Source organism: Ovis aries, chromosome 26 (genome assembly GCF_016772045.2).
Source record: "Ovis aries strain OAR_USU_Benz2616 breed Rambouillet chromosome 26, ARS-UI_Ramb_v3.0, whole genome shotgun sequence".
In the NCBI taxonomy this organism is placed as follows: Eukaryota; Metazoa; Chordata; class Mammalia; order Artiodactyla; family Bovidae; genus Ovis; species Ovis aries.
The window spans coordinates 18,413,666-18,518,781 of NC_056079.1; the positions used below are offsets into that span (position 1 = coordinate 18,413,666).

Below are 105,116 nucleotides of genomic sequence, written 5' to 3' on the forward strand. Positions count from 1 at the left end.
GTATGGACCTAATAGAAGCAAAAGATATTAAGAAGAGGTGGCAAGAATACACAGAACTGTACAAAAAAGAGCTTCACGACCCAGATAATCACAATGGTGTGATCACTCACCTAGAGCCAGACATCCTGGAATGTGAAGTCAAGTGGGCCTTAGAAAGCATCACTACGAACAAAGCTAGAGGAGGTGATGGAATTCCAGTTGAGCTGTTTCAAATCCTGTAAGATGATATTGTGAAAGTGCTGCACTCAATATGCCTGCAACTTTGGAAAACTCAGCAGTGGCCACAGGACTGGAAAAGGTCAGTTTTCATTCCAATCCCACAGAAAGGCAATGCCAAAGAATGCTCAAACTACCGCAGAGTTGCACTCATCTCGCACGCTAGCAAAGTAATGCTCAAAATTCTCCAAGCCAGGCTTCAGCAATACGTGAACCGTGAACTTCCAGATGTTCAAGCTGGTTTTAGAAAAGGCAGAGGAACCAGAGATCAAATTGCTAACATCTGCTGGATCCTCGAAAAAGCAAGAAGAGTTCCAGAAAAACATCTATTTCTGTTTTATTGACTATGCCAAAGCCTTTGACTGTGTGGATCACAGTAAACTGTGGAAGATTCTGAACGAGATGGGAATACCAGACCACCTGACCTGCCTCTTGAGAAATCTGTATGCAGGTCAGGAAGCAACAGTTAGAACTGGACATGGAACAACAGACTGGTTCCAAATAGGAAGAGGAGTACGTCAAGGCTGTATATTGTCACCCTGGTTATTTAACTTATATGCAGAGTACATCATGAGAAACACTGGGCTGGATGAAGCACAAGCTGGAATCAAGATTGCTGGGAGAAATATCAATAACTTCAGATATGCAGATGACACCACCCTTAGGGCAGAAAGTGAAGAGGAGCTAAAAAGCCTCTTGATGAAAGTGAAAGAGGAGAGTGAAAAAGTTGGCTTAAATCTTAACATTCAGAAAACGAAGATCATAGCATCTGGTCCCATCACTTCATGGCAAACAGATGGGCAAACAGTGGAAACAAGTGTCAGACTTTATTTTGGGGGGCTCCAAAATCACTGCAGATGGTAACTGCAGCCATGAAATTAAAAGACACTTACTCTTTGGAAGGAAAGTTATGACCAACCTAGACAGCATATTAAAAAGCAGAGACGTTACTTTGCCAACAAAGGTCCGTCTAGTCAAGGCTATGGTTTTTCCTGTGGTCATGTATGGATGTGAGAGTTGGACTGTGAAGAAAGCTGAACGCCGAAGAATTGATGCTTCTGAACTGAGGTGTTGGAGAAGACTCTTGAGAGTCCCCTGGACTGCAAGGAGATCCAACCAGTCCATTCTAAAGATCAGTCCCGGGTGTTCATTGGAAGGAACGATGCTAAAGCTGAAACTCCAATACTTTGGCCACCTCATGTGAAGAGTTGACTCATTGGAAAAGACCCTGATGCTGGGAGGGATTCGGGGCAGGAGGAGAAGGGGACGACAGAGGATGAGATGGCTGGATGGCATCACCGACTCGATGGACGTGAATTTGAGTGAACTCTGGTAGTTGGTGATGGCCAGGGAGGCCTGGCGTGCTGTGATTCATGGGGTCACAAAGAGTCACATACGACTGAGCGACTGAACTGAACTGAAAACCCAGATGTAGTAAAATAAAAAGTTTTCTGTGTGCAGATACTACATTAAGTTTCTGTCAGACCTACTTTTTTCAGTTACACCGCTGAACTACTTGATGGCTTCTATACAAGAAGCCATTGGGTTACGTATCTTACTATTTTTCTAAATATACAAACAATATAGTAATTTATTCCTTTTGGTAAAAACGTTTCTTCAGTGAAACAAAAAAACCAAAAATCTCTTTATTTCACTCTTTCCAATTCTGCTTCTCTCCCAGGAGGTAACCCCTCACACAAACTGCTATGTCTATGTCCTATGCTCATTTTTGTTGTTCCTTTAGCAGCATGAATTTCTTTCCGTGTCTGTAATCATCATATTTTAAAATTCTTTGTAGGATTCTAAAATACAATCTGTGGACATTTAGTTCATTTTCATGGCTTTGCAATTATAAGTAATGCTATAGTGAACATACTTGGAATGAAAGCCTATAAAGCAGGTAACAGATAAAGATGTGTTTAGGTGCACACTTATTTTGTATGACACTATTGAAGTCCCTTCCAGAATGTCTGAATCTTTATGCATTTCCACCAGCAGTGGGGAGAATGGCTCTTCCTGAGACATGCAAACAGTAATTGTAGTTAAATGACATCTGTGAACATATTTGTAAGGGTGAGACTACAGTTCCTCTATTTCTATTACCAGATTCATTTTCAGAGAATCCCTAGCACATCCTGCAAAGATATCCCTCGGGAGATGGGGTTAGGTGGCCTACAACTCCCCAACTTGGCGAGGGTCCACTATGAGTACTGATAACAGGTGCTGTGTTGGAGCAACTGAAAAAGGGAGAAGGAAGACCAACAGAAGACCTCTAAACCTAAAACATCTGAAAGGGTGGGAAGAAATCAAGAATTAGGACTCCTGGCTGATGTGCCAAAACAGTATTTTCCACCTACACAGAATAAACAGCTTGTGACCAACTCACTTCATATTGTAAGACAACAAATTCAACATTTAGTGATGTATTCAAGGTGCTATAATTATCGTTTCGTAAATTAAGTCATTTTGGAAACACCAACTACCTAATTCAATCCTTTTGGCTATTGAGTCATTGAATTCCAGATCACTCAAGAAAGCCTGTTTGCTCAGCAACAAAACCATGCAACAGAAGCAGAGGACATGCCCCCAAACCAACAATCGTGGCATAAGACCCACGTCCCTGCCCAGTGAGCTGAGTAGGTGCTTAGGATAACTCCTCTGTGCACACTAAAAACTATAAGGAAAAGGCTATATTATACTAGAACCTGATATGATTTACCATTTTTAGCACGTTACTGCCTTTTTGTGCATTTCCACTGCACCATGACAGTCGCAGCTTGACCGGGCACAGACAAGAAAACTCCACTGGAGAACCAGAGCTCCTCGAAGCACCCCTAAACACCACCTAGTGGTTTCAGTTTGTCCATACGATGTATTATTCAGCAGTTCAAAGGTATGAACTATTGATACATGCTACACGAATCTCAGTATCAATAACCTAGATATGCATGCAGATGGCACCACTTTAATGGCAGAAAGTAAAGAGGAACTAAAGAGCCTTCTGATGAAGGTGAAAGAGGAGAGTGAAAAGGGTAGCTTAAAATTCAACATTCAAAAAACTTACAGATTATGGCATCTAGTCCCATCACTTCATGGGCAAATAGATGGCGAAAAAAATCAAACAGTGACAAACTATATTTTCTTGGGCTCCAAAATCACTGCAGATGGTGACTGCAGCCATGAAATTAAAAGACATTTACTCCTTGGAAGAAAAGCTGTGTCAAACCTAGACAGTGTATTGAAAAACAGACATCACTTTGCTGACAAAGGTCCGTATAATCAAAGCTATCGTTTTTCCAGTAGTCACGTGCAGACATCAAACCTGTCAATTCTAAAGGAAATCAGTCCTGAATATTCACTGGAAGGACTGATGCTGAAGCTGAAGCTCCGATACTTTGGCCACCTGATGCACAGAGCCAACTCTTTGGAAAACACCCTGATGCTGGGAAAGATTGAGGGCAGGAGGAGAAGGGGCCAACAAAAGATGAGATAGTTGGATGGCATCACCAACTCAATGGACAGGAGTTTGAGCAAGCTGCAGATTAGTAAAGGACAGGGAAGCCTGGTGTGCTGCAGTCCATGGGGTTGCAAAGAGTTGGACACAACTGAGCAACTGAACAACAACATGAATCTCTAATACCCTGAGTGAAGAAAGCCAGACAAACTTAGATACAGTATAGTTGTATTTATATAAGTTTCTAGAAAATGCAAGCTAATCAATAATGTCAGCAAATCAGTGGTTGCCTGGAGGCGAGGTGAAGTGGGGCAGAGGCTAGACGGAAGGATTCCCAAGAGGCCTCAAGAAACTTTGATGGACAACAGATATGTTTATCATCTTGATTGTGCTAAAAACTTGGAAAGTTGCACAGAGTTCACAATAATCCCTCAAATAAGGTTGTTAAATATACTTGGGAGCACATCCAACAACATGGGTGGTCTGCTAAGTATTATGGATACCATGTTGAGCTAAAAAGAAAAGGCAAAGTCTTTGCAGATCTTAAGACACTGAAGAATCCTCTGTCCCATTTTCTTGCTCAGCTCCTGCTCCCTGTTACACACACACACTTCCTCTCAGTGACTACAGTGTCATAGGAGGAAGTTGTTAACATCAAAGAGGATTCACTGGATCACTGCTTCAGGCAAGGGCTGCTAGAATTAGTCATCCTAGAGCCTGAAGCTAGACTTGGCGGCCATTTGGAACTGCATAGAATTCTCTGGCCTCTGTTTGTAGAGACAGTGACATCTATTTTTGTACTGTTAGGAAAGCTGTCTAGCTGTCCTCAGAAAAGCCAGCACTGGGTTAAAATCGTGGGCTCAGAAATAAACCCACACCCGTATAATTAATTAACTTTCCTCAAAGGAGGCAAGAATATACAATGGAGAAAAGACAGTCTCTTCAGCAAGCAGTGCTGGAAAAGTGGGACAGCTTCATGTGTATGAATGAAATTAGAATACTCCCTCACATGATATCTAAAAATAACTCAAAATGATTTAAAGACCTAAATGTAAAACGTAACACCATAAAACTCTTAGCAGAGAACGTAGGCAAAACATTCCCTGATGTAGATAGTAGTAGTATTTTCTTAGATCAGTCTCCCAAGCTAAAAAACTAAATCACAAAATAAACAAATGGGACCTAGTCAAACATAGAAGTTTTTTACATAGCAAAGGAAACCATACACAAAATGAAAAGATATGGACTGGGAGAAAATATTTGCAAATGATGTGACCAACAAGGGCTTAATTTCCAAAATATACAACAATCCATACAACTCAGTATAAAAAAAAAACAAAATTTAAAAAATGACTAGAAAACCCTAAAAAGACATTTCTCCAAAGACGACATACAGATGGGCAATAGGCACATGAAAAGATGCTCCACACTGCTAATTATTAGAAATTCAAGTCAAAACTCCAATGAGGTACCATCTCACATTGATCAGAATGACCATTATCAAAAAGCCCACAAATAATAAACGCTGAAGAGGATGTGGAAAAAAAGGAACCCTCCTGACTGTCTATGGTTATGCAACTCAGCACAACCACTACAGAAAACAGTATGCAGTTTCCTTGAAAAACAATAGAGCCACCATATGATCCAGCAATGCCACTCTTAGGCACACATCCAGGAAAAAGGAAAACTAGTCAGCAAGCTACATGCACCCAATGTTCACTGCAGCACACTTTATAACAGCCCATCAACAGATGGCTGGTTTAACATGTATGCAAACACACACACACGGAGTACTGGCTGTAAGAAAAGAAATACTGCCATCTGCGGCAACATGGAGGGACCTAGAGAATGCCACAGTAAGTGAATAAGTCAGACAAAGACAAATAGTGTATCACTTACATGTAGAACCCAAAAGTACAAATGCATCTATGTATAAAACAGCCTCAGACAGAAAACAATTTATGGTCACCAAAAAGGAAAACAGCGGGAGGGATAAATTAGGAGCATGGGATTAACAAACTACTATATATAAAAACAAATGAGTAACAAACATTTACTGTATAGCACAGGGAACCATAATACCTTGTAACAACTAGGGAAAATAATCTAAAATATATATGAAAGTGAAAGTTGCTCCGTCGTGTCCGACTCTTTGTGACCCCATAGACTGAGGTGCATGGAATTCTCCAGGCCAGAATATGGAGTGGGTAGCCTTTCCCTTCTCTCAACCCAGGGATTAAACCCAGGTCTCCTGCATTGCAGGCAGATTCTTTACCAGCTGAGCCACAAGGGAAGCCACAAAGGAATATATAATATATATTATATATAATAGTAAATATATAATAATATAATACATATAAATATATATATACAAATAAAAAAGTCACTTTGCTGTACACCTGAAACTAACACAATATTGTAAATGAATATTTCGATTAAAAAAGTTTTTGTAACAGTGAAGTATACACGTTGTTTTGAACAGTATACACACATATGCTTTCTCCATCCTTTGAACTGTAGTTAAAGTGTGAGGAAAGGGTAATGATAAGGGCAGGGAAATAAACTTGACATAACATTTTGCAGTGACAAATGTGGATTTTAAAACATATCAGTGAAAAACAACTAGTCAGATGTGCTGGCATCCACTGTAATACTAAACACCATCAGTAATTGTATACAAGAACAAAAAGACTTCAAATTAATCTCCTCTACCCAAACTTATCTATATAATTTTCCTTGATGGATCTGATGCTTTGCTGAATTCGTGGTGTTTTTCTTATAAAAAAATCCTTACTCAGCAGAAATGGCCTTCAGAGGGCCTGACCAATCACTGACGTCTCATTTAAACCTTGCTGTCAACATACACAATGTCACAAGAGAGGTGGTGCAAAATAAATATATATAACTATACTCCCCACGGTACTCCATCCCACCCCCCAAAAAAAACAAACATGAAGAAATGAACTCTGCAAAATACCAAGTAGGAAATGGCCTTGTTTTTGCTGAGAAACTGTACAAGATGTTTGTGGTTTAGTAGTGTGATTGCATTGTCCTGTTCTCTGACCTCCTATATGACCAGCATATTACTAGAGACGGGAGACACACTACCACTCCTCCTCTGCCTACTTGGCCACTCTCGGCAATAACAGAAGATGACAAGGCAAGCAAGGTTCCGTTTGCCTTTAAGGTTAGAAACTATTGATAAGGTTGGCCCTGTCCTTTTTTCTTCCCACATCTTGGATCCGCAGTAACAGTCTTTCTTGGGATGTTTGGCCTTCTATTTATAGAGAGGTAGACAGAATGGAATTCATTTGCTTTGAAGAAGAGTTAACATTAAGTTGTTCTTGTTTCCTACAATTTAGCCACCAATCAGTAAACTGTCATGGTAATGAAACAATTACCTCTGTTCTTCAAAAAGTTTCTTTCAAAAGTCTACCTAACCACTTCCCTTTTCACAAACTGGTGACCCTGAAATCAGCAATGCCAGAATTCTGAGTAGCCAAAGTCCAGCAAATAATAGGTCAGCTGAGTTATTACGTAAGTAGTGCATGTTATCGAAGTTGACAAATACAATCAAACTAAATTTCTGTATGGAGCCAAAAGACAACCCAAACGACTGGAAAGCTAGTGTTCATGGACTGGAAAATAGTATCATTTACATTCTTACTTTCTCAAATTGATTTATTTATTCAGTGCAATTCCAATTAAAATCCTGGCATGTTTTTAATGAAAACTAAGACAGTTCCACAATTGGAAATGCAAGATTACAGACACAGAATAGCCAGAAGTTCTTGAGGAAAAAAGAGGACTTAGAAGACTTACGTTGCCTACTTTTAAAACTTTCTAAAAAACTACAATAGTGACATGGATATGTCTAGTAAGACTAGATATATGAGTGGGACAGAGATTCCACACACAGACCACACATGGCCAACTGATTTCCATAAAGGTGACAAGATAGTTTATAATAGAGAGGGACAGTCTTGTCAACAAATGGTGTTTGCTCCCATTTATCTTTATATGGGAGAAAAATAAATCTGATCCTTACCTCACATAATATAAAAAATTACTCAAAATGGATAATACACCTACATATAAAAGCTAAAACTATAAAACCTTTAGAAGTAGGAAAAAAATCTCAATGACTTTGGCACAGGCAAACAAATATTCCTTAGGATACAAAGTACCAAACATTTAAAAAGAAAAAAATCGTAATTACAAGCCACCGACTCGGAGGAAATAATTTAAATACATAAGACAAAGGACTAGCTATTATCTAGAATTTTTCCTTGGAAAGAAAGTTATGACCAACCTAGGTAGCATATTAAAAAGCAGAGACATTACTTTGCCAACAAAGGTCCATCCTAAATTAGTCAAGGCTTTGGTTTTTCCAGTGGTCATGGATAGATGTGAGAGTTGGACTGTGAAGAAAGCTAAGCGCCAAAGAATTGATGCTTTTGAACTGTGGTGTTGGAGTAGACTCTTGAGAGTCTCTTGGACTGCAAGGAGATCCAACCAGTCCATTCTAAAGGAGATCAGCCCTGGGATTTCTTTGGAAGGAATGATGCTAAAGCTGAAACTCCAGTACTTTGGCCACCTCATGTAAAGAGTTGACTCATTGGAAAAGACTCTGATGCTGGGAGGGATTGGGGGCAGGAGGAGAAGGGGACGACCGAGGATGAGATGGCTGGATGGCATCACGGACTCGATGGACATGAGTTTGGGTAAACTCTGGGAGTTGGTGATGGACAGGGAAGCCTGGTGTGCTGTGGTTCGTGGGGTCGCAAAGAGTCGGACACAACCAAGTGACTGAACAGAACTGAGAATATAAAAAGAATTCTTACAACTTATCTTTAGGATACACTTTTACAAACTGAATTGCTCTGTCAAAGGATATAAATAAATATGAAAAAACCTTGGTGCATATTGCCAAACTTACAGGTGGTACCAAATGGGTCATTTAGTAGGAAAACCGATTTGGGGTGGGGGGACGACTGTGTCTCTCAGTCCCTTCCCAGAAACCCTTAGTAGATATTCTTAAATCTGAATAAAAACCTGGTTTTTTGAATGGCTTTCCAATGACTGGTTTAAAATCTACTGTCCTATCACTGAATTCATTTCATTTTAAATAATTCTATATTCATTTTAATCGTATCAATCAAGGCATATGACTTACCTATTAGCAAATTTGAAAAATAATAGCTAGGAATATATTTGTATTTTCCTCAGCTGGAACTTTTCTGTCTGAAAGACACTATTATAGGACTATTATACTGTTCTTTTCAAAACTGTTGAAGTAGAAAAGAATCTGTCGTAATTAAATGAGATAGCCAATCCTACTTAGTAAAATGTAACAAGTTGAACCTCTCTTTGAAACACTAACAGAATTTAATCATTTATTCATAGGCAGTAAACACTTTCTATAAGCCAAGATCTGCTCTAAAATTCAGTTATTCTGCAATAGACGAAGCAGAGAAAAATTCCTGCCCTTTCCCCTTAATTACAGGGTAAAAAGGAAACAGAAAATAAATAAGTAAAAAAGTGTTAGTTGCTAAATAATAGACCAAAAAAAAAAAAAAAAAGTGGCAAGGGAATGAGAGTCATCTGTTTAAGTTGGATACACACAGATCTCACTAAATGTGTGTCATTAAAATTGCTGAGAAAAGCATTCTAGGTTGAGAGAACAGCAGATGCAAAGGGCCAGGAGTGGAACGGGCCCTGGAGCACATGTTTGAGAAACTGCAAAAAGTCTGTGGCTCAAGTTGAGTGAATAATGGGGAAACTGCGAAGTCAGGTAGAGGTTGAGAACTCATCCTGTAGGGCCTCGGAAAGACTGTTTTGCGCTTATTTGAAATGAAATAGAAAAACCACTCTTGCTACTGTAATGAGACTAGGTTACAGAAAGCCAAGGAAGGGGTAGGGCCCACTGAGAAACAACCATAATAATCCAGTCAAGAGAGTCCAGAAATAAACCCACACACTTACGGCCAATTAATCTATGACAAAGGAGACAAGAATACATAATGGGGAAAGGGCAGTCTCTTCAATAACTGGTGCTGGGAAAACCGGAAAGCTACACATAAAAGAATGAAATTAGAACATTTTCTTACACAATATACAAAAATAAACTCAAAATGGACCTAAATGTAAGACCACAAACCATAAAACTCATAGAAAGCAGGTAGTATACTCTTTGACATCAGTCCCCTCAAAATTTTTTTTAGATATGTCTCCTCAAGCAAGGGAAACAAAAGCAGAAATAAACAAATGGAACCACATCAAACTAAAAAGTTTTTGCACAGCAAAGGAAACTATAGACAAAGGGAAAAGGCCGCCTGCTGAATGGGAGATGATACTTGCAAAAGATTTATCTGATAAAGGGTTAGTATCCAAAACATACAATGAACTCATACAACTCAACACAGAACAACAAACAACCCAATTAAAAAATAGGCAGATAATCTGAATAAACATTTTTCCAAAGACATACAGATGGCCAGGAGGCACATGAAAAGATGCTCAACATCATTAACCATCAGGGAAATGCAAACCTAAACCACAACGAGGTGTTACCTCACACCTGTCAGAATGTCTAGTATCAAAAAGAACAACAAATAAGTGGTGTTGGTGATGTGGAGAAAACATTGTGTACACCGTTGGTGGGAATGCACATTTGCAGCCACTATGGAAAATGGTATGGAAATTTTTCAAAAACCTAAAAACAGAACTGCCATATGAACCAACAATTTCATTTTTGGGTACATACCCAAAGAAAACAAAAACACTAATTTGAAAAGACACACGCACATCAGTGTTCACTGCAGCATTATTTACAATTGCCAAGATACAGAAGCAACCCAAATGCTCATCAATAGATGAATGGGTAAAGAAAATGCAGTACACACATGCCCACATACACACGATGGAGTATTACACACAGCCATGAAAAAGAATGAAATTTTGCCATTTGCAACAACACAGATGAACCTAGAGTATATTATGCCTAGTAAATAAGTCAGAGAAAGACAAATACTGTATCTTACCAGTTATATGTAAAATCTAAAATATACAAGAAATGAGTATAACAAAATAGAAACAGACTCATAGAGAATAAACCAGTGGTTACCAGGAGGAGAAGGAAAGGGAGAGCTGCAAGCCAAGAGTAGGGAATAAAGAGGCACAAACTACTATGTATAAAATAAATAAGCTGCAAGAACATATTGCACAGCACAGGGCAGAGATCCAGTATTTTATAAAAATATTAAATGGAGTATGATCTATAAAAACAATGAATCACCATGTTGCACACTTGAAGCTAATACTGTAAATTCACTACACTTGAGTAAAGAACAAACACAAAAACCAAAAAGCTATCTGAAATACTAATTTTGTAGTACAAACTCCATTAGTCTTCCTGTGTCTTAAACATTGTGGGTGATTTGGGGATGGTAAGAGTGAGGGAATAAAAGAAGAGTAAATAAAATGAAGTAGCAAAAGGAAGATAACTTGGTGAAAGTGACACTGTGGGAAAACTCCACATCTAAAATCCATTATAAGGAAGGCTCTTTAGACTTTGCCTCTTTACCAAAAGAGGGAAAATTACTTGAGTATATAACCAGAACATGTCAGAAAAGGTTCTGGTAAGTAGTTTTAAAAACTCTGTTTTGGAAATAGATTTTAAATAATGTCTGTTAGCACACCGAAAAGGAAGCAAAAACCTCACTATTGAGCTGTATAAGCTTGAGGAGAATCTTACCCTTTTTTTTGGGGGGGGATCTTTCTTTTCTCCAACATGAATATGTACATGATACCTGTCATTTATATGGCACTTGTCATCAAAGCATTTCCACAAGCACTACTTCATCTGTCAGAGTAAGCTGTGGCTACACGTATACTCTTCTAGGAAGATAAACTGAATATCAACTGTGAGACAACAGGTGAAAGGGCAATGAAAATGGAAAAACACCTGAAATGTATATATATGGACACAGCCTAACAAAGAGTGAGGTTTAATGCCAATGCTGAATGCTACCACTGTGGGCTGGTATAGCACTTTATAATTTTCAGTCTTCTCATGATATCATTTGATTAACAAAATGGCCTTAAACATGCAACTATACTCTGGGATATTCAGCTCATTAAAGGTGAAGATTTCTAATTAATATTCTTAATACTTATAACTATACTATTTATAGTAAGTTAATTACATGTGATTTGCCAGACATGTATACTGGGGATAACTACACATAGCAAAGGTCATAATGCAAGAAATAATAATACTAAGTATGCAAGAGAACAGAACTCTGTTATACTGAAACATGCTGTGATTAGTTTTCAAAATAAATCAATAGCTTTCTATAAACTGCTGGCCTGAAGGATATTCTGTTGTGGATATGAGTCTGGGCAGATGAAATGAACTCATAAGATAATTAAAACTCTGTTCATATGTGAATCAGTCATTTATAGGCATAGAATTTTCCTGTGTTCCTTTTTCCTTTAATGGAAAGTGGGTCAGCCAGAGAGACTAGTTAATATGAGGAAAAAACTAGACATGTAAAGACAGTGAACATTAAAAAGTGAGTTGTGCAGAAAGAACAAGAAATGCTGGTTCCTCCAGGCAAGGCAACTGGGCAACCGTATTTGTACAGTGAAACAAGTGAAACTCAGAGCCAATTATTTCTTTGACAGCTTTTTAAAAATGAGTTTTCTATATTAAAGAAAGTTGAACAAGAAATATACCAATCTAATTTTGAGTAAACATGAGAATTTTCTGTACACAGTATATAAGACAGATCTAACTAAAAAATAAAGGAGCACAGATGCACTGTAAGAAAATGTTTCTACTTTAATAAATCTCTCTGGCTGGTTGATATGTCATTATCTTTCATTTCTTTTTTTTTTCTTTTAATTGAAGCATAGTTGATTTACAATGTAGTGTTAGTGTGTGGTATACATACACCAAAGTGATTCAGTTATATGTATATACACATATTCTTTTTCACATTCTTTCCCGTTATAGTTTATTAGGGGATACTGAATAGTTTCTTGTGCTATACAGTAGGACCCTATTGTTTTCTATTTTATATATAATAGTTTGTATTGAGTTTTTTTTATTTTTTAACACACTTAAAATCATCAAATAAGCCAAAATTCTGGAATAAATTCTAAAGCATAAATGAGTATGTTAATTTAAATGAAAATGCAATTCAGGGTTGTATGCAGGATACACATTTATTAACAGTGAAAAAAGCATTTACCCAAAGTGAATGTTAAAAATACAAAGAGTACCTGCTGCACAGTCTGGTGAGCTCAATCTTGTAGGCATTATTTTAACCTGCCTAGGTTTCTCTCTCACTTATTTTGACCTTTTCTTCCTCTTTTACCTCTAACCAAATTTTTAACTTAAAAATTAAGACAAACTACATATTGAATGCCTAACCCTTTAGCAACAGTTACCAGGGAAAAACATATTAAGCAAGTTATCTGCTCTCAAGCACTTAAAACTAAATTATCTACTATAATAGAAAACAAAAGACCAGATTACAACAGCTGTAAGTCAAATAAGCAAATTTGATAAGGTTCACAGATACTACAGTAACTTAAGATGTAAGTACAATGATTCCACTGTATCCATCTTTAATTTGCATGCAGAGAGAGAGAGACAGTCTTAATATTTAATGTGTAAGGCTTGGCTTGAGTGTATCAAAATGAAGTTTCTGTATAGAGTCTAGAAAACAAATATAGAACTTAAGTATACATATAATATATATGTATGCCTACTATGCTTCAATTTCCCTGAAGTCAAGCCAATTGAATAATTCCTGCTTCTGGAATGACAGTGTTCCGAGTAAGTTTAATAAAGTTGGAGATATATGTTTCACATAATTTAAATTACAGAACAATATAGTCAATGTCCTCAGAGGGAAATCCTCACTTAATATTCCCTGACTGGACATTATAGTTTTACACTGAGGTATCAGGCAAGAATTTCGAAGGAATACCAATCAAATTCTTTTTTCATGGGGTATTTCAGTAAACTGTTGACAAATTTAAAAGACTAATTTGGAATAATGCTTCGTATTTTATTCAAGGAACAATCTGTAAAGTTGACTTGTTAACTGGCTTCATGAAGCCTTTAACTCAGTATACGGCAAGATGGGATCTAAAAGTACACCTCCTTTGAAAAGCTGATTTGCTTAGTGATAAAGAGGTCACGTAAATTCCCATTACTCCATACAGTACTTCATCTGCAAACCTGCTTCTCTCTCACTACACACAGAGACAACTGCTACGTTTTGGCCTAAATTATCGTCTCAGAAAGCAAGGTTGTCCAAAAGCAAATGAACCTTAGTGCTCTGGTTCATAAATTTAGTTCTATTAATCCCTACTTTTAAGAGCTTGGTTTTCCTTTTAAAAGTAATCACAATATTACTTTCCTTGTTTAAGCGGAAATATTCTCTAGTTATAGAAAATGTTCTCTCTTTTAACATTTAAACTGAGGCAACACAGATATGAATAGAAATCCTAGAAAATATTTATCTAATAGATAATTATGTAAATTCTAGGTACTAAGGACAAGTATTCTAAACTTATTATCCAATTTGAATAGAATATTTATATTCTATAATAACTTCTCAGAAATCCTGGATACCTTTATAACCTGCCCTATTCTTGCAAAGGAATAAGACTTGCAGGTATCTAAAAGAATATTAGACTCAATAGCAGCAACACTGGCATTATTTGGAAGCCTGGCCTGAAGGCCGGGCTTTATAATAAATAGTATATTTCTCTAACTCTTGACGGTTGCTCTTCTCTGAACAGCCTAATTATATAGAACAATGACTTGCTGTAGAGAATTCAACATAATTTTCAAAAAAGATAAGTTTACAGATAAGTCCAAACTTTATTTAAAACTACATTTTAAATTCTACGTTACTAAACATCACAATGGGGAAAAAAATCAGGACCAAAAAAAAAGAAAGAAAGAATAAGAAAAAACCCCACAGTGTATCAAGGCTTGAATCTGTCCAGAATTCAGTTTTTGATGTTTTAAACTGCCATGGGCAGAAATTAGCACACCTACCAAAAATGCAGTGTCAAACTGATTTACATTTTATACAGATTAAAACAGATGTTTATTTAGTGCCATTATCATATACGTATTAATTATGTCAAGAAAGAGTTAGATGAGCCTCTGGAGACATCTCATGTACTTTGGGCTCCCACTGTTTCTGAAAAACAGAATCATGGTTAATGCCTTATAAATTACTTACAGAGTTAATATGACCTTATAGAATTTAGTTTAATATTGCTCTCTTCCATTTAAAACTTTCAATTTTAATATAAAGTTATTAGAAAAGAAACTTACTTTGCTACAATAATTCCCTGATGTCACCACCAACAGTTTAAAAGGCATAGGTAAGGGTTTCCATCTTAAGATGGCAGACTGAGCATATACTTGCTCTCAAAAAAGAACAAAACAAAAAATCCATTAGGGAAAAAAAAAGTATAAAAATGAATAAATCCAGACCAACAAAAAAAGGGTGGCTGTGAGAGAACCAGAGGACAGGAGATAAAAACAAATTTCCAGAACACTGAGAACAGACGGAGGCGCAGGGTGGAATGGAGGAAGCTACAGCCCAGACACGCAGACAGGCAGCGGGGGAGAGGGTACCAGCTGCAGCCTAACAGGCAGGAATGGGCTGAAAACTGGGAGATTAACTGAAGGTTTGATATATGGTTTCTCTTCTAGTCACCCTATTTATTAAAAAAACAAAAAATCTTGAGTTTAATCTATGGATGAACAAACAGAAAATCCTTGACCTTAATGCAAGAAATGTTCTCCTCTGAGTGGCCCTTGGGTTGTGCTACTAGACCCAAAAAGAAGGAAATCTCCCCAGACTTCCTGGGACTATCACTTGGCTCTGCAATCAATCAAAAATCATCTTCAGGAAAGTATAAAAGATTTCATTCTTATATTTACAAAAACAGAATATAAGTGTGTTTAATAAGGTATGAAATGAGTAAATCAAACAGAGAAGGAAAAGAGGAGGAGCAAGCAGTTGGGTAATGACCCAAACTGACAGAACTAGAAAATGCGTACATTTATAAGAACAAAGGCAACAGAAAAACCAAAAATAACATAAACACTGAAAGAAGAGGTAGGTTTAAATAACTTTTCATTTGGGAGAGAAGAAACATTTTCTAATTTTTAAAATTCAGGAAAATTATAAGAATAGTATATAGAGATATAAAGGGCCTCTTCCAAAAGAACTGAAAACCAATGATTAAAAGCAATGGGCTCTTGCCAATCATCACTAACTCCGCTGTACCTTTCTTTCTTAAGCCATGTGCATCTATTACACTTTAAAACTAAAAATAGAAAAAATTATCTGATAGTACTATTTTATAAATTGGGCAGTAGAACTAAAATTTTTATAGAATTATGCTTCTAATGTTTGGCTTCTATCTTCCAGGTACTAGTAGCACATTTTAAAAACTAAAACAAAATGACGGGTATCAAGATTCAGTAATTTTTCAGTGTGATATGATTAAAACTAAAACTGCTAACTCTCACCAGGTTCTTTTAGTGTCTGAGAATTCCCAGCTAATTCTTCAGTCTGCATTGCACATATTTCACCAGATAAGTGGTTTTTCTGTTCTTCTTCTGCCATTTTCTTCCTTAGATCTGCCTGTAGAATGAAAATGAAAAATACAAAATCATTTTTCATCTTAACAATATCTGCTAGATAACAACAACTGTAATTAAAAAGAGCGAAATACCTCTGAATATATTGTCAGTTTAAGTGGTAAATCTTCAACTTTCACAAAGTCTTCTTCATCAGATTTTTGACTTATGTTACCAGACTCTGCTTCCTGTAAGATTAACAAATTATATTTAATGAAGGCAATCCACTCTATCTCTGGATCTAAACCAAAGTCATCCATGCCAAGAGATAAAGTGGATTCTCACATGTGTATAGATGTCAGTAATTCTGTCGTATTTGCTTTTCTTCTATATTTAGCTCAATGAGTAGAACAGAAATCTAGAGTTCAACATGAAGGGTTGCCCACTTGTAACTGTGGGCACACAGTGAAGCTTCTGGGCACCCATTTTACAAAGAGCCCATTCATACAGGTTAAAGGAAGAAACAGTAGTAGTTACATTGAGGGCTAAAATAATTACAACAACCCTCATCTCTTGATATGTTAACAGAATGCATTGGAGCCGTACTCAGAAGAATATAAGGAAACCTAGACTTTCGATATCAACTCTGGAAGCTCAAATAGAAAGATGAGGTATGAATTTAGTAATTCACAAAAGTTATTAAAAATCACCTCACACTGTTTTTCTGAAACCTGTAGCGTTTTCTCCCAGTTCTTTGATTTTTAATAGTATCATCATTCTACCAATTACCCAAGTGGAAACCTTAAGTTCTTTTTCCTGAAACATTTCTCACCCATTCCTCTCTCATTCAGCTCAATTTGTATTTATATGATAATGGAGACTCTCAACTCTGATTCCTCAACAACACTTCTTATACAGTCATCGGATTCATCTTCAAAATCCGTGACTCTGACCATTTCACTTTCTTACACAACCCTGCCTAAAATCCAAAATCCAAAATCCTTCAGGACCTTCTATAATCTAACTTCAAGTAAATTTTGAGCAAATGCCTTCTGTAGCAATTCTATGCACTCATCAAATAATAACAATAAGAAACCTAATAAGTGACTTTTACAGTTTTCAATGGAAAATTTTACTGTTAGTGAAACAAATAAAACAATTAAGATAGTTACTCTTTCTACTATTTCTGAAATATAAGCCTCCTTTTGCTGAGAAGCTTTGAAATTATATTATAAACATATCTTTTGGAAGAAAACTGATGTTGATTAAAAAATATGTGAAACATGCTCTTTAGACTTAAAGGTACATTATTACAAATCCCTTTATTTTTACCTACAAGAGAAAGTATATAAAACATACACAACCCAAGGACCCAACAAACAACCTGCTGCTGCTGCTGCTGCTAAGTCGTGTCCGACTCTGTGCGACCCCATAGACGGCAGCCCATTAGGCTCCCCTGTCCCTAGGATTCTCCAGGCAAGAACACTGGAGTGGGTTGCCATTTCCTTCTCTAATGCATGAAAGTGAAAAGTGAAAGTGAAGTCACTCAGTCGTGTCCGACTCTGTGCGACCCCATGGACTGCAGCCTACCAGGCTCCTCCGTCCATGGGATTTTCCAGGCAAGAGTACTGGCTATAAAATTAAATTGAAACAAACATCCAGAGAAAAACTAAACTAACTTACTTACATTATAAATGCAAATGTGCTAGCTTACTTTTTTGTCATTCACTATAAATAGACAGGGACTCTACTGCTGTCAAATGAACTCTCAAGGTTACCACATACAATTTATCTCTTTGGTTCTCAAAACTATGAAAAGTAGAATTATAAGTTTTGAAATGGTCATACTGGTTCACTATCACTCTTCTGTTTGAGTTTAAAATAAGTCTGAATGAGAAATAAGAATGCTCCAACAGTTTCTAAACCCAAACACAAAGTGGAGTTGTGTTTACATACTAGAAATGTTAACCTGCAAATGAATAAAGGGGCAGAGAAATGAAATGCACACGATACCTACATAGTCATTCACTAACACTGGAGATTCAGTATCAGGACTTCCAGCCAAAGAACTTTCAGGAGTCTCCTGAGCAGATTTCACTTCTTTGACTCTAGGCACCAAGGTTTCAATTTCAGTTAAAGGTAAAGGCAAAGGGTTAGGCTGACTGGACGAGTCGATGGTAGTAAGAGTATCCTTCTGGACAGTGCTATTTAAAGGTTGCTCATTTTCAACGATATTGAGGAAACAGGGCTTCACAGGAGTGCTATCCTGGTCACCTGTCATCAAAAGAAAGTCTTAACATTAGTGTTATGCAACCATCATTAAGTTTTACTAATGTGCCAAATAAAGACTAAAATGTATAAATGTATAATCAGACTACTTTCCTTACAAAATTTGTGTTTAAATATTTGTCAACTTTTCTTTAACAGCTGTTTGCAGAAACAAAGCCCTAGCATTTTTTACAAACGATTTAGGGAGAGAAAAAAGACATGTATCAGGTCCAAAATACCTTCGAATTTCCATTAGCTAAGAATTTAGATTTCTTTGTTTTTAAGCACATAAAGGACACTGCAGATAATTTTAACATGGAAATTTTAAACTTTTCTTACCTTTACTAGTAGTGGGTTCTTGTTCTGATGGGACATTTTTGCTTTCTGATGATTTTTCAAAATCATGCTGTGGAACCTAGAAGGAAAAAATAACGTCTTAATAGTGGGATCTAAATATATAGTCACTATACAGGAGATGGATGGTATTTCCAACCTGAGACCTTCATACAAGGAAACTTAAAAATAATCTTCTAGAATTGTTTCAAGAAGGCTGTGGTTGCAAGTTCAAGATGGCTAGGTTTAAAAAGTTTACTATTCTTAACTTCAGAACAACACGAAGAACTGGAGTATTACAGATTTTACTATTTTTTTTTCAGACCTGACTCTATATTAAATGAAACTAAAAGATACTTGCTTATATGTAGATGTTAACTGAAGGGAAGGAGAGAAGGATGAACAAGCTAACTGCTTTCTGTAGGAGGAGAAAAAACTGAAGATTCACCTCATAATTGGATGCCCCAGACTCTAGGAAGGAAGGGACATAGTGGTGGGGAGAGAGTCGGTGACAAGCAGGAGGTGCTGACGGCTGTTTGAAGCGTAAGAAAAATGTGGACATTAAGATTCCCTCCCCAGGCTCAACAGAACATGGCAAATTATATTTTGGAGGAAATGAGCTAGTGAGTCTCAGACCAGGGGGCCACCATGGAAGGGGCAGGCTGTGGAAAGCATGAATGACAGGATAAAGTGTCAAAATGATCTAGTGCAAGGCTGCATAATGGTGGGACTCAGCCCTAACCCTACATCCAAGTTCAGAACACCAATAGCCAAGGAAAGGGACCTCCTACCAGGCAGGAGATGGGCAGACCCTCCCTACTTTGGAGAGATTTAACTATTCCAATAGGAATTGACATTTAGGATTTTCTATCCGTTATCTACTTGCTGGCCCACAGTAAAGCCCAAAAGAATTCCAACTGGCTTTTTGGTGTATTATTCTTTAATGTAAGCACCAAAGGTAGAGTGGATATTTGGAGAAAGCCTCTATGTGTGGGTATGAGAAAATACTGCTCCCATGAAGAGGGTACTAAAAAGAAGTAACAATCAGAAAAAAGTACTTAGAAATTAAAATTATGACAGTTGAACTGAAAATAATATCATATAGTTAAGGTCAAATAAATCTCCCAGCAAGTAATAAAACAGATCAACGGGTCAATAAAATGAAAAGGAGAAAACAGGGCTAATTAACATCTGATAACATTTATTTCAGAAGAAAAGAAGAGAAAATGGTAAGGAAGAAATTGAAGAAAATTTACCAAACCTGAAAAACATGCTATAGATTAACTGAGTAAACCTAGAGTAGTGAATAAAAAAGACCTGCAACAGTGTATATTATCACTGTAAAATTTCAGAACTCCAGGTGAAAAAAACACCTAGAGTTACAAAGAAAAAAGGACACATATGAAAAATCAGAACTAAGAAAGGCCTTCAAAGACCTGAACGGAAATGATTTTCAACACAGAAATACTGAGTTTTCTTAGACAATATAAAATGGCAACTAGAGAAGGGCATGGCTACCCACTCTAGTATTCCTGCCTGGAGAATTCCATGGACAAAGGAGGCTGGTGGGCTATAGTCCATGGGGTCTCAAAGAGTCAGACATTGAGCAGGGGGAAAAAAAAAGTCAAGATATGTTTTGCACTCTTTCTTAGAGAGTGACTGGAAGATGTGTTCCACTAAAATTAGGTAATAAACCAAGGAAGAGAAAGGCAAGATTTGATTCCAGAAACTGAGACCTAAAAGTACGAAAGAGGGGATTCCCTAGCTGGTAGCTATCCATAGGTCTAAACAAGAGCCAAACCCAGAATGGAGCAGGAAGGAAGAAAGCTCTGGAAAGGACAAAACTGACTGACTGGTTCATGAAGAAAATTCTGAGAGATTTATTAAGCTACTGGTGGGCAGAGCAAGCACTTGAGTATGTGATTAAAGAAAATTAAAAAAAAGTTAAGACAATTATTAAATTCAGGTGAAAAAAACGTACAAGACTAAGCAATAAACACTATTCGCTTAGCTCAACAGCCAGTAATATCTGCATGGTTCATTTAAATCTAAATATTTGATTAAATACAGATTTAATCAAAGACATGCTTAAATGAGGAACCATACGTGACCTGAGAGTCTTCACCTGCTATAACAGAATTCAAAAGGTAATATCTAACACATACATGAATAAATAAATACACACACATATTATTCAGATAGAGGGTAAACAGCAGAAGAAATCATACCAAGTTCTGCCTCTGGGGCAGGATGAGGTGAGGATAGGAAGGGGAATGATTTTATTTTGTTACATACTACTTCCATGCATAACTAGAAAAAACATAAGTTAAAAATAAAAATCTAAAGTCATCACATAGTTTTCAGGACTTGTTATTAAAATATTTTAAGTGCTTTAAATGTAAAAACATTGCTGAATAAAAAAAAATAATAACTGTTTTAGATTTCAATAAGGATATTAAAGAAGTCTGTATTCATGAAAATGAGAATGGGGAAGCTGTTGACTTTAACATGTTTAAAAAGAACGTGCTTTGACGTGTCACAGGGAGACTGGTGAAGAGAGTGCGAGTCTGCACTGGAATACCTGACCATCGTGTTCATTTTCTTCTGCAGCTTCAGTGTTAGCCTGAAGTGACGTCTGCACATCTACAGGTCCCTCCTCAAATTCTTCTATTTCTTCATCTTCATTCTCATCTTCTCCACTTCCATAGTTAGTCAAAGCCTGAGTTTCAGCTTTGGACAAATCTAAGTCGATTAACACACAATTTTTAGTAAAAATTTCAGCACTTACTTAGTAACAGCTACCATTTATTGCATGCCTACATTATATAAGTGCTTCACATACAGTATCTGAAGTCTTCAAAACCGTAAGTACTAGGAAACGTGTTGAAAGGACAGGTAATTTAGACAGGGTCACACTGAAATTCAGAGCTGTGTGATACCTAATTCTATATTCATTCCATTCCAACAAACTGTTTCAGTTAAGTGATCTGTAAAGAACTAATGTGTGAGCCTTCAGACTTACTAATAGACACTGGACATTCTTCACTTTCTTCATCTTCCTCTTGATCAGAAACATCAGATCTCACATTTTTGGGGCCGTCACCATCATAAACCTCAGACGTTTGAGTCTGCTTAACTGTTTCCGTCTCATCCTTGTCCTAGCCACAAATAAATTTGAGTAATTAATTCCTTAAAGTACATTTTTTAAAGGTATATAGTAAGTCTATCATAAAAATTAGTAAGTCATTATCTAATTAAAAATATAAAGAATGATTTTAAATTTAGTTGTTTTTAAAAGAAAATAAAACTCTGTGAGAAGAAAGGATATTTTATGATCTACTTTGCTCTCTACCATTAAGGTAAAAGCTACTAAAATTATTTAATCTTTTGTTTCAAAAGCCACTAAATTAGCACATACTTTGTCTTCATCATCAATTTCTCCAGCAGGTGAACTGTGATCTCCTTCAAGAATCCTTTTGGCCTATAAGTAAATCGGTTAGGCAGAATTCAGGGGTAATCATTCATTATCACACTTAAGTACTCAGTAAACTTTAACAAATCCTGCATTCTTAAACCATCATCCAAAGATATTACTGTTTTTCTTAGAAATATAAATTCAACTCTTATTAAATAAATCTTTTAAATGAAGAAAAACAAAAAGCAACACGGTCTACCTGACATCTCCTTGTATATCTAAGAGACATCACAAACTTACTAAATCCAAAACAAAAATCTTGATTCCTTTCCTTCTAAAACCCCATCTTCCTTCAGTCTTCCTAATCTCAGTAAATGGCCCTTCATCCACCGAAATGCACAAGTCAGAATCAGCCTGTACTATATGTTTATTACCCACATCTGAACTACTACACTGCATTTGACTCAATCATCCTAATGTATCTGCTGTTACACACTCAGAGCTGAGACACTTCTTACTCACCAGAGCTGAGACATTTCTTACGTGGACAACTGCAACAACCTTCCAAGCAGTCTCTCTGCTTCTCTCTATTCACCTACAATTCCTACTCAATAACGAAGCCTGACAAATCTTAAACTGAGATTATGACACTCCTCTCTCTCAAACTTTCCTTATGAGTTTCCATCATGCTTAGAATAAAATAAAAGATAAGGTTTCTAAGATTTCACAAACTTGTCCTATATACCTCTGTGACTTCATCTCCTACAGGCTCACCTCATTTAAAGTGTTCCTGCCTCCCTGGTTTCTCTCTCTTCCCCAAAACACTCAATCCTGCTTTAAAGTCTTTACACTTAATGGTTCTCTCTGCCTGAACTGTTACACTTAACAGTTCTCTCATCTTCATTATAAACTCTTGTCTTTCCATACCTTAGCTCACATTTCATCCCCTGAAGAAGCTTCTTGATTCTGCCATCTAAAGCAGTCCTCTCTATCACTTTTATCATATCATCCTGTTCTATTTTCTTCAAGCTCTAAGTAATGGCTGAAAGTATCTGAAACTTATTTCTAGAAGAAAAACATGAAAGGCTTGAAAAAGATGGACTGATTTTATCTACTTTAGATTTCTGCAAGAAGGGTAATCTCTTTGTTTTGGGTCTTGACTTGTTTTTCCTCTTATGATTAGAGAGTCAAGAAAAGGGTGCTGGTGTCTAGGGGAAAAGCCTCCTGGTAGGCCTCAATCTCAAAAACGATAGAATGATCTCTATTCGTTTCCAACGCAAACCATTCAATATCATGGTAAACCATGTCTATGCTCCAACCAGTAACACTGAAGAAGCTGAAGTTGAACAGTTCAATGAAGACCTACAAGACCTTGTAGAACTAACACCCAAAAAAGATGTCCTTTTCATTATAGGGGACTGGAATGCACAAGTAGGAAGTCAAGAAACACCTGGAGTAACAGGCAAATTTGGCCTTGGAGTACGGAATGAAGCAGGGCAAAGGCTAATAGAGTTTTGCCAAGAGAAAGCATTGGTCACAGAAATCACTCTCTTCCAACAACACAAGAGAAGACTCTACACATGGACATCACCAGATGGTCAAAACCAAAATCAGATTGATTATATTCTTTGCAGCCAAAGATGGAGAAGCTCTATACAGCCAGCAAAAACAAGACCAGGAGCTGACTGTGGCTCAGATCATGAACTCCTTATTGCCAAATTCAGACTGAAACTGAAAACAGTAGGGAAGACCACTAGACCATTCAGGTATGACCTAAATCAAACCCCTTATGATTATACAGTGGCAGTGAGAAATAGATTTAAGGGACTAGATCTGATAGACAGAGTGCCTGATGAACTATGGGCGGAGGTTTGTGACACTACAGGAGACGGGTCAAGACCATCCCCATGGAAAAGAAATGCAAAAAAGCAAAATGGCTGTCTGGGGAGGCCTTACAAATAGCTGTGAAAAGAAGAGAGGCGAAAAGCAAAGGAGAAAAGGAAAGATATAAGCATCTGAATGCAGAGTTTCAAAGAATAGCAAGGAGAGATAAGAAAGCCTTCCTCAGCGATCAATGCAAAGAAATAGAGGAAAACAACAGACTAGGAAAGACTAGAGATCTCTTCAAGAAAACTAGAGATACCAAGGGAACATTTCATGCAAAGATGGGCTCGATCAAGGACAGAAATGGTATGGACCTAACAGAAGCAGAAGATATTAAGAAGAGGTGGCAAGAATACACAGAACTGTACAAAAAAGAGCTTCACGACCCAGATAATCACAATGGTGTGATCACTCACCTAGAGCCAGACATCCTGGAATGTGAAGTCAAGTGGGCCTTAGAAAGCATCACTACGAACAAAGCTAGTGGAGGTGATGGAATTCCAGTTGAGCTGTTTCAAATCCTGAAAGATGATACTGTGAAAGTGCTGCACTCAATATGCCAGCAACTTTGGAAAACTCAGCAGTGGCCACAGGACTGGAAAAGGTCAGTTTTCATTCCAATCCCACAGAAAGGCAATGCCAAAGAATGCTCAAACTACCACACAATTGCACTCATCTCACACGCTAGCAAAGTAATGCTCAAAATTCTCCAAGCCAGGCTTCAGCAATATGTGAACTGTGAACTTCCAGATGTTCAAGCTGGTTTTAGAAAAGGCAGAGGAACCAGAGATCAAATTGCCAACATCCGCTGGAACATGGAAAAAGCAAGAGAGTTCCAGAAAAAACATCTACTTCTGCTTTATTGACTATGCTAAAGCCTTTGACTGTGTAGATCACAATAAACTGTGGAAGATTCTGAAAGAGATGGGCATACCAGACCACCTGACCTTGAGGTCTCTTGAGAAACCTATATGCAGGTCAGGAAGCCACAGTTAGAACTGGACATGGAACAACAGACTGGTTCCAAATAGGAAAAGGAGTATGTCAAGGCTGTATATTGTCACCCTGCTTATTTAGCTTATATGCAGAGTACATCATGAGAAACGCTGGGCTGGAAGAAGGTCAAGCTGGAATCAAGATTGCCGGGAAAAATATCAATAACCTCAGATATGCAGATGACACCACCCTTATGGCAGAAAGTGGAGAGGAACTAAAAAGCCTCTTGATGAAAGTGAAAGAGGAGAGTGAAAAAGTTGGCTTAAAGCTCAACATTCAGAAAACGAAGATCATGGTACCTGGTCCCATCACTTCATGGGAAATAGATGGGGAAACAGTGGAAACAATGGCAGACTTTATTTTTGGGGCTCCAAGATCACTGCAGATGGTGACTGCTGCCATGAAATTAAAAGACACTTACTCCTTGGAAGGAAAGTTATGACCAACCTACATAGCATATTCAAAAGCAGAGACATTACTTCACCAACCAAGGTCCGTCTAGTCAGGGCTATGGTTTTCCAGTGGTCATGGATAGATATGAGAGTTGGACTGTGAAGAAAGCTGAACGCTGAAGAATTGATGCTTTTGAATTGTGGTGTTGGAGAAGACTCTTGAGCGTCCCTTGGACTGCAAGGAGATCCAACCAGTCCATCCTAAAGGAGATCAGTCCTGATGCTAAAGCTGAAACTTCAATACTTTGGCCACCTCATGTAAAGAGTTGACTCATTGGAAAAGACTCTGATGCTGGGAGGGATTGGGGGCAGGAGGAGAAGGGGATGACAGAGGATGAGATGGCTGGATGGCATCACCGACTCAATGGACGTGAGTTTGAGTGAACTCCGGGAGTTGGTGATGGACAGGGAGGCCTGGCATGCAGTGATTCATGGGACTGCAAAGAGTCGGACATGGCTGAGTGACTGAACTGAGGCCTCAGCTGAGGGGAAAAAACATCCAATTTCATATGTGATCAAGACTAATTCAACACGGCATAAGAGCTACAGGGATGTGCAACCAAGGTCCTAACAAGCATGTGTGTTGGCTGGGGTGCTAATACTCCTGGGGCATCTACTGTGATTGACAACAGCCACGGCAGGCAGCTGGCCAACGGCCATATCCCAGTCCTCTCTTTTCTGGATAAGCAGCCATAACATGAAGTAGATACTTGACAATCCCCTGCCACCTGTTCCTGTCTTGAGCATCCTTGATCTTGAGCCACTGCTATTATTGAGATTCAGTAAGTGGCTGTTCTAGGTACTGACTTATAATCTGATTAACTCAATTTACAAAAAAATAAAACCAAAAAACCTGCTTTGGTGACGTCAAGTATTATTTTATTTACTCATAAAGATCAAGGACATTTATACACTAATTACAACTATTTCTATATCAAAATGAATGTCATTTACCTCTTTTGCATAAGACTGTATCACTCCAGCAGCTTCTATTTTCCTTTTGCATCTCTGTTTAACAGTCACACTATTATTATCCAAATCTTGCATGAGCTTAAAGAAAGCCAATTCATTAAATAACACTTCAGATATCTCTACAAGAAGATCTTCTCCACAATCCTTCAGTTTTCTGCCAGCAAATTTTGCCAGTGAATCCTATTCAAAGATAAACCAAATCACTTTAAGATTATAGCAAACTTTACCTGTGGGCAGAGAAATACAGATTAACAAATTTGAATTATAATACTCATGAAGGGAAAAACAATTTTAGAACTTTTTAGTACTGAAAAACTTAAAACTAATGTCTAAGATAGGCTAAAAAACGATAGGTTAATATTACTAAGAATATTACTAAGCAGGACTCTTGCTAGTCCTGCCCGCAGTTACGATCCACTACTATTACATAATTTAGTTACTGTTACAGCCCAGGAAGTCTCTACTATCAATAGTTTCCAGCTTCTACAATTTCCCAGATTGGTAAAAAGAAAGAAAGAAAAATTATTTTAGAGAATACCAAGGAATACTTTCTACACATTTCAAACTTGAAATGTTGTTCTTAGGTAGAGGAAAAATCAAAACAAAATTTTATTAGATTTGGGAAAAGCCTTAGAGATGGTAAAGTTGAACGAAGACACAGGGCCTAATACAGTATTTTTTAATTAAGTAAGGAATAACCTAAAAAGTATTACAGCATCATCCTAAATGGATGCCAGAATGAACATCTACTTGAATAAATTGTGTAATGCCAGAAAATGGAGAGAAAAAAGTCCTAACCACATGGTACATACTGGTAAGTCATACAAGTACAAACTCTTACCTGTAGTATACTTCCAAGTTGCTTATGAAAGAACTTTACAAACTCTTTGCTCTCATTGTTTTGCTGAGTAAGGACCAAAACCATGCGTCTTACTGAGGTTAGAAGTTGAGAAGAACATACTTCATCCATGTGCTCCTGAGAAAAATTCTAGTTGGTTAAGATATAACTTACCTATTGTATAAAAAGTGTTAATCCACATGATATATGAAATTGTATTGTTCTTGCATAAGCTCCTCAACTTTTAGAAGCACATTTAGAGACTTTGTTCACAAGAACAGCCAACTCCCCACTACATACATTAAAAGGTTTGCAAATTTTGATTCACCGAAGCAGATAATAGCCAAAAAGAAACTGGCTGATTCAACATTTTCTACTACTTCCTTTCTGTACTTTAAGGAACTATTCCTGCCATAGTGTCCATATCGCCTGTATGCCTGTTTGCAGTTCAGTTCAACTACTCGCACAATTGTACTTCACCTTCCACCAAATTTCCTGTGTTATCTGCTAACTTTCCTTAGCCTTGGCACTGCTGACATCCTGTGGGTTAGAAGATGTCGAGCAGCCCTCTGAAGTCTACCCCCCAAAAATCAAGATTTGAAGTGAAATGAGACATAATAAAATAGTTGAAATCAGATCGTTAGTTCTGCTAATTTTGTTGGCCTCAGAAATTTTCTGAAGTGATAAATTTAGCAAGGGAATCCTCATGAAAGAATAGAATCAGACACAAAATTGCCAACGCAACAAAATTTTCTGAGATGGTTTCATTCCCTACACATGAAGGTAAGTTATTTATATTTTTTAACATATAGAAAATAATTATACATATCAAATAAATATCACTACCAATATACTTAATTTAACAAAAAAGACACGTTTAAAAGTATTTATTGCATTACATGAACATAAAAACGTAAAATAAAAAAGGCAATACTGTGTTTATGGCTAAGATGGAAGTAAGCAATAACCTAAATAGAATAAAACAGTATATATTCTTATAATTCTTATAATTAAATATTTTAGGCGGTGAAAATATATTTTAATAAAGGCACAAAAATAATTGGTGAAATTGATGTACTTGTTTAATCTCCTCAAATTCCTTTTATCTAGTCTCTGAGGTCCTTCTTGAGGGTAAGAACTAAGAAATTGGGAAAGATCTTGTTCTACTGGCCGGGTACAGAGCAGAAAATTGCAACACTTTGTCATAAGTGCTCTAATAAAGACAGGTACCAAGTTACCCAAGAGCAAGGGGAAGAAGGAGAAATTCTGCCAGGAAATATATACAAAAGTATTTCAGCTGAATCCTGAAGGAAGACCAACAGAGGAAGGATAAAGGCCATTCTGGGCAAAGGAAGTTAACACGGGCAATGTGCCTTTTTGAACACTGTCAAGCAGGATACAAGGCATGTGGAAGGAATAGTTAAGAGGCTGGGATCAGGCTGCAGAAGTTTTATGAGCAATGCTGAATCTGATCTGGATCCTGTAGGCCAACAGTTTTCAACCTATATACTTGACTAGTTTAAAAACCACAGTCAAGATTTGGTAGATCAATTCACTTACTAACATTCAGTAAGTATTTACTGAGTACTACTACGTGCATGTATTATTCCTGGCACTGGTAAGACAGTGACCAAAACAGATTAACATCTCTGATCTAACTCTTCATGACTTCATGGAGTTTACATGTAACAAGGGAAACAGACAAAATCAATGAGCAAATATTAAATAGGTTATAAGGTGACAAGCACTATGAAGATAAAGAAAAGCAGGTAAGGAAAGGGGAGATCTGTTCACCAAAAAAAATAACATTTGACTAAAGCCTTCAGGGTTCAAAGGAAAAAGCCATGCAGGCATGTGAAGAAACAGCATTCTAGACAGAAGTATCAGCAAGTGTCAAAGCCTTCGAAGCACCAGTAATGCTAGCAGGAGAGTTGAATGATTAGAAGAGGAAGCAGAGACAGAACCATCTGGTGCTGCTGCGGGTACTCAGGAAGAGGCTAAGGTTTTTCGTTTCTATATGCAATAATTTGGGCGTAGACAGATGGATCCTCTTTCCTCTCTTGGCTATCAAGCCTCTTCGGAGAAAAGAGCTCCTAGAACTGTTCTTCTCTCTTCTCTCAAAATACTCCAAAGAAAGCAATTACTTCCACCAAGGGAAGAAATGTAAGTGTACGGAAACAAAAATTTTTGCTGTCAGCGTCTAACACATTGGCAAGTACAAGCAGGTTGTAAGAAATGAACCTAATGACAACATATTTGTCATTGAACCTAATGACAACAACTCTGAATAAAAAGATTGTCTTTTCATCTCTATTTTTTTAAATTTCCATTAAATGAGAATGTGAGAGTCCCATCTCAGAAAATAGTCCTGTCTTTGCATGCTTGCTTCTCTCTCCTCTTCCTTGTTATTAAACACAAAATGGTACTGCTTGTCTCATAGTTTCACTGTTGCTAGGAATATAAATTTGTTAACCTTTCTGAAGGATAATGTAGCATAATGTCTCAAAAGCCTTAAAAATATTCATACCCTTAAAGCTACAAATTCTATGTCTAAGAATTATATCAAAGGAAATAAAAAATGGGATGCATATTTAAATGGAGGTAAATAATTTAAGCATTTTTCATGATAGTGAAAAATAAACCAGAAGAGAATAAACACAAACATTTAACAACAGGAACTAATAAAATAATTAACAGGAAATTCCGTTCTATGAATACTCAACCCTCACAGTAGCAATCATGTAACTTACTACTGGCAGTTCTACTTAGTCAACTCTGGCTCTTCTGCTTTCGCACAACCTCTATGTTTGATCACCTGATCCTGGGCCCTACTTCTAGGCTCCCTTCTCTTATCTAGTGCTGTGCTTTAGGTGACCCCATCTACTATTAGTAGGATCGGCTGAATATATTCCATTTGTCTACTGTGCCCCATCTTTAGTACCACACCCTTATCTAAGTCATGATCATTTCTCGCCTCCTCACTGTTGTTCTGACCCCTATACTCAATTCTCCAGAAACACCAGATTTTGTTTCTCTTACTTAAAATCTCCTAGAAGTTCCCTTCGAACTTCCAACAAAATCCAAGCTTTGACCTATGCCTATGACAGTCTGCATAATTGGCCCTTCCTCCTATTCCAACATCACCTCACACAAATTTCCTATAGCCATACACCTGTTACTCCAGTTTCTTCAACATGCCAAGCAAGCTTCTACTTCAAGGCCTTTCTCCATCTGGAATGATCTTAAGCTAGAGCTTAAGCTAGCTCAATTTTATTCACACCTCTGCATAAATGTTCCCGCTTCAAGAAGACTTACCTGACCATCCAGTCAAAAACAAACCATCATATCACCATATTTTAATTCTCTGTATGGACTACCTGACATACATCCACTTATATGTTCTACATTTACTTATTTTTTTAAATCCATATTCTCATCCTAGCATGTAAACTTCATGAGAGCAAAGGCCTTGACTTGTTCATTATTATGTCCCAACACCTGGCATAAAGTAGGTATTCCACAAAAATTTCTGAATGAATAATGAATCAATGTGTATATGTATAACCATTAAAAAATATGCAATAGAAAAACACAGTGATCTAGAAAGATGTTTATGGTATCATTAATATTTGAAAAAAGTGGAATGCACATGTATGTGGGCAAAATATTATAGAAAGGTTGACAAAATATTTACAGGCGCTATCTCTGGATAACATAATTATGAGTGATTTTAGTTTTTTTCTTTTATCTATTTATCTACTTACTACGATGGAGTCTTTGGCATGAATTTTAAAATATACAACAGAACACTTACTTATTTTTAAAAATTATTACTTACCTTCAAAAAAGGAATGACTTCTTTCATAATTGCTTTAATTTGCCGGTCCAGTTGCTGAGTATCAATTCTAGGACACGGGACAGTAGAAACTTCACTCACAGGTTGCTGTGAACTATGATTTTCAATAACAGGAGTTTCTATTTTAAAAGAGAAAATGCTACATTAGCAAATAAAGTCTATGATGTGAAATGTATACACTTATGTAAAATTCTAAAGAACATTGAATTGATGATTTTATGCTAAAATAACACAAAGGAACATCCATGTAGTTCTAGTACCACTGATAATTAAAAGAAAAGTGGTCCAAAAATTTCCATTATACATCAGGTGGGGTTCATAGTTCTTTATATACGGATTTTTAGTCAATTCAAGAACACACCTTCCAAATTATTACTAATCGTGGTTGTGTCAGCAGCACCATCATCATCCTCAATGATCCTGCAGGTACACCTGACGTCTGTACTGCTTTCAGCCTCCATCTTCATATGCGTATAGTCTCTCATCCTGGCTAATGCCTGATCTAAGTGAATCACAGTGTCACCTGTGTACAGAACAGAAATATTTCTAGAAGATATAAAAGCAAACTTTTTTCATGTATCCTATAAAATTTACTGATAAAAACATAATGTCTGAATATAAGGAAGAAAAACTAACTTAACAAGTTTCAGATACTGTACTATTTGGGTACTTGAGATGTATTACCACATGTACTGTACTATTTGGGTACTTGGCATGTATTATCACATGTACTTAATCCTTAAAATAACCCTATACAGTAGATGATAGTACCCTCATTTTCACAGAGCTTAAGCAACTGCCCAAGGTTTCACAGCCAGTTAAATATAGAATCAAGAATTGGAACCCAGGTCTCTCAGACTCTCAAGTCCATATGTTATTTCACATAAACAGTACAACTAAAAATAATTTCAAAATATGCAAATTCTGATGTAAATAATACAACCTAAGAAAAGCAATTAAGGTAAAGACAAGACCTAAGAATGAGATTTCCAAATTCTCTTTTGCTCACTTCAGACAAAGCTAATGTTGAAGAACTGTATAGCTATTGAAACTAAACAGGGTACAATTCAAAATCGCTTGAGAACTCAGAAAGTAGGTAAAATTGGAGGAGAAGGCTGGCTATAGAGTGCTTTTTCTCTATAATGACATGAGCTCAGTATAGACTTGATAGGTATTAATATTTAATAGATGGGAGCTCCTAGAGAGAGCTAGGGTTTAGAGTCCTCGTATTAATACTTAGTAAGGCAAAAGAAAAACTTACTGCTTACTGAAAGATAGGTACCTAACAATACAGCAAGGCTTGACCCTTTTCTTTTGTCATGGAAAAGACTTTTAAAATCATCTAAATCTTGTTTTCATCATATAAACAAAAACTAGAGTTACAGGACATTATTTTAACAACTAAGTGTCCTGGAAGTCTAAATGAGTGAATACTTGGGGACATTTTGATATGCTATAGCCTGGAAAATGAATCAGGTACTTAGACATCTTTCTTTTCTCTAATTTTCTTTCCAAATTTAGGACTTGAAGCTTTTTTCTCTCTGATCTGAGACCCTCTAAGTTTTTGTTTTACTACTGATGGAAAAAATATGTTGGAAAAAATACAATATGTCATGCCTTAAAGTTGCCTGGGTTTCCAATGATAGATTATATATGCTAAGAAATTTCAGTTCTTACTATAAATTACAAAGTTCACATTTTTATTGAAGATGTGACTGGATGAGGCAATGCTACCTCTAAATTCTTCTTACTGATTAACTAGAAGATCTTAGAGGATGACCTTTTCTTTTTTTTGAATTAGATGATTTTTATTTTGAAATCCAACATTTAGTAAAAAATGATTTCATTCATTTATTAAACATTAATTGCCTAATATACATCGTATGTCATTGTTCTGGCAACTAAGCATTCAGAGTCTCTTCTCACAGAACTGACAAGGGATGACTTTCCTCTGAACTTCTATTATGCATGCTAGAAAACCGCTTATTTTCCACAAGAACACAGCATAGTAAATAAGACCCCAATTCCTAAGTATATACAGCAAGTCAGAAAGGTGAGATGACTGGCCCAAAGTCAAAGAGTTAACAGTCAAGAGATGGCTGAATTTAGACTGATGGATGGGTAGTGTTTTAAGTTCACATTCTTTCTACCAACCTTCCCTTTCTAAACTTTTCTTTCCTTATCAATACAATTCAAAGACTTTATTAAAATCATGTCCTAAGATTACAAAAAAATCTGCTTACCCAGAACATCTGTTGCAAAAGGCTCACAAGTTGAAGATACACTAGCATTATCAGCATCATTTTGCTCACTTATTTTATGTGTTTCTCTCTCAAAGTTCTTCTCAAAAGTTTCCTAAGTTGTAGTTTAAAAAAACAAATAAAAGTTACTAGTATTGCTTTTAAAATTTTATGGATTAATATTAAAAATTTAACATAGAAACTATTTGCATAAAACACTTAAAACTGATATAATGAAAGTTATAAATGGTTGAATACAGATTCACAGAGAATATCAAAATATTAAGTAACGTTGCAGAACACTTTGTCATTATGGAGGTGAAAATACATAGTGCTAGCTACTAATTACATTCTAACTTGGAAAAGGTAACATTACTTCTACACCCTTGGGGAAATTCTATCTTCAAACTCTTAACAATATCTAATACTTTACTATGATATCTGGCTGTCTCATATCAGAAGAAAAACACTGATGGCACCATTTACATTTTTTAAAATTTTTATTGAGATATAATTTACATACAACAATGCACCCATTAAGTGTACAGTTTGATGAGTTTTGAAAAATATATGCAGTGAGGCAACCATCTTTCCTAAAGATAAGACCATTTCCATCAGCCCAGAGAGTTCCTTTGTATCCTCTACTTCCCACTCACATAATTTCTATCACCAGAGATTAGTTTTGCTGTTAACAGAACCTTATATAAATGGAACCACTCAGTATATACTCTTCAGTGTCTTGCTTCTTTCACTCAGTATGTTTCTGAAATTAATCCACGTCGTTGTGTTTCAGAAGTTCATTATTTTTTTAATGGCTGAAATAGTATTCCATTATATGGATATACCACTGTTTGTTTATCCATTTATCTGTTGATGTTTCCCGTTTGAGGCTATCATGACTAAAGATGCTATTAACATTAGTGTACAAGTATTTGTGGACACGTTTTCATTTCTCTAGGATGAATACCTAGAAGAGAAATTGCTGGGTCACATGCCAAGTTTATGTTTAACTTTACAAGAACTGCCCAACTGCCTTCCAAAGTGGTTGTTACAATTTTTACAATCCTACAAGCCGTATGAAAGTTCCAACCATTTCAAGTTCACACCAATACTTCTTACTGTCCATCTTTTAGATGTCAGCTTTTCTAGCAGGTGAGAGGTAGAATCTCATGTGGTTTTAACTTGAACACTGGCCATTTATATATCTTCTTTTGTGAAGCACACATTCAAATCTCTTGCCCATTTTTATGAGCTGATTTTTTTTTTCTGGATGCACCCCATGGCATATGGAATCCTTGTTCCCCAACTGGGGATTGAACCCAGGCCTCTGGAAGCACAAAGTCATAACCACTGGACTGCCAGGGATTCCCTAGAGTTGATTTCTTACAATTAAGTTGTAGAAGTCCTGTCTATAGTTAGGTTTTTTATACAGTCATTTGCCAGATATATGTACTAAGGCTCCTAATGGTATCTTTTGAAAAGCAGAAGGATTTTATTTTGATGAAGTCCAATTTATTTTTTTCCTTTCATATTTAGTGCTGTGTCCCACAAAATCTCTCTCATGTCAAAATCATAGTTTTTTTTTTTCTTTTATAAGTTTTATAGTTTTAACTTTTCCAGTACTCTTCTTGTTTAGTGACTAAGTTGTGTCTGAGTCTTTTGAGACCCCATGGACTGTAGCCTGCCAGGTTCCTCTGTCCATGGAATTTCCCAGGCAAGAATACTGGAGTGGGTTGCCATTTCCTCCTCCAGGGCATCTTCCTCACCCAGCAATCGAACCCGTGTCTCCTGCATCAGAAGGTAGGTGATTCTTTACCACTGAGCCACCAGAGAAGTTCCTTCTAGTACTATAAAGTAGTTTCAAATTTATTTTTGTGTACAGTATGAGTAGGAGGGAGTCTCAATTATATTTTGACTGCAACTATTTCACAACTATCTTCTTTCCAAGTTATTGATCTTTTAAAGTTACTCTTAAATTATGAAAGGTCTGTCCCTGATTAAAGGAAATTCTGGCATAAGGGAACATGGTTTAAGAAATGGAAACATTTTGTTACACCTTCAAGCAAGACCCAAAGGTCGATGTACCTTTGCCATTTTACAGCACCTGGAGTCGATGATGGAAACTGTTTCTTCCTCTTCCTAAACCTCAATTCCTCATCCTCCTTAATTTATAATCTCCAGATAACCACTTCAGTTCTCTCTTTCATGGCATGGGAATGTTTATATGCCATAAAAGATATTTGAAAACCTCCATAAATGGAACTCCAAGGATCCTGGCTTAGTAACATGGAGAATGAGACTCTATATCCACCCAATATGGTAACCACTAGCCACGCAGCTAGTTAAACAACACTTAAAATTTAGTTCCTCAATCCTATTAGCCACATTAGTGCTCGAAAGCCATGTGTGCTAATAGATACTGTACTAGGCAATGCAGACTGTAAGACATTTCATCACTGGAGAACATTCTAGTGGCTAGCACTGCCCTGGATCTGTGGCTATGAACACTGGACGCTGTGCTAGCGCTGCTGCCAACTAAATGACATTAATAAAGGGAAGATGATGACAGATATGAAGAATTTAAGTTTTAGATGAAAAATTAAGGAACTGATTTATTTATTTAAAAGTAATTCTAAGTATAGTTATTTGTGCCAAGTTCCTATGGTAATGGAATGAATTTTTGTGTCCCCCACAAAATTTATATATTGAAGTTTAACTCCGAATGTGGAGATATTAGGAGGTAGGGCGGCTGAGAGGTAAACAGGTTTAGATGAAGTCACCAGGGTAGAATCCCCTTGATGACCCTTTTAAGACAAGGAAGAGACATCAGAGCTTTCTCTCCCTGCACAAGGATACAGGGAGAAGGTGGCCATCTGCAAGCCAGGAAGAGGGACCTCACCAAGACCCAAGTCTGCTGGTCCAACAGTCTCAGGACTTCCTAGCCTTCAGAATCATGAGAAATAAATCTCTGTCGTTTAAGCCATCCAGTCTCCAGTATTTTACTGAACCAGCCTAAGCTAAGACACCTACTTACAAAGTATTACTGCATCTTTAAATCTTATTTAACTTTAAAACCTTGTCAGGTTAATTATATAATAAGTTGTAGCTCAATTTTCCAAATTTATTGTTGATGGTGCAAAAAAATGGGCTCAAATCCTTTAAAATAATTGGAAGTAATGCTGCCTATATGAAATTTGGATAAAAAGAAAGGCACTAGAGTTAAGGATATAAAATTACTAAAAAAGATTTTTCAAAAAAGACATTCTTCATGCTCTCTCAGTCATTTCAAGGCTAATAAATTTAATATAAGCTGCTGCTGCTGCTGCTAAGTCGCTTCAGTCGTGTCTGACTCTGTGCGACCCCATAGATGGCAGCCCACCAGGCTCCCCCATCCCTGGGATTCTCTAGACAAGAATACTGGAGTGAGTTGCCATTTCCTTTTCCAATGCATGAAAGTGAAAAGTCAAAGTGAAGTCATTCAGTCGTGTCCAACTCTTCGCGACCCCATGGACTGCAGCCTACCAGGTTCCTCTGTCCATGGGATTTTCCAGGCAAGAGTACTGGAGTGGGTGCCATTGCCTTCTCCATAATATAAGCTAGTACCTCCTATGTTTTACGTATACAGCTGGAACACTTCATTTCCCACCAAAAAAGAGAACACAATTTTCAACTGGTTACAGTAACAATTAATTCCAAGTACCAATCTGTTACATTAACTTATTTGATAATAAAGTCAATCAAAACCATGTACTTTTCGTACACAGGTTTATGTAGTAGTTTAAGGGCTGGAGCCTGGTGAAGAAAAATTTTAAGCAGAAAAGATGACTTGGGAAAGTATCATTTTAAACACAAGAGCAAAAATAGAGCAAAAATTTAGAAGTCCTCAATCCTTGTAAGGAAATTACTATACATGAAGAAAAGAAGATGATCTCTGGAGAAAACACTATCTTTTCAGGAAAAAAGCTTATGTTATCATATTAACCATGGGAAGAAACACAATAATATGCTTCCAACTCCATAATCATAGCAGACATTTGCTAATCAATTATGGTACTCTGATCCGTGAATGTCCAGGTGCTGAAGGTGGTATAAGAAAGAACATAGCTGCTATCCCAGGACCACATACATACAATCTTTTAAAATAGAATCAGGGTCTGAACCTTTAAACAGGTGATTTCCAAATACTGAGCTCATTACCTCCTCTCTTAGCAGTTGGCATACATTCAATCCACTATGTGCAAAGTAGGTGCTATTTGGAGAATATAGTTTATTGAAAATATATACTTCCCTCATCACTCTTCCATTTCCAGGCCCTTTTTACTTTACTTAAAATTTTCTTCAACAGTTTTAATACATTAAATTACATTTTCTTCTAGGCTTTTTTTGTCTAGCTTCTCTTTTAACCCCAAAACACAATTTATCTTGTATTTACTCAAGGATTCTGTGCTCTAATTGCTGTATGATTTACTCAAACGTCTTGAATGAACAAAGAAATTTTTACTAAATGTGTGAGTGAGTGAGTGAAAGTTGCTTAGTCGTGTCTGACTCTTTTACGACCCCATGGACTATATAGTGCATGAAATTTTCTAGGCCAGAATACTGGAGTGGGTAGCCTTTCCTTCTCCAGGGGATCTTCCCAATCCAGGGACTGAACCCAGGTCTCCCGCATTTCAGGTGGATTCTTTACCAGCTGAGCCACAAGGGAAGCCCAAAAATACTGGAGTGGGTAGCCTGTCCCTTCTCCAGTGGATCTTTCCGACCCAGGAATCGAACCAGGGTCTCCTACATTGCAGGCAGATTCTTTAGTAACTATTCTGACTCAATTCCTATGTTGGACAAAGAAGATATAAATACAGTTATTTTAGACCTTATAAGCTATCATTTCTATATAACTTTCGGTGTTTGACTGCTGTCATATCTTGAATGAATTTTATACCTCACCTCAAAATTAAGCAATACATTACACTTAGCTTTTGAAAAAGCTAAAAACTAAATACATAGGGTATAATCACAATTTATTAACAAACTACTTAACTTTTGTTCGCTGCATATTGAAATTATGTCTACATTTCATTAATCATTATCAGCTTACATCATCAGTAGTAGCAAGGCTTTCACTGGGAGTAAGTTCTGAGTTGGATGCTATCCAAGTACCAGAATTCACTGACTTTATATTTTCTCCTTCCTTTTCATGGTTCTCAGAAATATGCCTGGATACTATGTCCTAAAATAAGGAGAGAAGATAGCTATTTATGAAAAACATTTTGTTTAATCACAAAATTAGAAGTAGAAGCAGACAGCAGAACAAAGGCAATCCTCCCAACCTCAAAGATTAACTATGAGGAAGATATAACAGGACAATACAATGAAAAACTGTCAGAGAAAGACTTTTATCTAAAGCCACTTAAGCTATAAAAGAAGATTATTAAAATGGCATGGAAATACATAAAGAAACAGACTGAAATACTTATGGAACAAGGACATACTTCAATCTAAGAAAGTAAACAGGTAGAACTGGGAAATTTGGCAGTACCAGAAAGCAGAGGAAAGAGAATGTTAGGTACAAGATACCTGCAATGCATATAAAGCCCTCTGTCTCAAATAGTCTGTATTAAGTAGCTGAAGCTCATGGAAGAGTTCAATAAGAAAATGTGGACGAGACTCATTTTGAGAAATCAACGTAGCTACTTCAGAATAAATGGTATCCCGCAAAGCTTCGAACATGGAAAAATCACTCCCAGTTTCTGGAAGATATTAAAGATCAGAAAGTTAATACTGGTGAAATATATTCCTGACTATTTCTATTAACTTGCCTCATTACTCTCAACGTTAAATTACTTAAAAATCAGAACACAATTCTATCGCAGAGGTTTTAAAGTAAAAAAGAATCTTAATAATTACCAGGATAAAGATAATTCTAAAAATCTCAAGATACATACTACTTACTAGAGAAATAACATTATCTAGCATTACTTAGACCAAAGTTATTTCTCAATGAAAAATATCTGGAAAATTTTACATGTTTCATAGGAATAATCAGTGGAAATCTTTCAGCACTTGAATAAAGTAAGTGAATTGCAAATCATTTTCTTTTTTTGCTAGTATGAACTTTTTTACAGAAAAGGAAATTTATTTTGTTAATGTTGAGAACAAACTAAATGTTGCCAAGGAGACCTACTACTTTAAGGTTTATCTAGTTAGATCTACTGATTCTCAAATCTCTACTCTCCTGCTGTACTGATGAAAAACTGAATTTGTAACTGTAACAAAATAGGTACAATTTTACTGCAGTGTCTTACTGACACACTCAGTATAAGCTGAAGCAAGCAGTGACCCAAATGAACTTTTCAGTTACCCAGAATCTAGGTATCACTCTATTATTTAGCAACATTTCTGCTGCATGTATTTACTTATAAACAAAGAGTTATCACACTTAAAGGTATATAATCATACCTTTACTTTTAAAAACATAAATTAGGAACTGTTCCCATTTTGAGTTCTCTACGAAAAAAAAAATCTCCAAGTGTTCTTCTAGCTATCAAACTCTATAAACTTTCTAGAGTAATAGTAGAATCACAAATAGATAAATACTTAAGTTTAAGTTCATTTTAGTTCACAAAAAGTAGTGCTAAAATTTCACAACAGGGAATCTGAAATGTTAAGTGTTTTAATACATTGTGCTTTCAAATAAATATTGCAAGATCATTAAGATTTAATTTACTTTTTCCAAGAAAGAAATTTTTAAAATGCAAAGCAAATGTGGTTTAATGAAAAAACTTTCCATTAACTTGCTAAGCAAATTAACATCCTCAGGCCTCAATTTCTACAAGTATAAAATAATAAGGATAATAAATATACAATGTCCCTACCGTGCCTCAGACATTTATGAGTATAAAATTAAATGATATACTATGATGCAGTTACTATAAAAATATTTATTATGAGCAGGAACTGGAACTATCTCTATAGGAAATTTCTATTTATAGGAAAAATCCAGATAAGATGTGACAGCATACAAACTTTCCCAATTCATACACTATATTGTAGTTTGATCAGTTGTTTTAAAAAATGGTTTTTAAATGGTTTCTTATATCTTAAAGACATAAGAACAAAGCATATTTAATGATATCTTTCATACCTTCGTATGTGATAAAATGATCACTCTAAATTATATATCAGTAAAGATTAAATTATTTCCAAATAATGAATTATAGCAGACATATACTTCATCCCTACAATAGAGAAGTGGAAAGTTTTTACCATCCTCTTTCTGGACTGAGGTGCACTAGTTTAAGCTAGAAAAATCTCTGACTTCAGCCAGATTTCTATGACTCCATCTTGTTTTTATCCTACTTTCTTCAGAGTTCTTTTCTTTAGGAAGTGCCACTGATATATTTAACTTCATCTATGATAGATCCTTGTTTTGTTTTGTGTTTTTTCTTTCTTTAAATTCCCCTAAAGGTTCATAACAGGCTTTTCTTTTTCACTCATGTGTACAGAGGAGGCATTAAAGAATATTTACAATTCTAAATCATACATGTCTAATAAATATTCATAGTTTAAAGACAAAAATAGCATTCTGCAATTTTTCCATGACCTTTATTAATCATGGTATTTACATGTCATAGTTGTTTTGTTCAATGGTTTATTTTTTTACACGTGGACTGGTAAGAAAAAAATAAGAACTAAAACAGAAGTCATACACAATACTGTAAATCAGAGCTAAGAATAAAAACAACTGTATTTTTGTTTCCAAAAATATTAAATCTCATAAGCATTTAAAGAATACAAAATAAATAAGTTCAAATAAAACACTAAATTAGAAAAAAAGCTTTCTATTACCTACATGAATGTGTTGGTTATGTTACATACACTAACAGAAAATGGAAGTAAGAGAAAAGCAGGCAATTTTACCAATTAAGAATTATAAATGAAAAGCTTCAGAATTCAATGGGTATGAATTCTCTTCCACTTTTACCAGCCAAATAACATATACACACTAAACTAAATCTAAAAATAATTAGAACAATAAAACTAAGGATTTTTAGGACCAATGGTAAAAATTAACAAAAAGCGGACACCAGAACTAAGCAGATTGTTACCTGGCGCTTCATTGCATGCATTTCTGTTAGACTGCTGTAGTATTCTCCTAGCATGTGCTGTAGGAAAGGGCAGACATAAGGATGAACATAAAATGTGTATGAATAGTAAAGACAGGGTCTATAATATGAATAAATGAATGAAAAAAAAAAGAAATAAGCAAATTTCTTTAAAATCGTTTGCCTGAACTGAAATGTTATCACAAAGGTATGGTTTATGCTCTATTTAAAAATAATCTCTTCGGGGAAAATATCAAATGATCTGCTATAAGCTTGCGTTGATATGACTGATATGACTCTCATATAGTAAACTTTCATCATTCACTCTTAGAAGCATACACATCAAGGGAACTTCCCACAATCCTCGAGGGACAAGAGGACTGTACTGAACTGTATACAGTTCAATACTAGCAGCCTTAGATGTTACAATCAAATGATCATGTAACAAAAACTACTATTACACGCTACAAAGAACTTTAGGGTAATGGTTAAACCTAAAATTAAGTCTTCTAAAAAAAAGGAATATTTATATTATTCAAACTTTTTTTAGTTCATCAAAATTTGATGGTTTCTAAGTGACAGTAATAAGATCTGAAGTACTATGACCAACTATCAACTATTTAGGTAATGATAACTAATTTATTAAGCCTATCAATTTAGTGCCCTTCCCCAACCTTCACCTAACTGTCTACTGTCTGACAACATCACTCTTTTATAAAGATAGAGAAAGGAGATGAAAACTACAAAATTTCAATAAAATGCTGGAGTCAGAACAACAGAATTGATATATCTGACAAAAGGATCCTGGACTTAAGAGGAGACTAGGATTGAAACTTCAGCTCTACCATTTGCTAGCAATATGGCCTTGAAGAAGTCATTTCAAAATATGAAAAATAAATACTCATTATAAGTTTTAGAAAATATAGAGGAGTTTAAAGATAATAAAACCATTATTAATACTTTGATGTTCTTACACTTTTTTTTCATCCAGATTTTTGTTTAAAATAGTTGGAATCACAATGTTTAGTCAACACCTAAATCCCAATTTCTTCTTTCACTTTTGTTTCCTTTAGGATGCATGCCTACAAGTACAATTACCGAGTTAAAGGCATGACTTTTTTCCCAAGAACCAGTTAAACCAGACTAATTTATATTACTGGTCCCTTATGAGGACTGAGAAAAAATAGGTACCCCCTGAGATAATGTTTCCTCAACTACAAAATGAAAATAAATTCATAGGATTATGAAGTTCAAATGACATGAGTAATTTAATTTGTAAACAGTAAAGCATAGTATAAATGGTAGCTGGTATTATCATTTTCACGGAAGATCTTACGGACAACTGAAAATTTAAGAGTCAATATTTGCTGACTCTTTCTCCACATTTCTTTGAGATGTACTTATTCTTTATAAATCAGGAAAGTACTAGTATGTATTTAAACTAAAATGGTGGCAAATACATGACTCCATCCATTCAATAAACACTCACTGAGTGCCTACCATGTGTCAGGTTAGCGTCAGGTACCACGCTAACATTTAAGATACAAATATGAAAATATTATCTATTGCCAAGGGACTCAAAAAAGCAATACAGACACTAAACAGGTGAATACTGTATAATGTAATACAGGCAACAGAAGAGGTTTACACAGGCTTTGACAGAAAAACAAAAAGGAAAGGGAACCTATCCTTGCTTGGACATGGATATACAGAATTAAGATTTTATTTAAGAGCCAGCAGAGAAAAGGGCTTACAAAGAAAAGGACTTGAGGCAAAAAAGGCAACTGTCAAGGTGAAACAACTCTTGCGGTGGCTATGAAAAAATGTCAGTTCAGTGCCACTGAGAGAGTCAAGTTCAAGGCAGAAGGTATGAGAAAGGAATCTGGAGAGGCAGGCAGGAAGGAATCAAATCTCTGCTGGCCAGATATGTTGCATTAAGACAACAGGACATTCTTCTATAGGCATGGTTGAAGACCAAAGATCTTAGGCAGGGGAATATAAGATTTTATATGGAATTCTTATTCAGATAATATTATCAGAATTTCAAATTAGGAGAACCAAATTAATGTCAACTAATTTGTTTATTCAGAGTTTTATCAAAATGCATCAAAGACAGTATCACGGTAACAATAAAATATATTAATATTTCCAGTTTACATTTTTGGTATCAAGAATTGTGTACTTAAACTCTACTATAACAACTTATACATGATAGGAACGTGCAATAGATCAATTTTCAGCTAGTTTTAATACAGCTTTTCAAATCTAGGATGAATAAGTCCTTAAATTAAAACCAAAACAGAACATACCTGAAGACATTTCTGTAGACCTATTACATCTTATTACTTTTTCCAGCTGCTCATGATTCTTGCTGCTGAGAACTTTTGCTTGAACAGGCTCTTCAGTCTGGGCTGAATGTCTGTTTCTACTTTTGCAAGGTTCACATGTGCTAGACATACTGGCACTTTCATACCCTTGAGTAAAAAAATTGACAACTGTTATCAGTTGCAACTAACTCAACCTGAAAGGGAAATTGATTTCCATAGTGAAATAGTACGAGTAACTCAATTTATAATGTTGTGAGGGCTTTGTTTAAGAAGAAATCAAAACAGTAAAGAAAATGTCTTGGAAATACCTTTGTAACAATCTTTGGAGGCATGGGGTAACAGCAATAAATTCTAACACTTCACTGTCCTTTGATATTCACCTCAGTGAATATATCCCCAACTCAAACTTCATGGTAGACCTCACATAACCCAAATTCTCTACTAGACTCCAACTTAACAATTTTTCATATTAGTAAATGTAAGAATCATATCTAGTCTATATATGTCCATAATAGACAGAAGAATAAAGGGCATTAAACAATCAAACATCTGCTTTTATATACCTTTTATAAATAATAAGACTTGGTCTAAAAATTCTTTCCCGACCATGGTGGTGGTTTAGTCGCTAAGTCGTGTCCAACTCTTGTGATCCCATGGACTGCAGCCTGCCAGGCTTCTCTGTCCATGGGATTCTCCAGGCAAGAGTATTGGAATAGGTTGCCATTTCCTTCTCCAGAGGATGTTCCCAATCCAGGAATTAAACCCGGGTCTCTTTCATTGCAGGCAGATTCTTTACCGACTGAGCTATAAGGGAAGTGCTACCCCAACCATAGGTTATACATATATTCTATTAAGTTTTCCAAGCTTCGTTGTTAATCTTTTTTACATTTGCTTTTTGGTATCTAGCACAAGGTAGAAATTCAACTTGATTTTGTTCCACATGAATAGCTGATTGATTATACCTATACTTTTCCCACTGAATTAAAATGCAAGCTTGGTCGATACATTAAATCTTATTTGTTGGGTTTTATTTCTGGACATTCCATCTGTTTTATTTATTCCAGTGCCACAGAAGTTTCACAGTATGTTTAAACATCTGGTAAGGCAAGTCCTATCTAACTTCTTTTCTTAGCTAATTTTGGACATCTGTCCTTCCACATAAGCTTTAAAATCTTTTGCCCCCGGTTTAAAACACAATCCATGGAGACTCAAAATGGAATCTCACTTGAAGTATCTGTTAATTTGCAGAGAACTGACATTAAATAATTTTACACATTCTAACTTAAGAATACAAGTATGTTTTATATTTGCTCAATCTTATTTCATGTTCTTCAAAGTTTTTCTATAGATCTAGTACATTTCTTGCTAAATTTATTCCTTATGATTTTTTGTCCCAGTAGCTCTGGATACTACTATGAAGAAAATACTCTCCACCACTTCCATTTCTACTGGGTATTATTAATACTATGATAAAGAAAAATATTGATATACTTACTTTATAACCTTATTTCACAATTACTTAAGTTAACTTAGGTAGCTATTTTCCAGTGTCTCTTGGGCTAGCTTAGAAAAAAATTAAAAATCTGTTTCCCTCCTTTTCAAACATTATTCCAATCATTTAATCTAGTCAAGATAATTTACAAAAAATGCTTAATAATGATGGTGGCAGAGAGGGAATCCCAGTTAATTTCTATCTCTGGAGTATTTTCATTACAATAGTGCTTGTAACTGGCATCAGCTAACAGCTTTTATTGTATTTAAATAACTGCCTTCCTTTTTAGGTGCATTTTCATTAGGAATGATGTAAAATTTTATCTAATCTACTGCTATGACTACATGATTTGTCCTGTAATGTATTTGATACAATAAACTATGCTGACAGATTTCCTGATAATAAATCATGATTACATTTTGACATTCTAATATTCTTTTGAGAGACTGGCAAATCTGCTAATATTGTACTTCTGAATTTATATTAACAACTGAGATTAAACTACTGCTTTCTTTACTGAGCTGTTACCTCTCCTTTTCACAGGTCCCTATCTCATTCTACGTTGTTTCTATAAAGATAGGATATGCCAACATTTTCATCTTAACAGGTGAAGATGAGCTCTTTGTCAGAGAAGAGGGCTTTTTGAGGGTATGTACATTCTCTCTGTCTCCTGGCTAGACAATGGTCAACTATTTTGATCTGCAATCTTAAGTCTTCCTTCATTAAAGATAATAATTGCCTTCCCATCTATTTTTTTCCTTCTTTAGAACTCCTTGTGTTATCAGCTCCCCAGATTTGTCTTTATACCTCTAGTCATTTCCCTCTTTCTTTTATTTCTTAGTACTTTCTGGCTTCCTTGGTGGCCCCAATGGTAAAGAATCCACCTGCAATGCAGGAGATGTGGGTTCGATTCCTGGGTTGGGAAGATTCCCTGGAGGAAGTCATGCAACCCACTCTAGTATTCCTGCCTGGAGAAATCCCATGGACGGAGAGAGGAGCCTGACAGGTACAGTCCATGGTGTCGCAAAGAGTCAGACACGACTGAGCAACTAAACATGGCCGTGGCACTTTCTGCTCTGTGCAATGACACAGTTCTTCCCTTTAATTTTCTAGGCCAGTAATTTGGAACTTAACAGCATTCATCCTCTTTTCCAAATAATCTAGACATTAAATGTAAAATCACTTTTTCTAGTTCTAAAGAATTTACAATTCAACCTGCTTTTTAAAAATAATTCTATCTGCGTAAGTATTCTGACTTCACTCAAGTGAGTATTTCCTGCAACAGTTCTGTTTTTACTAGACTTTGCCTGCTCCAGCGGTCAGCTTCTGTGTCTTCTCTCTGACTGCTGCTCCCTTCTATGTACACTGTTATAGTCACTAGGTTAGTCATGACTCTCATCTACCCTTAGGGCTGGACCCAACTGCTGGGGAGCTTTATTGGCAGCACACTGATAAGTGCCTAGAAGTCTCATGACTACACTGAAGCAATGCTCTGGCGAGTAAGTTGTCAGCCGCACATCAAGACAATAAAAGGAAGTCTCTCGATTCCTCAGTCTCATCTGCTGCAAAGGTATATGCTCTACCATGTTCAGGGTAGGCAGGATGTCACCTCCTTTTCCAATGACACCCTTTCCCATTAGTACCTTGAGGTGGCAAAAGACTGCCACTCTTGGAAGGGAACGAGGTGCCCTTCTCACAGAAGGGGTTGCATGGATTTCCTCCAATCAAGTTTCATCCAAGAACCACAGATCTCTGACTTTTGCTCCAGACATTCTCTGCAAGAGCCAGCAGATCCTAAAGCCTTGCTGCTTCTACCTCCAGATCACAATAGCTGCTGTTAGTAACAAATAAGTTCCCAAGATACTGTCAGTTTATTTTTTGTGGTATCCTATCTGGATTCAACTTCCCTTTCTTTCTCTGAAACCATCTTTCAAGTTAGGACTTTATCATCTCATACATAGGTTCCTGATTTCTTTGTTGGTCTCCCAGATTCCCAAGCCACCCTAATTCATTTTGCATGAAGCTTATTAGGAAAAGAGCTCTCTTGGTTACCATGGACTATTACACAAAACAGCAATAAATGGTATGTTTGCCAAAAGTAACAGGTAAAATGATATGAATGGTAGTACTATTGCTCATTTAATAGCAGACATAGATCAAAGAAAATGTAGTATGTTATTCTAGTAAGAAAAGCTTCCCCAGCAGCACAGTGGTAAAGAATCCACCTACCAATGCAGGAGACATGGGTTTGATCCCTGGGTCAGGAACATCATCTGGAGGAGGGCATGGCAACCCACGTCAGTATTCTTGTCTAGAGAATCCCATAGACAAGAGGAGCCTCGTGGGCTATGGTCCATAGGGTCACAAAGAGTCAGACATGACTGACTAAGCACACATTCTTTTTTTTTTTTTTTTTTATGTTAAGATCCTCAAGTGGTCATTTTATTAAACAAATACAAATTTGAAGTGTTTATGATAAAATATATCAATATTCGATAAAAATGTGTATAAACAGCACTTCTACAACTGAGAAGACATCTCAGTTTTATTAATTTTGGTGACATCTTCCCAACCATGTCTAATCTTCAGTATCTTCTTCCTCAAGCACGGCAGGAGTAATATGACTTTGCATATCAGGACAACAATTGGAAGGAAAACGGCTATCATGAAAGTTGGAGGTGTATGCCATACAAATTGTTTTATATCTACCCATTTATTCCAGGCAAAAATCAATGCATGTATTGTACCCAGCAGAAGCGAAACAATTCCTAGCTTGCTCTGAATATAGTGAAATTCTCTCCACGTCAGAGAATCACTCACAGATGGAATAGATGTCACAGCCAACAGAGCTAGTATTGCAAGTGCCACGATTCCCAGTGACACATAAATTTCCATTCTCCAAACATCATGTTCAATCCAGGCATCTTCGTTATTTTGCTGGACCTGTTGATATGCCCAGTTCAGCAACTTATATCTGTAGGATCGCCTCATCGGATAGGATAAACTGTAAATTGCATGTAGTACAGCAAAAAAGAAACTGAGAAGACCAAACTGCTTTCTTGTTACCATCCATCTATCCAACCAGTGTGGGAATTTCTTATACTTGGTTCCATTATGAAGCTGCACAACTGCTGCTATCACACCTGGCAAATAAACCAGTGCCAAGAGGGTGATGGAAACCATTGGCAAGACTTTGTTGATGACCAGGATTGGAATTTTATAAAAATACTGTTGATGGGAAGTCACAAAAGGGTGAATTATTTCCCTCAGAAGAGTGTAGAGAAAAGTCAGAGATGATACAATAGCGGCGATTTTAATTGGCAAGCGCCACTTTGGAAAGAGTTTCTGTTTTTGCTGAAGCTCTGGGGGGCAATCAAATTCATCAAAACGGGTTGTTTGGTGCAAGTGCAAAAGCACAGGTCTTTTCAGCATGCTGATCTCTTCTGAGTCTTTATTCAAATAATCATCTTCTTCTAGATTTCTCCTAGGCTTCATTTTCCAAAGTTCTTCTTGGTTTGTGATATCTTGTCTGCTCTCCATTAATTCTATAAAATAGAATGGCTTCAGCCACCCGCTTCTCGGCGTGACCTGACGGTAAGTTACAGCAGCAGAGCCAGCCCGGAGGTGCCAGTCAGCCCCACGCGGCGCCCGTGCCTCCAGAGAGCTTGCCTATCTAAGCACACATTCTAACAAGAATATTTATATAAATGAAATTAAGTTTCTGACTGCTATTATTGAATCATGTGAAAAGTGCTGAATGAATTCTAATCAAAATTAAAATATATATTATGTAGCATACACAAAATTCTCTTTAGGAAGCAGTTAATTCCCTAACAGTTAAAAAAAAAATTCAGTCATCCTCCAAAAGAGTTGAAATTGTTGAGAGAAACATGCTATAATTTTTAAGATGCTACCAAAATGGGGGGTGGGGGTGGGGGAGAACCATGGTTTTACATGAGTCTCAGATTTAAAATGTCAAGGGCTAGATTTCCAAAATTAGGGTACTACTGTTGATTAGTTTCTCTTTGGAGCACTTTAATAGTAATTCTCCAGGAAAGCAGGAGATTTAATTAAAGTTAGTAATACTTCAGAGTGACACTTGCCAGGCCAGCTGATATAACAGCAGCAATAACAACTATAATGTTCCTTACTCATATAAGGGGGTCATTTCTTGTCTTACTTCATTATTCCTTCCCTTACCTGATGTCGGGAGCCAGCGTGAGGAATCCCGCCCGTGGCAAAGATCATGAGGAAGGAAGCCCGACAAAACGGAAAGGCATGATCTGGCTTCAGGGGTTCCCCCTGGGTTTTCCTGAACATCTACCCCCAAAAAACCAGAGTCTGCCTGCCTTATTGTACTGTGCTTTCCACTCTTCTGACATTACCACCTTTTCTCTGGAAAGAGTTAATTCAGAGCTCCAGTTAACAGTCTCCTGCATATAAAAAGAATGTCTCTGGCTTAAAACCCCTTTGATGGCTTTCTAACTTATCTGACCGGTCTTTACAACTTGTGGATTGTTTACAGCCCCCAACCACGAGAGGCACAAAGCTTAAAGCATCTTAAAGATACAGAGCCTTTTCTAAAGAGCTAAAAATTATACTGGTGACAGGTTTCACTGTTGAGTCAATGACCGCTGCCAGGCCTCCATATTATCTTTTAGGCAGGTTTTAGGCACCTGAAGGATATTAATGAATGTAACTGGGATATAGAAAAAGGAATATAGTAGTTTTGATATTAGCAACACTAGACTTTTGAGTTACTTTTCTCTTTGTTATAAATCACTGTACTTCTTTCATTGTTATAAATTGTTGTGTCTTTGCTATGTAAGAATGTAACTTTATTTAGTGCTTTCTGAGAGTGGCACCAGACTTTGGGAAGAAAAACACTATTAGGGCACATAAGTCTTCTGGCTGACAAACCCTTATCAGAAAAGGGCCGTAAAATGTTAACTGGCCTTCTGGCCAGAAGATGATGTAAATCACCTAAAACTTGTGTATACAACTAAGTATGTAGAGAGAAAGCCTGGTCTCGATAAGAGTCAGGGCTGCTGACGCTGCATAATTTTATATTATCCATTGATCTCTATGTACAAAATAAGGTATAAAAAGCCTTTACAACAATAGAGGATGGGCCAGTCACTGGAAAGACTGGTTTCCCCCAGGTCTTCTTTTCTTACTCTATTTTCAGGCTGAATTCCCATCTGGGGCGTGGAGGCTCACCATGTCTACTTACTTGCCCCGGCTTCTAAGATCCACACGAGAGGGAGCCCAAGACCGGGCACCCCCGCTATTCAAGAGGACTCCGGTGGCCTAACATAGATGGTGCAAATTCCTTGTCTTGGAACTTTACTGGTTTTCCACGTAAACCAAGTTATTCAGCCTCTTTTCTCCACTAAATTTTCCTACTACACTATTCTTTACTAATCTCTCTTTTATACTTCTAAATAAGTTTTCCTCGCCTATGCCGCCTCCCCTTCAAATTACCCTGGACCCACCGGGGCAGGACCCCAGCAACCTCCTTTTTGTTTTCCTCAGCACAAGTGGCTGACACAGCCAGCTGAGTCGCCATTATAGGGAAACAGCCTGGCCATGGCCTAGACCTTCCATGTACCCACACAGAGAAGGACTGACTTGTCAATGAATCTAAGTCTTGGGAGAAGGCCTTATCGTCCCCCTGTAACATGGAACACAGGAACCTCCCTCTCTCTCTCCCCTGAAAGATTTCATGAAAGGATTTCTCACCTCCTCCTGGGCTCTGATAAAATATAAGACCAAGTTTGGCTCACACCACTGAGGGCACACCTCCATTCTGTACTGCAGCTTAGCCACAGCACAGCACTGGCTCTGAAGTTTCAGGGTGTCCCATGCATGATGCAACCGCCGTCTTGGTGTCACCTTTGTGGTGGGATAAGGGACACAGGGAGTGGGCACTTTTGGCCTTTCTCTGACTTTGTGAGTTATAAACTCTCTGGATCTAAAGAGGGCCACATCTGTCGGGACTTGTCTTGCCTGATGCTGGACATTTATTTAACCTCAGTCTTCATCAGTGAGCACAAAGAGTGGGGGAAGAAATGGAAAGATTCAGGGCTGGGTAGAACCCCAAAGTCATTACACAAACAGTCCCAACCAATTTCCCAAAAGAACAAGGACCATCTCAACTATGTGCTTCTACTTCTCTAATAACATCAAAAGAGGAAACAGGCCTGGTAGATGGAGCCAAATTATGGGTCTGATAACCAAGTTATAACTCAAGTACCCATCCAGCAATGCCAAGAAATCATGCTAAACTCATAAAATCTGAATTTGAACTGAAGTTTGAAAAATGATTAGCACATAATTAGTAAAATCTTACTTTGCATGCAATAATATATATCTTCATAAAGACCTTCTAAAGATTATTGTCATTGGTATACTACCATCATGGGAAACAAAGTTAAATTAAGATTTAGCATACTAACTCTGAAAGACTGTCAACATGTGCAAAAAACCAGATTAACAGTTCATACGGGTCAGTATATATGTCTATCCTTTATCTCGCAAGATAGCAACTTAACTCCCACTGTGCTGGTCTATTTGCCACATCCTATTTCTTTCCGCAGTTCTCTCAAACTCCCTTCTTGCTTCATCCTGACTCTATACTACTTTTCTTATTGTTACTACAATTTGGAATGCTTTCCAATCTTCCCTCTATCGACCTCCATACCTAAATCCTTTAAGACAAAGCAAACATTCTTTTTGCTAAGAAGTCATGGCTATTCCTATCCCATAAAGAGAACAAAAGCAGCATAAGTTAGTGGTCTGGCTCAGCACTTCTCAGTCTTTAATGTGCATATACTCATATTAAAACACCTGGAATCTTGCTAACATGTGTAATGAAAAGCAATGTTAGTGTAACATGGGGCCCAAGAGTCTCCAATTCTAATAAGCTCCCAGATGATACAAATGCTGCCTGTCCATGGTTCACATTCTAAACAGCAAGGATTTAGGTCATTTGATTTTGCTACATATTATTTTGACTCTGTATATATTAATTTGGTTCTCCTCAGTTCAGTTCAGTTCAGTCGCTCAGTCGTGTCCGATTCTTTGTGACCCCATGAATCACAGCACGCCAGGCCTCCCTGTCCATCACCAACTCCCGGAGTTTACTCAGACTCATGTCCATTGAGTCAGTGATGCCATCCAGCCATCTCATCTTCTGTCGTCCCCTTCTCCTCCTGCTCCCAATCCCTCTCAGCATCAGAGTCTTTTCCAATGAGTCAACTCTTCACATGAGGTGGCCAAAGTACTGGAGTTTCAGCTTCAGCATCATTCCCTCCAAAGAAATCCCAGGGCTGATCTCCTTCAGAATGGACTGACTGGATCTTCTTGCAGTCCAAGGGACTCTCAAGAGTCTTCTCCATCACCACAGTTCAAAAGCAGCAATTCTTTGGCACTAACCTTTCTTCACAGACCAACTCTCATATCCACACATGACCACTGGAAAAACCATAGCCTTGACTAGATGGACCTTTGCTGGCAAAGTAATGTCTCTGCTTTTGAATATCCTATCTAGGTTGGTCATAACTTTTCTTCCAAGGTGTAAGCGTCTTTTAATTTCATGGCTGCAGTCACCATCTGCAGTGATTTTGGAGCCCCCAAAAATTAAGTCTGACACTGTTTCCCCATCTATTTGCCATGAAGTGATGGGACCGGATGCCATGATCTTCGTTTTCTGAATGTTGAGCTTTAAGTCAACTTTTTCACTCTCCTCTTTCACTTTCATCAAGAGGCTTTTTAGTTCGTCTTCACTTTCTGCCATAAGGGTGGTATCATCTGCATATCTGAGGTTACTAATGTCTCCCGGCAATCTTGATTCCAGCTTATTAGGTCTTTTATCTTTGTGTGCGAGCCTTAAAGGGGAACTCTCACTGACAGATGGTCTTAAATGCCTCTTTGACAAATGTGTGTGTTCTGGGCAAGTATTTTGATACTTAAATGTGAGAGCAAATAGATTAGAATGTCCATCTTTGCCTTAAGGTAGAAAAAAAGCTGACTTGTATATCGGGAACCATAATTCTTCAGAGAAGGCAATGGCACCCCACTCCAGTACTCTTGCCTGGAAAATCCCATGGACGGAGGAGCCTGGTAGGCTGCAGTCCATGGGGTCACGAAGAGTCGGACACGACTGGAGCGACTTAGCAGTAGCAGCAAACAAATTTCAAAAATACAAATTCACCAGGATTTCTAGGTTAAGGTAGCCATGGCCAAATGTTGGTTCAGAGTCTCTAAGACCCTGATACTCAAACTGTAGTCCACAGACTACAATGTCAATACTGGTCAACAATCCTGGGGAGCTTGTTAGAAATGAAGACTATCAGGTCCCTTCTGGGACTGACTGAATCAAACTCTTGACACTAAACAAGATTCCCAAGGAGATCTGTATGAAATGTTAACATTTAAGAAGCACTGACCTAGTACACACAAATTAATTAGCTGCAAGAGAGAATGCTGGGATAACAAATGTTAGTTTCTTTCCTTTTATTCATAAGACAAAAAACTATTTTGCTGGGGCAGGTATTATACTTCAATATGATGTTCAGAGTTACCCAGACAGTCTCTCTCTAAGTGATCACTATCTACTCAAACATTATCTAGTGGCATCAAGAGTGACCATGGAGAAGGCACAAATGTATTTTCATTCATTTGGATGGTTTCAGATCACTAACTAATCTGCTAAGTAACCAGCTCCTCCCAAACCTACACAACTGAAAAATCACTTCAAGAATGATAATGCATATGCTGAGAAAAATTCTGCCCCTGTTCAAATCCACTTTTTTAACCATCAAATCATATTCTCTACATGGGAGTAGAGTGAGTCCAGAACTTTAGGATACATGAAGTATTGAAATGGAAAAAAAAAAAAATGTACATGTATTCTTTTTCATGTTCATAGTTTTCATCAGATTTTTCAAGGGTTTCATTATCCAAAAATGCTTGAGATAAATGCTGCCAAAGTTCACAAGTGGATTTTTAACTGCAAAGTGCCCTAGGTCCCTTCAGTTCAGTTCAGTTGCTCAGTTGTGTCCGACTCTTTGCGACCCCATGAACTGCAGCATGCCAGGCCTCCCTGTCCATCACTAACTCCCAGAGTCCACCCAAACCCATGTCCATTGAGTCGGTGATGCCATCCAACCATCTGATCCTCTGTCGTCCCCTTCTCCTCCTGCCCTCAATCTTTCCCAGCATTGGGGTCTTTTCAAATGAGTCAGCTCTTTGCATCAGGTAGCCAAAGTATTGGAGTTTCAGCTTCAGCATCAGTCCTTCCAATGAATATTCAGGACTGATTTCCTTTAGGACGGATTGGTTGGATCTCCTACTACACTTATATGTATTGTAGCTTCCAAGAGAGGGAGGCAGTGGGTGCAGTAAGTTTTCAAACTTTTCTGATTATAAACCTAGAATATTTTGTTCTCAAGCACCAGATACTATATCCTTGAACACAGAACAACCTTTCAAGGCCACAGTCAAAAAGTGTCCCTTGCAAATTGGAAGGAGCATTGTTTAGCTACAATGTTCCAGATTTTAGCTAATAAATGTATTTTTAATCTAGCAGTAGACTTCAGTAAATCCTTCAAAAATCATAGCATGCAGTGAACACTATAAAGAGAACTTTAATGTGATACTCAATGACAAGCTTCAATAAAATATGGGTTAATGCTTTATCATACTAGCTAAGGTTCAATTCCTGAAGGATTAAGAGCAAACTTCTTTCAAAAGTGATTTCATCTACATGATATTCAAAGACTGCAATGTAGTTACAGGGCCACATTTCTTTACATGAATCCATCACAGATCTAGCCAGAAATCATGTATAAAGTGTTACGTGTAATATTAAACTATAGAACAGTAAAAACTTCCAAGCTCACAGGAACCACCATACATAGGAAACATAAGAAGTTTTAAGAAGGCACTAAAAAGAATATATGTCATGTTTTAAAATATCTACAACATTAAATCCTACTTGACACATTTTATTTAAAATGTTCTTAAAGGTAACTAAAAAATGACTTTGTTCAAGTGGGTCTAAACAGCACCTACCCATCTAGCCATATTGCAATTATTTACAACAGTGAGAGTAAGGTTACCAATAGTTACGCTTATCAACAGTCAACAAATTTCAGTACTTACCAATATTTTTCACTCTGCTTTTCAGTTGAGTAGAATGCCTCTTCTTACTCTTTGATTTGGGAGTTTTATCTTTAGATGCCAAGCTGGCCTGTGCAGATGCTTTCCTTGACTTGAATGTTTTAGTTACTGTTGTTGGATCTACTGGGTCAAGCATACTGTTAAAGCTTTCTAAGGACACTTCATCAAACTGGCGTCTTCTCCTACTGGTATCTAGTTGATTTTTGCGATTACTATTTGTTGTTTTCTCTACAGACACTGCAAATCCAGTCTTGAGAAATGGCTTTTCTACTTCACCTTCTTGGTCATAAAACCATGGTGTCCTACTGTTCTCCACTTCCTCTTCAGGCTGTTTTTGATTCCTTACCAATGAAAATAAGTTTTTATATATTACAATGGTACATTTCTATGTCTGTGGAAAACTCCAGATATACTTAATTTGTAGTGTACTAGTAGAGTCAGAGAAATAAAAATTAACAGGCTATAAAAATATTCACACCAAATACACATTAAATATGAAAACATTACACAGACTAATTTACTGAATTACTTTAAAATTTAATTTTGGACCTTTCTCACTAAACCATTTTCACTAGTAAAAGTTCCAAAGATCCAACATTCAAGATGGAAAAGAGTGGGAAAGAAAAATCAAGGGAGGATGGGACATAAAAGGAAAAAACAAAACACAGAAGCAACTGAAAAAGAACCATAGCTAGAAACATGCATGGGTCTGTGTCACCTACAGAAGTCCAAATATAAGCAGAATTTGGTGAAGACAACTGGCCACATGACTAGTAATTTTTTTCTCTGCACATTAAACCTTGTTTAGCTCTATTAGTCTAGTGTCACTTTCCAAATTTTATCTACTAAACATCCTTTAATATGTTAACAGGAATTCAATGGTTACCTAAGTCTGGGGGAAAAAATGGGCAAAACAAAGTTAAACAGGCACTTCTCAGAACTTTTAATATGCCAAGGACCTTTAATAAATGTCTTAGAAGGGAACACAGTGAACAGCATGGACAAAACTGATATTACAGAACCTGACATGGGCAACAGTGTTCTAAGAATATAATTTGGGAGACACTGATCTACAGGGAGTAACTCAAGATAAAGACTAGCAGACCTACAGTTTACATGCCAAATTCAACTTGCTGCTTGTTTTTGTATGGCCTGAGAGCTATGAATGAGCTTTATATTCTTAAAAGGTTAGGGGAAAAAAAGAGAAAAATAGCTTGTGACACATGAAAATCATATAAAATTCAAATTTCACTGATCATAGATCAAATGTTATTGGAACACAGCAATTCATATGTTTACATAACTGTTTATGAATGCTTCTATACAAAAATGGCATAGACAAATGGTTATCTCTATCTCTAGCAATATTTACTAGCTAGGCCTTTATAGGAACAATTTTCTAATCCCAGCTCAAGACTACAATGTTTCATTTGACCTCTTTGTTATCTCCAGCCATTTAATTCAGAGAACCTGTAACAACTGAAATTTTATCAAGAGATGAGGTCTAATTAGAAGTAGTCAAATATTTAAAACAGTAACATCCCGACCCATCCTTTACTTTTTAACTACCAATTACATATAAAATATAGTTAATACTGAAGCAGGGACCTTTCAACAGGAAGGCTAAAGCTTTGAATAAATGTCCATTGCTTGAATCATTTTTGAATGGCAACTGAGCACTAAACACAGTCTCAGGCTCTGACAATAGGATACTTTCACAGAATAAAATGAGACTTAACAGGAAAAAGTGGTTAGTACAGCTAAGAAAAGGCATCAACAAGTTCAGGGCAGTCTATCCCAGGATTCCTCAAGACAAACATGAAGTCGAATTCTAAGAATTTGTTATTAAGTAAAAAAAAAAAAAAAGTTCATGATCTAAAACTATCAAAACGCTAACAGCTTGAGACATGCCCCAACACATGACTGAAAGGAAGGTAGTGTAACATACACTTATAAAGGAACAGGAAAGACAAAATCATACAGACAGTTCTGACAGAACAAGTATTTGGCTCAACGAATCTCTAATTTTTCATCCTTTTAAAGTTTTTCTGAAGGAAATAACAATAAAAAAGTTATAATATTTTTACCAGCTGGCTATCACAATCATTTTCTGGATTAAAACAATCATAAAAAACTTATTTACCGAGCCATAAAAATGCTTAGAGAATGATTAACCTGGGCCAATAAGTCTTTCACACTGTTTGAGTCAAAATTATAACTGGGAAGAATATCACATTGAAAAATAGTAAATGTGTGAGAAACAAAGAAAACCTTGCCTATGACTAATAACATGTATCACTAAAATTTTCTTGGCAAAACTTGTTTTTACAATCTAATAGTACTCGACATTACATTTGGATGTGCCCTGGGCATATACTCTAATCAGGGGCTACGAATCAAACAAGTCATCACTTTATAAAAACCATCCTCCAGTATTAATGTTAGTTTCCAGTTCTAAACCAATGAACAGTGAACTGTTTATAATCTTAAAGAAAGATACGAAATCAAGGCCAAAGACACTCTATAGGTTAGGTCTTATCCTTTCAAACTGAATCTCACAGGACACTGATCAAAACTCTGCACTGTTCTTAAAGCAGCGTTAGCAGCAGATGCCCGAGAGACCTCTGGTAAGAAGTCAAAGCTTCATTCTCAACACTCTCAAGCCAAACAATCACAAACATCCTCCCTAATTACATTTTCAAATGACATATAATACATATAATCACCAAGTGATGCTTAAGCAAATAATGGATTATGGTTACAATAAAGTACCTTTGTTTTTCTGCTCCAATAGAAGAACTACTTTCAAAAGGTTTTGGAAAAGCCATGTATTCTGTTTTCCCCGAAGGATTCTGGGCTAACGGTTGCTGCTGTTCAGTGGGTGTAGAAATATTTTGAGAAAAATCTCCAAAATTAGAAGGAAATAAAGGGCTGAAATTCATACCTAGTAAATAAAAACAATGGGTAAGATACAGAAGCACCTTTAACCTTAAAACAAAATTGAAAGATAGTTTTAATTAAATGTACCATTCCAATCCACCAAAACAAAAAACTAATTAAAATAAACTAACAGAGTGGTTCAGTGGTAAAGAATCCACCTGCTAATGCAAGAGATGAAGGTTTGATCCCTGGGTCAGGAAGATCCCCTACAGAAGGAAATGGCAGCCCACTTCAGTATTCTTGCTGGGGAAATCCCATGGACAGAGGAGCCTGATGGGCTACAATCCACGGGGTTGCAAATGAGTTGGACACGATTTAGCAACTAAACGTAACTCATTTATTTAATCACTGTTTTACAGCTCAGTCCTACTATGTTTTCAGCATTGGTGATTCAAAGATAAATATCGATCCCGACCTCCTCAAGAGTTAAAAGTTAGAAAAAATAATACATGATATTTATTAAAGTAAGCAAGACTCTACTGCAGGTGCATTAGACTCTGCTGTAGGCACGTTACGTGTGACTTCTTTCAATGCTCAAAACAATGCTGTGAAATAGGTACTCTATTTACTTTACTAGTGAGAAAATAGGCTTAGAGATCAAATGCCTAGTAAATGAAAGAGAAAGTTAGATCTCAGGTCTGCATGACTTCAAAGCTCAGGTTTTTTCCACTCTAACTGGGAAGTAAAATATAATCACATACTTTAACATACAGTGCTGCATCAGAGGTATTTGCAAAAGGGCCACTAACAACTTGGGGTAGAAGGGGAACAAGGTTTCAAGAAACTGAACTAGATGATGAAGAATGAAGAGTGTCTGAACAGAGCTGCCATGGGTAAAAGGCGTATTATATCAAAAAGGAACAGTATGTGTAATTGCCTACAATATTTGTTAAACAGCCTAGTCAAAAAACTTTTACTGCCAGTATTAACCCACACTCAAGAACTAAAAAACCTGTTCAACTGTTTAACACCATTACTTTTGCAATTCCATTAAGAAAATACACTGTGATATATGAATATTTATATTTACAAAACCCTCCCAATCTTTTTTCTCTTCATATATTCTCTGGCAAACACCTTCAACTCCTCTCTCTTCATGACCCATCTAACTGATCATTCTATCTCCAGAACATCTTTAAAATTACTCCTTAAAAAAAAAAAATAAATAAATAAAATTACTCCTTAAAAAAAATAAATAAATAAAAATAAAAAAATAAAATAAAATTACTCCTTTTTCTTACCACTACTGCCAATGCCTTAGGTCAAACCATCGTCCCCTTCCTGCTATTACAATAGCCTTTTGTTCACCATCTATACTCTCAGCTCTGTCCCTCCAATCTCAATCAACACCATGACTAGTGTCACCATTCTAAAATATAAATTTCATGCCATTCCTCTGCCCAAAGTCTGCCAGTGGCCCCTCTAGAAAGCAATGGAAAGTCCAAGCTTCTTTGCCCAGCACAAGGGCCTCTGCTGTGTTCCAGCACATGAACTACTCTGCTCCTGCCATGGCCCAAAACACCAGCCACACTTTATGACCTCTAAATTCTCTACATGATACACCTGTTCCCCTGCTTTGCCACTCTAAGTGGTTCCATTGATCAGAAAGTCCTTTCCCTTCTAATCTCCCTGGAAAAAAGTTCCATCAGTTCTTTAGCTTTACTATCCCTTTCTAGATTTGCCGACAATCCTGTCCCAGCAAAAAGCAGGCTATTCAACCCCACCTGCACCAAGCTGACAGCACCCATGACAAAGCACCAAGCACTTAGTGACACTTTTAGCTTCTCCACTAGACCCTTAAATCCCTTAAAGCATCAGCTTTACTCATCTTTGAATCCCAGCCACTTATATACTGTATGGCACAAGACAGGTGGAGAAAGTCTGAATAAAAGTCTGAACTAAAGAAAAGTAAATATGAGCCTGATCCAGTCACCCTTAGTCTAGAGGTATATCTCCCTACAAAGACATAAAACTCCTCTAGAAGGGTGCTGTCTTATGCACCTCTCCTCTCCTAATATCTTACATAGTACCTGATGTATAGCAGTCAGTAAACAGGTTCATTTCTTTCTCCTTGATAAACAGTTGTGGAATAATTCAAAGGTGTAAGACTAAGCAAACATTTCATAACTTATTTTATTTCATTAGCAACCATACTCAGTTTAAACATTCACTATAAAGAATTAAAGTAGAAAAGAATTTATATTTTTCTTTGCAAACATTTCCTACCATTCCAAAAGTGACTGATAAAAATCCATGTATTAGACAAATGTTATTCTCAAGGACTCTGCATTTACTTACTTTCATTTAAGTTTCTGGCCACTTACTTGGTGCAAATGATGAAAAATTAGTAAACCCCGGTAGGTTAAACAGATTTACAGGCTGAGTTGGAAAGTTGAAAGGACAAAATAAACTGGGAGAAGGAGGGTGTGACGCACCACTGCCTCCTTCCTTGCTTGCAGGTTTTTCTGGATGCTGATTTTGTTGGCGCATGAGTTCACTGAGCATTTGTTTCAACCTATAAAAGTTGAAGGAGTCAGTAGTTTAAAGGTTAGTTATATTACCATCTATGTCAAGTACATCCAGAAAGTGTGTGTGTATATATATAAAATGATTCAACAGTATGTGGAACACAGGGTTCTCTGGTGGCTCAGTGGTAAAGAATTCGCCTACCAATGCAGGAGACATGAGTTCGATCCCTAGTCTGCAAAGATGCCACATGCCACAACTACTGAGCCTGTGCTCGAGAGCCTGAGAACTGCAACTACTGAAGCCTGGGTGCCCTAGAGCCCATGCTCCACAACAGGAGAAGCCACTGTAATAAGAAGCCTGTGCCAACCACAGAGTAGCCCATGTTCACTGCAACTACAGAAAAAACCCACACAGCAATGAAGATCCAACCCAGCCATAATTATATTTATTATATTTATAATATTTATATTTATAATAAAAAATATAACATAATGTTAAATAACAGTTAATTAAAAACAAAACAAAAAACAGTATGTGGAACAAGCTGGCTGCTCCAATGTTTACTAGAACAAATATTTGCTTGTGCTGCACACTTAATAACTTAGCCCTTGGAACAAGAACTACACTTAGCACTTCTATCAGAGATAGGCATAATGACAACAGTTTCACCTAAGGTAAGTGTAAAGTTGAAAACCATAGTTATTTTAAGTCTGGTCCACAGAATTAAAAGGAAACATTAGGCAAAATCACTGCTTATAAAACTCTCAGGAATCAGAGAAGATTCAAAAATGCAATTTGGTTCAGCCCTTCTCTCCCAGAAGGTAACTGTAAAACCCTTGCTTTTACACTGCAAACCAATGCTAAAACTGAGTTTTAGCATTGAGTATACATTCTCACTACTTCTAAGGAGCAAATTACCTCTGTACATTATTCTGTTGCCACGTTAGCTGGGTATAGCACTGGTTCAACTGGTGCATTATAAGGTGCACTTGAGGGGATGCAACACTGCTGGGCATAACACTATAAGGACTCGTGAGAAGAGTTTGTAGCAGACAAGATAGAGTCTGTGGAGAGAAAAAACTTTCCGTAACAGTTACCGATGACTTGAAAAAAATGTGTACTGCTTCAAACACAAGATTAAAAAAATTTACTTGCAGAGTAAACTTTACCTGCTGGTCTTGCATTAAAGTCTGACAAATATTGACACTGAAATCAAGTTGTTTCTTTAGCTGATTAATTTGTTCTTGCCATTGTTCTTTCTCTTCTACGTAAGAGAGTTCGGACACCCAGCGAAGGTTTTCCTGACGCTGCATGCTGATATTCTGTTGTCTTGTCTTGGCTAAAGGACGATAATTTCCATCTGCTGAAAAAGGGCGATTGTTCTTCCACCTAACACAAGATTTAAAACATTGTCATTTTATGTAATTATGTATATTTTAAATCTGGCAAAAAACCTTGATACTCTGCTTGGTCCATATGCCTGTATTCCATTTTTAAGTTCACTGGACTTAAAATGTATATAAAATAGAGTGAGAAAAATTCTGGATTTCTAGTCTTGTACAGTATCACTTTGCATTCCTTTTCAGTCTTTTTTCACTTATGTTTTACAGAGAAGAGTCCATATAATTCTGTGTTCTTCAAAATGAAAAGTTATTATGGATACTTTATCACAAGCATTTTTCCACTCTTCAAGCCTTTAAGCTTAGCCACATAACACCCCATCAAGTGCAACTACTTAAATCATCTTTTTATACATGAAATGTGTTTTGGTTATAAATAACAATGCAGTAGACATCTTTGTTGACACATCTTTTTTACTATTTATGATTTTTATTTTTGCTTAATTCCCCCAAACAAGAGTGAAGATCAAAGATAATCAACCTTCCTCCTATCAAGCTGGAATCTATCTTGACAACAGTACTCTTATGATAGAGTAAACACCCTACGTGGTGAAGTAAACACCCTATGTGGTCTTTGTCCCAGGTTCTCAGCACACAGCTCCTAACTCCTGACTATCTCCTGAGTGACGACTGCCTTCTGTTATTCATTATGCACTCCTTTTGGCAAACCCTAGTTAGCCTCATGATGAAGACTGGTCACCAGAAAAACCAACCAGATGTTGGGTTTGAACTTTCAGCATTCCCCAAACTTCCAGGGAGGCAGACTGAGCTTAATCGCCAATGACTTAATCAGTTCTGCCTGGGTAAAGAATCACCATAAAAACTCCTAAACAACGTGGTGAGGACAGCTTCTGGGTTGAACACACTGAAGTACTAGGCAGCTGATGTGCCCAGAGAGGGCATAAAAGCTCTTTGCTCCTTCCCAACCCACCCATGCTTTACACATCTCTTTCTCTGAGTAATATCTTTCATAAGTCAGTAAATTTAAGTATTTTCCAGAGCTCTATGAGCTGTTTTAGCAAATTATGGAACATGAAAGAAGGTGTTGCTATTGTTCAGCTGCTAAGTCACGTCCTAACTGCACACACCAGGCTTCTCTGTCCATCACTATCTCCCTGAGTTTGCTCAAACTCATGTCCATCGAGTCAGTGATGCCATCCAACCATCTCATCCTCTGTCACCCCCTTCTCCTCCCACCTTCAATCTTTCCCAGCATCAGTCTTTTCCAAGGAGTCAGGTCCTAGCATCAGATGGCCAAAGTATTGGAGCTTCAGCATCAGTCCTTCCAATGAATATTCAGGACTGATTTCCTTTAGAATTGACTGGTTCGATCTCCTTCCTGTGCAAGGGACTCGCAAGAGTCTTCCCAGCACTACAGTTCAAAAGCGTTAATTCTTTGGCACTCAGCCTTCTTTATGGTCCAACTCTCACATCCATACATGACTAATGGAAAAACCATAGCTTTGACTATACAGACCTTTGTCAGCAAAGCAAAGCTATGGAAACCCCAAAATCTGTAGCCAAGTCGGACAGAAGTGCGGGTGCTCTGAAGACTCGAGACTTTAAAGTGGCATCTGAAGTGAGGGCACTCTTCTTGGGACTGAGTCTCCTAACCTGTGGAATCTGGCCAACTCCAGGTAGTTAGTATTGGAATTATATAGTGGAACATGCACTTGGTTCAGATAACTGAAGAACTGCTTGGTGTCAGAAAGATGGGAAACTCTTTAAAATCAAGCAAAAAATTAAAATATTGAAACTAACCTATTTTTAGTTTCCTTTACATTGTAAGAATTACGATTTGCACTGTTTGGAGGATACATATGAAAGTTATCACTGGAACTGGCATCTTGCTCCTCCTCTTCCTCCTCTTCGTCTGTCCGAACAATTCCTTCAGAAAGATAACCATCTTCATCTCCTTCTTCATCTAGGGCACACTGGGTAGAACCTCCCCAAGTTGCCATTGTTCTGGAGATTAAGAGACAAAATACAGATCATTCTGGAGATGAGCTACTTCACCTCCTACTATGAAACAAACTCTGTACCCCTCGCTAAAAAAAATTATATATATTTATACATATATATATATATACACACACACACACACGTATATAAAACTTCATTTAGGCATAATTAACTATGAGATGGCTATTACTCTCCAACTGCTATAATATAAAATGTTTACTCTGCCTTCCACAAAACAATTCTTCAAATAAATTAAACTAGTAATCATATCCCCTGGGACTCATTCCTAAAGTAAACCTCCCTCAACTTTTAACTTTTCCTTGAGTGACAGTTTTCTAGATCAAAATCCCCAAGAAAATCTCTATCAGTTTGGTCAAGTGTCTTAGTAATTTTTTAAAAAAATTTTAAGAGAGAAAGGTGATGCTATGAGAAGTTACAACAGAAAGTAGCTGGATTGAGTCACAAAGGTGATGCTTAACACCCAAGCCTCACTGTAATAGCAGACTTGTGCTGTTAAATAGGTGGCATTTTTTAAACTGATTCAAACACCTCTCTTACTTTTCTGTTCTGCTTTGCTGAGGTGTACACAGGTTCTCAGATCCATCACTTCTCAATGAAACAGCCACTGGAGATGCAGTTTCAGCCAGACCTTGCCTCCTCTGATGTTCAGCCATCAGAGCTTCCAGCTGCTTTCTTCTCTGTCGTAGCTCCTCCCTTAACATTTCATGTCTTCGCATATCTGACCATACCTGTTATTTCAAAAGTTACAGTCAAGTTACTGTAAATACTGGATTTGTTTCAGCCTTAAAGAAAAACAGGTTAATACTATTGCTAATACCAACAAAAATTTCTATCCTCACTCTATCCTTTTTACACTGAGACACCCATGAAGGTTAAAATGCTATTTTAGTAATAAATTAGAAAAAATTAGGCAACCATTAATTCTTAATGAATACAGTCAGGAGACACGAAAGACACGGGTTCCATCTCTGGGTCAGTAAGATCCCCTGGGGGAGGAAATGGCAACCCATTCCATTCATGTCTGGGAAATCCCATGGACAGAGGAGCCTGGGCCGCAGTCCATGTGGCTGCAAAAGAGTCAGACATGACTAAGCAACTGAACACAGACATAGTAACTTCATCAACTGAGAGAAAGTTGCTATGTTTTCCATAAATCACAGATAAATAAAATGCCAAAAGACAAGTTTTTCTAACTGAAGTGAATACTCCTTACTGTAACTATTCCTTACATACAAGTCTGCCAAATATTTGTTAATAAAGGGCAAGACTTAAGATACTAAGAAGTACCTCAACTTAATTACTTTTTGGAAAAAATTATTTCTTCCCACAACTTAAAGGCACATAATAAGCTACATTTAAAAACATGTTCCATGGATATTCAGTTTTCTTCCTTAAGACATGACTTAAGACCCAGGAACAAGGTGCAATATACAATACCTCATTATCTACCACTGAAGAATCATGAGGCTCAAAACCAGATTTGCTTGTACTGGCTTCATTTTCATTAACGGTTGGGGACGAAGTAACAGCTGGCATATGTGTTTTTGTGGGACAATTACCCACACTAGCAGCTGACAGCTAAAAAAGAATTAATAAAAACTACTATAAAGAATTGAAGTAATTATGTTAATTTCTCATAAAAGCAATTATTTTATTTCTCTAGGGTTTGGTACCATATTTAGTTTGTTATTGCCACACCTCAATTGCCATCATTATTCATAGAAAACCCAACATAAGAAAAAAAGATGAAAATGCAGGCTATAGATGATCAGTATTATTAACCCTCCAGAACAACAGGACATGAGGGATAAAACATTACTGTGGAAAATGTCATATACTCAACCCAACTCTAGCATATATTCCTCTGGTATTTAGATTGGGAACAAGAAAAAAGACTTAGACAAAGAATAAAAGATAAATATCTAGAAAACAAAGTAATATTAGAAATATCACTTGATACATTTCCTTTTCTTTGAAAACAAAACCTGACTCATAAATAAAGCTATTCCTAACAATAAAGTGTAGGAAAAACCTCAAAAAGAATGGATCATTCCCTCCCATATTAACCCTACTCCTGATTATGTGACATGGACAAAGATTGTACATTCTCTGCTCAATCTCAAACACCCATGCGTGGGGTACTATTTAATAAGCATATATACATGTAATATTCAAACTACAAATAAAGTATTTTAATTTCCCAAAAAACTCACGGTAGCTTAACAGCTTTACCATGTAATTTTAGACCAGTAAGAAATGGAAATGCTTCTCCCTTAACTGCAAAGTTCAACCCAAAATATCTCAATATAATAAACAGTTATGAATACACATGTTCTGAATCACTAGCCAGGCAGCCCAACAAGTGAAAGAATGTAAATAATCAGAGTTAATGCCTACGTGCTATCTTTCACAGTATAAAGGTACATCCCTAACCCATTTCATTTGTCCCTCCATTTCTTTAATCATAAAAGATTTACAAATCTATTGTATTAGTACTAGAAAAGACAAGGAGTACTTTCAATTGACATTAAGGCTTTAAACATGTTTCTTCAGACAAACAAAGAAATTTCCTAATTACCTGTAGGTTAGGACATGCCTTTTGCAATTCTTGAATTTTCTCTTGAATCTCAATCAGTTTCTTTCTTTCTTCCTGCAATTGTTTGAGTTCTCTCTGTTGCTGCTGTAGTTTAGCCTCATAAAATTTCTCTCTATAATTAAATTGACATTATATTTGTGGACTCCAGTAAATCTGATAACAGCATTAAACACGATGCAGTCGAGTGCCTATGGAGACTTTCTAACAAGCACTCAATTTCTATGACATGAAAGTCAGAAGCTTAACATACCTTGCCTTTTCATTTACTCCAGCATCTTTCTGTGTTTTATTGGCATTTCCTCTAGTGTTATTTGCATTTTGTTTGGTGTCTTCTGCTGGGAAGAAATCCTCCACAGAAGTAACTCCTTGATTGGCTGCATCATCATCCTAAAATAGCATCATTATATTAAAATCACCTTGATATGTAAAAACATTATCCAAGTCATACCTTAGTAAATATGACTCAGTTGTAAAATTCACATAAAACTGAAAGCAGTAGGGAAAGCATATGATTTTTAGAGAATAATGAAGTTCATCTTCTACCAATGACAGGAAATAAAGTACTAAAACTAAAATAGTACATTAATAATTTGAGCTGCCAACTACCCAGTAATGGCAAACACTAGTTTGTCTTTTCCTTCCTTGACCAGACTGTGAACTATCAAAAACCAGCTTATATGAAAAAGATAAAAACTGCATCACTGAAGCTGGGAACTCTTGATATGAGATCATTTTTCTTCAGATATATAACTTTTATATCAACAGTTTAATAATTTATGTCTAGTATCATTTGCTCAGTTCGTTTTCCATTTCCTCACTTTGGTATTTAGTTTGTGAAACAAGTACCAATGGCTCCCAACAGAAAAGCTAATGAGAATGTACCGTCTCAAATGCGTCACTGGAAAAACAACAAAAAATTACTTATCTTCCTAACAGTAGGTCCGTATCTGCTGTCAAAATCAATGTACTTATTAAACTGTTAAGACTGGAGGTCATCTGTCACATTTTCTTAAAAATATTTAATACTGTACACTTTATACATGCTTTTTCTGCAGGTATCAACTGAAACTTAAACTGCTGGATATAGAATTCTAGTAAAATCTTAAAGAGTTAAAGCTGACTAGATTGCAAACCTATCTAATCCATTTTAAGCTTCTAGATATGGTGTTACTCTGGTCTTCTCATAGATCTAAAAGCTAAGCTAATATATTACTAAAATGGTAAGCTTAAAAAGAACTGAGTTGCAACCCAAGGATACCAAAGATGGATCATGAGGCATTTTCACACAATAAGAAGCGGAAAAACCAAAGTATGAGGAAAAAAACACCCTTAAGTTTCAGACTGTTATGTGAGGGTGTCTGAACACTTAATATAAACTCCAACACTAAAAGTAACTGACTACAGAATTACTGATGTAAGGCATGTTGTATCACAAGAGATTGGTTCAAGATGGCAGAGCAGAAGGACGAGCGCTCATCTTCTGAGAGAGCACCAAAATCGCTACTAGCTGTTGAACCACCATCAACAGGTGGACACTGGAACCCACCAAAAAAAGATACTCCACATACAAGGACAAAGGAGGAGCCGCAATGAGATAGTAGGAGGGCTGCATTCATAATAAAATCAAATCCTATACCCAGCAGGTAGGCAACCCACAAATTGCATAACAATACTACCAAAGAAGTTCTTGCAGTATTGTCAAGGTTCCAAGCCACCCACCAGTCTCCCCAGCCTGGGGATCCGGCAAAGGGACTGGAAATCCCCAGGGAATCTGACTTTGAAGGCCAGGGGGGTTTGATTACAGAACTTCCACAGGACAGGAAACAGAGACTCTACTCTTGGAGGGCACTAACACATTGTTTCACAAACTAAAATACATCAGATGGATGTGTGGAGACTTAAAAGACATCATAAGGTTTTACAGAACATATAAGCTGTCTCACTTAATCTAATCAGGAATAACGATAGTTTTATACAATCATGGTAACTGTATAACTGTTTCGAACTTCTCCTGAGTCCCTTGGGAAAAAAGGATATAAGTAAAGGCACAAGCAAAAGAAAACTACCCATAATAAATAAATAAAACTTATCAATCTTAAACATACAAAAATTTGGGGAGTTTTGGATCATTTTTTAAAAAGTTCTCAGGACAAGGGCCCTTAATCCTTTGGGGTTGCTGTTTCTTTTTTTTTCATACATGTCATTTCCCTAAAACAAAAGAGCTCCAATCAACATAAACCTGAAGTTAAGCTGACTCATCTATAAGCCGCCAAATTATTCACCATTTCTGATCTATTATTCCCAAGCTGGAATCAGGATTGCTGGGAGAAATAACAACAAGGTCAGATATGCAGATGATACCACTCTAATGGCAGAAAGTGAAGAGACACTGAAGAGCCTCTTGATGAGAATGAAACAGGAGAGTGAAAAACCAGGCTTGAAACTCAACATTAAAAAAACTAAGATCATGGCACCTGGTCCCATCACTTCATGGCAAACAGAAAGGAAAAAAGTAGAAACAGTGACAGACTTTGTCTTCTTGGGCTCCAAAATCACCACAGATGGTGACTGCAGCCACAAAATGAAAAGATGCTTGCTCCTTGGAAGGAAGACATGACAAACTTAGCATATTAAAAAGCAGAGACATCATTTTGCCAACAAAGATCCATACAGTCAAAGCTATTGTTTTTCCATTAGTCATGTACACATGTGAGAGTTGGACCATAAAGAAGGCTGAGCACTGAAGAACTGATGACTTCAAATTGTGGTGCTAGAGAAGACTCTTGACAATCCTTTGGCCTGCAAGAAGATCCAATCAGTCAATCCTAAAGGAAATCAACCTTGAATATTTACTGGAAGGACTGATGCTGAAGCTGAAACTCCAGTACTTTGGTCATCTAATACAAAGACCTGGCTCACTGGAAATGATCCTTATGTTGGGAAAGACTGAAGATTAAAAAAGAAGGCAGCTGCAGAGGATGAGGTGGTTAGACAGAATCACCAACTCAACAGACAGGAATTTGAACAAACTTCAGGAGATAATAAAGGATAGGGTAGTCTGGTGCATTGTAGTCCATGGGACTGCAAAGTCAGACACCATTTAGCAACAGAACAACAACGTATATGTATAAATAAACATATAGGGTATTATTTATATTTCATAATTATATATCTATGTAATTACATAGACAGGTTTATATACACTGATATGAAGTTGGAGAAACCTGGCATGCTACAGTTGTGGGGTCACAAAGATCCGGACATGACTTAGTGACTGAAAAACAACATACTGATATGAAGAAATCTCTGACATGTGTAGTAGGAAAAAAAGCAAGTTGTAAAATAATACAATCTATATAAACACAAAGAAGTAAAAAACAAAACTTTTATGTAATTTTTGTTTACAACTGCAAACTGACTTAAATGCACAGCAATCTCTGTGAAGGAGAATGGGATTATGAAGGTTCAGAAGGAGTTTACAAGTAATGTTTCCTTTATTTTAAAATAAAGTACACAGTCATCTTTCACTTGAGTAATTAAAAATAAGCATTTCAAAAGAGGTTGTAAATAATACTTAAAATTTTTTATTTGCCAAAAAAAATTTTTATATACCTTTATTAGTGTGGTTATATATACTTCACTTTTTCGACATAACATAAGCTAAGCAAACCTAAATGAAAACAAATCACTAATTTTACCAGAAGATTTCTGGATTTCAAAAATCATATAAATTTGAATACTTTAGAAACACTCTTAAGGATACTTCTATACAGTGATTATGTTGCTGAGAAAACAACAGAAATATATATGTAACAGATGAAAAGGACTGATTTTAAAAAGTTTAGTCATTTTTAAAAAGGTTTAGAGCTAGTCATAACTTTGGACCACAACAGTCCATAAATACACTGTCTAGAAGTGTATTAATAATTATGTAATTTTATGTTCACATATACAAATGGCTTTTTTAAAATTTACAGCTAATAGGTCCAACTTTACTTCTTTGGCCTTACTGAATAAAATTCAGACAACATATGGTTTTTCTACATCAAGTGAGTTAAGATCTCAGCCAGAAGTCTCAACTCTGGCTCTGACAATAGTACAACTGTGGTTAATTAACATTTCTAATCTGTATGTATATCCACCTAATTGAGATGCTACTGAGTTCTACATGATACACAATTAGAATCTCTGGCAGGAAGACAAACTTGTTTTTGTAATAAAGTTATACTGGTACACAGCTATGCTCATTTGTTTACTGTCTATTGCTGCTTTTGTGCTGGACAGAAACTGTATGGCCCACAATGCCTAAAATATTTACTAATTCACCCTTAGGAAAAGTTTGCTGATCTGTGGTAATACGGCATGCAAAGTGCTAAGCACATAAACCACTATGCAGTTAGAATTCAATAAACATATACTAGTATACTTATACCCACATAATTATCAAACATATACACACATTTTACCTTATAAGACTATACATTTTTTGATAGATTAAAAAAAAAAAAAGGCAGAATTTACCTGCACCATGGCAACAAGGTTCTGTAAGTGTCTAAGTTTCAGTTTTGCAGCCATAAGCTTCTGGATCTTATGTTCAAATTCAGCATCTTCAGGGGTCTCAATGATCAGGCTGCTGCTGTGACTAGACACTGAAGCTCCGCTGAGGGCCTCATCTTCTGCTTCCTCCTCCTCCTCCTCCTCCTCCTCGTGACCTTGTGCAACAGGCATCTCCTGTTCTCCTTCTCTATTGTATCGACAATCTGCTGAAAATATGTATCACTGAAATGCAGTAACTTAATGAACTTAATTAAGAGCTCTAAAGAAAGAAAATCCACTTCCCAAGAATATGGTACAAGTATCTTTGAATAGAGCCAATCATACCTGAAGAAGGAGGCACGTTTAGAGGCCTTATGTTGGCAGCAGACCTGTTGTTAATTTCACAGTTAGAATTAACTGCTCGCCCATCTCTATTGTTAGAAACACACTGTGCATTAGAATTACTATTGACTTCGTTCCAGGTGGCAGCTACTTGTGGATTTCTGAAAGGAAGGAAAACAGCCTCAAGTTACTTAAAGTAAAAAGACATATGTAATATTAAAAAATCAAAGTTTTAGAACTACTAATAAAAATAATTCCAAACTATGAACATCATTGGCTATTTCCCCATTTAATTTCATCTTTTAAATAAATGGCTCCTGCATTTCACTGGCTTCAGCTATTCAAAAATTTAAGAAGAAAAATATCTAAAAAAAATCAAAATTACAACAAAGAAAATTAAAATTACACCAAAAAATAAAGACACAGGAAAATGAGAAGTTATATACTTCTTATAATTCACTTACATTTGATGTAACAAACAGCAAATTTACTAAACTTCTGTACTCAATACATCCCTACTTGCTTTTCTTTACAGGACAAGTTAAGATTACACTGACCAAACAACAGACTTACAGGAGAAAAGCTTAAGTAAAATGCAAACAGTAAGCACCCTACTGAGGGTTTTCTGTTCCATATTAAAAGTACTATTAGAATGAGTATGTTGGAAAAACAAACTTGCAAAAAGTTCTCACCGAATGTTAGTAACAGGTTCAGAGTTTTCGTGCTCGGAATCATATTCTGACTCTTCAGTTTCTTCTTCTTTTGTGTTTTCATTCACAGCATCTGTCATCATATCTGATGTTTGCTCATAATAATGAACTAATTCTCTTAGTTCATTCAACCTCTTTCGAACTTCATTTAACTTCCTGATAAACAACAAATATATACAAATTAACACCCATTTTAGTAAAATAAAGCATACACTATTTCCATACAGTAGCAGCCAGCACATACAAATGTTAAACTCAGTCAAACACCCAGGGTATGAGACTGCAATGAATTTAATTTCAAGTACAGGTTATTCAAAATCTCATCACCTTATATCTGAACGTTACAGACAAAAGTACAAGAAATTCTCCTTAAAGTGCTCACTTTAAACAGGTACAAATGTTAACAGCTTAAACCTTAATATCAAAGATATTCCTAGGTTTCTTAATAAGTATCAAGAATGTGAAGTACTAACTATTTCATTTAAATAGCACCTCTCAGGCAAATCCGACATATAGGGATTACTGAGCATTTACCAAATTCTCAATTTGTCTACAATATATAGAGCTCTATAAAGTATGTCACATTTTAACAAAAATAATTAGGTTGTTGAGTTTTTACTGAATTCCAGGAATAATGCCAATAATTTTTAATACTTAAAACACTTTTATCATCAAATATATTATGCCAGACGAAGAAAGAGGCTTAGTGAGAGTGCTATTGGTCCATAGTCACACAGCCTTGTGAAATACAACTTCAAGGCTCTCTGACTCTACAGTCTGGGCTAAAATACATAGATCTTTTAACTGCAGTTCCTTTACTTGTAAAATAGGAATATATTATGTACTGCCGTGCTCATTCAGTCTTATCTGACTCTTAGTGACACTATGGACTATAGCCCACCAGGCTCCTCTGTCCATGGAATTTTCCAGGCAAGAATACTGGAGCAGGTTGCCATGCCCTCTTTCAGGAGATTTTCCCAACCCAGGGATCAAACCGGCATCTCTTGCATGTCCTGCACTGGCAGGTAGATTCTCTACCACTGTGCCACCGGGGAAGACCCCAGGAATACATTAGCTCACAGAAATTACATTTCTCTAGGATAACTCAAAAACGCATGTATAATACACACACACTTACTTTTCCACTACATCACTTAAGGATGTTTATCATATTAAATTCAGTTTTTCCAGAATTTTCAACAAACCCCCCCCCCAAATTTGACCCTATGATTCAATTATAATCTATGTAAACAATGTGTGTATAAATGATTTACTGGAGTTTTTCAGTTGGATTTAGGTGGCCTTCACTTTCATTCTGATTCTGAGAAACTAGAGAAGCAGCAGGATAAGGAACAGATGGCGTGAGGTTATTGGATTCTCCATTGACCACTGGTGTTAAGACTACAGGAGCAGAGGGAGCTGTGGTTGTGCTTCTCTGATCCACACTCCTTTGTGGAGAGGCTGAAGAAGGCACAACTATCAAAAAAAAAAAAAAAAAAAAGCCAGGTAACATACATAAATATAGCATCAAACAACACATTCACAGTTTGCTTGGATAGAGAAAAATGAAAACTAAAAGTCATTAACATCTTAAATTCTGCAGCTTTAAAATGTGAAACTTAAGCATATAACATCCAGGCTACTTGTTTATTAACAAGTCCCTCAACCAACCAGAGTTAAAACAGAAAGGAAAGAAGAGCAGGAAGACAAGATGGAAATCACCAAGAACTATGATATTCTACCTTGAAAAAGTAACGAGAGTGCTTCTCTGATCAATTTGGTTCTGGGTTAAGTTAAACACAGCCACTGTGTATGATGTACAGCCTACGAGCTACAAATTTATGGGGCAGCCCTAGCTGATCAGGTCCCTGAGAATGTTCCACTCCAGAGGGATTCTATCTGGTCTCCAAGATGGAACTCTTCTTGTTCCAAAAGATAAAGCAAAATTGTTAAAGTGACTGCAGTACATTACACCATGAAATGCAATAAAATTTTCTAATTGGTTGATGGCTAATCCTCTGCAGTTCTTGAACTACATTTTAATTACTCTTCTGTCCACACAGATCAGACAAAGATATCTTATGCTTTCAAGCACAATGAATGAAGACTAAGAACCTTCGTGCTTCTCTCCTACCACTCTAAGTTATAATCATTTATCTTTCTCACAATGACAACCATCATTTGTTGCTCACATTACCACCTACTACAGCTGGTTTCCAATAGTCTTTTCTTTCTATTCCTTGACTGTTCTACCTTTTGCTGCTGCTTTCACGCTTTTTCCCAGAGAAAAATATGATTTTTTAGTCTCAGTAGACAGAGTGCTCTTTTCTTTGTATGTGTAAAACTGACCACAAGGGTCTGAGTACAACTTCCGAAAAACTTAAAAGACGTTTTTCTTGGTTATGATCATCAGTTCAGGAAGAATAAGCACTGGGATTAGATTATACTCTGGAGGAGGGGGAGGAGTAGCTGAAGTCGGGGGAAAGAAAGGAGTATGTTTCAGGGCAGAAATAGTACACTTCTTCGAGGGTGGCAGAGATTAAGTTGGAGAACAAGGAACAGGGATCCAGAGATGTTTTCTATCCCTCGTCTTTCCTTTAATAAGACAGCAGCTGAAATGTTAGAGAATAATGACCAGTGGGGTTGATCCTGCCAATTCCAATTTCCAACGCTATAGCTCCTACTTATCAACTGTTTGAGGAAGAGGCAGCGACCAGATTTGGAGGATGAGGTTAAATGAGGACAAGTAACTAGATCTCAATTAGACAAAGGCAAGTAAAACATGAGGTCGGAAAAGACAGTTTCTATAGTATAACTGAGATGACCATTGGTTTCTTATATAACTAACTAGTCGTAAATCAATATAAATAACTAGTACAATCAGCCCTCCATATCCAAGAGATCTGCAGATTTAACAAAAAGCAGACAGAAAATATTCAGGAAAAAAAAAAAAAAACATGGATCTGCAGCATGCTAGTTAACTGCTTACACAGCATTGACATTGTATTATGTGTTTTAAGTAACCCAGAGATGATTTCAAATGGACTGGAAGAGGTGCTTAGATTATATGTAAATTCTATGCCATTTTAGATAAAGGACTTAAGCACCCTCACATTTTGTTATCTGTAGAGGGTATGCGTGGGAGTACTGGTACCAATCCCCATGGATACTAACAAATGGTTGTATAATTATTTAACTAGTATAACTAGGCTAACTGTATGCCTTTTCTACTCCTGCCTGAGATGACTATTGCTATATTTCAAAAAATGAGGTGTTTGGAACTTTCTGCACTAAGTTATTTTTTCATATCTTGTTTTTTTCATATAAATACTTCCTAGATCTGTTTTATAATTTTAAAATAAATGTACTAATCTGGTTCAGTTTTTAAGGAAAAATTTTGGATATGCTAAAAAGTGCAGCATTACTGTGTCCAAGTATCTAAGTGCTTTGATCCTTTTCCCTTTCTAAAATGCTACCAATTTTTAAGCCCAAATTCATCTCTTTTTTCTGAATTTTAGAGAACATATCTACCATCTATTTGGCTCTACATTACATTACTTTACTACTCAAAAATGTTTCACATGCAAGTGCTATTTCACCACAAAAATCTTAATTTTCTTGAGTAACTATGCATTCATTCATTCAGAAAATATTTACAAAGTAATTACTACACGTTGACATATATACTTATGTATCCTATACTTCAGACTGCTGAGCCAGATTTACTTACATGATGAATTGTTCAAATGCTGATCTCGAAGTGTATGAAGTTCTCCAAGAAGTTTGTCCATTTTTTGTTTCTTTTCTTGTAACACTCTCATCTTGCTAAAAAGTTGGACTTTCTCATCAGGTAAATGCTCTGAAACTGATGGATTTCTGCTCTGAGAAATCTCCCTAGTTAATGAAAGACTTTCTGCTTGTCTTCTGTTGTCTGGAACAGCTGGAGGCTTAATAAAAAAAAAAAAAAAAAAGAAAAGAAAGGCAATTCAAGGTTGCATTTTCATTTTAAAGATTCTTCATAAAAAGAGATAAACATCTGTAGGTTGTACTGCTGGGTAAGCATATGTCTTTCCTTTTCCTCAATTACATACAGTTTTCTGATGCGCCACTATATATACCGTTATATATACTGTTTTATAGACACATATAACTACACAGTGGGGATTTATTGGATGTTATTACCTGGATCTAAATTAAGTGCTAGAAATGCCACATTTTATACAGAATAAACCTTCAAATATCTCATCCTCTCTCTTGCCATCTTTTTAGAATCACCATCATAAACTTCTTAACCTATCAGTTTTTCCTAACACTTCTTTCCTATTAAAAAAAATTAATGAAACATTTATGAAACATAAATCCACAAAGGATTAGGGAATCATATATGAATAACCACCACTGACTTTAGTCCAATTTCAAAATTTAATATTAAGACGTTATGGGAAAAACCCCAACAAACTTTTTGGCTAACTCAATATTTTGCCACATTCGCATCAATTCTTTTAGAGAAATATTATGGATATAATATTAAAGCTAAAGCTTTATATGTATAAAACCTCAACCAATTACTCTCTCAAGAGATAACCACAATCTGGAATTTGACATCTACCATTCTCATACATGTTTTTATTTTGCAATACCTATGTATGTATCCATAAAAAATATACACTCATTACACATTTTAAGAGATAAGCTACATGGTATCCTTCTTAAACTTTCATTTTCATTCATTAGCTTTGGTTCGTTTACTATAACTGGCTATGGGATTTTGCTCTGTGTATATATCTGAATTTATTAACCCATTTTCCTGTTCATGGACATTTAGATTGTTTCTGCTTTGCTATTAATACAATGCTGCCATGAACATTCTTGTACGTATCTCCTTTTGAATATCTGAGTTTTTCCACGGTGGGCCACTGCAGGGTCACTAAAGAAAATGTACTGCTGCTGCTGCTGCTAAGTCGCTTCAGTTGTGTCCAACTCTGTGTGACCCCACAGACAGCAGCCCACCAGGCTCCCCCGGTCCCTAGGATTCTCTAGGCAAGAACACTGGAATGGGTTGCCATGTCCTTCTCCAATGCATGAAAGTGAAAAGTGAAAGTGAAGTCGCTCAGTCGTGTCCGACTCTTAGCGACCCCATGGACTGCAGCCTACCAGGCTCCTCCATCCATGGGATTTTCCAGGCAAGAGTACTAGAGTGGGTTGCCATTGCCTTCTCTGAAAGAAAATGTACTAGATACTGCTAAATAACTCTCCAAAGTAGTTGAAACTCTCCAAAGTAGTTGGGTCATTTTAACTCGGTCAGCAGACAGGAGATAATGCATTGTCAACCATACTCATTTCCAGTGGAGAGAGATTAATTCACCCTTTATTATTCGAAGTCCACAGATTGAAGTTTTTCATTTATATCATTATTTACAAAGGTCATCAAACTTATTAACTCTGAAATTAAACTTTAGGACTTTCTTGTTAGTAAAACACTGCAAAAACACAGACTCACAATAACCTAACAGTTGTGACTATACAATCTTTAAGGTGAAATAAAAATGTGTCATCTAGAAGCATACGAAGGGGAAGTTTTACTCATCACTACGTTTAAAGGAGGTATTTCCTCTAATTTAGTGTTTCCCAAAGTATAGTCCCAAGATGTCCAGCAGTGGAACTGCATGGCAGGATGCCCATCTCAAATGTGCGAATCAAAACAATTTTGGAAGTGGAGGTTCCCACTGATAAGAAATCTACAATTTCTAACAATCATGCTGTGTGACATCATTATGCTTGGTTAAAGTCTAAGAAGCACTGCTTTCATTAATGATTTTAAATCCAGTACACCAAAATAATGAAGCGCTGCCATAAGAATCACGGCATACAGAATCACAGATACCTGAGAATCACGAAGCTGATTATGAAAATGCTGAATTAGATCATTCAATTCTTCATTTAGTTCAGAGGTGATACTGACTCCAGATAGGCTACCTGTAGTTTCTGTTACAATTAGAAAGAAAGTTAACAACCATTCATTAAAGCAAATAAATAAAAACAACACTTTTACTTCTGAGAAGCTAAAAATAAATTGGAAGGGGCATGCTCAGTCACTCAGTCATGTCTGACTCTTTGTGACTCCATGGACTGTACCATGCCAGGCTCCTCTGTTCATGGGATTTCTCAAGCAAGAATACTAGAGTGGGCTGACACTTCCTTCTCCAACGGCTTCCTGACCCAGGGATCAAATCCACGTCTCCTGCATTGCAGGTAGATTCCTCACCATCTAAGCAACCAGGGAAGCCTAAATTGAAGGGTAGGGGTGGGGATTTAAAAAAGTCACTTAATGTAAGTTGAAACTAGTTAACTCTAAGATTTATCTGAAAACCAATCATTTTATGTTTCCATCTAAACTAAAATAAAGGAAAACTCATAAAACTCTAGTATTGTGGTTCAACTTCTTCTGTCCCAACACTCAAGAGGGAAACTGCTACATCTCAATTAAGCAAAGGACTCAACACAGTTCCAATGAGGTGGATGAACCTAGAGCCTATTATACGGAATGAAGTAAGTCAGAAAGAGAAAAACAAATATCATATATTAACACATATACATGGAATCTAGAAAGATGGTACTGATGAACCTATTTGCAGGGCAACAGTGGAGATGCAGACACAGAGAACAGACCTATGCACAAGGGCGGGAGGGGAGGGGAAGGAAGGAGCGGGTGAGATGAACGCAGCAAGTACCATGGAAGCGCATACACCACCATATGTCAGCCAGCCGGCCAACGGAAATGTGTCGTCTGGCTCGGGAACTCCAGCTGGGGCTCTGTAACAAGCTAGAGGGGTAGGAAAAGGTGGGAGGTGGGAGGGAGGTTCTCAAAGCAGGGGACATACGTACACCTAAAGCTAATTCATGTTGATGTATGGCAGAAATCAAACCAATGCTGTAAAGCATTTATCCTTGAATTAAAAACAAATTTTTTTTAAAAGGGGAAAAATAATAGGGACTCAACATAGTCGAGGTGGAAGCAGATCTACCAAATTGGGCTGGAAAAGTGGCAGGGAAAGTGGTGAGTGTGAAAAAGCCCAGCTGATTCTCACCAGCCTCAATCCCCACCTCACCCAACAAAATCAACGCTCTATACAGGGGTCAGCAAACTTTTCTTAAAGATTCAGATAGTAAATATGTTAGGCTTTGTGGAAATACATTACTTGTCTCAACTACCCAATTCTGCCTTTGCAGGGCAAAAGCAACTATATATAATACATAAACAGATGATCATGGCTATGTTCCATGAAACTTTATTTCAGGCCAGTTCCACAACAGAACAGGTAACTTACTGAAGCACTTGCTTGTGATACAAGCTATACTAAAAGACCACAGTTTTATCTTCATCAGGCTGTATTCCCAAGGCAGTATTCTGATGACAATTTTGATAACAGTTACTGCTCTACTACTCACTCAACCATGCTTATCTTTCCAGCTCTAAGAGACACTATAAACTATTTCTGTTTTGAAAGAAAATATTAGCTTTTTCAATGAGAAATCAGAATTTCAGGGCAGGATAATATCCCACATATCTAGTCCAAACTATTTGAAAAAAATAAATTAAACTCTAGGATAACACACAAGCTACTTAACTGATGAAAGGGAAACTCCTTCCCATGAAAATCATGTTGCCTCTCTTACAGACCAGAAGATTAAATACTCTAAGTTTGTTTTTTCATCAGTATTCTCCTACAAAATCTCGGAAGTGCAAGAGGAAAATTGTCTTCAATCATTAACCTAAAATTCTTTTTGAACTAAAATAAATTCAAATTTAAATTCCTCTCCATTCTCCTCTTGGTCCCAGATTCATAACAGCACAATAAAAAAAAGAACTACCTGCTTACTACAAGGGAAAAGTAGGGATGAAGATTTGCATAATTATAATTATATACTATACCATATATATACACAACTATATATATACGGTATATGCTATATGTAATTACTACAAAAAAGTAAGTTAACTTACAAGTCATAAAAATTTCCTATGAAAATGGAAAATTAAATTACAAATAACAGTGATCAGAAGGTTGAGCCAATGGGCTCAGTGTAAACAGTATGATAAACTGAACAACAGGGTAACCACAGTAAGAACCTAAAATGGAGAGCCTACAGGAGATAAATTATTATTAGATTGGGATGACACACTACTACAAATTAGACCCTAGTTTTACTGAGTTCTCAAAGGTAACAATTTGTTTTGGACTTACTGAGAAATTAAACACTTAGGTTTGAAGGTAATGAGAAGAATTGTAAGGTTAGATTCAATACCAAAGAACTCAATACTATTTCCATCTAAGTGATACACAGCTCTGAGGGAAGAAAGAAATGAAAGAACGTTTCTGAGTCTCAGGGAGACTGGATAGGATATAAATTTAGTTCAAAGAAACTAGTGCATATAACTGGGTACCTTACTGATACAATAGTGAAGCTGCCTCACTTAGAAGTTTTAACCCTTCCTTGGCAGGCAAGCAAAGTATAGCAATCCTAGCTGAATAAGTACAAAAGGCAAAAATAAAAGCAACAAGAGCCCTATCAATCTGAGGTACAAAAACAGGATGACAGCCTGTCCCTTTACCTCTTACGGGTACTCTCTGATGCAAAGGTGAACGAGCCGGCTGTCTACCTGGTACAGTACGATGACCAGGAGTTGTCTCCGCAACCTTTTCTGCATAACCAGAGAAAAGCACAGGACAGAGTAAGCCTTACATGTAGGTTTTTAAACTAGGCAACAATCCTAAATCTGATTAAATAACCACCAGCATCCACCTTGCAATCGTATCATTGCTTATTACTTATAAGAACAATATCCTAAGACAGTATAGCATACCGGAATCATCCATCACAGCTATAGCTTGCTCGGCTTTATGCTGCAGGGCAAGGAGAGCAGCTTGTCGTCCCTGCAGAGCTCTCAGCTGCTCCTGCTGCTGTAACATCCTTTTTAATAAATCATGTTGTTTCTTCAAATTTTCTATCTCTTCCATAGGCTCCTGCTGAGGATCTCTGGCCTAAAAAATAAGACCAATAACACTTTTATCTATTAAAATCTATGCTCATGTGTCAACTATCAATGGTAAAATACAAACATAAATAATAAATTTGTATTAAATATACAACCCTAGATACAGACTTGAAGGGAAAGAAAAAGAAAATGATGACACAGAGACAGCCTGTCATGTTAAGTATTAGGTAATTAAGTAATTTCAAGGTAAAAGACCATAAGCACAGACTTAGCATGAAGAATTAACAAAAGGAAAATAAAGGAAGAGGCTTACAAAAACAAAGATAAAAGGGTCAAGAAGGCAAAAGGAGCTACACACAGAAACACAGACACATGCACACATGCACGTACACACACACAGGAATGAGAGATACAGGTCTTATAGAAAAGGAGAAGCACATTATAGCAGGCTAATGCCCCAAAAGTAGCCCTGAAAAAGCCCAGACCATAAAAAGAAGCCCAGACCAAAAAAATGTTCTGCCTCATTCCTAGAAGGGATATTTAAACCCAACAAAACCAACAGATGAAAATCTTTTTAATTTTTATTTGATTTTTAAAATGCATTTTTATTTGATTATCTGATGTAAAAGGCTTTAATTTACTTGTATCACTTTATACAAGCAAACAATAAAGAAAAATGTTTTTTTCTTTTAAAAGATGCTCCTTTAGATAAGTCTAAGAACACAACTTACTCTGAAATTCCCCCTAAAGATAGCATTTTGCCTAAAAGAGGAACAGACTGAATAGGTGTCAATTATAAAGAACTATAAAGTTTTAAATATTAATCTTCAACCTATTCAAATGTAACTCAACCAGAAACATTATGGTCAAGTAATCAAAGAGACAAATTTAAATGCAACTTGGAAACAATAAAATTTGAAGTCAAATTATACACGAAATTATACCATAATGGTATTTTGCATCACTGATTTGCCTTTTAAAATTTTTATATCTTAAAAGTCTAATGATTTTACCTAATATTTATATAAAGTATTTCTATCAGCTTAGAAATAGTCAATTTTAAATTTGCATTGCTATCAAATTTTTGTTGGGGTTATTTATAGACTTTAAATGAATGACCTCCCTTGGCCCTGACTGAAGTTAACAAGGAAAATAAAGAAGTTCAATGATTTCTTTTGAAAATAAAAATGCACTGATCTGTATTCCCTATGTACATGTAATTCCAGGAGAAATTAAGGAGAAGACAAATGGCTCTAGAAAAGTTTCCTTCTGGGTGACATTCCTTACCAATACTTTGCAAAAACTTCTTCTCTTTACCTCCCCAAGCAGAACTCATCAGTAATGTGAGTAAGAATGAGTAACCGTGTAACTTGGCAAGCAATAAAAGTAAGTACATGGCTCAGAATTAAGAACTCAAAGAAATGAAGATCAAATAATATGTAGAAGACTGCAGTCAGAATTTTTGATGAACGTATCAGAGAAGCCAGGTCAGTGCTCTATCTATCATGAACATGGAAGAGATAAAACACATCTTGGTTAAGCTACTATTTCCTGGAGAAATTCCCAATAAACTGAACCCATTTTCAAATCAACAACAATTTACTCAGTTCTCTCCCATCCAACACAAGTGGAGTTACTCTGTTAACATTACACTCATTCCTATAAAAAGTCATCTTCTTAGTTCTGGCTCAATTTAAGATTGTTTACATCTCATAAAATAACTTGAAAGGTGAGAGAAAACTATGAATCTGCTATAGCGAGTCATCTCAGATTTGATCCAAATTAATTTCATCAAAAAGTGAAAGCTGCTCAGTCATGTCCGACTCTTTGCAACCCCAAGGTCTATACAGTCCATGGAATTCTCCAGGCCAGAATACTGGAGTGGGTAGCCTTTGCCTTCTCCAGGGGATCTTCCCAACCCAGGGATCAAACCCAGGTCTCAAACCCAGGTCTCCTGCATTGCATGCAGATTCTTTACCAGCTGAGCCACAAGGGAAGCAATTTCATCAAAGTCACTGATAAAATATAAACCAGATCCAATTAGGTACAGATTTCAATTGGAAAGATTCAGAGAACTATCTCCAGATTGACATCAATCAAATACTCCAATAAAGCATCAACGGTAAATAACTAAGAAAAGAAACATTACACATATTAAGACAAAAATTCACCTAGGGAAAAAACCATCAAGAATGCGCTGCTGCTGCTGCTGCTACTGCTAAGTCGCTTCAGTCATGTCCGACTCTGTGAGACCGCATAAACGGCAGCCCACCAGGCTCCATCATCCCTGGGATTCTCCAGGCAAGAACACTGGAGTGGGCTGCCATTTCCTTCTCCAAAGCATGAAAGTGAAAAGTGAAAGTGAAGTCGCTCAGTCGTGTCCGACTCTTAACGACCCCATGGACTGCAGCCCACCAGGCTCCTCCGTCCATGGGATTTTCCAGGCAAGAGTACTAGAGTGGGGTGACACTGCCTTCTCCACCAAGAATGCAGTATCTCCAACCAACTCATAATTTTCTCATCTCTCAAAATTAGATTAAAGAATTTACTAAACAATTTAATATCATGGTTTCTTACGCAAATTACATCCTTAGATTATGTCTTATTTACTTAGAACTATCTCTGAAGAAGCATAATCTGGCTTGGGAGACAAATCTAGCCCACATGAAATAATCAGAAATGATAAAAAAATAGTATTAATGGCAAAAAATGGGTAGATGGCATTTTGAAAAGCTTATGAATTCTCTAAGAAGTAAGATTTAAGTATGGGGGGAGGATGTGTGGGAAAACAAGGAAAGCATTCTGGGAAGGCTTTTTTAAGAAATTATGCAATGATATCATGTCTATAAAATATTTCAAGAAATAGACTCTGCCCTTATAGGCAACTCAAGAATATCAATTATTTCCTATTAAGCTGCAACTCACAAGGTTGCTTTAAGCTTGGAACCTTGGTTAAGATGCCAACTTTTTTCCCTAATCTTGTAACAGAATACTACATTTTCAAACATGTTAAGGAGGGAATGAAGGTAGGTGGGGAGGACAAGAGGTTCTGCATAGCAGAGAAAGGATAAAAACAGTCAGTGGGAATTAGGGTTTTTTTTTAAGAAACTGAAATCACTTTATGAACAGAGTACTGACAGAACTATCCTAGGAAGGCCCTAAGAATCAAAAGATTCAAAAGAAGCAAATTAAACTCCAAAACAGAAGTTCAAGAGAAAATCATATTCATTTATAAGGTCATTATTCAAAGAAACCTAAAAACAGAACAATAGCTTTTAAAAGCAAACATAATGCCTTACGGAAAAAAGCTAGCAGATACTATGCTACCGTAGTTGTCAACTCAAGTTCTGCCTGTTGCTATTCAAAGACTTCAGAAGAAAGGAACATTAAGTTCTAAAGGATATCTATTTTCCCCCACTCACCTTTTCTTCTCCAGGGCTAGTAGTTTTAAAAATAATCAGCTACTTTACTCTTCTGTTGAATTGGGACGCCTTTTACTTAACATTTTATAGTAAGATCACTATGTTGTTGCTGTTTAGTGGCTACGTCACGTCCAACTGTTTTGCGACTCCTTGGACTGTAGCCTGCCAGGCTCCTCTGTCTATGGGATTCTCCAGGCAAGAATACTGGAGTGGGTTACCATTTCCTTCTCCAGAGGATCTTCCCGATACAGGGATCAAACCTCTGTTGCCTGCACTGGCAGGCACATTCTTTACGAGCTACCAGGGAAGCTCAGCTGGTTTGAAACCATATCTTAAAAACCTTGTGGGAGCTGGGGTGGGACACCAAAATAACTAGAGGTTAAGTTCAGCCATTTTAATTTTTTTTGGTCACTTTTGCTGCTAAGTCACTTTAGTCGTGTTCGACTCTGTGCGACCCCATAGAAGGCAGCCAACCAGGCTCCTCTGTTCCTGGGATTCTCCAGGCAAGAAAAACTGGAATGGGTTGCCATTTCCTTCTCCAATGCATGTATGCATGCTAAATCGCTTCAGTCGTGTCCAACTCTGTGTGACCCCATGGACAGCAGTCCACCAGGTTCCTCTGTCCATAGGATTCTCCAGGCAAGAATACTGGAGTGGGTTGCCACTTCCTTCTCCAAGATAAAGACTGCTGCTACTGCTGCTAAGTCGCTTCAGTCGTGTCCGACTCTGTGCAACCCCATAGACGGCAGCCCACCAGGCTCCCCGGTCCCTAGGATTCTCCAGGCAAGAATACTGGAGTGGGTTGCCATTTCCTTCTCCAATGCATGAAAGTGAAAAGTCAAAGTGAAGTCACTGAGTCGTGTCCAACTCTCAGCGACCCCAGGGACTGCAGCCTACCAGGCTCCTCCGTCTATGGGATTTTCCAGGCAAGAAAGAGTACTGGAGTGGGTTGCCATTGCTTTCTCTAAAGATAAAGACTAATCCTAGGCAATAAGCTAGTAATAAAACATATAAAATTGGTCTTATTTATAATCAATTATTAAAATAGTACTGTACTCTTGTCAAATGGATAGGAGCACTTTCACAAATGCTATTTTTTATTCAAACTGTTTTAAGTGGAGCTACACAAATAGTTGTCTTTAAACCCTTCCTGAATGTCTTGATGCAAGTCATGGAAAATTTCTAAAGAAAGAACATTTAGAGCAAACACTGGAGAAAAAAAAGGAGCAAAAACATTAGGAAACAAGTCAACTGACTAATAAAATATTTTTCTAAAATAAAAGGAAGGGAAGGGATTTCCATGGGAAGGAAAAATATAAACCAAAAACACTATAAAAATATTTCATTCTTAAAAAAAGGAAAGCTAACAGCTTGCTCCATTTTTTCTCTTTAATAAGTGACTAAGGAATTAAGACAAGGTTTAAAAGGACCATTTTAATCCACCGACACAAATATCAGAAACAAAAGGCAACTAATGATCAGGGTTTAAGAATGTGTTATATTTTGAGCTCTCAATAGCAAAAAAAAAAAAAAAAAGGAAAATGGATTAAATTTCAAGTCTTTTGTTAATGCAAATTAGAAACAGCTGCCACACATAGTCCATGAAGAAAAGAATAAGAAAGCAGAAAAGAAGAAAAACACTAAAGGATTTTTACTAATGCAAATTACTGTACAACTAACCATGTTAATAACATACAAATTTAAAAGTTACAGCAATAACAGAAAAGCAAATAAGGAAGAGGAAATATGAACAAAAGAGGTGCTCATTTAGAGGGTTCCCAAGTTAATATTGTAAAGTATACCTTTGAGGGAAATCCACGTTTCCGGCTACATTTCCTATTAGGCCTCAGCTCCCTGCCATGCTGAGGAGGTCTGCCACCTTTCCCCTTTGGACTTGTAGTAACGTCAGTGTCTGAAACCTGTTCTTGTGAAGCTGAATTCCCTAGCTTGTCCTCAATGCACGGCCGAATTCTCAGACTAAAAGATGCCTCCTTTATTAAATAGTGTAGCATATTAATTTCTTAATACAAACTCCTGTTTAACATACAAGCCAGCCTTGTAAATAAATATAAAAATTTACCAATCCATGATTTAGAAAATTAATCCACCCTCTCCCCAAGTGGCAATAAAATTTTAGACTTTTAAATTCCCATAGACTAGACTATTGGCTTATTCTAAATAAGTATCATATCTTAGGCAATCTCCAAGCTATACAACAATCACTGAAGCATATTTTAACATTTATTATATGTTACTGATTTCCAAAATGTCCTGATTTTATGCTATGAAAGAAAATCTCATCGTGGTGAACACTATATACACCAGATATACAGATAAATTATTATAATCAATTATACCATTTCCCACCCCTCTCAAACACAATTCCTTTACACACATGCCCCCACCCTTCCATTTCTGCTGGAATGAAATGTGAGAAAGAAATTATTCCCCACACCACTGTAAACAGAAAAACAATTTCCCCACAGTAGACTGCATTTTTCAACAACCGTTTGGATCAAGCCCTCTGAGCACCTCCTGGTGAAAATAATGGAGGAAAAAAAATTCAAGTTTCCTCTTCGAATCAGGAAGGGCAGGATGAGAAAGGAGGCAGATAAGAAACTATGCAGGGCGATGCTGAAAGGAAACAAACCCTCAGATTAATGCTGACTAGAAATTGGAAACATACCTCAGAAATCAACAATACACATGGTCTGTCCTTCCACAAGAAAGGCATTACTGACAACAGGGTTTCAAATTTACTAATGCATGGTTATAAGAGCAGTTGCTAAAATTAAAATGTTTACAAGTATACTAGTTTCATACTAACTTTAACGAAGTGTGTTTTACAAATCTTGCCTCAAAGTTCTGAAAATTTCTGATTTTCCCAAAAGACAGTACTTTGATACATCTCATTTTGCAGAGTTAAAATTTATATACTTTTCTCACTAAATAAATCCCAAAGTAAATGCTAACCTGTCCCATTTTCAGCTCAGTTTATCAGCCATCTGCTTTGGCTTCAGTTCTAGGCTAGCCTTACAAATGAAAATCCTAACAGCCTTCAAATGGGTCCTCAATGGCAGAGAAACTTGGGAGGCTTTTCCAAAAGACAATATGCCAAGCAATGACACTGTCCTCATAACTAGTACATCTACAAAGAATTTTAACTCTCCCAATGCCTCTTAAAATGAGCAAAGCTGTGCTTAATAATACAAATGAGGAAACCCAGGTTTTTGCAAGCTGAAGACCAGAAATTGTTAATCAACCATTAAAACTACTTTTCATATTAATAAATAAAACTTTTAAATTTCCATGTTCAAAAAGAATATATACAGCATTAACAATCTGAGGGTTTCTTCCCTGAGATAAAATTTTTCATTAAGGAATGCCTACAAAAGTATTATTGTGAAAAATAAGGGGAAGTTTTTATCTTCATTTCCAGCACTTTAATTACTAAAAAGCCGCTTACCGTGGCATCTGAAGCCTCAGACCGCACATCTATGTTTAGCGATGTGCTCTCAGCTACAGAACCAGATCCCACAGCTGAATCTATAGTCCGAACATCCTCCTCCTCATTTTCTCTAGCCTGAAATATTTTAGTGGTATAAATCATACAACTATTAAAAAGGGCAATAAAATGTTACAAGGGATGGCACGATTTTTAAATATATTAACTCCTCTGGGGAGGCAATCAGAATGTCATCACCACAGGTACACACTGATGTACTACAAAAATCACTCAGTATGTTATGTAAAAGGTTCAAAACTTACAAGAATTTTCTGGAGAAATTTCATATATGACTTTTCTTGTTCTTTAAGGTGATCTATTAGATGAGTGAGGCGCTCAACATTAGCAGATCTTTCATTTTTCTCCACAAGGTCTTCCCTCATGGAACTAGCTTTAGTAATATACTCACGAATCTGAACAAGCCTGCTTACAATCTGCAGGGGAAATATTAGGGGCGTGAGGGGAGGACATGAAAATAAATAGGATGTGAAAATGAGCATAATTTATTGAACAGCAACAACTTTATAGATTTTAATTTCAAATAACCAAAGATACTTCTAGGTTTATCGCATGAATTCATACATGCAAAAGATCTGAACCAAATTTACAATTGAATCAAAACTTAATAGGCAATACTAAAAACTCCAATTTCCATTAATTTCAAAATTAGTTTTAATTTACATTACTTGAACACTTAACTTTATAAAACAGCATATTAAACTATTATTTATATAAATTCTTCTAGTGTTTATATATTTCTTTATAAATTTTAAAAGTTAAAATACTTTAAAAACAGAATTATCTTTTCAAATGAATTATATAACCATTTAAAGAAACTTCTACAACAATCTATTCATCACATTACTCCTACTTCTCTTTACTAAAAATTAACAATACAGCATTTCACAGGTGAACAGAAAGTCTTAATTTACCTGACTATGCCACTTCTACAATCATTTTTGTAAAAATAAATTTATACAGTTTTGAATAAACCTGACAGGATTAATGAGCAAAAAGTTAAGGAAGTACTCTGAGTGCAAGGTAAGTCACTTCAGTTGTGTCCAACTCTTTGCGACCCTATGGACTGTAGCCCGCCAGGATCCTCTTGTCCAGGGTATTCTACAGGCAAGAACACTGGAGTGGGTTGCCATGCCCTCTTCTAGGCCATCTATCAGACCCAGGGATCAAACCCTTGTCTTTTATGACTCCTGCACTGGCACGTGGATTCTTCACCACTAGTGCCACATGGGAAACCTGGGAAGTACTTTAATTCTACCTAACTGAAATTTCTATGTGTATAAGTATTTTTTAAAATCTTCATGCTTCTACTTTGAGGTTTATGAAAGCAAAGAGTAAAAGAAATATATCACCTGGCTGCTCTCCATTGCAGGCTCTCCTCTTCCATCTTCTTCAGAGACTTGACAGTTTTGCAAAAGGTCATTACTTAAAGCAGAAGCAAACAACTCTTTACACTGTGCTGATCCAATCATTTCTCTCTTTTGAGGACTTATAGTGGCATCTTTGCTCTTGTTAGTATTAATCTGCATAGGCAAAAAGTTGAAGGGCTTTCGGTTCTCACTAAGCTGACGTTTGTTGTTAGCAGCTGTTGCTCTACCTTGAGAATCACTTCCAATGCTTCTCTATATATGAAAGAAAAACCAAATCCCACAAACATTAATCTTTCAAAATTAAAAAAAAAAAAAATCCAATGTTCTTAGTCAGCTTCATCATCAGATATTGATTCAGGAGGTATATATAAAAGATCTGTCGTAAGATTCAGAGCAGCTTCAGACCCACAAAACTATTATGAACCATATTTATAACTCAGATTGCTAGTCATACTTGATCACAGAATATAACATAGGCTTTGGACCTAATGAATCAATGTTAATTAACACAAACATTAACGTAAAGATGTGTCAACGTGAAGCACTGTCTGATAAATTATTCAACTTAGTGCCCGGCATATAGTAACTGTTCAATAATTGATACAAAGGTGACTAAATGATATATGATCATCACTGTCATCATACCAGACTAGAATCTATCTTTATGCATATTTAGAGAAACTTTATCAAAAACAGATCAGACAATAAAATGTGAAAAGTTCATTTTCATTTCTACTTGCTTTTAGTTCTAAACTTGACTTCGGTGATTATAAATACAAATAACAGTTTTACTCTAAACTTGAGATAACAGCACATTCCACACTTAGCCAATGATAAATATTTTAAACTGGATCTTCTCTTTTGCTTAATAGCTATCTTACCCAGTTAGTAGCATGCAAATTTTAGTTTCAAAATGATATCATTTAAGTCAGCCAAACACTGTAATAATAAAGTTCTGTAAAACCTGTCCTCAGCAAGTTTAGAAATAAGGACTTTGTTGCCTTCCAAAGAACACAGCACTGATTAACATTCTTTCCATATGCACAGAAACTAAGAAAAAGAAATAAACAGTTCAATTTCATTAAGACAAATGATTTATCTATGGAAAATACTTTCCATAGTCATAACTTGATTTGTAAAGTAACTTACAAACCTGATCTAAATCACTGAAGTTTATGCGCTGTTTGAGTTTTTCTAGTTCTGCCTGCTCGGGAACAGACATCTGAGTCATGTATCTACTATGTGGAAACGTCAGTGAAGTCTTTGTTCTTCGTCTTCCAACTCCCGGCGATGACTCCGGAGAAATATCATTAGTTACCCTTTTATCACTTTCTACACCAAATTTTCTCTTATTTTTTTCTGATGACCTATTTGCCTTCTTCTGCTGGCTGCCCCAATCCTTTAAAAAAGTAAAGGCAAATGTTAATATGGCCTCTATCAAATCAGGAAAATATTTTGGTATGCTGTAAAATTTGGGGTCTTAAAGTTAGAAATGACAAAACATTTTTCACATAAATACACAGTCTTAGAGGCAATTACTTACCTGCATTAGCCCATTTTCCCTCTATTACACGTAGCCTAAATTTTAAACTGTGCTGAAATTATTGTAATTATTCAGAAAATAACTATTTCCCTATCACAAATCATTAATAAATACCCAACCTCTAACCCTAGCATCAGTCTAAATATTTTCAAAGCATTTTTAAAAATGGTTCCTTATTATTTATAAACTGATTAGTGTAATAAAATTATAGTTATCTTCACTGGTCTCCTTTAAAGTCAACATGTATAGATAGACAGATCAGGAATCAACCTGCGTTCTAAAGCAATTACTGTTATATGAAGAAATGCTCCACTGTGTGACTCTAGGCAATTTATTTCACCTTCATAAATCTGTTTCCTAATCTCTAAAATAGCGTCACCTTTAAAACACAATTTAAAATAACATATATAAAACATCCAGCACAGTGCCTAGCATGTAGTAAGCAACCGATGTTAACTATTATTATTTTCTATAGGGAACAACAATGTACTACATGATAAGGTCTGATATGAAATGATAAAAAAGAATATGGCAGAAAGAGAAGAAAAACTAAAGAGCCTCTTGATGAAAGTGAAAGAGGAGAGTGAAAAAGTTGGTTTAAAGCTCAACATTCAGAAAACTAAGATCATGGCATCTGGTCCCATCCTTCATGACAAATAGTTGGGGAAACAGTGCAAATGGTGACAAACTTTATTTTGGGGGGCTCCAAAATCATTGCAGATGGTGACTGCCAACCCTGAAATTGAAAGATGCTTGCTCCTTGGAAGAAAAGTTATGACCAACCTAGATAGCATATTCAAAAGCAGAGACATTACTTTGCCAACAAAGGTCTGTCTAGTCAAGGCTATGGTTTTTCCAGTGGTCATGTATGGATGTGAGAGTTGGACTATAAAGAAAGCTAAGCATCAAAGAATTGATGCTTTTGAACTGTGGTGTTGGAGAAGACTCTTGAGAGTCCCTTGGACTGCAAGGAGATCCAACCAGTCCATTCTAAAGGAGATCAGCCCTGGGTATTCTTTCGAAGGAACGATGCTAAAGCTGAAACTCCAATACTTTGGCCACCTAATGGGAAGAACTGACTCATTTGAAAAGACCCTGATGCTGGGAAAGATTGAGGGCAGGAGGAGAAGGGGACGACAGAGGATGAGATGGTTGGATGGCATCACTGACTCAATGGACATGAGTTTGAGTAAACTCCGGGAGTTGGTGATGGACAGGGAGGCCCGGCGTGCTGCAGCCCATTGGGTCGCAAAAAGTCTGACAAGACTGAGCGACTGAACTGAACAGAATGTTTTACCAGAAAATAAGTTTATTTACTTAGCTATACTTACATAACACATTCAAAAGTTCTATAAATTCCTACCTTATCCATATTAGAAGAATGTTTTAGTTTTACTTTACTAACACCTTTTGGGATATTTTTCTCTCTTGTAATAAAATTTCCTTCTCTATACACTGTCCCTCCAGCACAATTCACATGTGAATGTTCCTGCCAACCTCCTATTCTACTTACCCCACCCAATCTTGGCCACAGGTGACTGGAAAAGAGATGCATATCTAATACAAGTTAGGATAATCATACTTTAAAATTTCAAATTGAAACTAACAGATAACTAGTCAGTCTATAACAGCAGCCATAACTGAAAACTGTAGAATGAAGGGGCAGCCACAGGATATCATGTGGACAAGATGATAGAGAAAACTGGTCTATGAAAATAAAGTTGGATTTAGTAGAGGCATTCAGAAGCAAAGAGTTAGTGAAGTGAAAAAGTAATTCTTGACAACTTTTGATTGCTTTTTCTAGTCCCTTCCCAAAACCTAGCTATATTCCTTTAACCTATTTTCCATAAAACATCTTTATACTCTTATAATAAATCTCCTTCCTTTTCAGTTTAAGCTAACTCAAGTTGATATGTTACCTGCAAACAAAAATGTCTTCAACTAATATACCAAATAGCCCAGGGTCATTTAATATATCGGCCAGCAAGAAAAACTGTGTCTACACAGTTTCAGTTAGGATGACTTGGCTAAGTCAGGGGAAAGTTGCATTTTAACATCAGTAGCCAACAACACACCATCAATAATAAGATACCTTACCATATTGTTAAGTCGGTCATCAACACTCTCATTGCTCCAGTTTGGTAAATCCTGCTCATTCACACCTTCTTCAAAAGGACCTCCTCCTGTGGCCATACTGGCTTTTACAATTAATCTTCTGCAAAACAAGTTAAGACTAACTTTTTAACATATAAAAACAAACTATAATATTTAAATCATTCCATGAAGCTTAGCAATAGAAACAAGTATCAGAAAAGTTGATTTTATGAAATAAAAGAGGCACCGTCAACCACACACAAAATGATTTAGCTGCCACAGGCATAGTATGTTTAGCATGCATTAAGTAGCTGAAGTGATGGGGAGGGGAAGGAAAAAACCTTGGAATATCCACTCTTTCTGCAGGCTTGCATCCTTTAAGGTTACTTAATTTATTTGACACCAAAAAGGTAAAGAGGTAGGAAAAAGTTACTGGATGGAAATGACATCACTTATAATAGCGACAAAAGTAAAATTATCCAGAAATAACATAATTTTGCCCTATGTAAAGACACATTGTTTTTTAAATTGAAGTATAGTTGATTTACAATGTTGTGCTTATTTCTGCTGTACAGCAAAGTGATTCAGTTAAACACATACAAGAAGCACTATTAAACTCTATAAAACAATGCAAGAGAAAATGTGAATAAGTGGAAAAACATACTATCTCCTTAATGAGAAAACTAACCATTTTTTCTGAATTTATAGACTTAATTAAATACCCACTGGGATTCTTGGAATTTGACATAACAATTCTAAAAACCATCTGGAAGAACAAACAAGTTAAAAAAAAATTACCTGAAAGATAAAAGCAAGAGTTGCTGCAGTAGTCAAGAGAGTAGAAAATTAATCCCAAGATATTAAACCACATTAAGTATCTACATGGTTCAATAAGCACCACTCATAAAGCAAATCCTCAAATATACCCAAATCAAAAAATTTAGTGACAAAAATTAACTATAGCTAACATCAATTTTGTTCACTATATGCCAAGTGCTAATGCTAAACATTTTTACCATTTAACCTTTGCAATAATTGAGTGGTAAAAGATTATTCAATTGATGGGACAATTTGCTAACAATGTTGAAAAAAGTTTATTTAAAGCTTTAACAGACTTCCTAAACTAGGATTCATCATCTTAAACACAAAACACAGAAAAATGATTTCAGTGACTATTTTCTCAATTCTCCCAAGGATGGTACATACCCAGTACCATTCCAGACACACAGAAGAATTAATTCATAGTAAACAACAGATGCCTTAGAGCATTAGAGCTTAATTCCCCTCAGATGAAAAAGTCAGCCTTACACCATAAACCAAGATACTATCCAGTAGATTAAAAATAGATGAATAAGATTAAAGAGTCAAATAAAATAAAAGAAAAAAGAACAAACTTTACAAATAGAGATTTTTACTAATTTGGAATGTGGAAATAAAAAGGAATATGTTCAACCAATTTTATTCACGCACAAGTGAATCCTACATATACTGAGAATAAATAGTAAATGACAAGCTGGGAAAAAAATCTGAAAGAAATATGAAGTATATAATTAATATCTTTACTATATTAAAAAATGCTTGTGTGAAAGCAGTTGTTGATTATGGGGTAGGAATGTGATTTTTGCTCTTTACCTTATATATTTTCAGCAATATTTTACAACATTTCTTATACTAGAAATATATTTAAGAACTTTGCAAAATAACTGATACTCATAAAGAGGTATGTCCAGTGAACTGACTCATTAAAATGAAACATTTTACATCTACCTTTTTCTAAGATGCACTGATATAATTTGTAATATTAAAGAATAGGAGCTCAAAAAAATACATAAGCAACAGAGGTGAAAACAATACCTAACATTACAAAAAACAATTTATCTTAAAGTGGAGATTAGAAGAGAAATTACTAAAATATTTAAGTAAAAACTCTAACCAACTTTTTGGTAAAATACAGTATGTTACATTTTCTATCAGGAGAGTAATAATAAAGTAACTTTAAGATAAATTAAAAATATATTCAGAGATGTTTTATACTCATTTTTTTATTAGGATGAATTCTTCCTAAAATGAGCTTTTCCTAAGGATCTAGTGATAAGCTAATGACTTTGAACACAAGTTTCTAAAACAATTTAAAACATATTAAAATTAGTCTGGGGAAAATATATCAACTATTTCTTAAAAATCATTTTTAAAGACCATTTACTAAATAAAGTCTACGAAGTTTATAAACAACTTTGTCTAGTTGTGATTGATGTAAGATGATATTGAGTATTTATATCTCAGTAATAATGATACCAAATGGTTAAGAAGGCATACTCCTACAGAAATAAAATTATCAGCATGAAGATAATGAAGTTACTGCCTGTGGATCAATTCTCACTGTATTCAGCTGCTTTCTTTATGGGAGTAGCTATCTCACCCTATAACAGGTAGAAAACAAAGGCAAGTCATTTCTTTCTTATGTCAACCTCTTTAACCTCTTCAAAGTCGCCTTTAAAACTACTGATATCTATCCTCTAAATTTTATTCTGTAAACACATTAATATAATTTATATAGTTTTTGATTATGTTATGATTATTATAAACTATTATTTATATAGAAAGACTTTTAATACTTTTCAAAACACTAGGTGTGTAAGAGAAGAGGACCAATGCAAGGAACATTTTGATGGCCGAATCAATATGGCTTAGCAATTATAATGAAGTGGGAGATGAGGCAGGGAGAAAGGAGTTAACGGGTGACCCCTGGGTTTCTAGCTTGAAAACAGGGTATATGATGATACATTCAAAGTAATTTGAAAAGAAACACATTTCTGTTAATGAGAGAAAAAGATGAGCTCAGTTTTAGAGACGTTTGAGATATCTATTGCATACTGCTACTGCTACTGCTAAGTCGCTTCAGTCGTGTCCGACTCTGTGCGACCCCATATACAGCAGCCCATCAGGCTCCCCCGTCGCTGGGATTCTCCAGGCAAGAACACTGGAGTGGGTTGCCATTTCCTTCTCCAATGCATGACAGTGAAAGTGAAACTGAAGTCACTCAGTCATGTCCGACCCTCAGCGACCCCATGGACTGCAGCCTTCCAGGCTCCTCCATCCATGGGATTTTCCAGGCAAGAGTACTGGAGTGGGGTGCCATTGCCTTCTCCATACCCAATTAAATTTGTCCAGCAGGCAAACAGCCATCTCTCAGAAGTGAAATCTAGGCTACAGAGATGTGCAAATCATCAATTCATTAAAGAATGTAAAGTGGAACAGAAGGCTCATGGAGAAGATAAAGAGTAAGAGAAGACTAACCCTTGAAGGACATAGATATTTAAAAAAGAAAGGAAAAGAACACTCAGAAGGTATACAGAAAGACAGGAGGGAAACCAAAACCAGAAGAATGTGCTAGAAAGAGGGAGAAGTGTGTAAAGAAGGAGGGTATGATAAGAATGCCAAGTATTACTTTACCATGTAAACAAACTAGTGAGAAGTGTACACCTGGATTTAGCAACAAGGAGGTTACTGACAACCTTGGTAAAAATCAATTCCATAACTGAAATGCATTTATTGATGGGGAAGAGAAAAAACTAAGGGAAATCATTAGGTGATTTTTTCAAAAAACCATTCTGTGAAGGAAAACAGGCAGAGAAGATCAAGTAGAAAGATTCCTTAAAATGGAGGCATCTTACATATGGTAATGCACATGTTTCAACGCTACTCTCTCAAGTCATCCCACACTCCTCCCTTCCCCCACTGTATTCCAAAAGTCGGTGTTTCCTTTACTTCCCTGCAAATAGGATCATCAGTATTATCTTTCTAGATTCCATATATACGCATTAATATATATTTGTCTTTCTCTTTCTGACTTACTTCACTCTGTGTAATAGACTCTAGGTTTGTCCACCTCAGTAGAACTGACTCAAATGCATTCTGCATGACACAGGGAACCCAAAGTTGGTTCTCTGTGACAACCTAGAGGGGTGGGAGGGGACATATGTATACCATTGGCTGATTCATACTGATGTATGGCAGAAACCAACACAATATTGTAATTATCTTCCAATTAAAAATAAAATTAAAAAAATACTAATAAAACTGATAAATATATATCTAACCAGGGGGTAAAGAGGGAGGTATCTTGAGTACATTTAAAATTTGTCAGGACAGTGCTCATAGAGGGAGACAAAGATGCAAACTGTGTGTGGTCTCTGAAAAATTGGGACCAACTGGGATCTAGGGCTTAAGAAACATGATTAGCATTAGACAGGCAAAAGAACACCCCTTTCACTGAAATGAAAGAAAGAAAGGATAGAACTGGATACAGGCTAGTTAGCAGATTTGGTGGTAGGAAGTTGAAAGAGTCTGTTAATTGCTGTGAAGTAAAACGGATTGCTCGTTAAATATTCGAGGGTAAGATGACAGTGTCTGAGAGGCTGGGGAAGGGTGACGAGAGTGAATGAGCAGCACTAAGGACTCAGACAAGAGCAGAGAACATTCACTGTTAGCACTAATGTAACACTAATCTGCAGTTTCCATTTTTTTCCCCAGAAGTGCTCATCAGCCTTCATGTAAAGCAGTGGATTCCACTGAATCCGTCCAAGGTTGGGATTTTGCCAGACAGGTTTAATAGAAAAACAATGAGATGGGAAAGCTGAAGCCACTGGAAAATAATTAGCACAAGTGATGGATGATCATGTGTGAAGCAGAATGGAGATAAAATTCTTTTACTTCAAACAAGCACTTTCATCCATCCTATGACCTACTAAAGTTAAGTCGAAACTATTATTTATAAGTTTCATTTTGCTATTTTTGACAGTCTTATTTGGTTTCCTCATCTTACAAGGATAGGAAATGCAAAAATATCACGGCAATTTACAAGCTACTTTCCGTGACTATCTTTCTGAAGAAAATCCTGATGTAGAAGTCTTACTATAAGTATTACAGATATCTAAGTGGAATATCACAGTATTAATTACCATGAAAATACCCATGACTGATTAAAGTTACCTTTGAAATAAAAATACAAATTATCAAGAAAAAATTATTTTTCCTAAAATCTTTAAAATTCAGATATTATTTCTCAAATGGTATTAAATGACTCATAAGTGTCTTCGGAAATATCTTACATCTCAACTGACAGTTGTGAACCAAAATAAAGGATTTCCCTGGTGGCTCAGGGGTAAAGAATTCACCTGCCAATGCAAGAGATGAATATTTGACCCCTGGGTTGGGATGTAACCCTGGAGGAGGGCATGACAAACCACTCCAATATCCTTGCCTAGAGAATCCCATGGATAGAGGAGCCTGGCAGGCTAAATCCATGGGGTAGAAAAGAGTCGGACGCAACTAAGCACATCCAAATAAAATACCGTAGAAAGTACATATATATATATTTTTTTACATTTGCTTAGAGTCACAAAATAACCAGAGCTGGTATCTTATATCATCTGTACAAGTTTTCTACAGGTTGAATTAGCTGAGCTATTTCTTTTACTAATTATATAAGGAAATATCCAGTATACTCTTTTGAAAGCCTTAACATAGTGCACAACCACACTAAGCACGTTTAATGGAAACTGAGAAGAAAACGTCTAAGTTTTTGGCATTATGTGTTGTTTAGTTTCATTTGAGGAATTTCTCATCTTCTTCTCTGTACCTAAAAACCATACAGATCCTTTGCATAGTTCTTTGAGTTTGACACACTTATTAAAAATTTCAGTAATTTTTTAGAACTTAAGGTGTCTCTTTATAATTACCCTCTTCAAAAAAAACAAAAGTTCTTTAGGTACTGAGGGGAAGAAGATGAATAGACTGCCATACAACACTCAATCTGAATCAACAAAAATTTGATTAGACCTCACCATGTACTGTACTGGTCTATCTTATGGTACAGTTACTCTGCGTAGAACATTTCCACACCAAGAAAATTTAATATATCCTCGCTGACTACAAAAGCAAATGAGAACCCTGAGGTCAACTAAATTCGGCTTGTTAAAACCTCTCTCTGCAGCTTATATTTGAAATCTGTCACTTCCTTGTCACTGATACCTCCCTAGGCAAATCTATACATCCTGCTATAACCAATCCCAATCTTCAATGCCATTCCATCCCATACTCTCCACTCATAACAGCTCTTCCTGTGATTCCTTTCCACTGGACCACTACAAACTCACTCCCTATTATACAACCTTGATCTATTCCCAAACATTCCTCCTACTTCTTTGGCTTCATTAAAATCCCAAACCACTCTGAAAGCACTATTTCCTTAGAAATCCTTTCTAGATGTTACTCTTCCTAGTCTCTCAGATTCATGGGGAAAGAATATCATTTACAGACTATTCTTATTTAACAATGCTTAGCCTTCCTCTTTTGAACAAATTAACCATCAAAAACACCACTCCCCCTATCTTGGGTACCATTTCCTACTGTTCACCCCAAGACAGTCTTACACTTTTAACTGGCTTGTGGTTTTCACTCTCCACGTTACTCTCTGCTTTCATGACCCGAGCATTTGTAATGATTTTTCTAAGACTCTGACCTCAGTTACAACATCCATCTCATCTGCTCTATTCCAATACTATTTCTACTCTGGACAGATAATTTGTTCAACATCCTAAACTTCTGAAATACCTCTTTCTGAACCTAAGTCCTTGCATTCTGTTTTGTCTCACCTGCTCATTCCTGCTGAATTTACCCCTTGGCCCTGCTGAATACCTCCTGTCCCTTGATCATTTTCCTTTCCAAGAATCCATTCACTTCTCACTTTCTTACTTAACCCATGAATGCCACTTCCAAAAATGCCTTGCTAGCATCCTTGGCCTCCTCATCAATTTGCCCATTTTATCAACTCAATTTTTTATAAACCTCATTTCTCGTTCTTTCTGTTTGTACTCTCAAAACTGTCAAATTATAAAATGGCATTGACTGTGTCCACTATTAAGGTATACTACACATTGACACTTTCAAAATGTAGGTTTACTCCTTGAGGCAAGGCACTTTACCTGTTTTGCTCACTGCCCTATCTCTAGGTCTTTGTAGCCATGAAGTCACACATTGTATGCACTCAGTTAAATTTGTATGATGAATGTACTGCTATGTTACCCTTTTCTGGCTTCTTAATAAATTCCCTAGTGTGATTACTCTGAACACTCTATTTTTCCCAAATCTCATACATTTACCTCTTTTCCAACAAATGGCCAAATCTCCTATTAAGAAAACCAAGGTCTTTTAAAGCAAGTTTAACTCAACTGCTTTGTATTTTTATTCTATTTTATCCATCTTCGCTAAAGTGTTAAAAGGAAAATTATTTGTGACTGATTTTACAACTTTTTATTTTACCAAATACTCCAGTGTTAAAGACTCTAAAACACAGACTCATATCTGACATTTCCTTTGAGTTCTATTTTTCTTTCAACCAATAGAAAAAGATACCAAGAAGTACAATTAAGATATAAATCAATGGCCAATCTATATTCTTATGATAACCTATTGCATAAGTGTGTTGAAGATTTGTCTGCCTTCCTAGAAAGCAAGGATATATTCATCATATTTTGAGACTTAGGCTGTCTTCAAAATTTTAACAGGAGAACTAAATTGTCTGAAATCTTTAAAAGAGTAATTATTGCTAAAACGGTTCTAACAAAAATTTCTTCTAATCCTCATGCTCTAGTCATTTAATTTCTAAATTGTCCTTAACAAACAATTTCTTAACTTTCCCTCAGTGAACTGAACTTGACTTCTGCTGGTCAGAGAGTATCTTTACGTAACCAGCATTTGAGAATGCCCTGTGTATAGAAACTAAAGTTTAAAGTAAGTTTAGACAACTGAAACTAACAAACTTCAATCGACAGTATACATAAGCTCAAAACGTAGAGGAGTTTGTGAATAAAAAATAAGAACAGCCAATTAATAGAAAAGTTGTACCAGATGACTTAAGAGTAAATGAATTGGGAACAAGAGGCTATCCAAATAGTTGCTACAGGAAACATTCAAACTCAAATGAGCAGATGAAGAAACTGTGAAGACAAAGACATTTTTAAAAATGTTACATAAACTATCGCAGCATTTAGTAATTACGAATGACATGGCTCTTTTCAAACGAAAGTATGAAGACAGACCAAAGTGGCACACCAAAAAGCAGGCCAAACAGGGCAGCAAACCTAGGCCGTTGGTTTACTACAGGCACTGGTATTTTATAACAGTATTCAGCATCAAGTCTTCTTCAAATGGAACACAAAAGCCAATAACATATGCAATGATGTCAAATTACCTGTTTAAAATCTAGTTTTCGTAGCTCAGAAACAGCTCCCTTCCTGCTTCACACTTCAAAGCTGTTGTGTGCTTATGATTTAAAAAAAAAGAAAATCATTTTAGCCCATTTCACTGTGATGTACAGAATACCAAATAGTATTTATAACCTAAAGTGTGCTCAGAAAATCAACAGAAAAGGAAAAATCCAATTAATCAATATTTTAAATTCAACGTACTTTAATTCTTTAGGAAAACAAGGCAATCAACAGGTTTAAATCCTCCAAACCTGTTAAGAGCCTACCAAACAGCACTGTGATACCTTAATATCTACTTGGGAATACAATGAAATTATAATGTAAAAACACTATAATGCAATCATCATACAAATTTCTCCATCAATGTTAAAATCGAAGCAAAAGATTACTCTTTCAGATTGACCCAGTCATTAACTTCCTGTCACGCAAAACTATTCCAGAACTTTGCATCCCCGTTGATGAGGACATTTTTTTATTTAAAAGCTAGCAACTTCGTTAAAAAATAACTGTCACTACAGAAACGCAAGGTTTACATTTCAGTTCAAAAACTCAGAATTACAATGGTTTCTAGCGGCTCTATCTGGGAAGGTGTTAGGGAAAGAAAGAAGCAGGTGCACCCAGAGCTTTACACACCACCCACTCCAGTAACCAGAGAATAGCACAAGGCGGAGTCTGGAAGGCAGTTATGGGGCGGGGGTGGAAGGGGCGCCCAGAAACCCCGCTTCCTCCAGCGTCAAAACACGATCCGTCACCCGGAGAGCCCCCGCCACAGACCTCGAATTGGTGAAATATATAATATATATATATATATATATATATATATACCCCCCCCCTAAGATAGGATGAGCTCTAGAGGAATGAGCCGCGGGGCTTAAAAGTTTGGAGGCCCCGCCTCCCCAGCGGGGCCTACGACCTAATCCCCAAACACTCGTTTCTGCAGAGCAAGCAACGTTCCTCGAATCCATTTGGCCTTTAGTATTTCGCCCATCCAAACTGGACCTGCAGTAAGGGATGGCGAAGGGGCGCCGCGGGAGGGCGGAGGGAAGCGCGGTGAAATTAGCATTCGCCTCGCCAGTAGGAACCCCAAAGTCAGGAACGCCTCCCCCGGCCCTTCTGCTCTAAAACGCCCGGGACGGCGTCAATCCTGCCGCTCACGGCCCAACCCCAAAGTCGCATCGCTCCTAACCCGCTCTTCTCCACTCCAAATTCTGGAGCTCGAGAGCCCCACGGAACGGAATTTGGGCGGTAGGGTAGAAGAGGCGCAGATTATGGCCCACTAAGGCTCCTTGCTATGGAAAACGAGACGCCCCCTCCCAACCAAACCGTAACCCCGACGCCGCTTCCTCTACTTGCGAGGGACATTCCTGGGGCGCCCGAGTCCCCAGGGCGGCCTCCTCCCCGGGGCCAGCAAGAGGGGCGGGGAGGCAACCAGGGGGTCCTGCAGTCGCCGACGCGTCCCTAGATGCTCACCCCAAGATCAGCATCGCTCGGTCCGGGGGAAGGGGCAATCGGCCCGCCCAGGGGACGGGAAGCAAGCAGCAACGAGCCCCACCAGAGGCGCGGGCCTGAGGCCAGGCTCTCCAGGATCAAGTGTCCCAGGGCCGTTGCTCTCCCGCCCCGGCGCCGCTCTGCCCTCGGTTGCCAAGGGCTGGGAACACGCAGGCATTACCTGTAAACGAAGCAGCCGCTCCTGCCAAAGGCAGAGTAGCGGTCAGCGCCCCCGAGACCCGCCACCGGCAGCGGGCCGCCCTTAGAGACCGCAGCAGGGAGAAGCCCCAAGTTCCCTGGCTGCTTAAGGGCCCAATGGCCGCCTCGTCTACCTCAGCTCCTCAGCGCCAACCGCCGCAGCCACCGCCATCTTAGGATCTCATTGTGGTGGGAGAAGAGGGGCGGGGGGACTGCAGAGGGGGCAACGCGCCGGGAGACATGCGCCGTCTCCTCGGCAACGGCCGCACGGGGGCGAAACTCGCCCGGGCGGGAGCCGCAGTGCGATCCGCGCGCTAGACCGGAGTCATGTGACCCGCTGGAGTCGGTGGTGTCACCTCGCGCTCCGGAGCCCGGTGTCGAGTCTACAAACGAACCACCAGAAACTACATATCCCAGAATGCCAGCTCGATCTCGGGTTACACGCTCCCGCTCGTTCGCCGAGACGGATGTGACTACGAATCCCAGCATGCTGTGCACTTCCGGCTCCTCCACAAGGAGGGCGAGGCCTCTGAGGAAGTGGTTGGAGACCGGCCTTGGCAGATGGAAAAGGAGCGGAGGCGCGATCTCGTTTTCCTTGGGGCGGGGGATGGGGAGGGAGATGTCAGCCCCTGGAAGTGTCGGAAGAAGGAGAGAGACCAGAAACTGGGGTCGCTCTCCACCCATATGTGGGTCGGGAATGGATGGAACCAAAAGGGCCTTTACAATCTGGGCCTAATTTTACACCTGAGGAGATAAACCCACGCAAGTTTATTAGCCGAAATCGTCCATTTGGTCAGTGGGAGCATCATCAGTCAGTAATTAATGCCAGCTTGAATTCATGCCCTGCTGGTCTTAGAAGAGCCAGATGATTTTCATCAAAATTGAATCTCAAGAAATGTTATCTGAAACTATAGTCTCTGAATTCCCTGTGTATATACTCTCTTCTCTCACCAGCGACACTGTTAAGGTTAGTAATACATTGACAGGTTCTCTCGTAAACCCCCCAAAATGAGTAAAGTGATAGTTAAGGTCTTCGGTGTGACTAACTGAAAGCTTTAAACATTGCTCAGTTTTTCTTGCGTACGAGAGCATTTTATTTTTCGACAGTTTGCAGATGCGGGATAGTTTTGTTTTAAGCAAGATAAGGGTAGGAGGAATGAAGAATACGCACCTGAGTTCCAAGAGCAAATTGTTCTCAGTTCAGTTCAGTCGCTCAGTCGCGTCCGACTCTTTGCTACCCCATGAATCGCAGCACGCCAGGCCTCCCTGTCCATCACCAACTCCTGGAGTTCACTCAGACTCACGTCCATCGAGTTAGTGATGCCATCCAGCCATCTCATCCTCGGTCGTCCCCTTCTCCTCCTGCCCCCAATCCCTCCCAACATCAGAGTCTTTTCCAACGAGTCAACTCTTCGCATGAGGTGGCCAAAGTACTGGAGTTTCAGCTTTAGCATCATTCCTTCCAAAGAAATCCCAGGGCTGATCTTCAGAATGGACTGGTTGGATCTCCTTGCAGTCCAAGGGACTCTCAAGAGTCTTCTCCAACACCACAGTTCAAAAGCATCAATTCTTGGGCGCT

General features: G+C 37.0%; 2 protein-coding genes across 51 annotated transcripts; both read right to left on the reverse strand.

The window, feature by feature from the left end:
- Positions 1-12,882: 12,882 nt before the first annotated feature.
- Positions 12,883-103,728, reverse strand: PCM1 (pericentriolar material 1). 50 transcript variants are annotated; one of them, XM_060406978.1, is made up of 43 exons: positions 103,672-103,728; positions 101,836-101,906; positions 93,585-93,702; positions 91,098-91,343; positions 89,927-90,196; positions 88,820-88,990; positions 88,518-88,634; positions 86,854-87,042; positions 81,498-81,675; positions 81,246-81,335; positions 78,516-78,616; positions 76,362-76,578; positions 73,906-74,107; positions 72,614-72,787; positions 71,925-72,082; positions 71,565-71,803; positions 67,294-67,430; positions 67,026-67,155; positions 65,885-66,025; positions 64,985-65,175; positions 64,226-64,429; positions 62,234-62,453; positions 61,983-62,128; positions 60,920-61,110; positions 58,428-58,599; positions 55,638-55,996; positions 43,961-44,125; positions 41,655-41,711; positions 39,124-39,296; positions 38,645-38,776; positions 33,556-33,667; positions 31,674-31,835; positions 31,295-31,431; positions 27,460-27,594; positions 26,601-26,798; positions 22,318-22,380; positions 21,922-22,057; positions 21,481-21,641; positions 18,906-18,981; positions 18,316-18,572; positions 16,454-16,546; positions 16,248-16,362; positions 12,883-14,901 (listed from the first exon to the last, which is right to left on the reverse strand). In XM_060406978.1, exons 3-43 carry the CDS (start codon positions 93,678-93,680, stop codon positions 14,876-14,878), a joined length of 6,537 nt encoding a protein of 2,178 aa, XP_060262961.1. In that variant the 5' UTR covers positions 93,681-93,702; positions 101,836-101,906; positions 103,672-103,728; the 3' UTR covers positions 12,883-14,875. The 50 variants fall into 50 exon arrangements, with proteins under 50 accessions (XP_060262961.1, XP_060262957.1, XP_060262965.1 ...); XM_060406974.1 differs by having other exon boundaries at positions 71,565-71,806; XM_060406982.1 differs by having other exon boundaries at positions 89,927-90,097; positions 103,521-103,728.
- On the reverse strand, positions 46,185-49,143 carry LOC101118415 (metalloreductase STEAP1). The gene has a single exon (XM_027962595.3). It carries the CDS (start codon positions 49,008-49,010, stop codon positions 47,991-47,993), a length of 1,020 nt encoding a protein of 339 aa, XP_027818396.1. The 5' UTR covers positions 49,011-49,143; the 3' UTR covers positions 46,185-47,990.
- Positions 103,729-105,116: the final 1,388 nt, after the last annotated feature.

What these genes read in the sequence shown, in the direction of transcription:
- LOC101118415 (XM_027962595.3), bottom strand. Translation starts at nt 49,010, where the DNA reads ATGGAGAGCAGACAAGATATCACAAACCAAGAAGAACTTTGGAAAATG.
- PCM1 (XM_060406974.1), bottom strand. Translation starts at nt 93,680, where the DNA reads ATGGCCACAGGAGGAGGTCCTTTTGAAGAAGGTGTGAATGAGCAGGAT. An exon ending in CTTCAGTGGTAGATAATGAG is followed by an intron (nt 65,176 to 65,884) that starts GTATTGTATATT and finishes TTGAAATAACAG; the next exon opens with GTATGGTCAGATATGCGAAG. An exon ending in GCCTTGCTACTACTGATGAT is followed by an intron (nt 33,668 to 38,644) that starts GTAAGCTGATAA and finishes ACTACAACTTAG; the next exon opens with GAAACTTTTGAGAAGAACTT.